The sequence below is a fragment of the Mytilus californianus genome, unplaced genomic scaffold (assembly GCF_021869535.1).
Source record: "Mytilus californianus isolate M0D057914Y unplaced genomic scaffold, xbMytCali1.0.p SCAF_79, whole genome shotgun sequence".
Classification (NCBI taxonomy): Eukaryota; Metazoa; Mollusca; class Bivalvia; order Mytilida; family Mytilidae; genus Mytilus; species Mytilus californianus.
The window spans coordinates 505,974-649,418 of NW_026262733.1; the positions used below are offsets into that span (position 1 = coordinate 505,974).

A 143,445-nucleotide genomic window follows, 5' to 3' on the forward strand; every position below is an offset into this window, starting at 1 on the left:
TGTTTTTGTCAGGATTTTATTTGGCCATGGTGTTGTATGTTTTGTCAGTCTTTTATTTGGCCATGGTGTTGTGTGTTTTTATCAGTCTTTTATTTGGCCGTGGTGTTGTATGTTTTTATCAGTCTTTTATTTGGCCATGGTGTTGTGTGTTTTTATCAGTCTTTTATTTGGCCATGGTGTTGTATGTTTTTATCAGTCTTTTATTTGTCCATGGTGTTGTATGTTTTGTCAGTCTTTTATTTGGCCATGGTGTTGTATGTTTTTGTCAGTCTTTTATTTGGCCATGGTGTTGTGTGTTTTTTGTCAGTCTTTTATTTGGCCATTGTGTTTTTGACCAATCTTAATTGTTTTTTAGATATCTTTTTGTGAATTGTTGTTTGGGACTTTTTGTTGGACTAGTCTTACTTCAATTACATAAGTTGGCATACAAAAGATTTGTTATTTGGAGCTTTTCTATTGTTCTTAAGTCATATCTTAACAGTTTTATTTCTACCTGTGTGATGGAAAAGAGTTTATCCATCCATGACACACAATCATTACATGTACATTATAAAAACACAAAAAGCAAAGGAACAGTGCTTTTATTGCAGTTTTTCATCTCAAAAGTCAATTACAGGATCTAGATGCTACAATTTGCCCCAAAAATATGAGAAATAGAAAAAGAATTGATTCCAAAATCAAAGTCAAGAAGTATATACAGGGTAAAAATAATTGTCTCATCGCCTTTATTCATGTCGTAGTTATAGAAGAAAACCAGTATACATGTATATAGCATAGATAAAGTGGTCTTTCAATAATATAAAGTGGGAAATTCAACTTTACTGGGAAATTTAATAAGTTATGAAAACTATAAAGGATAGCAGACCTACAACTATGAAAGTATATTCAGCATGTGGCCTCATTTAAAACATATAGATGAGTACTATTTGCACTTTAATTGAATGAAAATTTCATTCATTAGTTATAACAGTGAAATGGAATGCAAGGACTTATCCTAGAATTAATGCTGAGGACAAGTCACAATTACATGTCTAAACTTATAAAATATTCATGTACACACAAGGATGTAATGATTTTTGAACATAGGTATTTAAATAATCAATTTCACAATATGAAACTTGGCGTTTAAAATATTATAAATTAATAATAGAGACGGGATCATTGAATGCAATACTATGGATAGTACCTACCTTGAAAAAAAAAAATTAATCAAACTTCTCCCAATAATCAGATAACTTAACTGTACCAATCACTCTAACTGTTACACACAACTCAGACCGTTATGCATATTCCCTTTGTAAATAACAGTGTCAATACAGCTTTCTTCACATATTTACATTAGGTTGTAGCAGCTGTACAGACTGAACGAAAAATTTCTATTGTGAAAAAAAAATAACTTATCATTAAGCAGGAACTATTTTTATACTACTTAATCTATGAACATTACTTTTGGAGAGAGAGTGCAGTTTGTGTGTTTTGTTCAACTATCACTAGGGAATTAATCAATTTTTTGAGAAAGGAATATTAACAATATATTTATTTGAAAACTGTTATGAAATTTGGATTTAAATTCTTGTATTTTCCAAGGTGATTATTCTGTTTGTGATTAGCAGTTTGTCTCAGTTTTAACACAAAATAAGAGAGAGATGAATTGGAGAGGAAGTTTACAATAAATTAGTTTGGACTTGTTATAGTTATGTAAGGTAGGTACAGTAAATTATTGTTTTTTCCCCCAAGTAAATTCAAGGTCAAGATAATGCTATTTTAACAAAAGGGATTTTCCTTACTTGTAAACATGCCTACCCCCTAAGTTTAACAATATCTCTATCAAATCTAGTATCTTTTTATCCTTTGTTATGACATTTTATATTGGTTAAATTTTCAAATAAAAAAAATATCTACAGCATATGCAAATGAAAATGTTCATCAAAAGGCAGATTTGTGGACCATGGCATAAAGTTTTCTACCATTCTGCACATTACAAATATTGTTGACACTTTCCTTTCAACATATTAACTTTGCAAGAATTTATTTTGAAAAAATTGCTAACCCTAAAAATATTGGAAAAAATAAAAATTTGTTCCCTTATCTTCTTGACTTTATTATTATTGATTAACAAATGTTTGTTTTTCAAACTTTTTCAAATTTGAATATGTAATCAATATCATCCTTACATAACAACTACTCATGTCTTCGATTTCAATAATAATTAGTTACCAAGAGTATACCTAACAATACATGTACATACATGCATGTTGAAGAGGAGTAACAGTTTCAAATTTTTTTCTTGAAAAAGGTATTGGTTAAAATGGTAAATAAGCTAAACATGCCTACAGAGATAAAGAAACTCATATAGGATGTGGAAATCCTTATTATATATTAATATATCAAACTCCGCTCAATATCCACTAGAGGGTTATAAATTCACCAAAAAAAATCAATCCAAAGACCCTAATCTGATCTATATCAGACCATTGCAAAATAAAATGCATAATATCACCAGGATGAAAAACAAAACAAATTATTTCCCATTTTAATAAAAAGATATGCAGGTTGTTGTTTTAGTCTTATTTGGTCTAGAAAAAAACTGGATGAGGAACTCGGCATGGTTGTATATGTTTAATAAAAATAATACTAATTGTAAAGAAAAAAATAATTACAATGATCATATATATGACATTGTCAAGATTCCATACATAAATTAACCTATGTTCAAATTTTTAAGAGATTTTGCTCTATATTAATACCTACTTTTGATAGAGAAAGTTGAATAGACAAAATATGGGTATCATTAATGAAAAAGCAACCCAACCACACAAAAAACCCATAAGACATCATGTTTCGTAAAGTTAGGTGATTAGACAACTTGTAGGATGTGAAAAAGATGTTTTCTGAATGCAAGCAAAATTAAACAAATCACAAATCAGTAATTTATATACACTATAGTATAGATAAAATACACTTGAACACATACTTTGCCTTGTTTAAGGTTTTTGTTTTTACAGGCCAAGATCAGGTCTCTTAAAGGCCCCTATTCCTCTTTTCACATTCATGGATGAACTGAGATCAAAATAACATAAGGAAATAACTGTTTTCTGATACTACTGTAGGGTAGACAATTTTCGCAAGAGGTTTATTTTTTTTGATAAATTTGCGATTAAGAGAAAAATCGCCAAAAAATATTCCCTTGTGTAAATTTGATTTTAAAGGAAGATAAGAATAGGGAACACAAAATAAACTCACAAACAGTTTGACCCCTTAAACCAATTATCATGAAATTTATTCAGTATAACATGTGACCAATCATCAGCTGTGTATCTTTAATGAGAATTTACAATGGTGCAGAAAACTGTCCTTAGAATGAATTTTTCCAAGGGTTGTAAATGGATGGTCAGCAGAAATGAAAACTATTACGTTATCTGTAACTACTTATTATACAACTAGACGCAGATAAATCTTTACAGGGATAGTAATCAAACCTTTGTGATAATGGAGGCCATGTTTCATGGCAGCTGACGTCATCTGATGAACCACAATTTATCAAGGGGATTTTAACTGTATCATTTTCCAAAGTTTGGTAGCAATTGGCACTTTTACAGTCTATTTCATGATATTTAAATAGGTTTTTTATTATCATATCTATATGATCTATTTATAGTAATAACTATCAATGTTTATTGAGTTGTGGACACACCAGTGTAGAAAATTACATACTTAAGTTGATGAAGCCAAGTATGGCTCCAAGTATGGGTGATTTCAAAGGAATTGAATCACAAAAAAAAATTTAATGATGGATAATAGATGCCTAGTAATGGCAATAGCTCACTTGGCACTTTGAGAGAAGGAAATAATGATCCAAACCTGATAAAGTTTGGTTCTTACCTCTGCAACTTAAAATCTGTATTCTTTAGTTAAGAAAAAAAAAAACAAAAAAAAACAGTCAATGCAAAGTTTAGGCCAACAATTTCTTCAAATTTCTCTTTAGCTTTTGAGCATGATTGGTTTGCATAATTAAAAATTTTGATCACTTGGACAGATTGAGTCAGTAATCTTGTGCAATGTGAGGGTAGTTTAAGTTGATATAATGACTACCTATTAGAATGGAGACATAACTAGATGCATATGAAATTCTGTTCAATTTATATTTTTTGTAGATTTGCCTTAGTGAAAATTTTAATCTGCATAATTAAACATACAATATTTGCCTTTGGAATTGGCAAGTAAAATGTTGTGAGAGTGATAGGATATGTATACATAAGTCATCACTCTGGCAGGGGGTATATTTATACACAAAAAGATAAAGGCTGGACTATAAGACAGTTATATTTCATCATTATAAGTCACCTAGAAATCCACAATTGATACCTTCATCAATTAACAGGGGCCTCTGTGGCCGAGTGGTCTAAGTAGTTACTACTGTAATCACTAGCCAGTCAACACTGAGGTTGTGAGTTCGAACCCTGCTCGTGCGGGTGCACTCGACTTCAATCTTAATTGACTAGGATTGTCAGTTTTCCTATTGAAGGTCTGTGGTTTTCTCCAGGCACTCCGGCTTCCTCCGCCAATAAAAACTGGCCGCCACGAAAGAGCCCAAAAGCGGTGCTTAAAAGTGGCGTTAAAACACCAAAAATCAAAATCAATCATCAATTAACTAGTAAATACCTAAACATTATCAATTATGTCTAATAATCTCAATATACATAGTAAAGCATTCAGTAAAATACAGAGAACCCCAATTCCTTTTCTTTAATACTGCCTATTAACAATTAACATTTGTAAAGAAAAAAAAACTGCATCTATTTTATCAAGCTTGAAAACATATTCTCTAATAACAAGTCTTCTTCTTACCTATCTACATACACATGTACCATTTCAAGTCTTATCAGACCAAGTTGAGCAATTTTCAAGTCTTACAAAATCAATTTGGCACCAGATGATGTTTAGTTAAGATGAAAGGAACACATACACAATGACTAAGGAGAATCAACAAAAATATTCTTAAAGATTTCATGAATTTTGTTGCCATAGCATTTTATAATAATTTGATATCATTTGGTTTTTGTGTATGATTTATTTGTATGAGATAATCACCCTGGGTAAAGTTTTACATATCACCAACAGGTATACATCAAACTTCACAATGAATATCAAAGTATCCAATCAGAAGAATATTTAGATAATAATTTATATCTTCTTCTGCACAGTAGGTTGTTTTAACTTTTCCTTTGCTATTTTAGTAAGTTTAACTTTAAACAAGTTAAGTTTTCATATATTGTTCAATATTCCAGAATAAATGTTAAAAATGCTATTTTTCCACAAGTATTTTATAGGATAATTATTAAATTTTGCCGAGATCTAATGAAATAATAGTTCTGTGGCAACTTTAAGCATTCATAGTTAGGTAATGTCAAAAAAACACTTCCCAATTGTGTTAGAACTAGCAAGAATACACATTAAACTGTGTTGCTGAATATTTCAGGAAACAGAAAACGGCCTCAGCCAGTGTTAGTGGTGTGAAATATATTCTGGGAAATATGTCACTTTCTTATTTTATTTCAGTCTGATTTATAAGCTCAATTAAACATTATTCCATGAAACCTATTTCCCATTTAACCTTCTTTTTCATCTAAAATTTATGATCTTATAAGTGCTTTCACAGTCTCCTTCCTAAATCAATAGCTTTGTATATCCTGGTGCCAAAAAAGAAGGTTTTTAACACTCAAAAGACATATATTCCCATTGAGAGCCATCCAAACATCAACTGATGCTTCAAAAGCCCCCTATGGGTTACCATATCATCAATTAATGGGTTCATACACAGAAAAAGCTGTATAAAAAATGCATAAAATGATAAATAGATTTCATCTGATAAAATATTGTTTATGTTAAATACATAAGATTTGCATAATTTTCAGAGGAATATACAGTGTACAACAGCAATAAAATTCAAGGCAGGAATTCATATTGGCTGTTATCATATTAATTAATGAGAAAAATAGCTATAAACTTGCCAAGATTATGAATAATATTGTCATCTTTAATTATTGTAAATTCATCCTTTGAAACTGTCTGTTGTATACTCTGGGGCTTTGTCAGGAAGCACATGTTCAAATGTCTTCACTCTGGGGCTTTCTGAAGAAGCACATACAAGTTCTTCACTCTGGAGCCTTGTCAGTAAATACATACAAGTTCAAATGTAATCACTCTGGGGCCTTGTCAGGAAACAAATACAGTTCAAATGTTTTCACTCTGAGACTTTGTCAGGAAACACATACAAGTTCAAATGTCTTCACTCTGAGACTTTGTCAGGAAGCACATACAAGTTCAAATGTCTTCACTCTGAGACTTTGTCAGGAAACACATACAAGTTCAAATGTCTTTACTCTGAGACTTTGTCAGGAAATACATACAAGTTCAAATGTCTTCACTCAGGGGCTTTGTCAGGAAACACATACAAGTTCAAATGTCTTCACTCTGGGGCCTTGTCAGGAAGCACATATAAGTTCAAATGTAATCACTCTCGGGCCTTGTCAGGAAGCGCACATACAAGTTCAAATGTAATCACTCTGGGGCCTTGTCAGGAAGCACATATAAGTTCAAATGTCTTCACTCTGAGACTTTGTCAGGAAGCACATACAAGTTCAAATGTCTTCACTCAGGGGCTTTGTCAGGAAACACATACAAGTTCAAATGTCTTTACTCTGGGATCTTGTAAGGAAGCACATACAAGTTCAAAGTCTTTACTCTGGGACCTTGTCAGGAAGCACATACAAGTTCAAAAAGAGGGACGAAAGATACCAGAGGGACAGTCAAACTCATAGATCGAAAACAAACTGACAACGCCATGGCCAAACATAAAAAGACAAACAGACAAATAATAGTACAGATGACACAACATAGAAAACTAAAGACTAAGCAACACGAACCCCACCAAAAACTGGGGGTGATCTCAGGTGCCCCGGAAGGTTAAGCAGATCCTGCTCCACATGTGGCACCCGTCGTGTTGCTTATGTCAGGAAACACATACAAGTTCAAATGTCTTCACTCTGGGACCTTGTAAGGTAGCACAAACAAGTTCAAATGTCTTTACTCTAGGACCTTGTCAGGAAGCACATACAAGTTCAAATGTCTACACTTTTTAGCTTTGTGAGGAAGCACATACAATGCCAATTGTCTTCTCTCATCTACAAATAGACTTAAGGAAGTGCCTTGTCTGAACATGCATGAAATATTTACCACTGGAGGTTAAGCAACCAAAAATCAATCTAAATGAAGCGCAATTGAAAAGAGTTGAAGAGTTTTTTTATTATCAATAAGTTGAAGTAAACAAGTAAAAAATTGACAGAAAAGGGATTGAAAAAGGGATGGGTAATGGTACCATGCATAATTCAGGAGGCAGTCAAATTTTCTGAAGATTGTTGGACATTAATAATTTAGTAAAAATTGATATGATCATGGTTTCTCTTTCCAAATATATCCAAAGAATATTAGAAAGCATACACATTTACAAAAGTCCAGTAAAGTATTCTTTTGTTCAATGATGAATATTTTCACAACTCTGCCATTTTCAATTCTTGTTAAAATCATTCCTGAAATATTCAGCATCATAAAAGAGGGGGGGGGGGGATTTTTAAAACTGCATTAAAAAAACTGAATAGCTACAGGTAATTTAAAATTTTTTTGTCTTTCTACATTGCCCAAAATGTACTTGCGAAATAAAATTGTATTTCCAGTTACATTAACTAAAATGTCAATCACATTAGTACCTGAAAAAACTTATATGACAATATGTGGTTTAAATTATTATTATTTATTTTTATCATTGTTTACTTCAAATGACCAAAAATCCATTTTTGACAGACAATTATTTTATCACACCTGCTTGTCAGTGCCTCTACATCTTATCTATGCAATTAATACTTGTATTCATAGAAATTTTTAAATAAGTATTGATGACATTTTACCAAAACTGAAAAGCACAACAATCACAAATAATAATGATTTTTTTTATTAGAGTGTCAAATATTTGTCTACTTAAATATACAATTTATATAATATACATTGTATAGTAATAAAATAAGACAAATACCAAGTCAAAGTTCACTTATGAGCAGCCCCCACTATCCACTTGCAACTACCAATTTTTTTGGATTGAGGACATTTACTTTTAAAGGATTAAATATTGGTTCTTATCACACTCCTCTTTTCCGTCGAGAATCTGAACTGATTTCTAAAAGTTTTCCAACTTTGGAATATAACACATGTCTTAATAATTAATAATGGTATAATTGACTTTTTCCAAATCAAATTTGACCACTATTTTGATCTTAAGATACCTTGAAGGAACTTAATACACATACAAGTTTTTTGGTAATATATGTGTTTCAATTTATTTAGCATTACTTTCCAAATAATAAACAGAAAAAGATTAAATCATTATGAAACTAAGGGTGGAAATGAACATAAACTGCTTCTTAAATCTGTTTGTTCTGTGACAAAATACTACACAGAGCATCAGACCTGTCACATCATAACATTAAAAGAGAAAAAGGATGCTCTGATGTAAAGAATGCAAGCATTGGCAATGATGGTGTGACAAAATACTATATTTACACAGCATCAGACCTGTCACACCATAACATTAAAAGAGAAAAAGGATGCTCTGATGTAAAGAATGCAAGCATTGGCAATGATGGTGTGACAAAATACTATATTTACACAGCATCAGACCTGTCACACCATAACATTAAAAGAGAAAAAGGATGCTCTGATGTAAAGAATGCAAGCATTGGCAATGATGGTGTGACAAAATACTATATTTACACAGCATCAGACCTGTCACACCATAACATTAAAAGAGAAAAAAGATGTTCTGATGTAAAGAATGCAAGCATTGGCACTGATGTTGTCAGTATACTCATTAAATATCTCCATCTTATAAAGCATCAATATAACCACTTATGAAAAGGTCATTACTAAAAATAAGCAACAAATCTTTTAATTTATAATCTCAACACATTTGTTTGTAGAATCTTGACGGCAGAGAAAATAAACAATTGCAAACAGTTGTGGCACATAAAACTTACTACAGTAATAGTAACTTTTCTGATGGAGAAATAATCAAATTTGAAACAATTTTGTTTATCTAATAGGTGATTTGGCAAATCTTTATGATTGCTCCAATATCAGAGATTAAATCCCTTCCCATTAGGCATTGGCAGATATTTGATTTCTTTAAAAGTTAAGTACAAGATAGGAAGCATATATTCATGGACTTAACTTTTATAAAGTTTTGCTCATGTAATTCTAAATTCTGCCTAAATGTTTACAGTGGCATTCACTCAAAGTTAAGAAGAATTGAAGACCAGTTTTATCTAACTTTTACTCAAAGTTAAGGAGAATTGAAGACCAGTTTTATCTAACTTTTACTCAAAGTTAAGGAGAATTGAAGACCAGTTTTATCTAACTTTTACTCAAAGTAAAGGAGAATTGAAGACCAGTTTTATCTAACTTTTACTCAAAGTTAAGGAGAATTGAAGACCAGTTTTATCTAACTTTTACTCAAAGTTAAGAAGAATTGAAGACCAGTTTTATCTAACTTTTGCCATTGCTATTCTGTTAGTTTTTTGTAACTATTACTAAACACAGGACCAGTTAAGTTGCATCATTTACACGGTCAACCATGCATTATTGAGCTTTTATCAATGCTAAATTCAATTTCAGAATGCTTGGAGTCAATGTCTGTCAAGACCTTCTAAAGGACAAGGTGCATTTTGGGGCTTATTTGGCCCTTTTAAGTACAAATCAAGTCTGTTAAACAATGAAGCTTTCATAGAATCGAAATTTCATAGACAGTCAGTACTCTTTAATTATTATAAGTTATCATAATTTAATGTAGTTTTTCCAATTTCCCAATATATACATGTACAAATGTATATATACAAAAATAGGAGATGGGGTAGGATTGTGCCAATGGGACAACTATCCACCAGAGTCCACATTATGTGGATGTTAGCAACCAAAGGGTTCCTTACAGCTGTCAACAACAACACATAAGGTGTTGTGAGCTACAGTACATGTATAAAAATCAGAAATGACAAAATGTTCAACAGTTCAAATGGAAAAAAAAACATATATACAAGCATACATTTATTCCAATCTCAAAATCTCAAAGACAAATCAATATCACAAGTGTCATCTCCCTACCACGATCATAAACTGAGGAAGAAAAACACTCATTAGGCTCTCTGATGGTTGTTTTAATGAATTGTCTCTTCATCATACATTTATATCTATATTGCATAAAACAGACATAAAACGAACTAGAAAAATAATTTTCAATGACACAAGCATCAATACAGACTAAGTAATGGTCAATGAATATCTCTTGATAGCCTACAGATTATTACACTGCCCTCCAACACATTTCCGTAACATATCAAAGACAGTGTAGCATTATACTTTTTATTATACAGGCAAACAAAAATTGTTGTATCCAAATGTTCATGACTTACAAGCATTTTTAATATTATGATTTGGTTGTGAAATAAAAAGCTGTTTCAAGCTAAATCATTTTTTGCTTCATTCGAAAAATCTGCTAATAGTAAGCATGACTAAAAAGTAATCAAAAAAAATGTGATCAAACCTCTTTAATACAAAATTGTTCTTTATTTATTGATTTCCATTTTCTTAGTAAGGAGGAAATAAAATCAGCAGCTTCTAATAAGAAAGTTTGACTGAATATTTTTTACCTAAAGTAGATATTTTGAATTGAAAAATATTTGCTTGCAATGTTGATGTATCAACACAAGAAGTTTTGAAAGATGTGCGTAATGTAAGGCTAAAATTAGCCAATGAGAAAACCTGGTACTCGTTTCTGGAGATCGAATCTATCATCAATTTTTAGACAATTTTCTCACTGTAATTATAAGGTCTATTACAAGCAATAACTGAAATGGACCTCTTTCTGTGAGTAACAGGTTTCCATCCCTTTGAAGAAGATATATATCTTGCTGTCAGCTGTTGTTCCTGCTTGTTTCTACCCTGTTTATTTCCTCATCTGATTGAGCAATCGGTAGACAATGTATCTACATGTTTTCCATCTGTCTGAGGGCAAATCCATTTACCTTGAAAGAACAGTGTGTAGAAACCTACCAAGTTGTTAACCATTAGTATAGGTATTTCCCCAGCTGTACATATCATATTTATAAACATTGCTGAATGGTATATACATATTATACATAGAATATGATTTCAAAAATCTTCAATCAACTTCTGAAAATACTACATTATCAGTACATATGTTACCACTCATTCTTCATAGACCATCCTCAGCTGGGTATTCAACCCTTTGATAAGTGCAAATAATTAAATAAAAAATGTGTCCTTGAAAAAAAAACTATTGGAAACATCATACAACTACACATCATATCTTCAGGCATATGGACATTTGATTTATATTAAGAGTTTAACAGGAACATTACCACATGCATGTATGTCTATGGATCAAAATGAAATGAGGAATCTATGATCAATATTACCAAAAATTTATAATAAACTGGAAAAAAATCTAAAATTGAAAATTGACCAATTAAAATGAAGAACTGCCTTTAGCAGCCCTGTCTATTTGGTTTTATCTGAATGAAATATCTTGACATCACTCTGCCCAATAATTGCTAAAACTTAGAAAAGTTTCATAAAAAATAGAATAACTACTGTATGGGTATGGATAACATAAAACACATAGCTGACAAATGTGTATGGATAACATAAAACACAAAGCTGACAAATGTGTATGGATAACATAAAACACATAGCTGACAAATGTGTATGGATAACATAAAACACAAAGCTGACAAATGTGTATTATAACATAAAACACAAAGCTGACAAATGTGTATGATAACATAAAACACAAAGCTGACAAATGTGTATGATAACATAAAACACAAAGCTGACAAATGTGTATGATAACATAAAACACATAGCTGACAAATGTGTATGGATAACATAAAACACAAAGCTGACAAATGTGTATGGATAACATAAAACACAAAGCTGACAAATGTGTATGATAACATAAAACACAAAGCTGACAAATGTGTATGATAACATAAAACACAAAGCTGACAAATGTGTATGGATAACATAAAACACAAAGCTGACAAATGTGTATGATAACATAAAACACAAGACTGACAAATGTGTATGGATAACATAAACACAAGGCTGATAAATGTGTATGATAACATAAAACACAAGACTGACAAATGAACCTTAGCATTAACTTTGGTTAACCAAAATCAATGAAGCATATGATGCAGGTAATACTGAACCAAATGTTTCAGATGGTAATTCAATCAAAAGAAGATCAACCTGGTACACAACCTGGTACACATGGCTTGGTCATTATATACAACTACATACAATATCTGAGGAAAAATATCTGGAGAACTGATATGGGTGAAACTGTATGTCTTATTGGGCAATAAGTGGCAAGGGCATACACAAATCTGAATTTTAAGGTAAAGCTATGAGGAGTAATAAGTCCAGTCTATTTTATTTCTGTTCACAATAACGGTAAATGTATATGTGTTTGAGAGCAGAGGGAAGGGGGACTACACATATTCGCGTTTTGTTAGAAGATATATTTATCAAGTGAGTGTAATAATCATTACAATATGTAATCAGATGTGAAAAATCTTGGTGCAGATGAAATATATAATATTTATTTATTTAGTGATCTTTTCCCTCATCAAACCATCATTTATTTCTATATACTTGTGTCTATCATCATCCTCCTCTCAATACTTAATCAAACCCTCTATACTAATCATAGATACTTTATCTATTGGCACAGAACAGCAATGTAAAAACTCAAATCAAGTCTTTCAAAGTTGTTTGTCAGTTTCTTTTTTATAACAATAAGTTAAATATACCACAACTGAGTGGTTTATTAAGCTTTAAGTACAGAAAAGTCAAATTTATAGTTTTCTTGCTTTGTAATCCAGAAATTCCAATGAAAAAGCACATTATTTAATTTAAAATGAATTGTTGGTGTTAATTAGGCTCAGTAATATCATACATTCTCTGACACAGGACAACTGGTGTATGACTTGTGCATATAATCAGGTTTACAGACATGATGCATAAGTCATGCATATTCTGGCTACTTCTTTAGTTACAAAAAATTATTTAGTTACAAAAAAATGTAATGTACAGATATTCAGAAACATGGATAAAACAGCATTGATAATACTAGTCTGTCTGACAAATAATGAAAAAACAAATAAAACACTGTTCCTCTACAATAAAATAAGTTTTGTTTTCATAAAAAAAAACCCGAAAACCAAAAAACATCCAGTCAGTACCCAAATAAGAAAATAAAATATTACGCTTTTACAGACCACAGAATTTTAATTTCTTGATTGTTCATAGTTTTATTATTGCTGCAACATCTAGTTACAATGTAAATTCTCCTTCCTCCTCTGTTCCGCCATTAACATCTGTTTCCTTTTTCATAAATTATTCTATTGTAGGATTCTCAAGTTATAGTAATTGAAAATGGATTAAGAAGGAGGAATCTTTTTTAAAGAATGACTCTTGATAGAAAAACCTTATTTAGTTTATTAAGTTTTTTTTAGACAGCTTATGGCCTTATAAAAATCATCAGAAAATAATAAAACGGGAACAGAACATTCTGACATGGTAAATACTGTATGTAAAACTCACTTGGGGCTTGATTTTTACAGTCAATTGATTCTGAAATCAATATTGCTGTAATTTCATTGAGAAAATATGTTCATGGATTAAGTGGAAAGCCCCAGTTCTAATCTAGTACAAAACACATGTTACCTTCTCTCAGGTAATGTAGTGTAAATTTATTAAGATAACACAAGATGTTCTGATCATGGCTCTCATCTAACTGCCAAAGGTTTACTTAAAAAATGGCTATAGATTATAATCCTGAAAGTCATATGATAAGAATATTAAGTACATAATTTGTATATTTATGATTAAATTTCTTGTATTACTTCTAATAAATTGTTTTACTTAACAAACCTGCTTGCCATAAATCTTATAACAAGGAGATAGTGAGAGCCTTTATATAATTTGTGAGCGAATGAGCCAAGCAAGCAGGAAACACCAGAGATTAAAAAAAAAACAGAAAAATAGGACTCAATTTTCCAGATCAAAAACTTTTCATTATGAGTGAGTATAGGGAAGTTCTAGGATCAGGGATCACCACCAACTATTTGAGAGAATAGAAAGCAGAAATGTTTTTGATCTGGAAAATTAAGATTTTAATTTGCAATTTAATACAAACAAGATCAGAGTAGATTTCACATTTTAAGGAAAATGATTCAAAATTTAAATGAAATAAATTTCAATGCCGTAGACTTGGTGTTCTCCTTAGTCCTTAAATTCTCCACAGAGTAAAAGTTAAGCAAAATGACTGATTTTCCCACAATAAAACATCATCTAACAATTGCTCCTTTTAAATAGCCATTATACAGTAAAAAGACACATTCTATGGACAGATATTAAACTTTTATAATACAGTAAAAAGACACATTCTATGGACAGATATTAAACTTTTATGATACAGTAGAGAGACACATTCATTGGACAGATATCAAACTTTTATAATACAGTACAAAGACACAATCTATGGACAGATATCAAACTTTTATAATACAGTTCAGAGACACATTCATTGGACAGATATCAAACTTTTATAATACAGTACAAAGACACATTCTATGGACAGATATCAAACTTTTATAATACAGTACAAAGACACATTCTATGGACAGATATTAAACTTTTATAATACAGTTCAAAGACACATTCTATGGACAGATATCAAACTTTTATAATACAGTAAAAAGACACATTCTATGGACCGATATCAAACTTTTATAATACAGTTCAAAGACACATTCTATTGACAGATATCAAACTTCTTATAGAAAACAGAAATGTTTATGATCTGGAAAATTAAAATTTTAATTTGCAATTGAAACACTGTCAAGTGGTTTATTTTTCATGAAGTTTTTCCAATTTTCATAAGTAAATCTGTTTGAGAAGATTTATTTTCTAAATTTAGGCAAGCTGGATTTGACCTTAATCCTGAAAACAGCAAAAATATGAAAATTCCTATTTCACAGTTTCTAATGAGTATTTCATTGACAGTACTTGTAAGCTCTTTCTATTTCAAGCAATGACTAAAAAATACTGTTTTGTCAAAAACAATTAGTCTTATTCAATAACGGACAAGGTCTACTGATAATAGATTCCACACACTATTATAGTGCTATAGGAGAGCTAAGCATTATATCTGTTATTGGCCGTAATTATCTTTCCTGCAGAATTAACCCTCCCAAACCATTACTGTTTTTGGGAGGTATATGGATTGAATCCTACTATCCCAACATTTCTTACAGCATACACCTTCCATAGCCGCACTTCATATCCATTCATAGCTGCACTTCATATCCATCCATAGCTGCACTCCATATCCATCCATAGCGGCACTCCATATCCATCCATAGCGGCACTCCATATCCATCCATAGCTGCACTCCATATCCATCCATAGCTGCACTTCATATCCATCCATAGCGGCACTCCATATCCATCCATAGCGGCACTCCATATCAATCGATTGCTGCACTTCATATCCATCCTATCCATCCATAGCAGCACTCCATATCCATCCATAGCTGCACTTCATATCCATCCATAGCTGCACTTCATATCCATCCATAGCGGCACTCCATATCCATCCATAGCGGCACTCCATATCCATCCATAGCGGCACTCCAAATCTATCCATAGCGGCACTCCATATCCATCCATAGCTGCACTTCATATCCATCCATAGCGGCACTCCATATCCATCCATAGCGGCACTCCATATCCATCCATAGCGGCACTCCATATCAATCCATAGCTGCACTTCATATCCATCCTATCCATCCATAGTGGCACTCCATATCCATCCATAGCTGCACTTCATATCCATCCATAGCTGCACTTCATATCCATCCATAGCTGCACTTCATATCCATCCATAGCTGCACTTCATATTCATCCATAGCTGCACTTCATATCCATCCATAGCGGCACTCCATATCCATCATTTTTTTATACTCATCAAGGAAGTACAATTTTGAGAATAACTTAACCAAGTTAATCTTAAACCTATTGAACTTTTAATTCTAGTCAACAATAAACAGAGACCTATTTCCATCAGTCAAGAGACTTTTCCCACTAAAATTGTTGAAAATGCTCAATTTCCTTCACAGGACAAAGAGAAAGTAATTATTACAAGAAAAACTTCATAAATCTATCTTGGACTGTATTTCTGTATGTAACACTGCTTGTTGTCTTATATACTATGACAGGTTTTTAATCCAAGTTCAATAACTCATTCTTAATTGATTTTTTTGGGTAATATAAAACATCTTTAGATTAGTTTCATTTCCAATGAAGATAACTTGTCATTTCCCATGGAAGCTTCTTTTGTTTTCTAAACATTAAATCTTTACTGAACTGTTATCCACTGGGAATAACACAATATACTATGTCCCATTTTATACAATGATTGACACATCTGTTTATTACATGGCAAGGAAGATCCCTGATTAGCTACAATGATTAAAGTTAAACATTTCTCCTTTTTAAGAGTGATAAAACTTTCATGTCTACTTATAGAACATAGCTTTCATTATCTGAAGAGGCCTGAGAAATTGGTCTATTTCAGTAATGCTGTATTGATCACTATTTTGGAGGTTGATATTAAATCAATGGACAGACACTACTGTTGTGATCATGGACAATATTAATCTATAAATCAAACACGCACTTTCAAAGGTCCTAAACAAATGGAAAGGCCACATTTTATCATTCTAATGATTTATACATTTTTCTTTCTAGTTTCCACAGGTCAACTTACATACATACATATGTTCCTTTTTTATCCCAATAATTTTTAGCATAAATTCTGCAAATCTTGGTTAGGTCAGATCATCTACAGATTATGTACATCTTTTTAAGCAGCAATCTTCCAACAGTTGAAAGTGAAGTTAGTAGTACAAATGTAAATGTATTATTAAAGTTTTACAATTTCATTTCAAACAAGAATTCAAGAAGCTCTTGATGCATTTTGACTTCTTGGCTTTCCAATTTAATATCTACATGATTTCAACTGATATATAAATTACTAAAACTACTCAACCTGACAAATTTACCTAGGCCAGTACCACTCAAATAGGATCTACCGGACAAATTTACCTAGGGCCAGTACCACTCATATAGGATCTACCTGACAAATTTACCTAGGCCAGCACCACTCATATAGGATCTACCGGACAAATTTACCTAGGGCCAGTACCACTCATATAGGATCTACCTGACAAATTTACCTAGGCCAGTACCACCCATATAGGATCTACCGGACAAATTTACCTAGGGCCACTCATATAGGATCTACCTGACAAATTTACCTAGGCCAGTACCACTCATATAGTATCTATACATGATACTGATCTTCTAGTCAAGATTCTAAAAACAGAACATTAACAGTACTTTTGCAACTGAAGAAACCTAAAAATTTGCAGAATAAAATTTAAGCAGGCATTTCCCAATAATTGCCACAACCACCTTATATAAAGCAATGAAAAACAATTTTATCATTCATCATCTGCAACTATAAGCCCCTTCATTGAAATTGGAAACTCATGCAGATTTACACAGCTGGTTTAAAAGTTTTAAATTGAATACTTTTTGATGAAATTCATCTCATTAAATGTATAAAACCTTTTTGGAAACCCATTTATAAAAAAAAAAAATAAAAAATAAAAAGGGGCATTTTGTTTTAAGACACAATCACAAGATGAATTGAAGTATAAATATAGGTTTAGAACTACCCTAATCTTCCTCCAGAATATTTATATACACGTGTCACTATATATTCCCTTCAGTTTAAGATGATTAGATATGATATCAGTATGGATGGTAACTGTTGATACATGTTCAGGTGCAAGTCATGTGCTTTACTGCACAATATATCATGGAATAACACCCATATGATGTAATTATCATCTGATAGAGAAGATCTTAAATTTTATTATGGGATGAAATCAGAGATAAATTAATAGACCATTTCTGTTTGTTTTTGTATTGATTAATTATATGAAGCAAAACCTGCTTTGTTGACCTTGTTAAAGCAACATTTGGGATATCTCAACTTCAGAGTGATTAAAGGTTTTCTTTGAGATACTTGTAATTGGAAGCTAAATTTACCTTTGCAACAATCAAAGCTTCCAACTTGTTAGATTTCAGTTCCTGTAAATTTTGAATTTTAACAAATTGCAGGTCATGAAATCTGCAGATTCTTCCCCAATATTATAGAACCTATAATTTACTACTTAACGAAATAAATTCAATGTACTTATATTATTTACAAAGCTTGGACCTGCAAGATTTATATAAATTTCACTTAAAAGTTCGGCTTATTCAACTTGGAATCTAAGATTATAATAAAATTATGCTTCTGTTTCTTAACATTGATACCCTCATGGTTGTGAATTTATATTATAAGGGAATACACATACTTGATATCATAAATGCATTTGACAATAAACTGGTATCAGAACAAAACTAAAAATCTAATGCATTGTGGGTAAATTTCATTGTTCCTACATCAAACTGAAATATAATGTAACACAGAAAGATTGCTTAGGATTTGTTGACGATTCACAGTGCTTGATGTTTGCTTTGAAAATATAATCCAGTGTTTTTGTACATAAATTAGGCCGTTGGTTTTCTCGTTTGAATTGTTTTACTTTTGTCATTTCGGGGCCTTTTATAGCTGACTATGAGGTATGAGCTTTGCTCATTGTTGAAGGCTGTATGGTGACCTATAGTTGTTAATTTCTGTGTCATTTGGTCTCTTGTGAAGGGTTGTCTCATTTGCAATCATACCACATCTTTTTTATATTCATGAAATTCTAAAATTGGTAATTCTTTACTAGCTGCTGGAAAATAACTTGAATGAAAATTTTCTTTTCTTTTTTCAACTAAATGTATACTGATATTTCTGTTCTTTTCTGGATTTTATAAGCTATAGAGATTAACACACATGTCCTTAGTAAAAAAAACCAGGTACTTTTGTCTGTATTTAAGCCATTTCTGTTATCTAAAGTGATAGTTCTTAAGATCAACAGTCAAAATTGAATATAGCATATTTTTTTTAAATTTATAAGTTGGGAAAGATTTTCAAATAAGAATCTCAACCTATCTACCCCTCAAAAATAAAAAAAGTCCCACAAAAAACTAAAACAAACCAGTAATAACTCATTTTCAGAAACATTGCTTCTATCTGATACTTTTTCAGATCAAAATCCAATTTCTAACTTAATATGTGAAATTACATTGCAGAACAGGTCAGGAAACAAGGATTACTAGCGAGAATCTTAAAAAACAATCTAATTGCAAAACAAAAACTATGATTGGAAATGGTGTAATTAAAGTCTCATCTTTAATTCATCCCAGATTCTTACAAGTAATATACTACAAAAGGGTTAATTGAAAGGTTTTTAAACCAAAATACAACACCTAGAGGTAATTTACTTTATAGTCCTAGTTTGACAGAATGTTGGACAAGATGAGAAGATTTTTACCCAGTTTAATTAACATCTCATCACATTCCCTATTTACCTGTCTGTATATTCCTCTCTTTCTGAGAGTCTGCCAGCAAATGCAATACATAACCTGCTGTCTATAAGAACTTACAACTAGGGTAAACACATTAATTTCAATACACATATATATAAACATCAAATTTTTAATTATGTTGCATTGATTAAAATTCTGTCTAGTCATAAAAAAAGGTTTACATTCAGAGGTGGATTTAGGGGAGGGTGACTGGGTGCCCCTGTCCCTTATGGGGCTACATTTATGGTTAATCCACTTTTTTTAACATATTCAACACCAAACTTTGTCTAGTTTGGGCCCCCTTTTCAAACACTTTAATCCACATTTGTCATTAATATGTTTGATTTATTTTTTGTGGGACACACTCCTATTCCTGGATTTCTCAGATCCAGGCCTAATTCAGTGGAGTCAGGTACTGTTGGTTGATATGATCTGTTGTACTGGTCAGTATCTATGGGCATTCTTGTTATACTTTTTACATATCATTTTATTAATTTTTTTATACTAATAAATAAGTGAACTTACCTTTTGTATACTAATAAATAAGCGAACTTACCTTTTGTATACAAACAATGATCCCTCTATTTCTGTTCTTTCCTGAAAAAGTATAAAAAAGATAATTAAAAACAAATGGAGAAAATCTTTAAAACTAGCAATGTAATATATGATGATCCTATGAATTATAAGAGATATCAGGTTACACATTTTGTATATCTCCTTTTATTTATATCATGTAACTTAGAAACCCAACATGCAAAAACAAAACAAACTGTCATCAATGTCAAGGTATATATATACAATGACTATATGACATACATGTTGTATAAATGTGAGGATAATACGACCATAAGAAGGCTGAATATTCAAACTGGACGTTTTGTTTTCTACATAGACAAACTTAATTTTACTTGATTTAAATGATTGATTGCTGTTTAAATGGAAATGAACAGTACATATTTTTGTGAGTGACACTTCTATATCTCTCCTTAAAAATTGATCAGAAGTTGATGTTTTTTTGTGTTGTTAGGTTGCTGTCTCATTGACATACTCACTTCTCCTTTCATTCAAAAGAATAAATAAAATTAGTAAATTTTCAATTTCCAAAAAATTTTAACAGCAAAAGGACAATCTGACATTCTTTTTTGTAGTAAGCCTTGGGATGTTCTAATAAATGTAAGTGTACTACAAGTCCTATGTGACATTAGGTTTACATCTGAACTTTTAGAAATTATAAACATTTTATTTCAGACACAATTTCATATGCCATTTTTTACAACAGAGAACCATTTAGAACATAATAAATCATACATATCATGTCTTCCTCAGACATACAAAATACAATTCAATTGTTTTGGGACACTTTTACATTATAATTTAGAATATAACTCTTCAATTAATCGGTCAAATAACCTATTTTAATGTCAATTCTCACATAAGAGTTAAAACTTTCAAAAACTGTGTCCCTAGAGTATTTATAAAGCTATAAGGCACACTGTTCTATTAGTGACCTTGTTCGACCTCCTTATAAACAGAAGAATAGAGATCATGATGTGTTTATGTACTTTACATCACAGGTAATACAGATTCATTGTTCATCATCTGTTTCATGGCTTATAACTAGATCTATGATGTATTCTATTTAAAAAAAAAACTGGCAAAAAATCCAATACAATCAAAACTATAAAGCAGTGCTCAAGACAACAAATTTAATGGTTCCTTAATAATTAAGTTAGACAAATTCATTATTGTTTAATCAAAGACATTGGATCTTACATCAAACCATTCAATGCCCTATTGCTCAGAGTATGGATCTTACTTCATATCATTCAATGCCCTTGCTCAGAGTTGTGAGGCCTTCATTATGGAGCAAAAGCTCACACCTCGCTGTGTAATTTCAAGATGGGGGCCCTAGAAAAGGTTAAAGCGGAATTCTTTGTTCAATGTTGACTACACTGTACCTTTGCATTGAAAGATGCAGCATAAAATTAAAATAAAATACTTCGCTGAGCGCAGCCTGATACGACCGCAGAGGTCGAACCCTGAACAGTTGGGGCAAGACACAAAATAAATGTGGTCAAAGAGCTTAAAAATCTATTGCGCAATACTGTGCAATTGAAGATTTCTTCTTTAAAATTTTCAAAAATTTTGAAGAAAAAAAAGTATGAGCCCCCAAAAAAATTGGAACCCCCAAACTTTTTGAACCCCCCTAGGAGTAATTACCCCCAAACTCAATCCAAGCCTTCCCTTTGTAGTATGGAACCTTGTAGTACAATTTAAGGGAGAACAATACACTTAAACACAAAATATTGTCTGGAAACTAGAAAAATGCTTGTTTTTGGTCCCTTTTTTGCCCCTAATTCCTGCATGTTTGGGGCAATTACCCCAAAACTCAATCCCAGCCTTTCCCTTGTGATATGGAATCTTGTGGTACAATGTCAGAGAGATCCATACACTTACACACCAGTTATTGTCTGGAAACTACAAAAATGCTTGTTTTTGGCCCCTTTTTGGTCCCCAATTCCTAAACTGTTGGTACCAAAACCCCCAAAATCAATCCCAACTTTCCTTTTGTGGTATTGAACCTTCTGGTAAAATTTCATAGAGATTCACTTCAACAAAAGTTATTGTCCGGAAACCAAATGTGTCTTTGGACGACGACGACAACATCATAGCATTATACGAACCCCAAAAAAATTTTGCAGTCGTATAAAAAGGACTTTAACGAATAAAGATATCTAACAAATATATACATATCTTTGTCTCCAGATGGAGGTATAGTAATTTATAGCATGATCAAGGCCTGTCTCTCTCTCTATAAACTAATTAAAAACAATCTACACAAGTCTCTTCCTATTCTGAACATTCCTCTAAGGTTTCCATTGGGACTTACAACAAAACACTATGTCTACTACCAGTATTTGATAAATCATTTGTCATTTCTTGTCTGTTTTCCTCATTACAAATTCTGACCTTACATGACCTCTAATATTATATTTTGATCAGTGATATCCTTATTGACATTTCCTTTTCAATGCTAGTGTAATTAACCATATTTTTTTAAGGAAAAGATGCTGCATTTCCATTTTAACAACATTTTTTCCCAATAGCTAAGCCTTAAAACATGACATCACTTTTGAGAAAAAATTTTTTAAATGAATTAATGATGTTATATGCTGCATTGAAGAACCAAGAATTTATTATTTCCAATCTGAGGCTAATGGCATGATATGAAAATACACAAGCATGTGTGGTTGATAATATTATACATTATGCGGGATTTTCTATTGGTGGCCTTCGACTGTTTTCTGCTCTTCAGTCGGGTTGTTGTGTCTTTGACACTTTCCCCATTTCCATTCTTAATTTTATTATTTTCACTAATTATAAATTGATAAGTTAGCTGCATCTATTACATAAACAAAAGAATATAGATTTTAAAATTCAAATAAGATATAAAACTATGGATCTGGAAGTGGCCTGTTTAATATTTGTGGAAGCTTTTGTTTTATAGTAATGATACACACACCTGACCTTTACAAATTATTTCCATCGTTTGACTAAATAATTATCAAAACAGCAAGTAAAAAGTAGCTTTGTCAAATCACTATATAAAATAAGGAAATGTGGTATGATTGCGATTGAGACAATTATCCACCTAAGACTAAAGTTCAAATAAAGTTGATGTAAGCAATTATAGGCAACCGTACAGCCTTCAATAATGAGAAAACCCATACCGTATAGTCGGCTATAAAAGGCCCATGAGAAGAAAATATTAAACAATTCAATGAGAAAAATAACTGCCTAACCTATAACAAAACAATTTACGAAAAAACAAATATGACAGCCACTGAACTACAGGCTCCTGACTTAGGACAGGCACATAAAGAATGTGGCAGGGTTAAACATGTTTGTGAGCACTCAACCTTCCCCCTAACCTGGGACAGTGGTGTAACAGCACAACATATGTTTTCATTAGGCTGAAAGGTGCTTGAAATATAGAAAATTATATAAACTTTACCAAAAATCTGTTTTTCTGTCTTTTTGGGATATAAATGTCAATACTTAACAATATACAAAATGTACATGATATGTTTTAAGTTTTTAGTCATAAAATTTATCCAACTGTTTTTCCAATCAACTGATATTTTTGTTTGTAAATATAATTAATTACTCCACTTAGATTTGGAAGAACTTCTCTTATATAATCATCCTCTTTGATCGATTCTATAAAAATACATCTTAAATTCAAAGGTTAAAGTAATGGGGTCATTTAAAAAAAAAGAAAATTGGCATACACATTCAAATGCATCTGCACAAAGGGAAGAAACTCTACAAAAGTAGTAAGAGATGTAACAGAGTTATCTTTCTTGCAAAAGCTGTTATCATTCTAATTGACACTTCAACATGGATATCATAACTTTCAATTTTTTGGATTTCCATTTCAAAAACCTTTCAAAAAGACAAGTTTATCAGCTGATTTAACAGATTATGTTATCTTGTTTACATTTTCATTAGAAAAAAATGTGAAATAATGTACAAATTGATTATCTTATTCAATTGAATTTTTCCTTTTTTAATGATTGTGTCTTACCAATAATAATTATCATATACATGTACTTATAAACCATCATAAAAGTGCAATATTATGTTGTGAAAATAAAATAAATGGGGAATGTGTCCAAGGGACACAGATGATGCCCCCAGTTGCATATAATGTTATAAAGGGACATAATTCAAGAACTGTAAAAGTGACATTACCCAAATTTGTACTTGATCTAAGTTTTGTGGTAATAAGCATTGTGTATAAGTTTCATAACATTTAGTTGAGTCAAACTAAAGTTAGAAAACGGAAAAGAAAAATTCAGCAATTTTTCCATTTGTAAAGGGGCATAACTTGAGAAAAGTAAAAGTGACACCACCAAAATTCAAACTTGATCTGTGGTTTGTTATAATAATAAGTATTGTGTATATATAAGTTTCATGACAACTGGTTGAGGCAAACTAAAGTTAGAGAATGGAAATAAAAAATTCAGCAATTTTTCCTTTGTAAAGGGGCATAACTCTAGAACGGTAAAAGTGATGCCACCAAAATTCAAACTTGATCTGTGTTTTGTGGTAATAAGCATTGTGTATAAGTTTCAAAACTTTTGGTTGAGGCAAACTAAAGTTAGAGAATGGAAATGAAAAATTCAGCAATTTCACCATTTGTAAAGGGGCATAACTCTAGAACAGTACAAGTGACGCCACCAAAATTCAAACTTGATCTGTGTTTTGTGGTGTTAAGCATTGTGTATAAGTTTCATAACATTTGGTTGAGGCAAACTAAAGTTAGAGAATGGAAACCAATTTTGGGATGTACGTACGGACAAGGGTAAAACTTAATCTACTGCGGGGGCATAAAAACTCTGCTGAAGAAGAGTTAAAATGATGAAGATCTCTCTTCGTCCTCAATAAATAAACATATAATAAGGTTTAACAACATTATTAACATTTTATAGCTTTGGTTAGGAACAATTCTATGAACAGAAAAGAATGTTCCATTGAAAAATATTCTTTTTGAGTATTAAGATTGAGTATTATAAGACCAATTCAAGTGTAAATGTACCCGGTAAGTAAAAATTACATTAGAAGTGGAGAAACTTCACCAGTGATGCTGCGAGCCAGTTGATCTAGCATTATCACAAAAAGCAGTATATATCCAAACATACAAATTTAAACTATTATCAAAGGGATATATAAATGTTATTTAGTTGAAAAGTTTCTCTTCCACTAGGGTAAGGTAAAGTTGGGCAGGGTGCGTGATTGAAACAAGAGTGCACATGCTGAAACATCTTCGCTAGCCAAGGGCTACGATCCAGTCCCCTCCTCTCCACCCTTGGCAGATTAAGCCAACATTTGTGATAACAATGTTGCGCCATCGATCAGTAGATAAGTCACGCCCATTCCAACTACATCACTCTTGACCAATGGCAGCCCTTGAACTCTCTTCAATGTGGAGGTGTAAAAATGGTTGCTTCTGGTATTTACAAACTTCGTAAAGCTGGAACTAAAAATTTACATTGACATTCCAACATTTGCGCAAAAAACATACCCAAGAACTTCTATTATTTGATTAAGAACTTTAAAATTGTCACTAAATGTCGTAGTATGTTTTGGGGGGTAAAGACATGTTGCACAATCAGCACGTGGCAGTTGTTCATTTACAAATGATCATCTTAAAGGCGCTTTTTGACTGGATGCAGCCAATTACAATTGCGACCAATGGAAATTATTACCTCGTAGATCCCAAATTCTATCTTATCCACCAAGGGTGGAGAGGAAGGGACTGGATCATAACCCTTGGCTAGCGAAGATGATGCTGAAATGTCTCAACTGCTTTACAGACTATGATTGATTTTCTGTTAAAAGTCTTAAAGATATAAAAAGAGATAACTTCAGATGACATAAAAACTAAACACTTTTTTTAAGCATTCTCTGAACCATAACAATGAGGTCAAGGACAATGGATATATGACAGACAGAAACATTGTGACATAAGGCATCTGTATACAAGAAATGAAGCATCCAGGTCTTCTACCCTCTGAAAGATAAAGCTTTATACAAATAGTTTATGCAACCGCCAGATAGTAATCCCTATCTATAATTTTCTATAAAATTTTCTTTGCCTTGGGGACAAAAGATATGCATTAGTCCCACTTCAAGATTTTTAAATTCAGTGTTTGCTTTTATTTGAACTAAACAGCTGGTAAAAACTTAATGTTATTTTAGTTTAGAACTTCATGTACCTTTTACAGATGATGAAAGGAATATGATGTTAGAACTTATTTGTATAGATTTCAATTCATAATCCCACAACTTAAATCTTTAAGGTCAAAATTTCTATTATTTTCAAAAAGAATGTGCCTAAATGAACTCCTGGATACATAAATTGATTATCTTTATAATTTTCATTTATTTTACAAAATCTGTTATATTATACAAGAGTCTATTCTAGCAGAACTGTGTTATGAAGCATAAGGAACAGTTACAAAAGTATATTTGTTAAAGTTCTCTTTATAATTTATTTGTGATAACTGAGATTGAATGGTCTCCCTTTGTATACTTAAAACATGTAGGAAATCACAAACTTTATTATAAAGCAGAATGCAAACTTTATTATAAAGCAGAATGAACAGTTATAAATGTATATTTGTGTATGTCCCCTTTGCAAGGCATTTACACATCTAAAGTTTCATTATATGCCTTAAATTGCATTTAAGAATTCTGTCCTATTTTAAAATCTGAAGTGATGACAGAGCAAACAACTAAAAAATACACAAGCAGTTATCTCCCATCTAACAGCTGGAGAACAAATAAATTTGTGTATTATCAGTCAATGTCAGTTTATTCATGTAATTTGGATTAATACATTCATCTATTATCCAATGATGGGAAAATCTTATTGTAATATGTATTTTTTTCAAATTACGTAATTTTACCTGTACAACAGGATAATTGGAAAACTGAATTATGTAATAAATTGATAATCTCCTTAACAAGTTTCCATTAAATTGATTAACCTAATAAATCAATTAAATATGCAACATATGTTTAGTTATTAAGTATAATAACAATACAATACTTTATTTTGAAATACTCAGACACATACACATGTGTAACAAGAGGCAAAATACATAATCATATTTAAGGTTGCTATAGAACAATTTATTATATAACAACTATTTCAGATGATTTTAATTCTTAAATCTACCATTTACAATTTGGAATCTGACGTAAGAAGGTCATATGAAACTAGGTTTGTCTTTAGCATATATTTGTATCTTAAACAAGTTTTGAATTGAATATCATTACTCAATATCAATATACTTATACCATTTGGAGGTTTAAGGATAAGATGCATGTGACACAAGCTTTTCTGACCCTTAACAATGCAAACTTCTAACATTGATAGTAAACTGATGATATGTTGTGTTGTATTTTTGGTAATTCCAGTGAAAAAGTAAGAATGGTCGGGCAATAAAATGTGTCTGCCAGACTTTATTTCCTATATTAGGTCTGAGGACACAGTTATGGTCCTTTGATTTTTGTTGTCTACAAATCTAGTCCTAGTGTGGACAGTGTATAACTTGCAAATTTTTTCATACACTTTCAAAATTTATTTCTTTATATTTTATGCATGAAATATTAAGTAGAGGGATGAAATTACAAGTTAAAAAAATTAGGTGCTGAATTTTTATGAAAAGTAATGATTTGGTCATGTTAAAAAAGGTCAAAAATTAGTATGTCTGAAGCTATCAAACTGAATTATAGACCAGGGCTTCCAAAACGGTCAACTTGTCTAATAAATTATATATTTATGACTTGTTGTGCCAAACCTGAAACGGACAATTAAAATGGGTTTGCCACTTGAACATAATTCAGAAAAAAATTGAAGTTTTTGCGATCTTTTTGACCTGACCTTTTGCCTTTAACAGCCACATTTCCAGTCATAAAAGTGACATACATGTAGTAAATAAGTACTATCAAAACAAACCCTACTTTAATACCCTCTCATTACTATAAAGGTTAATTAGTTGTCGGACAGTTGGAAAATGCTAAAATTATCATTGATACCTTCATCTATGGTTCATTTCAAATATTTGCTTGAAGAAATAACGTGGAAAGAGCTACTTAAACTCATTTGTGCTTTATAAACGTACACGGATTTTACGTATCTGTCTCTGGTCTGTGTTTTACCATTGTCAAGTCAACATCCGGTAATAGACAATGTGCCTTCTAAAAAAAATGAAGGTAAAGATTCTGAAGACGTAATTTTGCACAAATAAATATTAGTACGCTTACGTTGCACACTTTGAATGATGCAATGTCAAGTTAACAGTTTACGTCAGTACATCGAATTTGTATCAAAAGTCAAGTTAAATATCGTTTTTATGTCAATCATTGTTTATATGATGCTCAACTGATTACCATGATTGCCTTTTGTTACTGAGTCTTCAGGGATTAAAATCAGGATAAGACAAAAAAAGTTTGGGTGGCACAATATTTTTTTGAAGCCCTGTTATAGACCCCGTAACATAGAATTGTCCATATTTTGCATATTAAAAGAGCTGGTAGACTCTTCTATAATTTTGATATCATTTGTTCCAAAAGTAGTACACTACACTGTAAAAATCTTTTTTGAGATATTGCTCAGGTGCAATTTTTTAAATTTTCTTTTATTGTCTAAAAGAAATGCACTACGAAATAACTGTGTTCTCAGGCCATTAGTCAGTCAGGGGTACTACTTGTACAAGTTAATTTTATTTATTTGAAGAAGTAAATAATAATACACTTATATAAGACAATTTGTTATATTCATATTTGCTAATAAGGTTTGAATAATCTCCCCTTAATTTTCTCAAAATAATTACTTATATAAGTAATTTTTTTTTACAATCCCTAAAATTCTCTAGTTTTGGGATGTAAAAATATGCCTTAAACAATTTTTCTCTGGGTAAGCTCATAATTTTTGAAGTTCAACGTTTCATCTCCTTAATTCAAGAAAGAAACTAATTGCGCAAAGATCTTAAGTAATAGGGCAAGGCCTTCAAAAATTGCCCCTTGGAGGCTTGTAAATGAGCAGTGTTTTGAAGATAACAGACATATGAGATTTTCATTGTCCATGAAATTACACTTACATGATGAGTAAAGACATCTGCAAAGTATAGACAATTAAAAATTTTATTAGAGCAAAGAAATCCTGAGAAATTCAAGAAAAGAAGATAGAATGACTGTTTTACTTGTATAAGTAAAAAAATCTGAATGTCTAAGGGACGTAACTAAGCCATTAAAATAATTTACCTATACAAGTAAATAAAATACACTTGTATAAGTATCTTACAAATTTACTTATATAAGTATATTGATATTTACTTCTTCAAGTTAATAAAAATAACTTGTAGACATACCTGCCAACCTTCCCGTTTTGAGCGGGAGAATCCCGCTCAAATGGCGAAATCTCCCGCTTGCCGGTACCCTCCCGCGCGGGAGTATAGAATCTCCCGCTTTTGGATATTTCAACCTTGAATGACAAGTCAACAATAATTACGTTTTTGTGTCACTGATTATGGTTGTTTTTACCTGTAAATCACAGACCATGTGAAATTGAATGGCTTCACTTGACAGCTTGGGTGTCAAATATAGTACTAATTAACGATCATTAACGACTTTTGCTTCAAGCTTTGTGTTATACTTCAAAGAAATTTCGGGTTACTTCCCCTGTTTAATCCTGTTTTAAGTTACCCTTCTTAAAATAATGTGAATTGATAAAACAATATAAACTAAATACAAATCAAACAAAGAATCATAAAAGGATGGCAAATGAAAGATTTTGTATGCCTTAACCCTTTCACCGATAGCTGCCCAGACAGAAGCTACTCTGAGACGATGGCTTCCCTGGCTACTATTACTCAAGTGGGAGATCTTCATAATAAATGTCAATAAAAACTTGTCTGTAGTTATTTGTGTCTTTATTAAATTCACTAACACCATGTTCACAGTTTTGTTCATGTTTTGATAATTTTTCTTCATAAAATATTCAAATTTTCGGAATTATCTAGGTGAAATTCTCAAAATTCTGCTCTTAGACTCAAAATCGTAATTTTTTAACCCAAAACGGCAAAATTTTGAAAAATTTAATGAGGCTGTACAAATTCCTTACACTGAACGATGTCCATTCCAAGTGTTTTGTACATAAAACGACATTTTATGTCAAAAAAGTATACTATAAAATTGAGAATGGAAATGGGGAATGTGTCAAAGAGACAACAACCCGACCACAGAACAGACAACAGCAGAAGGCCACCAACAGGTCTTCAATGCAGCGAGAAATTCCCGCAACCGGAGGCGTCCTTCAGCTGGCCCCTAAACAAATATATATACTAGTTCAGTGATAATGAACGCCATACTAAACTCCAAATTGTACACAAGAAACTAAAATTAAAAATAATACAAGACTAACAAAGGCTAGAGGCTCCTGACTTGGGACAGGCGCAAAAATGCGGCGGGGTTAAACATGTTTATGAGATCTCAACCCTCCCCCTATACCTCTAGCCAATGTAGAAAAGTAAACGCATAACAATACGCACATTAAAATTCAGTTCAAGAGAAGTCCGAGTCTGATGTCAGAAGATGTAACCAAAGAAAATAAACAAAATGACAATAATACATAAATAACAACAGACTACTAGCAGTTAACTGACATGCCAGCTCCAGACTTCAATTAAACTGATTGAAAGATTATGTCTTCATCATATGAATATCAGGCACAATCCTTCCCGTTAGGGGTTTAGTATCATACCATCATAACATATATGAGAAGAACATAACCTGTGTCATGCCAACAACTGGTTTTTAAATAAATGTGTTTAGTGCCGATGCAAAGACCCTATAAGTGAATCAATATTAACGCCAAAATATGCAATCTTTAATGACCTGACAACAGTATCGTAACTATATTTTGGCTAGTTTGGCTTCAATTCTTCCATATTCTTTCAAAAAAAATGTTCCCTCATTACAAATTCTCGTAAATTCCGTAAATTTCCTCTGATTTTAACACGGTTTTCAACAAACGGAAGCGCCATGTTTACACTTTCATCCGGGTATTCAACAAAGAAAGATAACTCGTGTTTGCACTGTTTTGAGCGGGAAATATAAAAGAGGTATTCCAATCCCGGTCAAATGGGACTCATCGTCAGCTGTCTGAAGCGTGAATCCCGGTAAACCGGGACTCATCGGCGAAAGGGTTAAGACAAAAAAAATATTTATATTTTAAAAATATCTTAAAAGATCTATACTTCAATTCAATGTTTATATTGAAATTTATAAGAAATGTATTGAATCAAAGTTGTGAAATATTCATGTGCACACACATAATACACCATCTGAGACAACATGGTTGCACTCTGTATCATACAGAGGTATCTGGATTGTAAAGTTGTCCTGATTGGATACAAATGTGAAAAATGAAGAAATAGGAAAGAAACAAACAACACACCAATCTGTAGGATATAACCATATTTAAAGAAACAAAGTATATCTATTAACTCTTAGATGTGTGTCGTAGATGAATAAATAAACATGTCATATATTTCACTTGAAAATGTCGTTCGCGCAAAATCTCCCCCTCAGCTGTCATAGCTGAGAGGGAGATCTCCCTCTTTGAAGGTTTCAGAGGTTGGCAGGTATGTTGTAGAAGTAGTACCTCTAACTGTTAGTCTGTGTTTATAATTTCACAAGAAAATAAATAACCAGGAAAAAAAGTCCATACAAAGTTTCAACATTAACTTTTTTACAACTTGAAATTCGAGTTAGTGTCCATGATATTTTACTTGTCCAAATTCTGTACTTGCTGCAAAAAATTTCTGAACTTTCAGTATGGACACAAAATCAATTTATCATGTTCAGATTTTCTTCTCAGAAATTTCACTAAAAATTTTCAAAAAACACATAAAATGAGTTATAAGGAAACTGAAAATAATTTTGAACTGTACAAATGTAAAGAATGCTTTAAATATATGCATTGTTTAATCTTTAATTTAAATTATTATTATACGTTACATTGTATGAAGTACAGAAACACAATGTATGTATTTTGGCAATATTGTGAATTGAGTTATTTCCCCTTGGTCATAAAACTGACTGTAAATGTGTGGTTAAACCAAAACATAGTACAGCACATCTGGTTTCATGTTAAAATAGGACAAAAATATAATGCCCTTGGATTTTACAGTTGTAGCAAATAAACCCTGCATTTCGTTGCATATTTTTTTTCAGTCATTAACATGTATATCTTGGGTGTTTTAAGGTACCATTCTTTTTGATTGAGTTTTTTAAGGCACCATCCTTTTGATCGGGTGTTTTAAGGCACCATCCTTTTGATTGGGTGTTTTAAGGCACAATTCTTTTTGATTGGGTGTTCCTATGAAATATTACAGAAACATGCATCGACCTAGTTACTAATGCTTGTAATTTTTACTGTAGACTAGTACTGGACAGGATAAAATTTTATTCATGCCAAGTGTTTGTTTACTTGAAACTAAGGCAGAGTTCACAAAATCTTTTTTCCCTGGTGGTCCTTGAGGAAAATCTGCTGGTCCTCACTATTATTTGTATTGCAAAACACCAAAATAGTGTCAGTCCTTTACACAATTTTGGTTGTCAAACCCTATATATATGGACACCACTTTTCGCGAACTCCGCAAAGGTATATCCTGCCTATTTTTTTCTTCAAACATACCAATTTAACAAGGGCAAATAGGGGAAAATCAATGATTGTACATTCCCTTAAGAAGGAACTTCTTACTTCAACTTAATTATTTTTGATAAAATGGTTGTCCTGAAAAGTATGGTATTACATACACACATATATATCTATTTAGTTATTTAGATAATTTTGTATCTGACTCTGAGTATAATATAATTAATAAATTGCTTTACAAGGACATGTATATGATCTGAAGAATGTACATCTTACTGCACTATATTGGGTGAACTCACAAAACACCGTTCAAGAAGAGGATGGTATTTCAAATATCTAAACAGCCAGTAGTAAAATAGCCTGGAATCCTGGCTCACCAGTCAAAACACAATGACATATACTTTTTTAATGAATGTTAGAATGAACTGATGCATAGTGGGATAGCATCATTTCTTGACAAATTGCAGGAAATGTTTTTATTGCCTCGAATTCATTTAAAATGCAAATTCCAGTAAATATAGAGCAAAAATAATCCAAACATTTTGATTGTACATAGCTTAATGCAATAAAATCATATTCACTTCTTTTCCCCCCATTTTTTTGGTTCTCATTTGAACGAAAACAGCTACTCTCCAAGTTATGCATATATGTGTAAACATTCACTTGCCAGACAATGAGAAACTAGTTCTTCCCACCACATCAGAAACAAATGAAGAAATTTTTAATCAAAGAAAAACAGTATATTTAACAATTAACTTAAGATTTATTCATTAAAGATACAATGTACACAGAATGCAATTATCAATAACACTTGTTAATCAAAATTTGGATGTAAATGAATAATGGGAATTCAGATACCATTTAACTGAATTTTCTAATAATATTAAAGAATTCAGAGTTTTAAAAATCTTTTTTTTCCCTGTGGTCCTTGAAGAAAATCTGTTGGTCCTCACTATTATTTCTATTGAAAAATACCAAGATTGTGTCGATCTTTGCAAAATTGTGGTGGTTAAAACCTTCAGACCACCACTTTTCAAGAACTCTGAAAGATCTGATTTTTACTCAATATAGCTATGATGGAATCCCAAAATATATACTGTCTTCGGCTGTTGTCTGCTCGTTGGTCGGATTGTTGTCTCTTTGACATATTCCCCATTTCCATTCTCAATTTTATACAAATATATTAATTTAAATGTTTGCAAAACAATTAACTGAATCAGAGATTTAAGACAGACTGGACAAAATTACTTCATTTTCCAATGAAAGATATGATCTACTTGGAACAAATTATGGAAGAAATATAAAAGAAGCAGTTTAAAGTATCTGTATGATTAAATATGAAAAGTATCAATGATGCATTTAGTTTTTCAAACCCAGTTATTTTGTAAGTCCATGCATTTTTTTGGTCATATTTTTAAATATACATGAACTAATGGTCACTAATGGAATGAATGAAATAATTCCAAAGAATTGTACATGTATATGTAGATATTACCACTAAATGAAGTGTGTTTTATTATACATCATACATGTACAATGACAGTTGACAATGTATCATCATCATGTAAAGATATTACCACTAAATGCAGTGTATTTATCATAATACAAATAAACTCATATCTGATGTGTAAATAATCTATAGAGACACCTTATTTCACAATGTCATGTAGCGAGTGTAAAGAAAAACTATTTTTTACAAGTTAAAAATAGCAGATTTATCATAATAATATGACAAGTAGCAAAGTGGAGGGTGTTTATACAGAAACATGCTTATTAATCAGTGGAATGATTGACACAAACCCATTCACTTGACTTCGAACTAAAGGAATATAAGGCAACTTGAGACGCTGTATCAACTATGTCCGTTATATACGGATCTCTTTGCTGCAAAGCAGCCAAATTCATTCGACCTTCCGCCATTTCCGCTGATCGATGAAGCCTCGCAATGAATATTTACTCCGTTACTTTTATTATAAATAGCATTATTTTAAAATACAAACAAATAGCATCAGGCAAATTATTATGGCACTTCACAAATGTTATATTTTAATCAATGATTTTCCATTATTCAATTAATTTTCGGTGACATACATTCTCAAATTGAAAACAGGTGCCCGAAATTTGATCAAGCGGCACACTTATACGTTTCACGGTACAGCGAACACAAGTGTACCTTTACTTCAGTGTCGTATGTCGATGGATTACCGTAACATTTATTTACCGTGAAAAGAAGTGAAATATAGTTTTTCCCGCAATTTACAAATGGAAAGATGAAAAATATACCAATATTATGGAAGAAAACCCCGGATGATGATACAAGAAAAAAGACAAAAATGGACGAATTTGACGATTTGTAGCAAAAATTATTTTAGGATTTTTCTCAGTTTTAAGATCCAAAAATGGACAATAAGGGTCCAGGTAAGAACTTTGTATTTCTTGTGGAAACCTTTATTATAAAATCTGTGTAAGCATTCATAAATTATTGATGTTTTATCAATGGATGATTGATAAACATGGCACCCTCCTGTTGGTTACTGATGCTGAATTAAAGGATGGAAATGAAAATGTTTGCATTGTATTTTCTATTTTCAGAGAGCTAAAGATAAACTATTTCAAATAGATCACCTCATTGAAGAAAATAATTTGCTATAAAATTTGATGCTTTTTATTATGTTTACATTGAATGTAAAAAAAAAAAAAAAAAAAATTAGGGACAAAATTAACTATAAATTGCAAGGATTGAAATTTTTTTTCTCAATTTTTTATAACAAATTTTCTCCAAATATTTATCAATTTACACAAATTTGCATTTAAAAAAAAATGATATTAGCCAACAAAGTCGATGAGTAGGCATCAATAAATTGATTATGTAAAAACCATAGATTAGAAAAGTTAAAGATGTTCATACATTGTACTCATGTAGGGAAATCCCCATTTATTTTTAATGGTCATGTTTCCTAAGTTAGAAATGTTCTAAAATATGAGATGGTAGGGGTAGAATAGTTCTGCTTCACAGGTTTGAGAAAAGTGATCAGCTCCTCAAGTCCTAGAAAGGTATAAGATGTGTCAATTGCTGAGTTTAAATTAAATGATTTTAATTTGATGGAGAAGTGTAAAAGAACTAAATATTTGAGTCAGATGTATGTGAAAATCATGTTTAAAAAGAAAAAAAATAGTTAAAAGTTCATACCATAATCCTACATGTACATTGTCCTACCAAAGGTTTACCTTAGGTACACATTCTATTGATAAAATCTGCCTAACCATTAGAATTACCAGTTACTGGAATAATAAGGAATTGTATAGTTTGACTTTATAAACTACATTGTACATGTAATAGATAAAAGGAGTCTCATGGGCTTAAACTTTGGTGAAATTGTGGAGGATGTGTTCCACCTTAAGCTTATTTTCACAAATGTTTACAATGATTTTCCCGATTTTGATTCTAGAGAAAGTCTAAATGTCTTCTGTCACAACAGGATTGTTGTTAGACACTTGACAGTGACTATACGACTAGATGGGGCTCCATTTGGAAAATAGTTAAATCATCCCCCATGCTTCTAAGGAAGTACAAATCACTATGTAATATTTATGCAAAATATTAAAAGGATATAACTCACATAGAAATATTGATATCAAACCACCAGAATATGATACTCTACGTGTTAGCTTAAACAGTGGTAGCTTAAACCATAGGAGAATATATACAATGTGTATACATGTAATTACAAGATGGTTTATGTATGATGGCATTGAGACATTTCAAAGGGATGTAAATCTTACAGAACTAGGGGTATTAGAATTGCAGCACAAATAATAACCATCTTCATGCAAGTACCGGTATATATATATCCTATCATTCAAATGACTTATGTACATGTACATACCATTTGGGGTGTGTGTGATATCGTCATTAGGATTTGTATGTCAATGTGTATTTTTTGTTATTTTTAAAATGTTTAAAGATTTATAGTCCCACAAAATAATAGTATTAAAATGGCAAAATAATTCAAATCATCTTCATATATCTTAACCAAACATCCTACCATATATGAGGTTTATCATTCATATGTTGTCTTACTATCATCCTTCATGAAATGTTATAGCAATTTATACAAAATTTGAAGCAGAATCTAAAAAGATAATTAAGCAGATGGCCATGGGATCGCAAACAGGCGGATACCAGGTTGAATGTTAAGATCCCCAATGTTACAGTCTCAGTTCTAGTTGGAATCAGTAACAGGGATTTAAGAAAAATTTCATAGCAAGTCTGATATCTTTTTGACAGTTCTTTGTATTTTGATGGAATAACGATTGAAAAGCAAGCTTGTTTTTCTCATTTATATGTTTTTTGAGAATTAAAGAAAAATTATCATGATCATACTAACATGATTAACATAAAATCAGTTTGAATATATTTACAGGAAATGATCTGTATTGATATCGATAAGCATGATTAGATAAATAAACAAAAAAAAAATATTGATTATTTGATGAAGAAGAGAGGAATGGAATGTATGATGTAAGATGTATGGAAGGATTGTCTGTACTCAGGAGATAAACAGTAATCTTAATTAGAGCCATACTACACCAATTTACTGTAACAAAACAGTGGGGATCTTCCGATGCTCTAGTATCAGACACATGTTTGTTAATGTTCAGGATGCATACTCTGTGGGCAACTCCGGGTAGATGTCCTCTCATTAAATTGGGTGGCTGGAAAAAAGAAAGTGTAATCAAATGTGTAAATTTGGGTTAATGGAACAAAATTAAGAATATTCTGTTCTCTTTTTTACTGATAGGACATGTACATACATGTAAGCTTCATAGAGAACCAATTTTGCTTTTCTGTTTAATTTTGACACAAGGGGTCAATTTAGGAAAGTTTGAGTTCTGAGCAATAAACCTATAATCCTAAACCAGAGTACTTAGAATGCAACTGAACTATATTTGTTTCTGACAAGTAAAAAATTGCATAAAAGGGGTATGGCAAATTTCCTCTTTACTTGTTTTACACCAATTAAAAAAAAAAATCACAATGTTTATGAAAATCACAGTTTCATCTGGTACTTTATAATTTGACCAACATTTATGGCATATTGCGATATTCTGAACATATGATACATTTGTACATACTGTATATATTTATTAACTATGACTAAAAACTGCTATCTTGATAGATTTTGACAAATTTTACATAGCTGTATTGTTTTTCAGACACAAATTATTTCATCTTGGGTAATCATGGTAATGTAAAAAATATAAAATAATAAAGCCAGCTCAACAAAAATTTAAAAAAAAACATGTAAAATTTGTAACATTGTATCAAAATTGTCCTAAAATTTTTGCACATTTTGATGTATTGAAAATACACAAATGTATGTGTTATTATTAAGATGAATAGTATTTAATCTCTTCTTATTGACTACTTTGGCTCAATTTTGGTTAGTTTTACATTTTGAATGTATATCAAAGGTAGATTTTTCATTTGATTTATTTATGTGCCATTTGGTTATATAACTTAAAATCTTGGAATCAGAAGTGACAACACAATGTTAATGAAGCATTTGTGACAGTATTTCTTTGTTCACTATAGAATTGGTTGTATTAATAATTGATAACTCCTGATTAACAGGTTTATAACTTACAACAATAAAGTGGTACTTTTGTTTGTGGTTACTGAATCAGTACCAGTGGAATCCCATTACTAAGAATAATGGAATTTTGGTCTTGGAATCACATTGAATAGACAAAAAACTGATTCAGCATTACATGATTAAAAAGAGGGAAATTTGTATGAGGTTTTAAACCAACTGAATGGTGATGATATGAATCAAACAGTTTTATAAAGATTCCAAAGAAAGAGGTTTGGAGGTGGTAAAAATCATAGTGTACAATATTTGTGATGAATTAAAAGGTAAATTTTGAGTAGTTAAGGCTCAGCCCACAAACAATCTATGATACTACCAACAAACAATCTATGATACTACCATATACATGAAAATATGTACTTCTGTTTGTTATATTTAAAATGTTGTTACTCATGGCTGAAGTTTTATGTGGTCCAAGTAAATACCAACTATAATTATTATTGTCTGAATCATAGACCTTAAACTGAAATGTTCCTGAACATACATGAAATATTTGCCACTGGATGTTAAGCAACCAACAATCAATCAATTAAACTGATTGCTATATTATATTTAAAATTTTTTTGTGGTTCAGTCCTCTCCTAATGTTTTTATATTTTTTGATTGTTTATTTGGTTTGGTTGCTGTCTCGTTGACATATTCCCCATTTCTCTTTTTATTTATTTGCTGTATATCATAGTACATATTTTAGTAAGCCTTGCAGAGATAGAAAGATTCCTAATCAATGGAAATGAAATCATGATCCTTGAGACTGACTTACCACAAAAAACATTAATACCAATTCATGATATGTCACATACATTTTTTTGTAACTCATAATTAGGCTGCACTTTTGTTGTGAATAAAAATGATGTAAAATGACAGGGATAGCAATGAATTGTCAAAATGTCTGGTCTTATTCTTCGATTCAATGCAATCATCACATTTAAATGTTAAAACATATTGAAAAGTCTGATTCTTGGAGAACATTAATACAGTATCAACACATTTTGTTAAGAATGATTGAATCATGATACGGTGACAAATAAGACGGTCACTTATGATTGATGTTAAGTGAGAGGTTGAAGTTAAAAAAATAGACCATAACATGATGTTCAGTGTAAAAGATTGCACTCTAGAAACATATATTATTAGGGGGAAAAACATATCAACAAATGTACTTCTTTATTATGCTCTCTGAAAAAATTTCAGGAGCATACTCTAATCACTCTGTCCATTCCTCCAGCCGTCATCCTTTCATTCATGTGTCAGAAACAAATTGTTTCTGGATAATAACTAGAGTATCTAGTTAGGGATTAAACTTGTACAAGGGATGATATAGAGAAGGGATTAAAGAAGCCAATTGATTTTGGGGTCAAGATAGAAGGACTTAACTTTTTTGCAATAACAATTAAGATACAGTCTTGGGTTAACATAAAAGTATTTTAGACATTGATCAATAACTTTGTCCAACCTTATTAGAATTTTATGAACTTTTGGTAAAAAGTTTTTTTTTTTATGATTAAGAGATAATGTTTGGAGTAAAATTTAGAATATGTATTTTTTTCTTCTTTCAATATTTTACTGATACAAATGTACCTGTAGATGAACTAAGTTTTTGCAGTTTACATTTACATACAGTATGGAATTAATTTATTCAGACATCAACAACTTTGTCAAACCTTCATAGAATGTTATGAACTCAGAAATTGCAGGTGAGACACTGGGTTCTGTAGAACCCTTTACAAATGTTTTACTTGTTTTTCATAACATTACCACCGTTTATGAGTTTTTATAATGATTGTTAAGCATTGAATCCTGAATAGTTTTGTTTAAAAAGATTCATTTGGTAATTTTGTTGGCTTTATATTGCAGACAAAAAAGGATCGATTCTGGCACATTTAAAATTTTTTTTTTATGATAATATGAAAAAAGTGTTAAATTCACACTTGATTTTAAAGGACAAACTGTCATTTAAATGTAAGAATTTTATAGAAACTGATTACAATTTATAAAGTCATACAATTATGTAAGAAAAGTTCAATCTAAAAAAATATAACTAGATCATTCTAAATTTACTCTCATTTCTGAATATATGAAAAATTTGCCACTGCACCTTAAGTAAACAATAATCAAGTCAAATCATTTGCTCTCTCTATATGAAGCACAATTCATTTTCATTTGGCATTAACATTATCTTGTCCTGAATATGCACTTAATTTGCCACTGTATGTGAAACAGCCAGCCATCATCCTCTCTCCATAGATAGATAGATAAATTAGATAATTTTTTTATTTCCAATAGAGGACCCATTATAGACATAGTCAGTACATTGATTTTTTATATCACACAATTGCAAAAGACAATACACAAGAAAATAAAAAAAAACATGAAATATAAATTGAGTTAATAATACATGTAGTCATGTAAACCAGTATGTTTAGTGTTTATTGACCATGCACCAGAAGCAACATCACATCCATTATAAAAAAAACTTTTGAGTCAAGTCCTTCCTCGTGGCTAATGCATATGAACATATAGTATTGTAGTTCATATGCAGGAGTCACCAAGGGCAGGTGCTTAAAGGACGCTCAAGCCAATAGACAGAAATATGAACACTTTAATATATATATGTAGCCTGATGTAAAATCTGCAGTATTTCAGTTGATTTATAGTTTTGTCCGTTGAAATTAAATATGAGAAATAAATTAAAAAAAAGTCAGTTTAAAAGTTCATGAAAATTATATAAGTAAATTGGTTGATTAGAAGGTTGTAATTCACTACATGTACATCTATTATTTAAATTCTTTTATTATGGCACGAGATAATATAGACCAGACAATCTCATTATATTTACCAGTATACATTCTTTACAGCATAGTCATTAGCCAGAAACCACATTCAAAGCTTTTTTACTTAGTCATAAATACAGACTTTAAGTGATATATGAGGTCTGAGCAAAAAACCTGTAACTTTTCTTTGTTGTGAATGACTTGAATTAGTTTTTATACGACCGCCAAAAAATTTTGCGGTCGTATATTGGTATGACGTGGTCGTCGGCGGCGTTGTCGTCCGAAGACACATTGGTTTTCGCACTCTAACTTTAGTTTAAGTGAATAGATCTCTATGAAATTTTACCATAAGGTTCAATGGGATTGATTTTGGGGGTTATGGTACCAACAGTTAAGGAAAAAGGGGCAAAAAAGGGGCCAAAAATAAGAATTTTTGTAACTTCCAGACATAACTTGTGTGTTAGTGTATGGATCTCTCTGCCATTGTACCACAAGATTCCATATCACAAAGGGAATGCTGGGATTGGATTCAGGGGTAATTGCCTCAAAATTTTAGGAATTAGGGGCCAAAAAAGGGGCAAAAAACAAGCATTTTTCTAGTTTCATGACAATAACTTGTGTGTAAGTGAATGAGTCTTTCTGAAATTGTACTACAAGGTTCCATATCACAAAGGAAAAGCTGGAATTGAGTTTGGGGGTAATTGCCCAAAACGTTTAGGAATAAAGGGCCAAAAAGGGGCCAAAAATAAGCATTTTTTCTAGTTTCCAGACAATTATTTGTGTTCAAGTGTATGGATCTCTCTGAAATTGTACTGCAAGGTACCATACCACAAAGGGAAGGCTGGGATTGATTTTGGGGTAATTGCCTCAAAAATTTAGGAATTAGGGGCCAAAAAGGGGCAAAAAACAAGCATTTCTTACTGTTCGGTGTGAGCCAAGGCTCCGTGTTGAAGACCGTACTTTGACCTATAATGGTTTACTTTTATAAATTTTGACTTGGATGGAGAGTTGTCTCATTGGCACTCATACCACATCTTCTTATATCTATTTTTCTAGTTTCAGGACAATAACTTGTGTGTGAGTGCATGGATCTTTATGAAATCACAAAGGGAAAGCTGGGTTTGAGTTTGGGGGTAATTGTCCTAAACGTTTAGGAATTTGGGGCCAAAAAGGGGCCAAAAAACAAGCATTTTTCTAGTTTCCAGACAATAACTTGTGTTCAAGTGTATGGATCTCTCTGAAATTGTACTGCAAGGTACCATACCACAAAGGGAAGGCTGGGATTGAGTTTGGGGGTGGTGAATCTTAAGGGGGTTCAAAAAATTGGGGGGGGGATATTTTTTCCCTTTTTTTTCTTTTTTTTTCTTTAAAATTTTCCATTTTAAATTGGTTATTTCTGATTTATATATTAAAGCAAATAATAATGATATGGTTTAAAAAATTTTAAGTTCTTAGACCACATTCATTCTGTGTCAGAAACCTACATGTATGCTGTGTCAAATATTTAATCACAATCCAAATTCAGTGCTGTATCAAGCTTGAATGTTGTGTCCATACTTGCCCCAACTGTTCAGGGTTCGACCTCTGCGGTCGTATCAAGCTGCGCCCAGCGGAACATTTTATTTTTTTCTAAAAGCAAAATAAAAAGAAAAACAGGCTTATGCCAGAAATTCATATAAAACGTATTTTAGCAAGTAGTAATGCAGAAAGTTTTTCCCTCTGCCTTTAGGAAATATCTCATTCTAATGTCTATCTAGTTCTCTGGATTTTTTCTCCTGCCCGAGTTATTGGTCATGGACTAGATTATGAATAATGTACATAGATATAAGAAGATGTGGTGTGAGTGCCAATGAGACAACTCTCCATCCAAGTCAAAATTTATAAAAGTAACCCATTATAGGTCACAGTACGGTCTTCAACACGGAGCCTTGGCTCACACCGAACAGTAAGCTATAAAGGGCCCCAAAAAATTACTAGTGTAAAACCATTCAAACGGGAAAACCAACGGTCTAATCTATATAAAAAACGAGAAACGAGAAACACTTATGAACCACATCAACAAACGACAACTACTGAACATCAGATTCCTGACTTAGGACAGGTGCCATATTTATTTTCTGTAAATTGCAGATACTTGCCTTATTTTCTTGTGGTTGATCAGTTTTGCATTAGTTTAAAAATAAGGAGATGTGTTTAGATGATGTAAACAACTCTATGTAGGGCACTGTATATAATGAACAACATTCATAGAAAGCTATAAAAGACTTCCACATGACAAAATTTCAAACGAGTAAACCAACAAATTAGGCAAAGAGTAAACCAGCTGCTAAATGTAACGGGCATTATGTATGAGACTTTGTGTTTCATTGTAAGATTTTACTGGGAATAAAAAATTCATGTAAGAGGCACATGGCTGGGCATGTTGATGTAAGAGGCTTTTTCCATCTTGATACTATGTCCAACACATGACTGGGCTATAGATGTAAGAGGCTGTTTCCATCTTAATAATATGTCCTACCCATGACTGGGCATGTCGATGTATGAGGCTGTTTCCATCTTAATACTATGTCCAACACTTGACTGGGTATGTTGATGTAAGATGCTGTTTCCATCTTAAAAATATGTCCAACACATGACTGGGCATTTCGATGTAAGAGGCTGTTTCCATCTTAATACTATGTCCAACACTTGACTGGGCATGTAGATATAAGAGGCTGTTTCCATCTTAATACTAGGTCCAACACATGACTGGGCTATAGATGTAAGAGGCTGTTTCCATCTTAATAATATGTCCTACCCATGACTGGGCATGTCGATGTATGAGGCTGTTTCCATCTTAATACTATGTCCAACACTTGACTGGGTATGTTGATGTAAGATGCTGTTTCCATGTTAATACTAATTCCAAGCCATGACTTGGCATGTTGATGGAAGAGGCTGTTTCCATCTTGATACTGTGTCCAACACATGACTGGGCATGTCTAGTAAGAGGCTGTTTCCATCTTAATACTATGTCCAACTCATGACTGGGCATGTCTAGTAAGAGGCTGTTTCCATCTTAATACTATGTCCAACTCATGACTGGGCATGTCGATGTAAGAGGCTGCAGTGGTGGATCCGGGGGGGGGTTTGGGGTTGGAACCCCCTTTTTTTTGACGATCAATGCATTTGAATGGGGACATATAGTTGGAACCCTCCCCCCCCTTTATCCTGGGTTGGGAACCCCCCTTTTTTAAAAAATGGCTGGATCCGTCCCTGGGCTGTTTCAATCTTAATACTATGTCCAACACCTGACTGGGCAAAGCACAATTTGCTGTCAAGCTGGGGTTGTATCATTTTTATGGCCTTATTGTTTAATTAAACTCATGAAGGATTTAGTAAATCGGATTATCCCTTATGATTCCTTAATTAAAGGCTTAGTTTATTGTAGCTAAATATTCTGTGTACTAAATTTGTTTGTTTTTTGACCTGGCCTTATCAATTTTCTTCATCTACACCAAATTTGTAAAAAGTAACGCGAAAATAATTGAAATGTTGATATGAGCAATAAGAAGAACATGTTATTGATCTTATTAGCAGCTCCTGGAAAAATTCATTAATCATTGGTTAACTCTGCCACTTGACATCATAAACGTTGCCTCTTTCGATGAATTTACATCCAGAAAACTGGGTGTAGATTATAAAAGACATGAGATGTGACATGTAAGGAAAAAAATGTTTGCGGTTCTTCAGAATTTGATTGAATTAGACAGGTGAAAACAAGAATTATCTTGGAATTCCTCATTTATTTAAGTGATGAACAAGGCTGGTATTAATAACATTTATTTCATTGACAGGAATGTCCAATTATTGCTCAGACAGTTTTCTACAGCAAGTAATACATGTAGGTTTTGACTTGGTCAATCTGTAGGCATTTTTTTCACTAACCCAAATAATTCTAATTAGAAATGGGCAGCAACAACTGAGGGATATGTTATTGTTGTGAAGTGAGCTAAATTGATCAATAGCCTGGTTTAAGAATTGTTAAAAAAGCAGGCTGGTTATACTTCAGCAAAAGTCAAATGTCTAAAAGTGTCAAATGTCAATGAGTTTTATATGTTGATATGACCTTCATTTCAAACATGATGGAGTATTGCAAAATGTATTTCAGCAAATTCAGGTCACTTGAACACATATTTTATGGAGTGATTGGTTGTGAAACTGACACCTCTTATTTTAGTATGAAATACTGTTAGCAGATTGCCCTGACCACCATCTTAGTATGAAATACTGTCAGCAGATTGCCCTGACCACCATCTTAATATGAAATACTGTTAGCAGATTGCCCTGACCACCATTTTAGTATGAAGTACTGTAAGCAGATTGCCCCAACCACCATTTTAGTATGAAATACTGTTAGCAGATTGCCCTGACGGCCTGACCACCATTTTAGTATGAAATACAGTTAGCAGATTGCCCATATATGTACCACCATTTTAGTATGAAATACTGTTAGCAGATTGCCCTGACCACCATTTTAGTATGAAATACTGTTAGCAGATTGCCCATATATGTACCACCATTTTAGTATGAAATACTGTTAGCAGATTGCCCTGACCACCATTTTAGTATGAAATACTGTTAGCAGACTGCCCATATATGTACCACCATTTTAGTATGAAATACTGTTAGCAGATTGCCCTGACCACCATTTTAGTATGAAATACTGTTAGCAGACTGCCCATATATGTACCACCATTTTAGTATGAAATACTGTTAGCAGATTGCCCTAACCACTATTTAAGAATGAAATACTGTTAGCAGACTGCCCTATCTATTGATTGTTATTAACACAAATCCTATCTATTGATTGTTATTAACACAAATCCTATCTATTGATTGTTATTGACACAAATCCCATCTATTGATTGTTACTGACACAAATCCTATCTATTTATTGTTATTGACACAAATCTATTGATTATTATTGACACAAATCCTATCTATTGATTGTTATTGACACAATTCCCATCTATTGATTGTTATTGACACAAATCCCATCTATTGATTGTTATTGACACAAATCCTTAATCTATTGATTGTTATTGACACAAATCCTATCTATTGATTGTTATTGACACAAATCCCATCTATTGATTGTTACTGACACAAATCCTATCTATTGATTGTTACTGACACAAATCCCATCTATTGATTGTTATTGACACAAATCCTTAATCTATTGATTGTTATTGACACAAATCCTATTTATTGATTGTTATTGACACAAATCCCATCTATTGGTTGTTATTGACACAAATCCCATCTATTGATTGTTATTGACACAAATCCCATATCTATTGATTGTTATTGACACAAATCCTTAATCTATTGATTGTTATTGACACAAATCCCATCTATTGATTGTTATTGACACAAATCCCATCTATTGATTGTTGTTGACACAAATCATATCTGTTGATTGTTTTTGACACAAATCCCATCTATTGATTGCTTGAATTCAGGTCACATGGACTGGTAGACTTTTGGTTAACTCATCTTAAGGATTAAATACTGGTTATTAGATTAAGAAACTGCAAGGTCACATACACATTGGTGACTAAACAGATTATCCAAAGAAAGGATATATATATGATGTATACGCTGACACAAAATCAATACAGTTTATAAAACAAGGACCTTAAAAGAATGTTAAAATAAATCTGTCCACATTGAGTTGCTATAACCAGATTTGTAGGAAACATCACAGATGCTGATATCTACATGTAGGACAGACAGAAAACTGGTCAATTCCATCTGACTTCCAACAATTCAAACATTGAAGGTTAATTATTCTATGCATAGTACTGGCTGCAAGGATATGTTCATACCTATCTGTCTGCATCTCTGTTGATAGGCTGTGAGGAATGGTAAAAAGTAGTAATGCCTAATAGCCACTTAAAAACAAGTATATTAATTACGATTTGACCACACCCGCTTGACCAGTTCCTGTAACTATTTCCAAACTATCAGTTCAAGTAGGAAAATGCTTCTTTTAGAATACAGTTGTCAGGTTACCCTCTCTGGCATGATGTGCACCCCACATCTTTTATTAATTCTTATTTTCAAAGCATATTTTAAACTGCTTCTCAACTAGAACATGTACTAGTAAAGCTTTTTTTTTTTATACAAGCAGTGTTTAAATGAGTTGGTTTATAAAGGCAATGAAATGCTTTTGTTATCATGATTATAGAACATTGTATTTAGAGTGATGGCAAGGGATTTATTGTGCAATAAAATTGTAAGAAATGACATTTTAAAACATGATGGGGATGATTTGGTGCACCAAACATTGATCTAACCAGAAGTTTAGCTATCATTCTTCTCTTGTCTGTGGGAAAAACAATGGACCTTGATTAATAGTTGACATCACTTGACCAGAAATTAAAGAATTAAAGCTTGAGTTTCACTAAGTTTGTATTCGTAGATAATTCAGGGTTCTCACTAAGGCGAGTCCATGAGTATTGGCCGGACTCATCAAAATCTGTCTGGACTCACCATTTTCAAAACTGATGAGTCAAAAGATGTATCAAAATTGAAATATTTTATATAAACTGAATACTCATATCATCATTTTATAGCAAAAGTTTAAAAGTAATCTGAATTCAATGTCATTTCATTGCTCTATTAGGTCATGGAGACTAAAATGATAAATCATATTGCAATAAAATATCTTCTTCTTACTGTTGGACTCACCATGGCCAAAAATGACGAGTCCCTGGACTCGCCTTCAAAAATCCGTAGTGAGAACCCTGAGATATGGTAGAGTCTAAGTAATACATATAATGCTGTGTAAAACAAAAGGATTGTTATCTGTGATTAAAATAGCAGCATATTTGTAAGAGTGGGTGTTAAGATTTTTTACAATTATAATATTAGTAAGAATTTTCTTTTCCTACACCTGATGCACCTAGTAAGACTCATTAGACAGTAATTAATATTTTGACTGTTTAGTGGTGTTAAATGAGTTTGTACTCCATGGCTTTTAAAGTTTAAAATTTTGTTATTGTTACAATAAGCAGCATTGATGTTCAACTTTAAGTAACTAAAAGGTTGAGCATAATTGTATCCAGCTTTGTGACTTGGTGTTGTAAGGTACCCAGTAACTGTCTCATTGATGTTCTCTATACACATCTCAATTAATTATACCCTTGCTTTAAAAATGCGGGGGTATACTGATTTACCTCTGTCTGTCCGTCCGTCGTCCGTCCATCCGTCCCATGAATATTTTTCGTCTCATCTTTCTCAGGAACTACATCATAAGGATTTCTGAAGTTTGGTTTCAGGGTTTATATAAGTCAGCTATACCGTGTGATGCGTTTTCAGATTCATCACTCAACAACTTCCTGTTTACCGAACACTTACATATTTTTACACTATTAAAATTATCCAGTTGCGGCGGGGGTATCATCAGTGAGCAGTAGCTCGTAGTTTCACTTGTTGAAATTGAATGGGGCAAATGTTGGCTGAGTGGTCTAAGTAATATTAGAATATAGCAAAGTACTCTCGACCAATGAAATTGTAGGATTGGATGCCTCTTAATTGTGAAGAATGAATGTAAATCATGTTCTTAGTAAGGGATTATCCTATTATTTGGGTCTATTTACAGTTCAAAACAAAGAGTTTCTATAAATGAGTTACAACTGCCCTGAAGCACATTTATCAGATTGAAAGAATTTATCACAGAGTGATTGAAACTGACTAAAAGTTGAATTGTGAAACAAACAAAAATCTCAAAATAAGTTGAAGTTCACTGGTGCAGTAAAATTGGTACCGTGAATGTTATTATGAAAATATTAATAACTTCAAATTACTATAAAATTAAACAATACCAAAGCAATGCAAAAAAAAAGGAAAAAAATCTTTCAGATAAAAAATAACCTAAATCTTTAGCTTTCCAAAACTTTGATTACTAACGCTCGTACTTATTCATGAAGAAAGGGATTATCATTCTCTTACATATACGAAGGTTGATTTTTTTTTTTCTGTGGTTCCTCCACAACCAATCAATCAGTGTGACATATCTAATTCCTTTTTGTTTCTAATTTTAACTTTCATTGGTCCCCATCATGTTGGATTTAAATTGGAGAATATAAAAGGCTGCATTTAAAAATTAGATTATAGAATAAGGTACATTTTGTGGTTATTAGGTGATGTAAATTCTACAAATATAAAACAGTGCTTTGATACATCATTGCTGATTACATTTTTAAGCATTTGAAAAAAAGTTTTCAGAAAATGTAAATATAAGACGAAGCCATGATGATCATGATGATACAATTTGACTCTGGTGCTATATATTATATTTCTAAGCATGTACAAGTCAATTAGTGTAGATTTTGCTGTATAAACCATGGAAAGTGTATATATTTTAAACCAAAAGTGCAATATTTTATTATTAAAGTATATAGGTTAAAATTTTGATTCTGAAAACCAGAGAATACATTTTGATTTTAGGCAATTTGGCCCTAAATCTTAGCTTCTCCTAACTCAGGATTATGGTCTTTATATCACATTGCTTTCATTTGGCATTGTTTGTGGTTAAACAGATTTTAGAATGACTTGCATCTAGCTTTTATTCAATGAATGCTGCTTTCTGAACACATTTTTTATGTGGCAATGATTTCTTCACAATGACATAGTGAAGTCTTTATAGATATGTTTGGTAAATGATACAAATGCTACATCTACAGAACAAGTTTTCATTCTCAATGATAGTTTTTATTCAGCCTTAAATCTTAAATACATTTGTACTGTTTAATCTTTGCTAATTACCAGAAATCAAATAATTATTATGAATTTTATATTCCCAGTAAAATCTTATTTATTGAGTAGTTCATTGTTTGGTAGATAGACAGATCTTTCAAATTCATCAATAAAAATCACAAGACTGAGTCCAACTCTCTCTAGTATCAACCATTCTGTAGGGGCATCTGTCAGCCACATCCCTGTCTTATCATTATAATGAAAACCAGATTGTCTGTTTAGCATGTGAGACTGTGAGAGAACAATGCCTACAGATCATTAGTGAATGTGTGTAATCAATACTTATATATTGATGTTTGTTTTGTCAAGTGCTATATCAAGATGTGTTCTATAGATCTTTTATAAAATGTATGTAATCAAGGACAATATGAGGGGGTGGATAAAATCAGCTTAAAATTGGCTATAATTAATTATATAAACTTAGAATCTGGAAATTGTTAATATATATTGTATATAAGACATTATTTGCTAGCTTCCAATAGAGCATGACATACACTAGCTAGCTAGCTGAGCTATATTGTACAATATTATATTGGTTAAGCTAGCTTCCAATAGAGCATTACATACACTAGCTACCTAGCTGAGCTATATTGTACAATATTATATTGGTTAAGCTAGCTTCCAATAGAGCATTACATACACTAGCTAGCTAGCTGAGCTATATTGTACAATATTATATTGGTTAAGCTAGCTTCCAATAGAGCATTACATACACTAGCTAGCCTAAGCTGAGCTATATTGTACAATATTATATTGGTTAAGCTAGCTTCCAATAGAGCATTACATACATGTACACTAGCTAGCTAGCTAAGCTATATTGTACAATATATGTAGCAAAGATCTAGTCATTTTCAACTTAAAGTGTTGGAGGGTTAAGTTTTTTTTATAGTGTGAAAGATGCAAAATGAATATATTTAATTATAACAAAAATGAATTGAGTTTAAGTAAACGTCAAAGAAACAACACAAGGTATACAAAATAAACATGTATAAAGCAAGTTCACCTGATCTTTACTTTGAATGAGGACTAAACTGTTTGTATTGAAGGGGGTCATTTATTCATCATTTACAATTCACACACACTTAATATTTGGTTCCAAGATTTTTGAGTTCTCTTTACCATACATATTATATGATTTTAAGACTTTTTTGTCTAATATTTGATCACACAAGTCATAATATTATTCACTACTCAATGGGATTGATTGATTGTTGGTTGCTTAACGTCCAGTGGCAAATATTTCATGCATGTTCAGGATGATCATAACTATACTCAATGAGAGGAATCACACGAATACAAACTTCAGTATGTTTTATTACAGAGAACTTATTTAAAAAATTTTATTGGTCCCTCCATCATCTTGATGATACATATATACATGTAATGTAGACTAATAAATAGGATATCATATAGTGTAATCAAAACTAACAATCTGCCATACTTCACTAATTAGTTGATACTATATAATTATTATCATACTTCACAAAAGTACATTAATCAATGTTTGACCTTCATTACTCTTTGAAAGACCTTGAAATGACAACATTGGGTAAGCTCTGCAACTTGTATTTTATTTAGATAATTTTCAGTGACAGATCAACAATATTGTCGTCCCTTATGTCGCTGTAACAAGCACACAAACACCTAGTTATACTGTATAAATACTATTGAAATGTTTTGTAAAGAAGACATTTGTATGATCAAAACTTGTTATAAGTTATAGGTAACTTTCAGCTGTAAGATTATGTTTTTTTTTCAGGAGAAAATTATGATAGGATCCAGGAGAGCCCTCCAGGAAAGGACTTGCCTTCTAACCAGACTGGTGAAAAGTCTGGTGGGCAGGAAGGAGGATCAACACCAAACTCTCCAGAAAACAAAGGCCCGGCAAAGCCACTTAGTACGGCGTGGGAAACAGCAATAGGTGCTGCAACAGCCTCCACAATGACACGAAAACGTGCAAATGCACGAAAACAACAAACTCAAAATGTGCGACCACAGAGAGCTTTATTTTGTTTGACGTTAAACAATCCTATGAGGAAACTATGTATTCGTGTTGTAGAATGGAGATATCCTTTAAAAAATAATGCATTCAAGGAGTAAACAAAATTCTGTTATCAGCATTTGATTAAATTGAAATGGATTTTTTGTACATAAAAATGTGGTTCAGCTGATTTTCTGTAGGTTGAATGTGGTAAGGGTGATTTTCTCTACGTAAGTATGTGATAAGAGAAATATGTTTTTTATGTATTTATTGATTGTTGTGTTTCCTGTGTTCAAAGAGATACAATCTTCAAACAGTGCAAATCATTCAATTATTTGTGCAATGAAAGATTTTGTAAATGTTCTCTAAGCCAGGCAGGAAAAGTCATGGAACAAGTTTGTCATGAAAATAATACAGTGATATTTGTTAGCAAGTTTCAAACTTCAGTTTAAAAAAATGTAAGAACAACAATTTTCCCTTTAAGTGGATACAAAAATAATCATAAGTTACGTAGCTAGATCACAGTTGTAGAAAAACACCAGCCTTCTTCCTACTTTTGTTCTGCAAATTTGAAGATATATTTTTTTCATTTTTTAGCATTTTTCTGAAAGAGGGACTTTTAAGTTTTATCTGTGTCGCCAATGTCAAAAGAAGGTTTAGTAACCGCTCATCTCCGTCTGTTATTATGTATGTCCGTCGAAAAGGGTAGAAAACTTTCTTTAAAAGTTTTCTTGACTTTTATGTTAGGGAAGCATTTTTATATTTGGTTTACAGCTTGACAATATATTGAGTTGTGATGTGAAAGCAATTTTAGATATATGCTGTACAAGTTTGCAGATAGTTTGAAATTTGATGACACACATTGTACACAAAAAAAGTTTTGTCAAATTTTTCTTGGCTTCTATAGCAGTGAATAATTTTATATTTAGTCTTAAGCTTGATAATGTTGAGTTGTAGTGTATAAGGAATTTTTACATCTGTCATGTAGCCACGTCTTGTTTTGTGATAGTTTGAAATTTTACAACATTCATTGTACAAGGAAAATGCTTCAATACACATGTTACCGCAGTTATCCCATGCAGCAATGCAGGTCCAGACCAGGTATTGGTCTTGTTTGCAGTTAATATATACATAGAGTCTGGCCCTGGCATGCCCAACCTTCACAATATTATGAAACTTGGACAGAACATTCTTCAAGATCAAGATTGAAGAAATGACTTTTTTGGGACTATTTTGCTACAATAACCCTAGTGAAAGCAATTCTTCTGAGACTCTTTGTCACTTTTATCTGAGTATTTGTTTGTGAAATATGGGACTTTGACCTTTTTTGGATTGTTGAACTTATTTTGATGCAGACATGCTATCTGTAAAGGCTCCCGTCTTATTCCTTAAGTTTTGGAAAGTAATGGATATTGAGTAGATAACATGGGAAAAAAATAATTTTATGCAATTCTATGATATTCCTCTAGTTTTGGAAAATATTAATTGGATATTGGGTAAACTTACATGGGACAAAAATATTTCCACACAATACTTAAAAAAAAAAATCAAATATATAATGAATCAAAGAAAAAGATTTAGAATTGCTAGTCTTCATCTCAATTGAGTGGCGATGACTTTTATTTTATAAGAATGAACTCGTATGGCAAAGTGTAAAATGTGCTGATTCTATTCTGAATGGTATTATGACAATAGAGTGTGTTGTTTTCCCAATCACTGGGTTTAATATTGTATATGTATAATGAAGTTGTGCAATAATACTTTTGTTTTCCTTAATGATATTTACGCCTTTTGAGTTTTTAATTCTGCTGACCATCTTTGCCAACTGTGTTGCACTGGCTATTTACACTCCATATCCACAGGGGGACTCAAATGCAGTCAACCAAGCTTTGGTAAGTATTCTTTATAGATAATATGTAAAGTTGGCAAATAATGGATTATTGAGGTTTTTCTCAACTTAAATAAATGTTGAAGGAGGTTTTTTTTCATGAAATATTTTAATAAGTTGTATTATGGGGACTTTTTTTTAAGGGGACTTCAGACAATATCCAATATAAGATCTTGCTGCTGGGATGGTAGCTTCATTTGAATATAAGGTATGGTTTCTAGTAGAAAATTTGGGAACATTTCAAGACTTGTAAAATATATCTCTTTTATTCTTATCACTTTAATAAATAAGGCTTCATATCTCATGGCAATACTTTCAAAAATGAAAATATGCCAGCAGGCCACTACTAGCTCTTCCCCTTTTATGTGGGGTACATGCCAGCAGGCCACTACTAGCTCTTCCCCTTTATGTGGGGTATATGCCAACAGGCCACTACTAGCTTTTCCCCGTTGTGTGGGGTATATGCCAGCAGGCCACTACTACCTCTTCCCCTTTATGTGGGGTATATGCCAGCAGGCCACTACTACCTCTTCCCCTTTTATGTGGGGTATATGCCAGTAGGCCACTACTAGCTTTTCCCCTTTATGTGAGGTATATGCCAGCAGGCTATTACTAGCTTTTCCACTTTATGTGGGGTATATGAGCTTGGTCGCTTTGGCAAATTGTGTCATGGTGTAAAGAGAAACATTTATTTACATGCAAACACCTTGGATAAAAGTATTGAAAATTGAATGTATTTAATATGAGCTAAAGCATATAGCGATGAACTGTTTATTTGTTAATTCTCAGTGCTTCAACTGGTAATATTTCCTATATTTGTATGGCATCAATGATAAACTCAAGCTGAATCAATCATGTTGAAATAAGCTTTACAAACATCCTCATCTAAACTCATTGATTCAGTCTAATCAAATTCTGAATAAAAAGAAATTCATCAATGCGATGGATCAAATTTAAACATATGTGTTTGTTCACTCCCTAAGTGTTGTAATCATCACCTGGTTGTTTGTTCAAACATCTTTCAGGTACAGTTTTGTCTTTGGTTTGTGTACATTAGGCAGATTTGTTTTTGGAATGTTTTGGAAACTTTACAAGACTGAGCCATTTGCATTGTGATAAACACCCTTGGCATATGTTTTTTAAAAGCTTTCATTCATGCAGAAGTTAGTCGATATTATCCACTGGGCAATAACTATGTTGGTAAATTCTTACATACAAGGCAAATGCAAGTCAAGGAGGACTTTGCCAAATGTAGTTTGTGTTAGCTTGAAAATTAGGTACTTACTGGATGAGTTATATATATTACTTTACTGTAACTAACAGCAAGCCTTGCAATGAACAATCGGTCAGACTCTTTACAATAATCTTTTTTGGTTACACTTGGGTTTTAAGACAGTTTTATCTTATTAAGGCCCCATCAATACAACAAGGTGTGCTGCAACCAAGAAAATAGGTAAAGAAGTTGTAGATCCTCTGTGATGGCTCTTATCACTATCTGACTATCCACAAGTACTCTCTGTGATGGCTCTTATCACTATCTGACTATCCACAAGTTCTCTCTGTGATGGCTCTTATCACTATCTGACTATCCACAAGTACTCTATGTGATGGCTCTTATCACTATCTGACTATCCACAAGTACTCTCTGTGATGGCTCTTATCACTATCTGACTATCCACAAGTACTCTCTGTGATGGCTCTTATCACTATCTGACTATCCACAAGTACTCTCTGTGATGGCTCTTATCACTATCTGACTATCCACAAGTACTCTCTGTGATGGCTCTTATCACTATCTGACTATCCACAAGTACTCTCTGTGATGGCTCTTATCACTATCTGACTATCCACAAGTACTCTCTGTGATGGCTCTTATTACTATCTGACTATCCACAAGTACTCTCTGTGATGGCTCTTATTACTATCTGACTATCCACAAGTTTCTTTTACAAAATGGCAAGATACTATTTTCATAATTTGCTTTTGTGCACACAATCTGTCCTTTTATAAATATTTGAATATATCAGGTTTACTACTTGAGTGTTTCAGTGGAATTAAGCATTGAAATGGGAACATTACCCATCAGACCATTGTTTCTAAGTCTGAACTAATATAACATTGATCATCCTTATATTTGTTTGTATTAAGAGTTTTCAGAAGTTGTTGATTAATTTTCACAGTTAAGTTTTTTAGTTTTGCATTTTCACAGTTTGTACAAACTTAATACACATGTGTGCTTGTAATAATTTACAGGTTTTAGTAGGACTGTACTCATTAAGCACTACATGTGTAAGATTTTACTAGGACTGTACTCATTAAGCACATTATGTATAAGGTTTTACTAGGACTGTACTCATTAAACACTACATGTGTAAGATTTTACTAGGACTGTACTCATTAAGCACATTATGTATAAGGTTTTACTAGGACTGTACTCATTAAGCACTACATGTGTAAGATTTTACTAGGACTGTACTCATTAAGCACTACATGTGTAAAGTTTTACTAGTGAGACTGTACTCATTAAGTACAGCATGTATAAGGTTTATTAGGATTGTACTCATTAAAAATTAAATTTGCCCATGTGTAAAGATTTACTAAGACTGTACTCATTAAAGATTAAATTTGTAAATGTTTAAAGATTTACAAGGACTGTACTCAATGAGTACCACATGTATAAGGTTTTACAAGGACCACATGTGTAAGGTTTTACAAGGACTGTACTCAATGAGAACCACATGTATAAGGTTTTACAAGGACCACATGTGTAAGGTTTTACAAGGACTACTCAATGAATACCACATGTATAAGGTTTTACAAGGACCTCCTGTGTAAGGTTTTACAAGGACTATTCATTGAGGACCACATGTATAAGGTTTTACTAGGACTGTACTCAATGAGTACCACATGTATAAGGTTTTACAATGACCACATGTGTAAGGTTTTACAAGGACTACTCATTGAGGACCACATGCATAAGATTTTACTAGGACTGTACTAAATGAGGACCACATGTATAAGGTTTTACTAGGACTACTCATTGATGACCACATGTATTAAGTTTTGCTACGAACAACAGCCGTAATTATTGAGCTTGACATGTGAGTTTTTTCAAGGACTGTACTCTTTGTGTACCACACTTGTGAGTTTCTTCTAGGACTGTACTCTTTGTGTACCACATTTGTGAGTTTCTTCTAGGACTGTACTCTTTGAGTATCGTATGTCTGAGGTATTGCAAGGAAAACTGTCAGAATCTTTGTGTTTTGTTCTTCAGGTTTAATATATTTCTGACATAAGTTAACTTATTCTTTAAATTTTCACAGTTTAGCCAGTATAGATATGAACTGTAGTTGTCCCTCAGTAATCTTTAAATGTCATCATACATATGTTTCTGAAATTTATAACATAAATGTCAAATTTAATTATCATTTGTCCAAACATAAGTAAGAATTTTTTACTAATGGGTAAACCACTATGAAAAATAAACATTGCAGTCTCGGTTATATTCCAAGGTTTTGTATCTGTATATATTTATTTAAAAAAAATATGTAATTTGTAGAATTATAAATTTTATTCAATGGGTCTTGGCATCACATGACTGTCTTCAGTGGACTGCTTCATAGTCTAAATCTTTAATTGATTAATATCAGTTCAAGATTCTGTGTTTTTATTCCTACTACTTTTGTAGGGTTTCATCTGGTTTCCTATCCTGCTTTTTTGTTGACCCCCCTCTTTCATTTTCCAGGTGGTTGTGAAGTGAAACAAACAGTGATAATATAGAGAGAATTCTGCATTAAAAGTCTTAAATGATTCCTATTCTCCAGTTTAGTTTTTGCCAAACCCAGTAGAGTAATGTCTTGCCTTTACCAATGGTTATTGTCAATGGTCATCTAATTAAGCCATTATTGTCAATAGTCCTATGATGACCATCCATACACAAGGGATAATTCAAGTGGTCAGTGTTTATTGATACATTAGGTTAATTATTGATTAGAAGTCATTGATCTCTTCCCATTTGATTGCCTGACGGACAGAATTAGCCATTTGATGTAATCAATCTGTATAAAAATTATAGGAGAAAATCATTGACGTAATTGTCAAAGTACATGAAGTATGGACAAGTTTCAGTTTGGAATTTTATCTGGCAGTTAGTTAAAATATCATGCTTACAAGTAGATTCCATTTGGTAAACATAGATATTAAACCATTACATTTACTGTGGTTTTATAATGTGAGATATTAAACCATTACATTTACTGTGGTTTTATATTGTGAGGGTACACAAATTCAACCTATCTTGACAGTTTTTTCACCTACATTTTATTTTAAATTTAGACAAGAGCTTCCATTCTGTGTAATTTGTATATTATATTCTTAATCACTATATAGTTCCACCAATTTAGATTTTAATCTATACTGAGTCATAGAAAAATTGGTTAGAACCGACCTTCAAATGACCCAAGATTATGAAATGACGAGTACCTAGATTAACATCCCTATAAATTGAAGATCTGATATTTGTTTAATTTCTCCACATTTTTAGAACAATTTGACATTATTCAATGTTTACTTTTCCTTTTTTGTCTCACCTGCAACGAAAGTAAAGTTGCGGAAAGCGAGACATAGGGATTGCTTTTCCGGCGACTCCAGCTCCGGCGTCAACAATTATTAAGTTTTCTTCTTAAGTTAGTTTGATAGGAACTACTTGTGATAGATCATTGATATTTACTATAAAGTTGCATTACTATCAGAACATATCAGTTTGACGACTATTTCAAGGCCCTGTCCCCTAAGTCATGGTCCAGTGACTTTGAATTAATAAGCAATTTTCTATGTTATGATTTATGCTTAAGCTAGTTTGATAGGATCTATTTGTGATAGATCAATGATATTTTGTATGAATTTGCATTACTATCAGTTCATATAAGTTTGATGACTATTTCGAGGCCCTGCCCCCTAGGACATGGTCCAGTGACTTTGAATTAATTAGCAATTTTCAATGTTAAGTTTTTCTGCTAGGAACTATTTACAATAAACAACAACAACAACAACAACAATACTTTAATTTAAGAGGTTACACAGTTAGCTATATAACTAATCTTCCCTGAGGCCCTCATCATAAAAAAAATCAAACAAAATGCAAACATATACATTACATACATTAGTACAAAAAGACAAGTATGATAATAATGTTCAATACAACTTGATAAAATGTTATGAAAAAATAAACGTGATGACATAATCAGTTTTGTTTGTATAAACAGTGATGTTATTCTATAAAGTTACATTACTGTCTGTACATCTCAGTTTGTCAACCATTTTCGAGCCCTGCCCACTAGATCATAGTCCAGTGACTGAATTAATAAGCAATGTTGCTGTCCATCAGATTGTCAATCATTTCGAGGCCCTGCCCCCTAGGACATGGTCCAGTGACTTTGAATTAATTAGCAATTTTCAATGTTAAGTTTTTCTGCTAGGAACTATTTACAATAAACAGTGATGTTATTCTATAAAGTTACATTACTGTCTGTACATCTCAGTTTGTCGACCATTTTCGAGCCCTGCCCACTAGATCATAGTCCAGTGACTGAATTAATAAGCAATGTTGCTGTCCATCAGATTGTCTTTTTCTGAATTTTATGCTTGTAGGCAAGACATATTACTGTGTCAACAGTTTATTAGTCCCCTACCGACAAAGTCGAAGGGGACTTTAGGTTTGCACTCCGTCCGTCTGTCTATCTGTCCATCCGTCAGTCCCAGCAAATCAGTTTTCCACACTTTTTTTCGTCATGCTTGAAGATATTGATTTGAAAATTGGTATATAGTTTTATCATGAAAAGTTACAGATCAAGTTAGAATTTTGTTCCGGTCTGATGATTTTGTGCAGATTTGGTCCTTGAACTTCGAAAATTCACTTAAATAATCAGTTTTCAACATTTTTTTTGTCATGCTTGAAGATATTGACTTGATATTTGTGATATGGTTTACACCATGACAAGTTATAGATCAAGTTAGGATTTTGTTCCAATACAATGAATTTTTAACCGGTAGGGAACTATGTATTGCTATGCAATACCCATAGAATGCTTGTTTATGAAAAATGCCTCAGATTTGTTTTAATAGCTCATTTTTAAAAGTTGACTTTTTGTGGTCCGTAAATTTACTTTTGTCTTGGGATACCACATCTGCTGGTATAAAATGTGACTGTTTTGTGCATATTTAACTATGTTTAGCTATGTTGAAAGACATGCATAATGGCAAATTATACGAATACAAATTATTTAATCTCTAAGAAAGCTTGTAAGGTTTCAGCTGATTTTTTTGCCAAATAGGTGTAATTTGTGTACTGCAACGTTAGATCTGAATTATGATATTATCTTATAAAGCTATAATTAGTTGATGTTTCTGAGCATTAAGTTACCAGCTGTATTTTCTAAGGTACCCATACCATGTAGAAAACTATAGAAAATGTGCATAGGGGCGTGACATAGTCAGTTATGGTTCAACTGAAAAAGACTTATTGAACATCACAATTCGTTAATGCATATAATATGTCACAATGGTCACAAAGTCTCTTAACGTTAAATCCATTCTGTTAAATCCATTGACAGACAGATCAATTTACCAGAAATAATGTCTTTAAAGAATGGCATAAATGGTCTAATGAGTAAGACATTCTAGTCTAATGTTTCACAGTTTTACAACAAGTATACATTTCCAGAATAATAATAACCAGGTTCTTAATAGGAAAAATCTGGTTATTGTCAAGCCATATGATCCGGTGGCGTATAACTTACCACTAAAAAGCTAAATATTTCAGAAGGTAGAAGATGGCTTGGTGATGTTAGGTCACTCATTGGAGAAGATATTATCAGCAACCTCACACCAGAGAACAGAACTCATCAGTACGACAACCAAGGGCAAAAAAGGGTCTAAGGGAGGGGGGAAAATAACCAGCATCAGTATGATAATAAAATCACTGCTGAAATTGGAAAAAAAAGATATATCCTACTTATTAAATCCCTTTTGTGATTGTTTTGTCATTCAAGGGCCTTTTGCAGCATACTATAGTTATAAGTTTGCTCATTGTTGATGTACTGTGACCTAGCCATAGTTGTTCTGATCTCTGGTTAGTTGTCTTATTGACACACATCTCCTTAATTAAGTTTTTATCTAGATATATAAATGAAGAGACTCCTTTTCCTCTCAATAATAATAACACAAAGCAAGAACCTTGAGGACTAACACTATCTCCTTTGTGATGAAAATAGAAATTCAGTTTGAAGCTAATAAACTACAAGTGATAGACATTTGAAAGCAGTATTGCTTTCTCCATCTATGTCATGCCATATTAGGAATCTTTTGTGTCTTACTTTATTTACTTATAGCTAATGACAGTTTAGTCAGATCAATATGTCTAAATCCCTGGCAACATTTTATAATGAATAAAGACGCAGGTGGTTTGTATTGAAGACATCTTGTTTAATGAAGGAGTAACATAGAGAAGAGTCAGCAAATTTATCAGTCACATTTAGTGTGAGGAGGATAATGGTTTTATTTTGTCTAATATTGTTGTACTTATGTGCGCAGAAACAATTTTTATTTAGCCTAAGCACAGATCATTCATCTTTTCTTGGGGCATATATATGGTTTTTTTCTCAGAACAATATCTTCTGTTAACTTTTATAAAAAACAAATCCTTTATTGTTTTACTAAATTTCAATAGAAACAAATTACTTTTTTCCTACTTCCCTCCTGAATTAAATTTGTTTTTGTCTGAGTCTGTCTTTGACAAAAGATGCAAAATGTAAGACATATATGGTTTACAATCTTGCAGATTTTCTGTCTGTCATATTTCCATTGTCTTTGACCTCATTTTAATGGTTAATCAACTACTTAAGTGTCATGTGAATACCTCACTTATTACGTAAAAGTAATAAGATAACTATATTTGGGATTATGGGATCATTGCATGGTCTACATTTCTCAGATACTATAAGCAATAGGTTAACTATTTTTGGTGTAGGGAAAGATTACAAGGTGTACAATTTTGTTTTACAGGTTCGACAAACCTTGATTATATTTTCATGCTTGAAAAGTCAGAGTTATGCTCTCATGATTAAGTCTTGCTTCTTTGATAATATAAGCAGTAGGTTAACTATTTTGGGTGTATGGAAGGATTGCAAGATGTACATGTCTGTCTGGCAGAACTTATCTGACCTTGACCTCATTTTCTGGGTTAATTGGTCAAAGTTTAGTTTTCATGATTAGGACTTTTTCATTACCTTTTTCCCAGATACTATACTCCTGGGAGGATGTTCATAATATTCATTAGGATTCCTTGTTTAGAGGTCATAGTTTCATTGAGTACATCTGGTTTGGAGATGATGATTATTGTAAGAAAAGGGGGGATTTAGACAAGCCATAATTTTGACAATTGTAGTAATGGAGAACATGAAGAATCTCCTAAACCCATAACTGGAAGCGATGTGTATGTGGAAAACAGGATTGAATAATTTAGGTATTAGACAATTATTGTATGTTCTGATCCTAACAGTAGAGTTTGTACATGACTTAATAATTATCCATTGTTTGACTATTTACCTTGGCACATAGAAGATGTATGGTACAACATTAGAAGCAGATGTGCATTCATTACATGTCCCTTACTAATTTGCTCAATCTTTCTGAGTAGCAGGGGGTCTGCATGGGGCAACCAACAATGTCTTAGTTCAAATAAAGAGACAATGAATGTGATTATAATGCATCAATTAATTAATTTGAAACTACCTAATAACAGTAACATATTAATGTCATAGAAATTTACCTTGTTCGGTACTATTCAGACAGGTTGATCAGATCCTTATCAGTTGCTAGCTCTTAATGTTATATTCTGGAGGGAGACATGTCACTTTACCCACACTCCAGCCAGCAAGTATTTGCTCAAACTCCTCAAATATGACCTGCACTTGCAACCACAAGACCTTTTAGGAAGTTTTTATACATATATGGAAGGATATCCATTCAAAACTATCCAGCTAATACGCAAAACATACCATGTCTCTGTAAGACTGGAGGAATATCTTTAGATCTAAGTAAACTTTAAAAGCTACACCCCATGGGAATCAAATGTGAAAATTTCTGAAAGGGTAGCTAACAGCCTTATTTAAGTCAATAACACAAGAAAGGAAAAAAAATAATATAACACCAACACTTGTATACTACCAGAATTCTAATCCTGGTTTGTTTATGTTGTCTCAGAGTTTAGCCCCTCAGGTTAGCTGCTAAATCATTTCAATAAGTCTGGTGAATATGAAGTTTACTTTAGGTAAATCTTTGGCTGGTGTGTTGATTTAATTACATGATCTTAAGGTACCACTGTTAATTTGATCCAGTGCAAATCTGTTATAGAAATAATTTCATCAGCATCCTGACTCCATTACAGATTTAGGATAAAAATGGCAATAAGAAAAGCCATCTAAAATTAAAAAAATGCAGAGTGCAACTGTTTACAAAACACTTGTGTAAGTAAAATACAAAATGTTCAAGGCAGATTTTTACAGGTGTATCTCCCTTACTTTTGTATTTTTCAATTAGTCCCCTACCGACAAAGTCGAAGGGGACTTTAGGTTTGCGCTCTGTCCATCCATCAGCCTGGCAAATCAGTTTTCCACACTTTTTTTCTTTGTGCTTGAAGATATTGATTTGAAATTTGGTATATAGTGTTATCATGACAAGTTACAGATTAAGTTCAAATTATGTTTTTCTGATGATTTTGTGCAGAGTTATGGTCCTTAGACTTAGAAAATTAACTCAAACAATCAGTTTTCCTCACTTTTTTTCTTTGCTTGACGATATTGATGTAATAATTGGTATATAGTTTTATAATGACAAGTACAGATCAAGTTCGAATTTTGTTCTGGTCTGAAGGTTTGTGCAGAGTTATGGTCCTTGTACTTAGAAAATTCACTTAAGAATAATCAGTTTTCCACACTTTTTTCTGTCATACTTGAAGATATTGACTTGATATTTGTTATATAGTTTACACCATGACAAGTTATAAATCAAGTTAGCATTTTGTTCCAGTAGAATGAATTTCTTAACCGGTAGGGGACTTATAATGTATTGCCATGCAATACTCTCAGAATACTTGTTATTAAGGAACTTGTATCATACTTGACCATTCAAAAGATTATAATACAAGTTCAATATTTATAACATGAATTCTGTAAATTTTGGAATTGGATCTATAGTAGAAGAGTATCTGCTAATTAATCTGACATAAAGTGGTGTCAACCGTTCTAGATATATTCTCTATTGACTATGGAGACCTTGATGCAGTAGTACTAGACCACTGCTTTTAAATGGACTATGATTTCAGCATGTCTGCACCTCTACAAATCTATCTTAGAACACAGACTGAATAAGTACAGTAAGCTTTTAATATTAGCATATTAGCCTAAACAATTAAAGTATGATAAAACTTGACATCTGTCAATCAATGTTGTTAGTATTATGCTGTTTATTGACATTTTTTGTTCATTTACCAGATGTATCCAAACTCCTAAGTGTCTGTAGGCCTGGTGTCTTCATATAATTCATGTCTGTTATCTGGTTAGGAAAGTCTGGTATCTATATAAGGGCATGCTGGTGGTCAGTTTGGCAGAAAGCTTGCAATACACAAAATAATTTACTTTTCACAAAAACAATTATTATTGTTTGAATCTTTCCTCACAAACTAAAATGTTTTTTTATACACACAACCAGTTTAAATGAAAGTTGAATTAAAATTTAAACGTGTTCAGCCTGTTTTAAAGAGTAGTTTTTCTAGTTTTACAAGGCCGTTAAACCTATACAGGTTACAATAATTCTTTTTTAAATTAGATTATAAAGTAAGAATTCAATAATATGTTTAAATTTCGCTGTTACAGTCAATTATAGCTCTTTTTTATTTTTGATGAGGCCTGTTGTGAATTGTGTGGTTTCTTCTATACTCATTAACTATATTATACAACACCATAACACAGTTATTGATGACATCTTCATTAGTTATTATTATATAAACCTTTCCAAGAAGCCTTAATTACATTTAAGATAAATGCCTAATATGACTATATTCACCACAATTAAATCAACAGGAAAAGAAAAGAAAAGACACCAATAGGTTACAAGTATTAATCCAATTGATGGCTTCTGTGAAATTTATGTTTTTCTTCTAAGCTCTAAAATCAATACTGGTAGAGATTATTTGCTGTAATGGCAGAGCAAAGTTATTTACTCTTCAGGAAAAAAAGAATTATTTTCTGTCTAGTTTGACTGTAATTGTTTCCTTTTGGTTAGTCTCCTTCTCACAATCAGATTGAAGTCTTTAATTTAATTGTTTTGATCGTAATTTTAATTCCATTAAATAGATTCCTGATTGTATTTCCACTTAATTAGCAGTGACTTTAAGAAGTTCTAGTTCTTTGACTAAATCAATGCTCCAAGTCACTAGAAGTCACAAATCTCACTCAAATATGTAAGACTTGAGGTTTTAGAAATACATTTTTTACAGACTTTGATAGATTTGTATGTTGTTTTGGATGGTCTTCAATGAGAGATTAATAATGCAAAATGTCACTGGAAGTTAAAAATCTTAACTATAAATTGGATTTCAATTTAACTCTACCGAGATTGAGGCTTATATGAGATTATATATCTCAGAGGTTGTGAGTTCAATCCCTGGTCCTGCAAGTAGGGTGCAACCTTGTTTATAATTTTCTAGGATTGCTGTTTTTTTCCTACCAAAACTTGCTGTTCTCTCCAGGCACTTTGGCTTTCTTGACCAATAAAAACTGGCTGCCATGTTATAGCCAAGCATGCTATAAAATGGTGTTAAACACAATCAATCAATCTTGTTTGACAGATTATAATGCACTGTCGTAACAATTCTCAATAGTAGTGGCAACTACTTTAAACTGAGTATGAAAAATTACTTTTGAAATTAATATTTCCTATGATAATTTTTGCAATTTTTTTAGAATGAATGTTAACATGCATATTTTGTTTTTGGAAAGATTTCTTTGGTTGTAGGAGGTACTATTTATAGAATTTCACTACAAACATTAACTCATGACATTATTATCAGTTATATATACATTAATTATGTAATATTATGATCAATAATCAACTTTTGTTTTTTTTTATTGCTGATGTTTTATGATGAATCAGGGTAGCTCAATTATTCCTCAGTTATTTGGAAAGAATTCCAGTATGATCTGTCACCAGCTTGCTATAAGGAGAGTTTGATTGATAATTCACATAATAACGCCATGTAAAGAATGTTGTTTAAATAGTTATAGTTGTTGAGTATGAAAAATTGGATGAAGAACTAACTACTGGCAAGGCAATCTATTTCTAACATTATCACATAATTATTTGAGATAAATGTCATTGACTGTAGAAGAATTACGACCACCTCAGTGGTGTTGTGGTAACATGCTCCCCTCAAGAGCTGGAGTCTGGGTTCATTCCCTGGCCTGGTCAAACCTAAGACTGAAAAGGGGTATTTGCTGATTCTCCATTGAGCACACAGTATTTAGGAGTCAGAGCCAGGAATGGAAGACTGTTTAAGATGTGGTTGACCTGAAATTGATAATGGAGTATTCAGTTAGGATCTTGATCAGAAGAACTTGTTTATTACTCAGCCTTCATCCTTCCCCTGTAGTTAAGATCACTTGTTTATTACTCAGCCTTCATCCTTCCCCTGTAGTTAGGATCTTGATCAGCAAGAACTTGTTTATTACTCAGCCTTCATCCCTCCCCTGTAGTTAGGATCTTGATCAGCAAGAACTTGTTTATTACTCAGCCTTCATCCCTCCCCTGTAGTTAGGATCTTGATTAGCAAGAACTTGTTTATTACTCAGCCTTCATCCCTCCCCTGTAGTTAGGATCTTGATCAGCAAGAACTTGTTTTATTACTCAGCCTTCATCCCTCCCCTGTAGTTAAGATCACTTTTTTATTACTCAGCCTTCATCCTTTTTATCTTGATGATTGTATGTATTTGTCCAAGGATGCTGTCTAATTGACCTTTATGTGACCTTTACCTAACAGCACCTTTTGTTTACAGTTGACAATTGGTTTCAGTATTGTGTTGGTTCACACTTATTATCTAGTCTATCAATAATTCCCTGGGGTCACATCTAAACTTTTTTAATTTTAGAAGCAGAATTGCTTTCCTACGACTATCTGAAATCTGACATTTCAAATTTGTTGTTAATTGTGTACTTTTCTGACTTTGCCTTTAAATGGTAAACAGTACGATTAGTTGTGTCAATTAGGTTTATGTAAGATTTACTACATCATAAAATTCACAGCATGTCTAAACCTAGCTTGTCAACTAAGGCTTATGCTATCAGTCATAAAAACATATTGCAATATTCCTGTGAATATTAAAGACAAAATCAGATTCGGATCCAACAGAAAATATGGTCAATAATCTGTGATTGGTAGTCTTGTCAGTAATCAAATGCAGATTATCTTTAGTTTATTGCTTTTTTAAATCTTATTTATTGATAAATTTAAAAGGTTAAGAAAAAATTTAAAATGACAGTTAGCTAGGGTTGCACTCCTTCTCCTTTTTCTTCAGGAAACCGACATGGCTGCCATTATTGAAACTCAACATAGAGATAAGGCAGTAATATTGATCAGTTTCTTTGCAATTACACAGCCTATTAAAACCCAAAGTTCCTGAAAGGATTATCTAGCTATCAACCTTTCTTAGGCTGTTAGTTTTCTTGTTTGAATTGTTTTACATTTGTCATTTCGAGGCCATTGATAGCTGACTATTGGGTATGGGCTTTGCTCATTGTTGAAGGCTGTACAGTGACCTATATTTGTTAATTTCTGTGTCATTTGGTCTCTTGCGGAGAGTTGTCTAATTGGCAATCATACCACATCTTCTTATTTTTATATGTTCTCCAACCTTAGTATATCCCCCTAGCTATCAACCTTTCTTAATTGTGTAAAAGGAACATGCTCTCCAACCTTAGTATGTCCCCCTAGCTATCAACCTTTCTTAATTGTGTTAAAGGAACATGTTCTCCAACCTTAGTATGTCCCCTTAGCTATCAACCTTTCTTAATTGTGTTAGAGGAACATGTTCTCCAACCTTAGTATGCCCCCTAGCTATCAACCTTTCTTAATTATGTTAGAGGAACATGTTCTCCAACCTTAGTATGTCCCCCTAGCTTTCAACCTTTCTTAATTGTGTAAAAGGACAATAACTGCTGAGCTAAATTTCCATTTGCTTGTTCCAAGTAAGGAACCCTGCCATGTCCTGTCTGTGTTTTTGTTAGATGTTTTTCTGTTTTGTATAGATCTGATGAGTTAAGCCTTTTTCTACTGATTTTGATAGTTTGTTCTTATGTTGTGATGTGACACCACTGTCCCATAGTAGGGGGGGAGGGTTGAGTGCTCACAATCATATTTAACCCTGCCACATTCCTTATATGCCTGTGGACCAAGTCAGGAGCATTTTATTCAGTGGTTGTCCTTGGTTCATGTCTGTCATACCTGTTTTTCGTAAATTGTTTTGTTATAAATTAGGCTGTTAGTTTTATTCAATTGAATTGTTTCATATTTTTATAGCCGACTATTGTGTTTTTCTCATTGTTGAAGGCAGTATGGTTGCCTATAATTGCTTACATCCACTTAATTTGAACTCGGTTGGATAGTTGTCTCATTGGCAATCATACCACATCTCTTTATTTTCATACTAATCATAAGTTGTCATATAATTTAATAGTTTTTGTTATTTGAAAAGAGTGGTGTTAAAGGCAGATCATTGAATGCTTCTGTTAAACAACTTTTATAGACTCTGAACATCTTATGTTTTTATATTGTCATTGGGTTGCTGTCTTATTGACATGTTTGCTTATTTTGCCTCATAGGAATAAGCAAAGTGTGACTATATATAAGTCCCCAAAATATATTAAAATGACAATTCAGGATGAAGAGAAGCACATGTTTACTAAAAAAGGTTACAATGCTTGTATGTTAACAACAGTTAAGTTGGAAAACACAATCTTTGGCAATAAGAACAATGATTAAACAGGATTTTATTATGTATGCTGGAAATGGGTGTTCTTTTCCTTAATTATGTGGTATGTGTTCAAATATGATGTATTTTAAGGATAATGAATACATCGTAATTGTGTACTTTTTATTTAATTCATAACTATATTTTGATATCCAATCTAAAATAAAACAATATATAATATTTGAACTTAACATAAAAATTGTAATTTTATCAAAAAAGCAACAGCTAGAAAATTTGAAAAGTAACGAAGAGGATTTTCAACATCAATGCACACAGTCTGCTCAAACAGACAGATCAGATGATCTTATGAATGGAAAAACTGAAATTATTTTGTTACTTGGTTTCCTTGGTAACTGATTATAAAAGTGTATCAATATATTACTGTGATTATTGTGTTATGGCTTACATCCAGATAAAGGTTTGGTTGTACTATGGTAGGGACATCCAGGATCTCATTATCACTTAGCTAATAAAAAAACATCCTATATGAAAAAGATGCCCACAAGAAAAGGGTTATATTTAAATTTTACATGTGACTTGTTTCATTTAGAGAAAAGCATTGATGTCAGAGTTAATGATAAAGAAATATTTAAAATTGTGGTTAACATTGTACAGACTTTCTTAATCAAAATCCTGTGTAGAGCCCCTTGATTGCTGTTCAGTATACCAATATAGGTACACTCTATCCAACATGTAAATTGAATCATATGTGACAATTATATTATCTCCTCATCAAACTTCAATGATGCTGCAGACAGACACTTCACCAGCTTATAGATTGATATTCAGTCTGTATAAGATACACCAAGATATTAGGGTTAATGCAAACGGAGAGATTTCAATAATTCAGGAGGGGGTCTTTCAGCATTTATTGACATCTTTGTGTAAATTACTATTTGAATGACACCCAAGTTAAAAATCAACTGTTTAATGTATATATATATGCCAAATTAGGGTTTTGATATAAAAATAATAAGATGTGATATGATTGCCAATCACACAACTCTTGACCAGAGACCAAATGACTTTGAATTTTAACAACTATAGGTCACTATATGTCCTTCAACAATGAGATAATTTCATACCTCATAGTAAGCTATAACAGGCCCCAAAATGACAAATGTAAAACATTTAAATGAGAAAAAACTAACAGCCTGATTTATGTACAAAACAAAAACAAAAAACAAATATGATTTGACCCTCATTTTTCACTGAACATGGAAATGCAATGGGTCAAAGTTTTCATTTAAGGTAGTTTGGGGTCACCTAAACATGATACTTAGTACTCATGTTTATTATTAAGTGAACTGGTTAATATATATGCAAAATTAAGGTTTTGTCAAAGATAATATGTTTTCCCAGAACATGGAAATGTGATACTGTACTAGTTGTGAGCTCAAGCATGTGTCAAAGATAATATGTTTTCCCAGAACATGAAAATGTGATACTGTACTAGCTGTGAACTCAGACACGTGTCCTTTAAGTGGACACGTATTCATGTTTTCCCAGAACATGGAAATGTGATACTGTACTAGCTGTGAACTCAGGCATGTGTCAAAGATAATATGTTTTCCCAGAACATGGAAATGTGATACTGTACTAGCTGTGAACTCAGACACGTGTCCTTTAAGTGGACACGTATTCATGTTTTCCCAGAACATGGAAATGTGATACTGTACTAGCTGTGAACTCATTCATGTTTTCCCAGAACATGGAAATGTGATACTGTACTACCTGTGAACTCAGGCATGTGTCCTTAGTGGACAGGTATTCATTTTTTCCCAGAACATGGAAATGTAATACTGTACTAGCTGTAACTCAGGCATGTGTCCTTAGTGGACACGTATTCATGTTTTCCCAGAACATGGAAATGTGATAATGCACGTACTAGCTGTAACTCAGGCATGTGTCCTTAGTGGACACTTATTCATGTTTTCCCAGAACATGAAAATGTGATACTGTACTAGCTGTGAACTCAGGCATGTATCCTGAGTGGACACGTATTCATGTTTTCCCAGAACATGGAAATGTGATACTGTACTAGCTGTAACTCAGGCATGTGTCCTTAGTGGACACGTATTCATGTTTTCCCAGAACATGAAAATGTGATACTGTACTACCTGTGAAATCAGGCATGTGTCCTTAGTGGACACATATTCATGTTTTCCCAGAACATGGAAATGTGATACTGTACTAGCTGTGAACTCAGGCATGTGTCCTTAGTGGACACTATATAAATAACACATAGCTGAGAGGGTGATAGAGCAGATTGTTACCCCGAGAAAACATTGTCAACTGAGGTGAAGCCAAGGTTGACAATGTCTTTTCAAGAGGTAACAATCTGGTCTATCACCCTCTCAGATATGTGTTATTCAATTTATTATACTGAATGTTCTGTTATTACTGTCTATTAAATTTCAAATTCAAAGTAATAAACTATGTCGTCTTGTACATAACAATCATCCATATTTATTAAAGCGCACACTTGAGCAAGCGTCTCCGTGAAGGGTAATAGAGTATTTGCCATGGGATAGAGTAAATTGTCTCCCTTGTAACCAATCAAAATCTGGCATTTTGACATGAAGTATAATAAATATTCTTTTTGATTTATTCTATGGAATATTGTTAATTGTATTTTCCTTTTTTAATTTCAGGAAAGAGTAGAATATATTTTCCTTGTAATATTCACTTTAGAAGCCATAATGAAGATAATAGCATATGGTTTTGCATTACATTCGGGTGCATACCTACGGAATGGCTGGAACATTCTAGATTTTATTATTGTAGTTATAGGGTAAGTAAGGGAGATAACCTGTCAGTATATGTTTATTTGTAATGCTTCTGCAACTTTTGCATACAATAATGTAATGCTTTCTTGTGGACAATTAATTGTATGTCTTGTCAACATTTCTAACAAATATTTTTTCTAACTTTTTTTCATCTAAAAATGCAATTCATTGTATTATTTTTTTTCTCTAAAATATTCTTGCCAAGTCCAATCATATAATTATTTTAACTCATCAGACAATGATTTGTTCCTATGGAATTTTATATGATTGTTTATATGCATTTTTACATCAAAATCAATTATTTCAAGCCAAGATATAAACAATAGTCAAATGATAGCCAAAAATTCATTGAATACATTGAACAAAGAAGGTAATGACAAATGTATTTAAAATTCTGGTGTTTAATATGGGCCATTTATAAAATAAGTTTTATTTTTTTTTATAATTATTATTTAAAAAAAAAAATTGGACCTTCTTTTATTTGTAAAAAATAGCAATGCTTTAGCACTTGTGTTGACTTTAATGCTTCAGGTTTACATGGTGAAGATGGCAACATTACGTTAAATCCTGGCATTGTCACATGTTATCACATGTTCTTATCATTACATACTGTTAAAAGAGAAAGTTCTGTTACATATATTCACATATCACATTTGAAAGTTTTACCTTTAATGATGAGCCCAAATTTAAATTCTCTATTCTGTTGTGAACTTTATGTATCGGATATTTAAATTTTTTACAGTGGTTTTGGTTGGATGTAGAATTTTTTTAGAGTTAACTTTTCAACATAAAAAAAAAAATTGTTCGGTGGCTTTGCCTTTGAATGCCTGTTTATAAGAAAAGATACATGTTTTTTTTATATGAAGTCAAAAGATTAATCTCTAAAAGTTCACAAAATTATAAGGATAAGGTCTGCTGTTTTAACAGTGTGTAATACAAGGATTTATTATTATGTTGATAAAATTAGTATTAAATCCAAACTATATTTTATTAGTCTTTTCACGGTAGTTATAATGTGAGTACAATATATGATTATTTGAGCATGCCATAAGTCATCGTAATTTTGTCGACTTCCCTGGCGCTTTCATCATTGTCGTGTAAAAGCTGTGAAACAGTTGCTAAGAAATAAGTTATATAGACTGTTACACATATAGCTTATATGACACACAAGTTTGTTGATACACTAGTAAAGCACTCACTTATAGTCACCTGAAAGTCATTTCTGACAAACCTTTGATGTGGCTTTGCCTCAAAAGATTTGAAATTTTTTTTTAGAAAATTTTACTTCAAACTATTAAAGCACTTCAGCTAAGTTCAAAGAATCGGGAAGATGAAAAGGTCATTTGCGTCCATGCATTAGAATTCAAAATCCAAGACATCAAGCTATATTTTAAATTCATAAAATAGATTATGTTGTACGCAGAGTGTTGTTTTTGTAGAGTAGATGTTTCTGCAGTGTTTTGTTTTGTACTGCTGTTAAGTGAACCTAAATAGGATAAAAAATATAATGCTATTCATATATAGTCTATTGAAATTTTACAAAATCGTTTTATAGTTGTAGTTCAGTTTCATGCAGAAAATATTTGTATTGTTTCAGTTTTGAGTCAATACACTTTTTAAATACATTATTATTGAAAAATGAGCATTGATCCACAAAACCAAAAAAAAAAAAAACATTAAGTAGAAGTTATGTAACATACGATATTGTGCTGTATTATCTCCAGCATAGGTGTAGAAATACGATATTATGCTGTATTATCTCCAGCGTAGGTATAGACATACGATATTGTGCTGTATTATCTCCAGCGTAGGTGTAGACATACGATAGTTTGCTGTATTATCTCCAGCGTAGGTGTAGACATACGATATTGTGCTGTATTATCTCCAGCGTAGGTGTAGACATACGATATTGTGCTGTATTATCTCCAGCATAGGTGTAGACATACGATATTGTGCTGTATTATCTCCAGCGTAGGTGTAGACATACGATATTGTGCTGTATTATCTCCAGCGTAGGTATAGACATACGATATTGTGCTGTATTATCTCCAGCGTAGGTGTAGACATTCGATATTGTGCTGTATTATCTCCAGCGTAGGTGTAGACATACGATATTGTGCTGTATTATCTCCAGCATAGGTGTAGACATACTATATTGTGCTGTATTATCTCCAGCGTAGGTGTGTAATACGATAATGTGCTGTATTATCTCCAGCGTAGGTGTAGACATTCGATATTGTGCTGTATTATCTCCAGCGTAGGTGTAGACATACGATATTGTGCTGTATTATCTCCAGCATAGGTGTAGACATACTATATTGTGCTGTATTATCTCCAGCGTAGGTGTGTAATACGATAATGTGCTGTATTATCTCCGGTGTAGGTGTAGACATACGATATTGTGCTGTATTATCTCCAGCGTAGGTGTAGACATACGATATTGTGCTGTATTATCTCCAGCATAGGTGTAGAAATTGGTCTTATACTTTGTAGAGACAGTACCGTAGAAAGGCTTGTATAGTCCGCGGTTTTATTCTCCAAAATTGGACCTTCCAGACGGGGTGCGGACTATAGAGTACAATAAGCAAGAAATAAGAGAAAAATTTCAATTTCGAAGGCGAGGTGGTTTGTTTACGTTCCGCCAACTTGTTAATCACCTTGTGGTTGGCCAGGGAAGTCTCTCATATTTATGGTTATTAGTACCCTAGCGACGAAGTCGAAGGGGACTTTAGGTTTGCACTCTGTCCATCTGTCTGTTTGTCCATCCGTCAGTCCGGCAAATCAGTTTTCCACACTTTTTTCTTCGTCCTTGAAGATATTGATTTGATATTTAGTGTATTGTTTTATCATGACAAGTTACAGATCAAGTTTGAATTTAGTTCCTGTCCGATGATTTTGTGCAGAGTTATGGTCCTTGGACTTAGAAAATTCACTCAAATAATCAGTTTCCACACTTTTTTTCGTCATGCTTGAAGATATTTATTTGATAATTGATATATAGTTTTATCATGACAAGTTAAAGATCAAGTTCGAATTTTGTTCAGGTCTGATGATTTTGTGCAGAGTTATGGTCCTTGGACATAGAAAATTCACTTAAATAGTCAGTTTTCCACATTTCTTTTCATCATGCTTGAAGATATTGACTTGATATTTGTTATATAGTTAACACCATGACAAGTTATAGATCAAGTTAGCATTTTATTCCATTTCTATGAATTTTTAACCGGTAGGGACTATGAATTGCCATGCAATACTCTCAGAATGCTTGTTTATTTGAGGTTTGAATTCTGAGCAGACCTCATAGTGATGTATGAAAATAAAACTCATTAAAAATATAAACCCAAAGATATTAAAAGAAGTGTTAGATTATCAGTTCAAATTTTTTTATATCTGACAACATCATATTTTAGCGGCAGTTAATTCACTTTGTACTTCTTTATCTTTATCCTAAAAAAATTAAAACAGTAATATGTTTCTGCCTTTGATGCTGTCTTGTCATATTTGTCGCTGACTAGGGTCAACATACCTGAACTTTGACCAACAGATTATACTTCTGCTTGGGTAAATATCCTTTAGTAATAAGTGAATCAATATTATTATTCAATTTGTAAAGTAAAATCATGCACAGATTTTTAACATATTTCAGCTATCTTTTGTAAAATGCTTTTGCTGAAAACCAAAATATTAAAACAATTACGTATAATTTGTTCAGAAAAATCTAAATTAGTTGGCTTAGATAGCACTAAAGTAATTTGTTTTAAACACTCTCATGACCTTACCCATACCCTTTGGAGATCATATGTTATAAAATAGACAATAAATTCCGGCACTATATTTAAAAATGTGGAATGATTGTCAATATGAACACCAAATGACGTAGAAGTCAGCAACTATAGGTCACCGTACGATCTTCAACAATGAGCAACACCCATAATGCACAGACTCTGAATTAATTGAACAATAAATTGAACAAATGAAATAGATGGCGCCTGAATGATGTTAAAATTCTACTATAAAGGTAGTCATAGTTGTTGGTCTGATACAGCTTCTCAAGAAAACACCACACATGACATGGATGATCTCGCACATCTTCTCAATAATTGTACAATTTTGAAAAAACAGTTTTTAGGTATTTTTTTAAAACTGATATTTGTGAGGGTTTATATTTATCAAAAACAAATGTGACGTCAGTAAGTTGTCATGGAGACATTTTGTGTCTTGATCATTCATTAGAAATAATGGTGAATATGTGTTTTTTTTTAACTTGACCTAGAGGTTGATAGTAAAAAATGTAAAAGACATTAAGACCCAGGTATTACATGTACCTGTATACTTTTGTTATTTCACAGAACTAGTTGATAATTGTAATGTGATGTGTACTTTTTATTTACCACAGTGTTAGATATAGATAAATCCCTGGATGTGTTTGTGTCTCTATATTGTATGGAATTATTTCATTGATATATATTTTTATTGTTTTTACATGTATAATTTGATTTTTTGTTGAGAATGATCACTAGGACAACCTATGTTTGATATCTTGTATTTAAAGCATTGTTTATTAGGGTCTTTTTAAAAAAAAAAATGTCTTTGATGTTCTGCATCACAAAGCAGGAGTAAAACATTCCTAAGCACCTTGGTTGGGAAAAGTTGGATCACGCTTTGCTTACAAGGATCTGATGAAGCTTAATTCCTCTTCCTGTTTGATAAGTCATGCCTCCAAATGAAATTTTTGCCTCCAAATTTTTGATGGTATGTCTGTCCCTTTACAACAAATGATCGAGGAAGTTCTGAGGAACCCCAAAATGTTCTTAGAACACAAATCAAAACATGTTAGATCCCTAAAACCAAAGCATTGACTCACAATGTGTATTTCAATCATGTTGAATTTTGAGTGATGCTATTCAGAAATGTTTGTGATGATTTTATTATTGCAAAATATTGTGATAGGGTAGGGTTTGCAAAAATAAAAACTCACATTTCAAGTTTTGACAGCATTATTGGCTGGCCCGACTGTCATACACTGTTAAATATTCGGATGCAGCGTTCCCCGGTATCGTAATGATTCTCACATTTGAAGTTTTGACAGGAATATTTGGATGCAGGATTCCCTGGTATCGTAATGATTAATCTCACACTTTAGTTTATTTTTCAACAATCGTAATAACAATGCAGGCAAAAATTTCTGAATTAACAGTACTGACTGTGGGCATTATCTGACTGATGAACAAATGTGTTACAACTCTTCACCTCATTTTATAACATAGGCCATTAATGTTGTACAAAATTATTTGATGCTTAGGGATGAACAGGCAATGCTCTTATCAAATGACCACTATGTCATCTTCAGGATAAATGGAGAGACATGCCTCTACCTGCAAAAAACTCATATACAGATACATTAAAAGCAGTAATCACAAAATGTTTTGCATCTAACTAAACAGTCAGAGAAATATGCTATTTATCATTAATCTTTTTTATTTCAGTTTATTTAGTATATTATTTAAAGAATTAAACCTTAAGGGTTTTGACGTCAAAGCCCTAAGAGCGTTTAGGGTGTTACGACCTTTACGTTTGGTATCAAGGGCACCTAGTAAGTAGGCATGCCAGGACAATTATTTACTTGCTTGTTTTGTGTCATTAATCTTGCATTGATTAAAACACTTTGATGATCAGAATCATTAGAACTTGTCATTTTTTGGTCATCATTATGTTTTTTGGGTGATTTTTATGGTATTTGATTAACTTCCATTTCAAACAAGGAAAAAATATTATTTGCATATAAGAGAGTATAATAAAGTTAACTAAGAGATGTGTGAGAACAAATTCTAAAAGAAAGCTATATTTTTTTGTAAATTCACTCAACAAACATCTTTTAGGAAATGTTTGAAAATACTTGATAAAGACAAAAAATAAAATAAAATCTATAACCTTAAAATTCAGGTATTTGAGGAACTGTTTTTCATGCTTTCTGCAGCAAATAATATTTTTTCATGAATTTGGATATTACCTCAAATTTGTGTATACCAGGTAGATAATTTGATTTATCAATAACACAGGTTTGCATGTTGTTTCTTTACAAATATTTTATTTTATGCAGTCTTACATAAATGACTAACATGTGCTTTTTAAAATATATTGTGGTGTGCATGTTATACTAATTGAATGGACTGGTTTTATTGCAGTATAATTAGCACTGTTTTCTCAACACTCAACTTCAATAACTTTGATGTAAAGGCCTTGCGGGCATTCAGGGTATTACGACCATTAAGACTTGTTTCTGGTGTTCCCAGTAAGTACCTTTGGTGTTGTCCATCATTGTTGTCACATTTTGTTTCAGTGTTAGAATTATTTTTAATTTGCATTTACGTAACTTTGTTTCTGTGAATTTGCTTTTTATATCACCTGGTCCAAGGTCAGTTATGAGCTATTCTCATCACCAGGCATTCAGTTGTCTTATTTTCCATTAATTTAATAAAAATCTTCTCCTAAAACTAAAGAGCCAATTGCATCCTAAGTTTGCCACAATCATTGTTTAAGAATTGTGTCTGATGAACCAGCTGACCACCCTTTTCAATAAATAGAACACTAGGATTAAATGCAAGTATTGTCTAATATCTTGAAAAACAATTACAGATGGATAAAACCTGGAAGGCCAAAAAATGTTCATAATGTGATGGTCTACCTGCTTTCCATTTTGACCAAAATTAACAACAACTTATTGGAGTTATTGCCCTTTGATGACAATTTAAATAATCAAATGTGTTTGGCTATGATATTGACAACTATAATTGATAGAGAGACACTTTGAATAGTAAAAGTGATCTAATTGAAATAAACTACAAATAATTCAACATAGCTAGGCAACTCTTTATAGTAGTTATTGCCCTTGAAGGACAATTTTTACAAATTTTTTTTTGGCAATTATCTCTAAATTATGATTGGAAGAGAGAAACTTTGGTCTAAAGGGCCAGTATAACATATTCTCATTAACTTGTTTTTGTCTTCTATATCATTTGTTAACTTTATAAAAATCTTCTCTCTTATATAGCCAATTGCAACCAAACTTTGCCACAATCATCTGTTTAACCATTAGTGTCTGGTGAACCCGCTGCCCAACCAACATGGCCACCATGGCCAAAAAATAGAACACAGGGGTTAAATGCAAATATTGTCTAATATCTTTATAAATTACAAATTGAGAAAATCTGGATGGCCAAAAATTTTCATAAAGTGATGGTCTACCTTAAGTGTCCATTTTGACAACTCCTTATTGGAGTTATTGCCCTTTAATGTCAATTTTTACGATCCTTTGATTGTTTGGGTATAAAATTGACAACTATAATTGAGATAAAGAAACTTTTAATAGCAAATATTGATCACGAAGACATAATCTACAAATAGGTCAACATGGCAAGACAACTATCTATAGTAGTTATTGCCCTTAAATGACTTTTTTTCACCAATTTTTTTTGTGTTTTTGGCAATTATTTTAAATCTATGATTGATAGAGGGAATTTGAAAAATAAAAATAATCAGCTAGACCAGATCTACATTTTTGTCAACAGGGACAAAATCATTAGACAACTTCTCAGGAATTATTGCGCTTAATTGACAATTATTTGTTATTTTTTTGGCTTTGTTGGCTATTGTAAGAAAAACTATAATCAATAGGCAGAATCTCAAAAATGCAAAAATTATCAGTAGGCCCACAAAACTTTCATTCAACACAAATATTCTAGTTTATGCAAATATGCCAAGTGGGCAATACAGGCTCCTTTGAACCTCTAGTTTTATATGGTTTTCACTCGTTTTAGATAAAGCTAATATGTCTCATATTAACACTTGGTGTTTTACACATAATAAATTTCAAATCTAGAAAACAATTTAGCTTTTTTCTTTCTGTGTATAATTTTAAGTATAGTTAATAATATGTCTCAAATTAAGGTGAACTCTGTTGGTGTTTTGAATGTCTTCTATCACAGAGTGGATAGTATTTTGGAATAATTCACTTTTATTTATTTCTATCAGTTTGTCCTTTCTTCAATTTGCCCTTTAAAATATATATGTGAAACTTTCAATTTTGTTCAAAGTTGATATAGTCATTTGTTTGATAATGTTTTAATGCTTATCTTAATCTTGCTCTGTGATGACAGTCGTTCTCCATTTTTTTAACATTCCACGAAAATAAGTACACTGGGAACAATAATGAATCCACAGTATTAAACTAATATTCTGACAAAGTGACTAAAGAATTTTTAGACTGGTCTTTTGAATATGCATATGGAAGAAACTAGCAAAAAGGTCTACATCCTCATCCAAAATAAGGCAGCTTTAACCTACTTTCCACGCTTCAATGACTATAAGATTATAAGGTGTATAGGCACCTCAATACTTACTTGTACATCTAATTTGATTTAAGTACCAAAGTAAAATTGTGTAATTCTTTTCCTATATGCACTAACATCTTTTTCCCACTTCAGAAGTTATCCACCCTTTATTGTATACATTGTCTGTCCTTGACTCAGAATATGGTCACTTAGTAGTGAAAACCAAGTCAGGCAAAACATTCTTACCAACCTCTCTATGGTTAGGAAATTATAGTGGTATACTAAGATTAATAGAAAAAATAGAAAAAAAAGTACAAACAAGACCTTAAAGAAAAAACCTAGACAAAACTAAACACAAAGAAGTTTCTTTCTGCTGAAGATTTTCAAGATAGTAAAAGGGATTTGATTTTCAAAAAATTATTTAATTTTAACTTTTTAGTTAGAAGGTTTGTCTAAAGAAATTGAGCTTTTTGTAAATTTTGCAATTAAAGGAAAGAACTAAAATAGATTTTGATTTATAATACAATAAGTAAGACGTTGATGACGTAAGATTGTCTGCTGTTTCATGTTTCTGTTATAATGTCCAGGGGAAATCAATAACTATAAATACAGTATTGTAAAAGTCCTTGATTTAGTATCACAAGAAATTATTTTCTCAGATCGTTATTTATATTTTTCTCAAATTTTGAATGGAAGAATAAGTTCAATGGATTATAAAGTACAAATAAAAGTTTTCTTTGACCAGGCAAACTTGGTCCAAATCACCTACTTGTCACTATCAAAGTTTTTCGTCAAAAGTCAGAACTTTGACCAGGTAAACTTGGTCCAAGTCACCTACTTGTCACTATCAAAGTTTTTTGTCAAAAGTCAGAACTTTGACCAGGCAAACTTGGTCCAAATCACCTACTTGTCACTAACAAAGTTTTTCGTCAAAAGTCAGAACTTTGACCTGGTAAACTTGGTCCAAGTCACCTACTTGTCACTATCAAAGTTTTTCGTCAAAAGTCAGAACTTTGACCAGGCAAACTTGGTCTAAGTCACCTACTTGTCACTATCAAAGTTTTTCATCAAAAGTGCGAAATTTGACTAGGTAAACTTGGTCCAAGTCACCTACTTGTCACTTTGACCAGCCAAACTTGGTCCAAGTCACCTACTTGTCACTTTCAAAGTTTTTCATCAAAAGTGAGAACTTTGACCAGGTAAACTTGGTCCAAGTCATCAGTTGTCACAGTTTATCATAAAAAACTTGGTTAAAGAAAAAAAATGCACTGTGAGTGGATAATTCCTGTCCAAGTCCATCCAAGTTTCAAGATAAATAGAATGAGATATTATTCTATCCAAGTTCGTCAAAGTTTTTGATCAAAGTTTTCTTTGACGTTTGTCAAGAAAACTTGTACAAGAAATCTTTGATAGTGACAACGGGCCTTTTCAACATTTGTATTAGGCATTAGTCAATATATAAACAATTTTGATTTTAAGTGTTTAATATGGAAAGGAAAACACTCAGACCTAAACATTGGAAACCATAAATTTGTACAGCATTAAAACAAATTGATTTCAAACCATAACTGGTAGTTCTGACTCTTGGAGTACTTCTGATTCCTGTGGTCTAAAATTCTAGTACACATTTTTAATATAGAACAAAAAATGTAGATAACTTGTGGTGACATATTGTTATTCCTCCGTTTCTTTTTTTTGTTATTATTATTTTTATACCTCCACTTTTTGACACAGGCATTCTGGGGACACTACTGGACAATGTTGATGAAACATCACCATAATCGGAAGCACCATATGTAGATGTGCAGTTACACTTTTGAACTTTTAAAATGGCCACCATTACCATGGAAACAGAACATTATTTTTTTTTGTTTTTGGTGAATGATTTGAGTATTCCTGAACTTAAAATCATCAAATTTATATACAACATAGGTATTCACTATATATGTAGGTTTTGGATGATTTTGAGAATCATATGAACTGTATTGCCATGGAAACCCTATGGGAAAAACCTTAAAGTAGCATTTCCTCTTTTAACATGGTAGGTCAAACCAAGTGAAACTTTAATGTTATGTTCCTTGTCTTGTTTCAATAAGGCAGATGTCTTTGGAATTTTGGAAATGGTTACCATGGAAACTGCTTCAAACTTATTGAAACTTCACACAATTGTTAATTGGCATTTGTAGATGTGGCATTTGACTGGAATTTCAAAATGGCCGACGTTGCCATGGAAACAACAAAAATGTGAATATTTTCAAAATGCTCCAAACTTAAAAAAACTTTAAAGAAATGTTTACTGGCATATAAATATCTGGCATTCGAAGTTTTTTTTTTTTCATAATGGCTGCCGTAACTGTGGCAATGGGGAATGCTGACATCCGCTATTGCTTGCAATAGCAATTCTAGTTATTAGTCCCCTACTGACGAAGGGGACTTTAGGTTTGCACCGTCCGTCTGTCTGTCCGTCCGTCTGTCTGTCCTTCTGTCAGTCCGGCAAATCAGTTTTCCACACTTTTTTTCTTCATGCTTGAAGATATTGATTTGATATTCGGTATATTGTTTTATCATGACAAGTTACAGATCAAGTTCGAATTTTGTTCCGGTCTGATAATTTTGTGCAGAGTTATGGTCCTTGGACTTGGAAAATTCACTCAAATATTCAGTTTTCCACACTTTTTTTCGTCATTCTTGAAGATATTGATTTAATAATTGGTACATTGTTTTATCATGACAAGTTACAGATCAAGTTCGAATTTTGTTCCGGTCTGATGATTTTGTGCAGAGTTATGGTCCTTGGACTTAGAAAATTTACTTAAATTATCAGTTTTCCGCACTTTTTTTCATCATGCTTGAAGATATTGACTTGATATTTGTTATATAGTTTACACCATGACAAGTTATAGATCAAGTTAGTATTTTGTTCCAGTACAATTAATTTTTAACCGGTAGGGGACTATGTATTGCCATGCAATACTCTCAGAATGCTTGTTTTTAATGTTTCAATGTCATATTTATTTTATTATCCTGATTTTTTAAAGAAGGTAATTTTGATTTTTATGGTAGTTTTTCATAAGAATTATCATAATCTTCATAGATGAATCTAAGAGCTCTTTCTGAATTATTTATGCTACAGTAGTGCCAAATTACTGGACAATAGTTAAAATGTGAGAGAATAAGTGAATAGAATACTGTTATCTGGCAAAGCCTAATTAAATATTTGCCCATTCATTTTAGAATATTTAATTGTCTTTTTACATATTTCAGATATTTGACTGTTAAAGATAAAGTGAGAATCTTCATTTACTTTCTGACTTTTAACATTGTCTTCACAAGAAATTTTGTGTCTGTATCAGTTGAATGTCAAGTTATGTTTATTTGGGTTTTAAAGAAATTTCCAGGATAGTTGATGAGATATCATCATGAAGTTTGAGACATTTGACATTTAATAAGAAAAGTAATATTTATTGACAGGTGCACATGTTTCAAAAATCAGTTATATCATGTATTTACATGTTCATTTAAGTAGATGTCAAAGGAAATAATTCTATCTGAAAGGATAAAAATAAGATACAAATTTAAATTGGATTTTGAGACCTTGGTGAATTGTAGTTTGCTTTTCAAGAAACAATTAAATATATATTATCTATTTTCCTAAAGATCATTAAAAGCTTCTTTAAGCTGGTATAAATTTTGATTTGAAAAAATTACCCTGAATTTAGTGAAAATTTCCAGACATTTTTTTTTTCACCATCCTATCATATGTTAGATTTTTATAAGGCTGTTTACGGGACGTATAATGGTATAACCGTTGATAGTCCGCCTGTCTGTCGTCATGTGGAACAATTACTCAAAAACACTTAACCAATTTGCATGAAACTTTGGTGAATTGTTTATATCTATTGATGTGAGCTCCCTTTTTTTTTTTTTTTTATAAATTTTAGATTTTACGTTTCTGAGTTATGGGGTTTTTTCATTAAAAAAGGGTGATTTTCCAGTTTTTCTGACAATAACTCAAAAACACTTTCACCAATTTGCAAGAAACTTTGGTGAATTGTTAATATCTATTGACATGAGCTGGCTTTCGATTTTTATAAATTTTCGATTTTACATTTGCGAGTTATGGGGTTATTCATTAAAAAAGGGGGATTTTCCAGTTTTCTGACAATAACTCAAAAACACTTTCAGCAGTTTTCATGAAACTTTGGTGAATTGTTTATATATATTGACGTAAGCTCCCTTTCGATTTTTATAAATTTTAGATTTTACGTTTCCGAGTTATGGGTTTTATTCATAAAAAAGGGGTGATTTTACAGTTTTCTGACAATATCTTTAAAGTGTTTTGATCAGTTTTCATGAAGCTTTGGTGACTGGTTTATATCTATTAAGATAACATCCCTTTAGTGTTTCATAAATTTTTGATATGACATTGAGAAGTTATTGAACTTTATTCTTTGACGTATCATGGCACAGCTGTTTATTTGGTTAAGGTAGTTTATCATCAAGTTGTGATCACATCTACTTGATACAGCTGTTTATTTGGTTAAGGTAGTTTACCATCAAGTTGTGATCACATCTACTTGATACAGCTGTTTATTTGGTTACGGTAGTTTATCATCAAGTTGTGATCACATCTACTTGATACAGCTGTTTATTTGGTTAAGGTAGTTTACCATCAAGTTGTGATCACATCTACTTGATACAGCTGTTTATTTGGTTACGGTAGTTTATCATCAAGTTGTGATCACATCTACTTGATACAGCTGTTTATTTGGTTACGGTAGTTTACCATCAAGTTGTGATCACATCTACTTGATACAGCTGTTTATTTGGTTAAGGTAGTTTATCATCAAGTTGTGATCACATCTACTTGATACAGCTGTTTATTTGGTTAAGGTAGTTTATCATCAAGTTGTGATCACATCTACTTGATACAGCTGTTTATTTGGTTAATGTAATTTACCATCAAGTTGTGATCACATCCACTTGATACAGCTGTTTATTTGGTTAAGGTAATTTACCATCAAGTTGTGATCACATCTACTTGATACAGCTGTTTATTTGGTTAAGGTAATTTACCATCAAGTTGTGATCACATCTACCTGATACAGCTGTTTATTTGGTTAAGGTAGTTTATCATCAAGTTGTGATCACATCTACTTGATACAGCTGTTTATTTGGTTAAGGTAATTTACCATCAAGTTGTGATCACATCCACTTGATACAGCTGTTTATTTGGTTAAGGTAATTTACCATCAAGTTGTGATCACATCTACTTGATACAGCTGTTTATTTGGTTAAGGTAATTTACCATCAAGTTGTGATCACATCCACTTGATACAGCTGTTTATTTGGTTAAGGTAATTTACCATCAAGTTGTGATCACATCTACTTGATACAGCTGTTTATTTGGTTAAGGTAATTTACCATCAAGTTGTGATCACATCTACTTGATACAGCTGTTTATTTGGTTAATGTAGTTTACCATCAAGTTGTGATCACATCTACCTGATACAGCTGTTTATTTGGTTAAGGTAGTTTATCATCAAGTTGTGATCACATCTACCTGATACAGCTGTTTATTTGGTTAATGTAGTTTACCATCAAGTTGTGATCACATCTACCTGATACAGCTGTTTATTTGGTTAATGTAGTTTACCATCAAGTTGTGATCACATCTACCTGATACAGCTGTTTATTTGGTTAATGTAGTTTACCATCAAGTTGTGATCACATCTACCTGATACAGCTGTTTATTTGGTTAAGGTAGTTTATCATCAAGTTGTGATCACATCTACTTGATACAGCTGTTTATTTGGTTAAGGTAATTTACCATCAAGTTGTGATCACATCTACCTGATACAGCTGTTTATTTGGTTAATGTAGTTTACCATCAAGTTGTGATCACATCTACCTGATACAGCTGTTTATTTGGTTAATGTAGTTTACCATCAAGTTGTGATCACATCTACCTGATACAGTTGTTTATTTGGTTAATGTAGTTTATCATCAAGTTGTGATCACATCTACCTGATACAGATGTTCAGTAGGATTTGAACTTTTTAAATATATGCAAAATTATGGTTTTTACCCCAATTTTACTGTTCAATAAACATGGAAATGTGATAAGGTGAAAATCAGTACTTTCTTGGATTACAGTTTTTGGTTAAGGAAGTTAACTATTTAGTTGTCACATCAACTTTAAACTAAGTATGATCTGAAAGTTTCAAATTATGTGCCAAATTATTCTCAACAAGGTAATGTGATAAGCCTAAGCAAGGCCATACATATTTTGATTTTTCTTATTGTTTAAAAATACAGCACAAAGTCTGAATTATATTTTCTCATTTATGTTATAAAAATATATAGTTTTTTTGGCAAAAAATATACCCTGTAAAGATAACAAGTGGAATATCTTATCAAGAATAAATAAGCATTTGATTTGGTGAAAAATATTGAATAGTATTATGTATTGGAAATTATAGTCTTCATATTGTTAATTAATATTTGACTACATGGACTGATGTAAATAAATCATTCAGAAAATAGTGGACATGACTGATTGTGTATTGTTTTCTTTATTTCTTGTCTAGAAACATTTACTATACTTTTAATTAGTGATCAGTCTGTCCGTCCGTCCGTCCGTCCTTAACAAATTGTGTCCGCTCTATATCTAGAGAACCTTTATGATTTCAAAGTTTATACTTCACATGTATATTAACCAACACCAGAGGGTGTGTCATAATGTATGTACAACTTCCTAGGTCAAAGGTCAAGGTCAAAAACTTTGGTTTTAGTTGACAATTCCATGTCCTATGGTAAAGATCGTGTCCGCTCTATATCTTGAGAACCATTATGATTTCAAAGTTTATACTTGACATGTATATTAACCAACACCAGAGGGTGTGTCATAATGTATGTACAACTTCCTAGGTCAAAGGTCAAGGTCAAAAACTTTGGTTTTAGTTGACAACCCCATGTCCTATGGTAAAGATCGTGTCCGCTCTATATATTGAGAACCGTTATGATTTCATAGTTTATACGTGATATGTATATAAACCAACACCAGAGGGTGTGTCATAATTTATGTACAACTTCCTAGGTCAAAGGTCAAGGTCAAAAACTTTGGTTTTAGTTGACAACCCCATGTCCTATGGTAAAGATCATGTCCGCTCTATATTTTGAGAACTGTTATGATTTCAAAGTTTATACTTGACATGTATATAAACCAACACCAGAGGGTGTGTCATAATTTATGTAGAACTTCCTAGGTCAAAGGTCAAGGTCAAAAACTTTGGTTTTAGTTGACAACCCCATGTCCTATGGTAAAGATCGTGTCCGCTCTATATCTTGAGAACCGTTATGATTTCAAAGTTTATACTTGACATGTATATAAACCAACACCAGTGGGTGTGTCATAATTTATGTACAACTTCCTAGGTCAAAGGTCAAGGTCATAAACTTCGGTTTTAGTTGACAACCCCATGTCCAATGATAAAGATACAAATTTTTTACCACACATTATTCACAGCGGGGCCCACAGAGATGACTCCCATCTCAATGATATCTAGTTAATGCATGATGTGAACAAATACTATTTGAACTATGAATATCACATTTGGCTCATTTTTCTAACTTTACACATTTCCTATAGTCCTTGCTGGTAAAAATTGTGCAAATAAAAATTTGAATGATTTCAATTATACTGTCATGCATATTCTAATTATGATTGATGTAACAAACAGAAAAGGGTGCATCCAGTGTTACAAATATGTCTTACTAACTTAGATAGGTGCATCCAGTGTTACAAATATGTCTTACTAACTAAAAGGGTGCATCCAGTGTTACAAATATGTCTTACTAACTTCTCTACACGTAATCATATTCATATGGTCCCATTGGGCTTTCAGAATACAGTTGTTCATAACTCGTATTGATCACTTGACATGTTTTGACGAAGACTGACAATTAAATTAATACTTTAATATGACCATGGGGGACATAGAACTTTGTCTTCTAAGATTGTGGCTATTGACAGAAGTATGTCAGGTTAGAATAAAGTGAATATGACACCCATATATAGATGATTAACAGATTCATATTGTCAGGTTTTCAAGTATAGGAAAGGAACTGCTCTAGCATTAGGAAAAACAAAGTTATGATGTCCAATCAACAATTGAAAATATGTTTAGATAGTTACATGGTTATAAAAGCAAACTGTAACTAAAACAAACTAACTTAAACAAATACCATCTTACAAAAGATTAGTTCAAATAAACAGGAGAAAATAGGAAAGTATAAGATGTTTTGTTTATAATTGGAAAGTTCTGAACTGAATATTTTTTCTGGTCTTGAGTGAAAGCTTTAAAAAACTTTAGTACTAAATTTCCAACAGATAGGTAGTTATTTCACTTTAACATGTACAATGTTACCTACCCTTTTAGACCAATTTGTACATCCATTTGTAATGTTTCACTGTTAAATCTTCTCATGTTACTTGGCCAATCAGAACTTATATTGTAAAATGATTTTGCCAATCAGAACTTATATTGTAAAATCACTTGGCCATCAGAACTTATATTGTAAAATGACTTGGCAAATCAGAACTTATATTGTAAAATGACTTGGCCAATCAGAACTTATATTTTAAAATGACTTGGCAAATCAGAACTTATATTGTAAAATGACTTGGCCTGAATCAGAACTTATATTGTAAAATGACTTGGCCAATCAGAACTTATATTGTAAAATGACTGGGCAAATCAGTACTGTTATTGTCCATATGCAGTCTTCTTTTAAAATGCCTCTCCCTTCATTCATCCAAGATGGCCACCATAACAGCTGATCGGAGAATGCAATTTTATTTCATTTTGGTTTCATATAATTTCCTGGTTTTTTATGACCTGACAAAAGTGTTTTTAATTTTAAAATGATTGCTGAGATACATGTTTTGACTAATGGAATTCACATAATAGTTCCTTGACAGTAAGTGACAAATTGTAACATTATAAGGATCCACACAACTTTTCTCACTACACATATTATTCACGAGAAATTTATGTTTAATTGCATGCTTTTGGAATATTCAGATTTTGTTTTAGCATGTGCTTTTTATACCATTAATCCAGCTTTTTTGGAATAAAGATTTATTGTGGTGTTGGTATATAAATAACATACCTGATTTCAATCATGCCTAATTACAGGTGTGATACAGGTGTGAATTGCATATTGATCATCATTTTATATTCATCTACAATAGTGGAATTTTCTCCAATTGCTTTTTAATGAAGATGAATTGATTGAATATTTTTTAACTATCATGTGTTATAACACTTTGACTGATGACCTTCAAGATTCTTATGAAATGTATGTTTACTTGGAGTATAACCTAACAGAGTTGTCCCTCAAAGTTCTGGATGAAAAAATCTATGTGTTATCCATTTTACTTTATTTTAAAACTGTTAGAAAATGTTATTTCATCAAGTCGTACAAACAATAGTTAGGCCTACATTGAAATACCTCAGGTTTAACATCTTGTTTCTGGTAAATTACTGAAGCCGTTTGGTTTCAACATCTAAAAAAATTGGAAATATTTGTTAAATATCAGTAAAATAGGATGACTTGAGCCGCCTTTGTGTGAATGTAACAACCCTCACTAAACACATTTTGATCCAAATTTGATGCAAATGGTCAGTTTAATGTGACTTTTATTAAACAGTTGTCAGGTGTAATAAACAATGTTTTTCATTTGAATATATCAGCTGTCTTTACCTTAGATCTCAATCTGAATTTAAGCAAGTGTTTTAACACTTTACTTTCTCAATATGAATTTAATCAGCTGTTTTAACACTTTACCTTAGATCTCAATTTGAATTTAATAAGTTATTTTAACAGACATAACATATTTACCTGTTATATGAACTACTTCCCCTATATATTTGGGATTGTACATGAAAAGCTGTGGATGATGGACCAGTTTAAGTAGGATTACCATATTAACTTTCATGTTATTCTTAAGTGTGTTAATTTCTAGGTCTAGTAATAAAAAAAAATGTAAAAAATTAAGACATAGATTATTTTTCTCTAGTAATAACAAAATTCACATGTGTGTTCACTGTGGTCCATATAAAAATAAAGAGATGTGGCCAATGAGACAACTATCCATCTAAGTTCTAATGAAATGGATGTAAGCAATTATAGGCAACCATAAGGCCTTCAACAATGAGAAAAACCCATGTCGTATAGTCAGCTATAAAAGGCCCCGACATGAAAAATATGAAACAATTCAATTGAGAAAAACTAACGGCCTAATTTATAACAAAACAATTTACGAAAAAAACAAATATGACAGTTCATTCATTTTGATTATTCAGTATTTTGATGATGTTTGAAATTTATGAATATGTGTATATGTGTCAATAAATATTCTACTATGACAGATTTTTATTTTGTTTTTCAGGTTTACAAGTAGTTTTAAATTCAATTGTGAGAGCTATGGTGCCTTTACTTCATATAGCCCTTTTGGTGATCTTTGTAATTATTATATATGCCATTATTGGGTTAGAACTCTTCTCAGGAACAATGCACAAGACCTGTTATAAAAGGGATTCAGGTAGGTCAAATAAACTGTAAAAAAAAGAAGAAAATTAAATGTTCCATAAATAGCATGAATAGGTTTAAACTGAAGATCAATCTGTACTCAATCAGTATGAGAAATTCTGTTGTTTTTCTAAAAGTAATTAATGGGATATACATGAATGAGAAAGCTACGGAACAACAGAAAGAACCAAAATGACATCTTTAATTCATCTTTTCTGTTTTTGTACTGTGAGATGTGCTAAGAACCCTGCTCTGCTTAAACAAATGGAATTATTACAAAATCTGAGTGACATCATGGATCAAAAACTATTCATTTTTGATTTTACATAACTTTAACTTTAAAACTAAAATAAGTGGAAATCTTGAATTAAAAGTTCAAATTTCAGTAAAAAAATAAGCCTAAAACTGTATTATATCAGGTCAAAGGTTAGATGGATACTGTTTTGAAAAAAACCACTTGATTTTAATTTCTAAAACACCTAAGTTTGAATGAATAGAATTTTTGGGGTAAATGTCAATGAGTCACCAATCTAAAAACACATTAAAATCAGAACACACATCCAGAAGGAAACATAGGAGTCACCAATCTAAAAACACATTAAAATCAGAACACACATCCAGAAGGAAACATAGGAGTCACCAATCTAAAAACACATTAAAATCAGAACACACATCCAGAAGGAAACATAGGAGTCACCAATCTAAAACACATTAAAATCAGAACACACATCCAGAAGGGAACATAGGAGTCACCAATCTAAAAACACATTAAAACCAGAACACACATCCAGAATGGAACATAGGAGTCACCAATCTAAAAACACATTAAAACCAGAACACACATCCAGAAGGAAACATAGGAGTCACCAATCTAAAAACACATTAAAACCAGAACACATATCCAGAAGGAAATATAACAGGTGTTGTTTTCTTTTTTAAGGGTTGTGATTTGAAGTGACTTCTTTTGAAAGTTAGAATCTAGTGTTTTTACAGATATATCACAAATTTTGTTTACCTGTTTGCATTTGTCATTTATATTGTTCATGTGGCTATTTTCTGGATATTTAATTTTAGGTGAAATGATGGAAGAACCCCATCCATGTAATTCAGAAGAGAAAGGATTTAGTTGTGATAATTCCACATTTGAATGTAAAGAAGGGTGGATAGGCCCTAACAATGGAATTACAAACTTTGATAATTTTGGATTTGCTATGTTGACAGTATTTCAGTGTATAACTATGGAAGGTTGGACGACTGTTTTATATAATGTAAGTTTGCAGCAGTATGTCCTTTGTTTTATATAATGTAAGTTTGCAACAGTATGTCCTTTGTTTTATATAATGTAAGTTTGCAGCAGTATGTCCTTTGTTTTATATAATGTAAGTTTGCAGCAGTATGTTCTTTGTTTTATATAATGTTAGTTTGCAGCAGTATGTCCTTTGTTTTATGAAATGTAAGTTTGCAGCAGTATGTCCTTTGTTTTATATCATGTAAATTTGCAGCAGTATGTCCTTTGTTTTATATAATGTAAGTTTGCAGCAGTATGTCCTTTGTTTTATATAATGTAAGTTTGCAGCAGTATGTCCTTTGTTTTATATAATGTAAGTTTGCAACAGTATGTTCTTTGTTTTATATACTATAAATTCAGAAATTATTGCTTGCATTTATTATTGCGAGAAGAATGGACATAAATGCGAGATTAATTATTGCGAGTTCAGGAAAAGTGGCATACAGATATATGCATCATATATCAGAATGCGAGTTCTTATTATTGCGATACTCACCCACTCGCATTATTCGCAATAATAAAACCCTCGCAATAATTTCTGAATTTACAGTAATGTAAGTTTGCAGCAGTATGTCCTTTGTTTTATATAATGTAAGTTTGCAGCAGTATGTCCTTTGTTTTATATAATGTAAGTTTGCAGCAGTATGTCCTTTGTTTTATGAAATGTAAGTTTTCTGCAGTATGTCCTTATATTACCAGTCCTACCAGATTATCATAACACACGAGATTGTGGTCAGATTAAGTAGTTTGGGTTAATATTGGTGGGCAGTCTCACCAGGAATAGAATAGAGAAAAAAAATAAGAAGTTGTACTTTAACTTTCCTCAGAAGGAAATTACCGCTTTCAAAGGATACTACTGTTGTCATTCTTTTATAACAGAGATTTTGATCTGACAACATATATTTTGAGAGAGTAAAATCCATGGTTAACATCCCAAAATGTTCTGTGCAATACAGGTTACTTTTCCTTTTATTAAAAAGCTCATTGTGTTTAGGCATGTTTTTTCAATAAATTAAACTGTAATGTTTTTAATATTTGCCACTCTCAATCTTAGATTTCACAGTCGCAAATATCCTTAATTTATGACAATAAATCGTCAACAGACATCAGCAAGTATTGAAATTCAATACAGATATTCCTTAAATATAACAAACAAAAAATAACACAAATGAATTGAAACATGTACAAACCCACCTATGCTTCTCCAATTAGGAGGTTAAAACCTATTTTAAAAGGTTCACTGCAGATAGCTTATGTTACGAAGTTTCAATCTGTCATGTCCATTGTCCTTGACCTCATTTTGATGGTTCAGCGACTGCTTGAAAAAAAATTACAGTTTTTGTCTCGCCTGCGACGAAAGTCGTAGTATGCGAGACATAGGTATTACTATCCGGCGGTGGCGTAAACTATTTGTATAAAGATTATATTTCAGAAGGTAGAAGACCTGGATGCTACATATCTTGTATGCAGATACCTTATATTACGAAGTTTCCGTCAATCATATGCCCATTGTCCTTGACCTCATTTTCATGGTTCAGTGACTGCTTGAAAAAAAAATTGAGTTTTTTGTCATGTGAATTTCTCACTAGGATAACTATATTTGGTATATGGGTTCCTTGCAACGTCTACATGTCCCTCAGACAGAGTTCACCTGACCTCAACCTCATTTAATGGATCGGTGATCAAGGTTAAAGTTACGTGATTAGGTCTGTTTCTCAAATACTATAAGCAGTAAGTCAACTATATTTGGTGTATGGAATGATTGTAATGGGTACATGTCAATCTGGCAGGTTTCATCTGACCTTGACCTCATTTTCATGGTTTATTGGTCAATGTTAAGTTTTTGTGTTTTTGTCTGTTTTTCAAGTACTATAAGCAAAAGGTCAACTATATTTGGTGTATGGAATGATTGTAAGGTGTACATGTCTGTCGGGGAGGTATCATCTGACCTTGACCTCATTTTCATGGTTCACATTTCAGTGTTAGGTTTTTGTGTATTTGTTGGTTTTCCAAACATTAATAGCAAAAGGTCAACTATGTTTGGTGTATGGGACAATTGTAAGGTGTACATGTCGGTCTGACAGGTATTATCTGACCTTGACCTCATTTTCTTGGTTCATTATTAATGATAAGTTTTCGTAATTTTGTCAGTTTATCAGATACTATAAGCAGCAGGTCAACTATATTTGGTGTATGGAATGAATGTAAGGTGTACATGTCTGTCTGGCCTGGTTCATCTGACCATGACCTCATTATCATAGAACATTGATAATGTTTAGTTTATGTGATACTTGTCGTAAAACCTTCATTGTTACAGACTTTCAACATAAATTCAATGATAAGTAAGACAGGCTAGACATTTCAGCGTGTGCACTCTTGATCACTTGACCCCCAAAAGTGAAACACTAAAGGAACTTCATAGAACCCCTAAGTTTAGAAAATTGCACAAAGTTACTAAGATTCTACATCAGGATCAATAAGGATTGATTGTTGGTGTTTAACACCACTTTGGGCACTCTTTGCTCTATCATGGCTGCCAGTTATTCTTGGTGAGGAAGCTGGAGTACCCTGCGAGAACCTCATGGTCAATTAAGTAGAAAGCACCTTGCCATGAGTAAGGTTCAACTTCTAAAAAATAGACAAAAATACAAATGTATACCGTACAAATTTAGACATTTAAAAACAATTCTAATTAGAAGTTGATGCTAATGATTAAAATTGCTCTTAACTCCTGACATGACTTTTTGGACTATATGCAATGCTCTGATACAAAAGGTTTGTAAACACACTTCTTTATTTCATTCTTAATAAAAACGAGAATGGAAACACGGAATGTGTCAAACACATTATATTGATGTTTTTACTTGAAAAACTGATTGTTTTTCTTAGAATTAGAATTTTAACATTTTTTTTTTTTTTTTTATTTCAGATAAATGATGCCGTTGGCAATGAATGGCCATGGACATATTTTATAAGTTTAATTATTATTGGATCATTTTTTGTACTCAACTTAGTTTTAGGTGTTCTTAGTGGGTATGTATGCCATCATCATAATTATCTATTTAAAGTTTCATAGTTCTTAGTATTTTCAAGTTATCAATGCAAGATTAAAGCCCAAAATTCAATGGGTTTTAGTTACTCAAATGAGAGAAAGAAATATAATTGTTCAATGTAAAAGACTAAAAGTCTTAAGAGTTTATAAATTTTGTAATTAACACATGAAGGATCCATATAACTTAAGTTTCCATTCTTTGTGGGAATTTTATAATTGATATAGAATATTTATCTACTCGTTTGCCAAGATGTAATGTAAAAATTATTTTATCAGAGAATTTTCCAAAGAAAGAGAAAAAGCAAAAGCCAGAGGTGATTTTCAAAAACTTCGTGAAAAACAACAATTAGAGGAAGATCTGCGAGGGTATTTAGATTGGATTACACAAGCAGAAGATATCGACCCTGAGAATGAAGATGACGGAGAAGAAGGTGCTACTCCCCGCCATAGTGAGTATCAGAGGTGTCATCACACAATGGCAAAATATATAACATGATGGCATCACAAAATAAATAAACAAGTTTTTAAACAGAGATTAATAGTAAGAGAAAACTTTACATTCATATATTGAAAAAGAGTTGAACTTAGAATCATTCAGAACTATTTTTGAAATGATATTACCACTATACCCTTTAATGCAATATATACTTTGTAGTTAGTATACAGTTATATGTGTCAGTGTGTTTGTTGAACATATCTGTACAGGTGTTTCTTATACATTGTATATGAGAGCGTATTCTTGGCAGAGTTTGTATATTAAAGGGGGATGGACTGAATAAATATCATTATTGTTGGATGCTTAATATCCAGAGAAAAACATAACACATAAATATATAAATATAAGGAGATGTGGTATGATTGCCAATAAGACAACTATCCACCATAGTTAAAATAAGTGGATATAAGCAATTATAGGTCAATGTAAGGCCTTCAACAATGAGAGGAACCCATACTGTATTGTTGGCTAGAAAAGGCTCTGGCATGAAAAATGTGAATAAACTAACAGCCTCATTTATAACAAAACAATTTACAAAAAAACAAATATGACAGACATGAACCAACAACAACCACTGAACTACAAGCTCCTTACTTGGGACAGGCACACAAAGAATGTAGCGAGGTTAAACATGTTTATGAGCGCTCTTTTCTCCTCCTAATCTGGGACAGTGGTATTATAGCACAACAAAGAACAAACTGTAAAAATCAGACATAAAGCAACCGATTAATTAGGACAAGGAAGAAGTTTAGTAAGAAAAACAATATGTTAGTAGGCTCTGAAATGTTGGTGGAAAATCTTTTCTGCCATTAAAATACAATTTTGGCAGGACCAGAAGTTATTCTATGCAACAAGCTTACCACAGGCATTGCTTATAGCGTTCCTTTAGTCTAACAGAGATGCATGGCATTGACACAGCGATAAGATTAAGTGGCACTGTCAACAACTCAGACAATGAGACAATATTTACAGAAATAGTTTAACAAACACGCTGACATTAAAATGTATCTCTAACCTTGATTATTTTCCATATTAATACATTCCATGAAATCGTATACAATGTATGATTAAAAGAAACTATTGATACCTGTTTAAAACTTTCAATCATCATGTATTATGAGGTCATTCTAAAAGAAATTACTATTTACTGTTCATTTGCTTATTTACAAATTCACTGTAAATAATTGGCTTTAGTTTTATTTTGTTCATTAAATTGGTTTCATTCTTGCTTGAATATTTGAAGTTGTTTTGGCTTTTAAATAAGCCAGCTTTTTAGATCTAATTATTTTACTCTTGCATCTAATCTGTATTGATGTTTTAGTTGTATTTGATAAGAAACCAAATGTGCATTTGAAATGATGAAAGCTTATGGAAGTTCTGCAAAAGAAAGTCTTTGGTATAAGCCATTGCTTATGGCACCTCTGATTTTGGTGTGTTTTTACCCCTTTTTACCTGCATGTTGTCCTTTTGCTTGTTAAAAACATGCCTCTGTTCCATAAGATTGATGGTTATTTTCACATGATGGAATTACTGTATATATTTACAGTTAATCAATCAAATCAGCCATGTACTGTACAGAAACCATCTGCATGTGTTTAATTTCATTATGTATGAGGCATTAAAATCTGTCTTTTAAATATGTACAATTAACAAATTTAAGAATATTGACTTGAAAAATAAGCCATGATCTGATAAAGTGTTGTCTCATTAGCAATCATACCACATCTTCTTCTTTTTTTAGATCCATATTCCTTCTGGAAATTTTAAAATTTAAATTGCTATTTTTATTTCAAGACATTAGCTGTCATTTAAATATCCAGTCATTAATATTTTCAATCAAACTTGTCAATTGCAGCAGTGATTTTGATATTTTGTTGGATAATAGTAGTCTCTATGATTGATATTATATTATATTGCTATAACCTTGTGAAGTAATTAGTGGCAGCTTTTAAAGGGGTGAATCTTCCTTCTGAGTAAAAGAGGGAGAACTGCTGTAGAACCAATTTTGTGTTATTTCTTAGTTTTGATTACTTTTTGCAGTTTAAATAGCCTTATGTTCTGAGAATTTTTGTTATTAAAATTTCAAATAAAACATATAATTGACAAATTATTTTGCTATATCAGCATCTTGAAGCATGCACACAGATTATTGTAATAACAATATTTAGAAAATATTATGTCAATTTTAACAGGCTAAACAACAATTTGAGTGAAATTATTCAAAGGAAAGCAATTTGTAGAATTTTCATCCAATGGGGGGTAATCTGTTTACAGGAAATTTATACAGGACTATCAGGGTTAATACTTGTCTTCATAATAAAAGATTTAGCCAAGATTTTAAGCTTTGACAGACTGAAATTCTTTTATGAATAACAATTAGATTAAAGTTTCATCTGTGTTCTTTAAAGGCAAGACAGCTGATGTTTCAAACAACAATCAATCTAAAGACATTAGCTGTAGTTCTGATCAAATCTATTTATTGTTGGGTTAAGTTTCATTATTGTTGTTTTCGTGTTTTTTCTGTAGAAAAATGCATTGCTTGGTTTCTACGAAGACTACCATTTATCAGAGTTTTTATGTCAAAGAAAACATATGAAGAATATAAAAGTATTTCCACTTTAAACACATCAAATGTATAGTCTGTGTTAGCATAGGACACTTTCAGGGGAGACAACTTGTAGAACTCAACATTTTCACTTAATATTCACCTTTATTTTGGTTCTATGTTAAATAAATGTTAACCAATTAAAGATGATTAAGGTGTATTGTGATGTAAATTTTCTGTCTAGAGACACAATTGTTTGTTCACAATGGCTTAGATCATCATAAAGTTTCAACACAACATTATGTGACTCAAAACTATGGCTCGTATTAATTTAGGGGATTGTGAAAAGTATAAATTAATACTTTTTTGGTTACAATTTTATGAAAATGGAACTAAAAACAAGTTTTAAAATTAATGAAAAAAAAGATATAAAATTTGTTTACATACTTGAAATAGGTGCTCCCACAAAAACACACCTAGGTGAAATAGGTGCTCCCACAAAAACACACCTAGGTGAAATTGCAGAATCAATTTTAGTTTCACTTCAATCACTTTATTGTTATTGTAAAGAATTTTGTTTTTTAGGACAGAGGACATTTTAGCACATTAATAGAAAATTTCAGTGAAAAAAATTTGAGACATTTTAATGCAAAAGTGCAAGCCATTTTAGCGCCAGATTTTAAACCCATTTTAGCGAAAAGTGAAATTATCAATGTCCTTTTTGGCAACAGAAATTAAGTTTCATTAGAATAATACGTTTTAATAGTAACAAGACAGCACAACAACAAAAATATCACGACCATTAAAATACTGCGCTAATAGTCTAAATGTTACAAGTCCGTTCTAGCCTGGAATTTGTATCTCTCTGAACGTACTTATTAGGCCCTAGATTATACCCCTGTACAACACTGTTCATAAAATTGTGATAGGAACTGTTTATTTTCTCTATCTTGTCTGAATTGAGGTGCAGATCCAACGATACTTCTAATTTTGATTTATGTTGTTGCTTGTAATTTGATGATAGTATCCAGATAAACAGAAATGGCTGGGTGACAACTATAAAATTGCACATTATAATGTGCATAGAACAACTGGACCATTATTTGGAACTTCTGCCCAAATCTTATGTGGAAATCAGCATAATTTTTTTACACCTTTTAAGTATTGAGAGTATTATTCAACCAGGGAATTTTGTGCTAAAATGGGCCATTTAAAACACAGGTAAAAGAATTAGTCCGGTGCTAAAATGGGCTATTGAAAACCCAGGTAAAAGAATTAGTCTGGTGCTAAAATGGGCCATCGAAAACACAGGTAAAAGAATTAGTCCGGTGCTAAAATGGGCCATCGAAAACACAGGTAAAAGAATTAGTCCGGTGCTAAAATGGGCTATAATATCTGCACTGAAATGTCCCCTAAAAGTCTGAAATTTTTCGCTAACATGCCCTGTGCCTGTTTTTTCATACCAAAACATTAATGTGAATTCATTAGTATTTTTGTTGCATTTGTTGGAAAATCATCAAATTAGACATCCTGTGAGAAGGATATCTTTTGTCATGTTCATGAAATAACATGCATACAAAATAACCAAGAATTGTTTTTGTAAATTATTTTTTTAAATAAGATGAATTCACAATAAACAGATGTTTTCATAGTTTCAAAATTTAGATATTTTAATTGCTTAACTGCCTTATTAATTTATGAAAATAATGTCACATGTATGTATTTTTAGATTTTGAGATACAGAACTCTGACTTATTTAACATCCTATTGAGAAATTTCATTTAATAGCAAAAAAAAGGTGTTTTTTAAAACTAGAATGTGTGTCTATTGCTAGAATAAAAGTATTTTACAATCACTTATAATACTTACATGACAGACTTCTTTTACATAAAATTGCATGAAAATATTTTGTCATTATGATTTAATTAAGTGTAAATTAATTTGAACAGAAAATGCAAGTGAAACAGCTTCAGACAAAACAGAAGATGTAGAAAATGGGGAAATACAACAAACATGGTGCATAAGGAAAAGGTAGGTTATAAATAGATATCCTAATGTTTATATTACCTCCCAGTGGAAGGTACTGGCATGGATAGTACATAAGGAAAAGGTAGGTTATAAAAAGATATCCTAATGTTAATATTACGTCCCAGTGGAAGGTACTGGGCAACAAACATGGTGCATAAGGAAAAGGTAGGTTATAAAAAGATATCCTAATGTTAATATTACGTCCCAGTGGAAGGTACTGGCATGGATAGTACAGGAGGATAGCATAACAGTCTAATAACTATGATTGACCCAGAAATGGATTTCCACCATGCTCAATCTGTCTCTGTCATAAGATCTAATGCAGTTGTTACTAGTCATAAGATCTAATGCAGTTGTTACTATTGTGGTAAGGTGGATTATTTCAGTGAAATATTGTTCAGATCCTAAAATTTTTCTTTCAGTAAACACAACAAATTTTGACTTAAAAATTGACTTCACTAAATTGATATCTTATACTGAGATTTTCTTGTATTAATCAGCTTTTTCAAAAAAGCATTTTGTGTTTAAAGTGTTGTAAAATCTTGGGTCAAATGTCCCTGAATACCAAATAGCAAAACGGGTCATATAACAATGAACAACAGGCTACTCATTGTATGAGAAAAGTCACATGACAATTGCTTTGTCATTGAAAATTACAAAGTGTGTGTAAGCCATCAAATCCTTGAGGTCATGGGTTCCCAGGTAGGTCAAATCAAAATCTGAAACTGTTGGCTGCTTTTCCATTATGCACACTGCATTTATGAGTAAGAGCATGTTTTCTTGTTTAAATGCAGTCCAACAGACCATCTGTTTGTTAAACCCATTTAAGAGAAGACAATACAAAACAAAAAGCACCAATGCTTGGTCTAAAATGATGTAAAGAATTTTGAAGAACAGAAAATTAATATTTAAGAGAAAAGAAATTCTTCATGATTTAATTTTTGTCAAATATTCATACATGTTTTATTTATTTTTCAGTCGGAGATTACGGAAGTTAAATAGACGTTGTAGAAGATTGTGTAGAAAATTAGTGAAATCTCAAGTTTTTTATTGGCTAGTCATTGTCATGGTGTTCCTGAATACTTGTGTTTTAACTTCAGAACATTATGGACAACCTGATTGGTTGGATGATTTCCAAGGTAACACATCTCTTATCTGGTAATAAACTTCCAAAAATATTTGCTAAATACAACAAAAAAACTCTTGTGTAACAATATTATAAACACACACATACACTGACTCCATTGTCATATAAATAAAATATATATATTTGAATGAAAAAAAGGTCCCTGCCTACAACAGATTTTGTGAATGGTACTTCATAGACATAGATCTAATCTTGGACCATTATTATATGGATTTTAATTATCTGAGAAAAGATTAGCTAACAGTTTAAGACATTTTACAAATAAAAGTTACTAAAAATGTGGTTCTATATAGTTAGTATAAACTCTTCATTCAGGTGTGATAGAATAGGCAGTGAAAAGAGGATTAAAATGGAAAAATAATTATTTCATACTTGACATCCAGGTTTGCCTTTAACATGTTTAAGCTATAGAATCAAGATGGCAAAGCAAATTTCTTGAAAATCAAATAACTCGTGAAAGATATTTTTGTTATATTCTGATTATTTTAGTTGAGAAAATTTGTTGATTCTGTATATAACTAATTCTTTTTTATTCTTTTCTTTTTCAGAAGTTGCCAATTTATTTTTTGTTGTGCTATTCACATTAGAAATGTTTCTCAAAATGTACAGTTTAGGCTTCCAAGGATATTTTGTGTCTTTATTTAACCGTTTTGACAGTTTAGTTGTGTTATTCAGTATAGTAGAAGCCATCTTAATATTTACTAATGTGATGCCACCTTTAGGAGTGAGCGTGTTACGTTGTGCAAGGTTACTTAGAGTATTCAAAGCTACCAGGTAAGAACTTACAGCATAGTTATTTTTCACTAATCTGCACATGTTATCATATCAAGTACTTTGTATACTTTGATATAGTTGTTAATATGAACACTTTATAGAGTAATGATTGAATATTGGAATAATAAAGCAATAAATTAGATTCTTCCACATTTTCATAGAATAGAGAATGGAAACGGAATGTGTCAAAGAGGCAACAATCTAAAAAAAGAGCAGAAAACAGCCCGAGACCACCAAGTGGTCTAACACAGCGAGAAAATAATGCACCCGCAGGATCCACACTAAACTCCGAAACACACAAAGAACCAAAATTTAAAAAATACAACTATAACAAAGGCTAGAGGTTCCTGACATGGTACAGGCACAAAAATGTGGCCGGGTTTAATATGTTCTGTTAGATCCCAACTCCCCCTATACCTCTAGCCAATGTGAATGCTTGCATGCATTCTCTAGTCATGACTTCAAAGTTAGTTTTTTACAATTTTAAATGCTGAAAATAAAATATACATATTTGTGCAGGTAAATGAATATTTGCGACATTAAAACATTTTACATCGGCCAAGCTTGAATACAAGACAGTTATCTCCACTTTAATGAAAAAAAAAAACAGATATTCAATTTGAGACATTATTTCAGGGTTAAAATCGCATAAATCATCTGGAATAAGAATGACATCAATAAACCAGACATTTGTTGTCTGTATGTACACTTCGAAATTAAATAAATTTGATAAAAAGGATAATTTCAGAGAGGGGCATCTGCTTTTTCTTTCTATTATTGAATATATCACATACTTATAAATTCATGAATTCAAAAAGGCGATTCTCCTTAGGTACAAACCGGTAGACCTAAATAAATATGATATTGACTAATCAAAATGGTGATTACAAATTATTTCATTTGAAAGTTTTATATCTAAACATTTTCTCTGCCACAGGTATTGGGCATCACTACGTAACTTGGTAGCGTCACTGTTGAACAGTATGAGATCTATAGCCAGTTTACTCCTGTTGTTATTCCTTTTTATTGTGATATTTGCCTTATTGGGGATGCAGTTATTTGGTGGGAATTTTAACTTTGACAATGAACCAAAACCTCGCAGTAACTTTGACAGCTTCTGGCAGTCAATGTTGACAGTGTTCCAGGTAAGATTATGACAGGTTCTTGCTTCCCATGTTGGTGCAGTAAGATTACACCTACAGCTGATAATTATTCTGTACCTTCTGATAATTATTCCGTAATGTTTCTTTAATGGCTGGTAATTTCATTCATTTTATCAGTTCATCGTTATATCAACTAAATGCACAGTCATGTAGGGTGACTTGACTGTAGAGTTGACTCAGAGGATTAACAGTAGACAGAATCTAGGTACAAGTATAATAATATCCTATAATCCGACTTATACAATGTTTACTTCAATTTCTATACTGACTGACTGGATTTCTCCAATTTTAGTTATTATTATACTGTCCTAAGCATACACTTTTTTGTTTCATTTTAAAATGATATATGAACCACACGTACAATGTGCATCTCTAAGCCTTAAAAGTTGTGTGCAGTATATATGTTAAGGTTACACTCAGTCATTCATTCGTTTTTCTGCTAATTTGTTCATTTATTCAGATCTTTTTTTCAGTGATGAAGAAAAATAAATTAGTTTTTTAGCCACAAAAGTATGAAAAACATGGCTTAAATGTTTCAAATTTTAAGTTATTCTTAAAAAGTAAAATGAATTCCTGTTTGTTACAGATTTTGACGGGAGAAGATTGGAATGAAGTGATGTATAAAGGCATTGATGCTTTTGGTGGAGTTAATGATATTGGTTTTCTTGTTTGTTTTTATTTTGTTATATTGTTTATTTGTGGTAATTGTATCCTTTTTTTTGCACTGTGAATTAAAGTGTATGTGGGGTATATGTCAAGGAGACAGAAATCCAACAACACACATACCAAAATACATCTACAGGGCTAAGTACAGTCTCCGTCTATAGACAATATGTCAATTTCTAAAAAAAAGTCTAAACAGTAACTATAAAAAATCTGCCATCAAAACCAAATAGTTTATACTATGACAGTTATGATAATGCCAGGGAAAAGAGCTGTTTTAAGATAAAATAAAAAAGACTTTTATGGTAAATACCGTATAGCAGGTTATTTTAGTGGGTGTTTATTTTCACTTATTTTGCCGAATAAATCAAAAGGGAGAATATAAGAGAATATTAGAATATTAGACAATAAATTAAGCCCACTATAGTGATAGAGTTATTTTTATATTTAGTATGATATGTATTTGCCTTGACCTATATGTTAGATATATTGTTGAATGTCTTCTTGGCCATTGCTGTTGATAACTTAGCTGATGCTCAGAGTCTGACAGAGATTGAGGAAGAACAAGAGGAGGAAAAAGAAAGAATGAGATCTATACGAAGGTCAAAAAGTAGAACACCAGATGGAGAGAAGGATGTGGTAAGAGTATTTCTATTTGACAGTATAACAAAAAATATATACAATAGGAATGTCATTGAGGCAGCAAATCAACAGTTAAAAACTTCCAAAACAAAAAGGAGACAGATGTCATTATACACTTGATGTTTAAAAGCTCAGAGTAATGAAATAATGTTTGGTCAAACCAATTGAATTAGGGGAGAAACTACTACGTGCTTTAGCAAAAAAACATAAGTTACAGAAAAACAAAAGTCCTCAAAAAACCTCACAGAAAATTGATTATTGAGTAACATAAACCTCACTAAGAACCAGGAATAAACTTGGTCGAGGGTATGAAGGTCAATGCAATATATACAAATTGATATTTTATTTTAGCATTATTATTTCCACAAATGCTACAAAACTTCAATTTATTGCAGAAGCTCAAACATTTATCAGGTATTATGAATTCACCATTTTCTTGTTTATGATTAATCAATGATGACTTTTTATTTTGATTAGCAGCCTGATGAAGATGAGGGTGTAGGAGGGATGAATGAAGAAGGTACTGTTGAAAATGAAGACTTGGGGAGGCTCTCTAGGAAACCAAGTGCAAGATCATCTCGATCTTACAGGTATACACAGTTTTATTTTCTTCCAAGTCTCTTGTTTTGCTGGTTAATAAATTTAAGATTATTTATACCATGAACATGATAAGCAAGATAAAAGTGAAGACATATTATAAATGTTAAGCTTATTAATTTGTACAAAATGAAAAGAGACATCATAAGATCAAACACAGTTCTCAATAATAGATTATACCATATGTCCAGCTCCAAAGCACTACAGGTATTGGACATGTGATTATACCTTATGTCCAGCTCTAAAGCAATCTGGGTATTGGACAAGTGATTATACCATATGTCCAGCTCTAAAGCACTCCAGGTTTTGGACATGTGATTATACCATATGTCCAGCAGGTATTGGACAAGTGATTATACCATATAAAATTGAGAATGGAAATGGGGAATGTGTCAAAGAGACAACAACCCGACCATAGAGCAGACAACAGCCGAAGGCCACCAATGGGTCTTCAATGCAGCGAGAAACTCCCGCACCCGGAGGCGTCCTTCAGCTGGCCCCTAAACAAATATGTATACTAGTTCAGTGATAATGGACGTCATACTAAACTCCAAATTATACACAAGAAACTAAAATTAAAAATGATACAAGACTAACAAAGGCCAGAGGCTCCTGACTTGAGACAGGCGCAAAAATGCGGCGGGGTTAAACATGTTTTTTGAGATCTCAACCCTCCCCCTATACCTCTAGCCAATGTAGAAAAAACAAACGTACAACAGTACGCACAGTAAAACTCAGTTTAAGAGAAGTCCGAGTCCGATGTCAGAATATAGGAAACACAAGAAAATAAACAAAATGACAATAATACATAAATAACAACAGATTACTAACAGTTACTGACATGCCAGCTCCAGACCTCAATTAAACTGATTGAAAGATTATGTCTTCATCATATGAATATCAGGCACAATCCCTCCTGTTAGGGGTTTAGTATTATACCATCATAAAATATATGAGAAGAACATAACAGGTGTCATGCCAACAACTGGTTTTAGAATAAATATGTTTGATTCCGATGCAAAGACCCTATAAGTGAATCAATATTAAAGCCAAAATATGCAATCTTTAATGACCTGACAACAGTATCAAAACTATATCCCTTCTTAATAAGTCTGTTTAAAGGTTTTGTTAGCTTTTGAGGTGAATACTGACATCAGGTGTTGGACAAATGATTGTACCATATGTCCAGCAGGTATTGGACAAGTGATTATACCATATGTCCAGTGAGTATTGGACAAATGATTATACCATATGTCCAGTAGGTATTGGACAAATGATTGTACCATATGTCCAGTGGGTATTGGACAAGTGATTGTACCATATGTCCAGTAGGTATTGGACAAGTGATTATACCATATGTCCAGTAGGTATTGGACAAATGATTATACCATATGTCCAGTAGGTATTGGACAAGTGATTATACCATATGTCCACCAGGTATTGGACAAATGATTATACCATATGTCCACCAGGTATTGGACAAGTGATTGTACCATATGTCCAGTAGGTATTGGACAAGTGATTGTACCATATGTCCAGTAGGTATTGGACAAGTGATTATACCATATGTCCAGTAGGTATTGGACAAGTGATTATACCATATGTCCAGTAGGTATTGGACAAGTGATTATACCATATGTCCAGTAGGTATTGGACAAGTGATTATACCATATGTCCAGTAGGTATTGGACAAGTGATTATACCATATGTCCAGTAGGTATTGGACAAGTGATTATACCATATGTCCAGTAGGTATTGGACAAGTGTTTATACCATATGTCCAGTAGGTATATGTCCAGCAAGTATTGGACAAGTGATTATACCATATGTCCAGCAGGTATTGGACAAGTGATTATACCATATGTCCAGTAGGTATTGGACAAGTGATTATACCATATGTCCAGTAAGTATTGGACAAATGATTATACCATATGTCCACCAGGTATTGGACTAGTGATTATACCATATGTCCAGTGGGTATTGGACAAGTGATTATACCATATGTCCAGTAGGTATTGGACAAATGATTATACCATATGTCCACCAGGTATTGGACAAGTGATTATACCATATGTCCAGTAGGTATTGGACAAGTGATTATACCATATGTCCACCAGGTATTGGACAAGTGATTATACCATATGTCCAGTAGGTATTGGACAAGTGATTATACCATATGTCCAGTAGGTATTGGACAAGTGATTATACCATATGTCCAGTAAGTATTGGACAAATGATTATACCATATGTCCAGTAAGTATTGGACAAATGATTATACCATATGTCCACCAGGTATTGGACTAGTGATTATACCATATGTCCAGCAGGTATTGGACAAGTGATTATACCATATGATGAGATACAAGTTGTGAGTGAAGTGAACAGCTATTGACAACTTTAATTTCCTAAATGGATAATCCTCTCTGTTATGTCAATTAATGGAATAACACAAAGACAAGAGAGAAAGAACAAAATAGTCCAGGAAAAGTATTTAGTAATCTTTGTATTAAAGATGACAAAAAAATCAGATAAAGGTTAAAAATGAAAACAACACTTTATAAATTTCATGAGTCCAAAGCACTTTTTAAAGCTTAGGATGTATAAGAACAGAAATAGGTTGAAGAGCATGTCTAGGACATATTGTATTAAAAATGCTGCAAGTTTTTTTCTTATCAGCACAGAAAGAAATCTTTACCTCTGACACTCTAATACTTTATGTTAAATCATTTATTCCCATCTGTAAACCAATACCTACTCTTTCATTTTATTTATGAGAAAAAAAATCATAAAAATTATGTTTAACAGGAAAGATGACAGCCCTGAGCCACACAGACTACGGTTAGATCAAAGTGATGGATCACCAGGGGAATTCCGTGACAGTCATCAGATACCCATAGAGGGTAATGGTAAACATCCTCGTTCTATGTCTCTTACACTTCCATACCAAACTATTAACCATCCTTAGTATATCAAGGTTACCATGTATATAGTAACCTACTGGTATTTGTAGATCTGGACATAAAAACAACCATTTATAATAGAATAATAAAAAGCATGGTGCTGGAGTAATATATACTTTTAGGTTTCTCTCTCTCTTTTCTTTTTTTCTTGAATGTTTGAACCATAATGGTATATTGAACTTGGCTTTCCTTATTGTATTAGGAAATATCAGAAAATTTAAGCCCAAATAACCTTCAGTCATTTTTTCCTATAACACTACCTGGTCCTGATTTATATTAAAGAAAATAGTTTGGTATGGAAACTGTATCTAATGCTTGCTGTTGACTAGAATAAACTCTATAGTTGAAACAATCTAGTATATGTATAATTATAACAGGAAATGTATGATAAGAGCCATTAATTGGTCCCTGAAATTGCCATACCATTAAATTTTTCAATCCTATCAAAATGATCGTAATTTTATTGTTAAATGATCAATTATAACTTAGTATGGCCAATTTTTATCTGGAATTTTCATTTTACATGAGCAATGGCCTCTGCCATTATATTTTTGTGGTTTCAGAACTGCTCATACCCAAATGTTATAAAAAAAAACAAAATGAGGTATTTGCAATTATTCTCCGAATTTAAAAAGTTAAAAGGCCAAGAAGAAGTATTCTAGCCAAAATTGAAAATTTGACAAATATCTGAATTTTTAGCATATCAACACACATATTTTTAAATAGTGAAAATGCATTTTAGTCATGATATTGCACTTTATATTTAAAGTTATCCAGTGAGAGCACTTTTAATATTCATTTACAATCCCCCTGGTACCTCAATCTTTACTTTAGCCACTGGACTTGAAAGCAAGCAACACTCATTCAATCAATCTTTACTCTTTATTAAAATATTAATGTTTGAGGAAGGGGGGTGGGGGGTATTATATTTATCTATTTCTTGTATACCCTTTTAAAATACAGTTGTACATTTATAGAATGCAAAATGATACATGTCCTCTTAAAAAAAGTATTAAAGAGCATTAGGAATGATATCAAAGAACTTTATTATGGTTATGTATCATTTTAACATTCTTTAAAAACTGCAGCTAATATAATGAGATCTATAAGATATGTGTATTTTCTTGTCAAACTGTCCCATCTGTTTTTGTGTAGAGAATTCTTATTAATGTACACACCTGTAATTTAGAAGCATTTTCACCTATTAAATTAGCTGTTAGTGAAAATGAAAAATCTGCAAATTTAAAGTTGCAATAATGGTCAATATACACCATAGATATAAATTGATAATAAAGAAAAAGATTTTAACAATGAAATTAAGAAATTAATTATGATATATTTTTATTTTCTTGAACACAATTAAGAAATTATTAATTATATTTACTTTCATTCATCACAATTGTGAAGTTGATGGTCAGAAACATAATGATGTTTAATTAAATTTACAATGAATTACAAAACATGCTGACATTTAAATACTCTTCAAGTTTATTCAGAATTATTTTTCTGTACTTATTTCAGAAGAAGATGAAAATCAGAATGATATGGAAGATGATGATGAATCGATTGAAGATGAAGATGAATCTCATCATTCTACAGCACGGCCTCGTCGTATCACAGAAATACCCAACGAAAAAGTCAAAATGATTCCTGAAGCTTCATCTTTATTTTTTTTCTCTAAAACAAACAAGTAAGGAAAACCACAGCAATTACTCAACTCCTAGTTTTTAACCAGATTTTTTAATGGAAATCCTGTTATTGATTTTGGATTGTAAACGAGTGGCTGAAGATGTTTTTCACTTTTTAATATGTTATCACTGATGGTAAAATTTAGGTCAATTTAGAAATTGACACTGTGATTTTTCCTTTCATGATTTATGGTCTTTGATTGATCGGATATTGGCACTTTACGTGGTTTCAGCACAATAACTTTTGAATTTTTAAACCAATGCTTTTCAAATGTTTTATATGTAATTACTGATGACATAATTGAGTTCAAGTTCTATATTGACAATTTTCACTTTTACTGTTCAGAAATTTAAGTGGTTTATGTGCAATAAGTTGAGAACTTTTCAAGTAATGCTTTCCAAATTTAAATATGCTATTACTGGTTAGGGTTAGGGTTAGGGTTAGGGTTAGGGTTAGGTTAGGGTTAGGGTTAGGGTTAGGGTTAGGGTTAGGGTTAGGGTTAGGGTTAGGGTTAGGGTTAGGGTTAGGGTTAGGGTTAGGGTTAGGGTTAGGGTTAGGGTTAGGTTAGGGTTAGGGTTAGGGTTTAGGGTTAGGGTTAGGGTTAGGGTTAGGGTTAGGGTTAGGGTTAGGGTTAGGGTTAGGGTTAGGGTTAGGGTTAGGGTTTAGGGTTAGGGTTAGGGTTAGGGTTAGGGTTAGGGTTAGGGTTAGGGTTAGGGTTTAGGGTTAGGGTTAGGGTTAGGGTTAGGGTTAGGGTTAGGGTTAGGGTTAGGGTTAGGTATCATATAGAGGGGGGCACCTGGGGTGTAGGCTGACTATTAAGGGTTGTGATATGGCTGGCGTATGAATATATGAGGGTTAGGGTTAACCCTAACCCAAATTAGGGTTAGGGTTAGGGTTAGGGTTAGCCGGATCTTTTTTTCTAACCCTAACCCTTTCAAGTGCGCATGCGCCGATATGTTTTGGATTCAAGGGTCCCCCTATAGTAATACATACTTAGTTGTAGATATAGTAGTCTTTTTGTAACAATTTCCTGAAGAAGGTATGCCAAAATTTGCATATTGAAATTCAGGGGAGATAATCTGATAAGGCTTATAGGCAAACTTTGAAAAAATCGTATCTCTGTTGTTGACCATCCGATTTTTAAACTGTTTAGCGTTTTGGAAAGGGAATTCAATTGCGCACATTTTGGTGTCTTGATATTGAAAATGTATCGGGGCATTCAAAAGTTATAGGTCGCCGAAGAAAACGTGTCAGAAACTGTGGTACAACGATCCCTAAATGTTAAGAAATGATAGCCTTTCATGAAGGAGTTTAAGTGTCAAGCTGCTATATTTGTTGTATTCATCAATATCTTGGGCCAATATTTACCCTTTTCCTTGAATATTCTCTACCGGCATAATAATTTTATTCTTTATGTACCTCGCGATGAAAATTTTATCAAAAATTAAGCGCTTCGTAAGTCTACGGTTATACTAAAACTTTTGTCGACAAGAATAAAAAGAGCCAATATTTCTTCTTTTGAATGATATTCTGGTACTGGCCTTATAATTGAGCACTTTAAAATACATCCTGATGGGTTGTTTGACATTAAATGGGAATGAAAACAAGTTTAAATAACAAAATTTGTTGTCGGTATAAACAAAAGGTGCCAATATCTTCCCTTCTTCCTGATTTTTCTGGTCCGGCATCATTATTTGAATCTCAGAATGAATGGTTTGACACAAATTGAGAGATTTATAAGTGTACGGTTACTAATATTTATGTCGCGAAACAATTAAAAGCGACACTATTTCATCTTTGTTCTATTATTCTTGTACTGGCCAGGTAATAGAGGCCATTTGATACATTCAAATGGATTGTCAGACATAAAAGTGAAAGAATAAATGTTTTGAAGTGCTATATTTGTTGCATTCAGCAATATAGGGTGCCAATATTGACCATTTTCTTGGTTATTACTTACCGGCATTAACATTTTATCCTTTCGGTACCTGAGGATTGATAGTTTTACACAGGTTTGGAGTCTACGGTTAATAAAACATTTGTCGACAACTATAAGAATGCACAATTTGACAACAATTGAGAGATTTATATGTGTACGGTTACTGATATTTATGTCAATACAAACTAAAAGTGACAATATTTCATATGTTGTATGATATTTATGAGTTTAGATGGATTTGTATTTGTTGTCTGCATCTATAAATGGTGCCAATATCTATCCTTTTTGATGATACTTGTGTGCCAGCATGAACATTTTATTCTTTTGATGGATAATTTGACACTGTATAAGTCTACGGTTACTTATATTTGTGTCGATAACAATAAAAGGCGACAATATTTCTTTCTTTTTGATGATACTTCTGTGCCGGTATAAACATTTCATCATTAGGATGGATAATTTGACACTGCATAAGTCTACGGTTACTTTTATTTGTGTCGATAACAATAAAAGGCGACAATATTTCTTTCTTTTTATTGATATTCTTGTACCGGCTTGGTAATTGAGTACTTTTTGTACCTCAAAATTGATTGTTAGACATTAGAGTGAAGGATTTTAAGTTTCAAATGCTATATATGTGTTGTACTCATCAATATAGGGTGTCAACATTGACCTTTTTCAAAGTCTGAGTGCGCATGCGCGACATGCCTTGGATACAAGGGTTCCCCCCATTAGCATATGTGTACTGAGTGCTTTATATAGTAGGCTTTGTGTAATAATTTCCTCAAACAAGGTGACACAAAATTTGAATTCAGGGAAGATAATCCAATTAGGAATATAGGCAAAGTTTGAAAAATCGTAGCTCCGTTGTTTGCGGTCCGATGTATAAACTGTTTAGTGTTTTGGAAAGGACATTTAACTGCAAAAATTGTGCTGACTTGATAGTGAAAATAAAATGTGTATAGCCGTTAAAGAAGACTTGGGTATTTGTTTACATATCAGACGTAGTAAGGAATACGGGAGGCTATATGGCAAACTTTGAAAAAGTCATAGCTCCGTTTTTAACCGTTTGATTTACAAAATGTTTAACGTTTTGGAAAGGACATTCGATTGGGCAAATTGTGCAGTCTAGGTTTGGAAGATCAGTTCAGGCATTCAAAAGTTATAGGTCGATAAAGAACACATGGGTATTTGTTTACATATTAGACGTAGTATGGAACACGGAAGTGTACATGGCAAACTTTGAAAAATCATAGCTCCGTTGTTTACCGTTCGATTTCCAAAATGTTTAACGTTTTATAATGGGCATTCAATTGCGCACATTTTGGTGTCTTGATATTGAAAATGTATCGGGGCATTCAAAAGTTATAGGTCGCCGAAGAAAACGTGTCAGAAACTGTGGTACAAAGATCCAATGTGCTCCATCTAAATGTTAAGAAATGATAGCCTTTCATGAAGGAGTTTAAGTGTCAAGCTGCTATATTTGTTGTATTCATCAATATCTTGGGCCAATATTTACCCTTTTTCTTGAATATTGTCTACCGGCATAATAATTTTATTCTTTATGTACCTCGGCATGAAAATTTTTTCAAAAATTAAGCGCTTCGTAAGTCTACGGTTATACTAAAACTTTTGTCGACAAGAATAAAAAGAGCCAATATTTCTTCTTTTGAAGGATATTCTGGTACTGGCCTTATAATTGAGCACTTTTAAATACATCCTGATGGGTTGTTTGACATTAAATGGGAATGAAAACAAGTTTAAATAACAAAATTTGTTGTCGGTATCAACAAAAGGTGCCAATATCTTCCCTTCTTCCTGATTTTTCTGGTCCGGCATCATTATTTGAATCTAAGAATGAATGGTTTGACACAAATTGAGAGATTTATAAGTGTACGGTTACTAATATTTATGTCGCGAAACAATTAAAAGCGACACTATTTCATCTTTGTTATAATATTCTTGTACCGGCCTGGTAATAGAGGACATTTGATACATTCAAATGGATTGTCAGACATAAAAGTGAAAGAATAAATGTTTTGAAGTGCTATATTTGTTGCATTCAGCAATATAGGGTGCCAATATTGACCATTTTCTTGGTTATTACTTACCGGCATTAACATTTTATCCTTTGGGTACCTGAGGATTGATAGTTTTACACAGGTTTGGAGTCTACGGTTACTAAAACATTTGTCGACATTTATAAGAAGGCATAATTTGACAACAATTGAGAGATTTATAAGTGTACGGTTACTGATATTTATGTCGATACCAACTAAAAGTGACAATACTTCATATGTTGTATAATATTTATGAGTTTAGATGTATTCTCAGACACAAAAGTGAAGAAATGAATGTTTCAGGTTGCTGTATTTGTTGTCTGCATCTATAAATGGTGCCAATATCTATCCTTTTGATGATACTTGTGTGCCAGCATGAACATTTTATTCTTTTGATGGATAATTTGACACTGTATAAGGCTACGGTTACTTTTATTTGTGTCGATAACAATAAAAGGCGACAATATTTCTTTCTTTTTGATGATACTTCTGTGCCGGTATAAACATTTCATTCTTAGGATGGATAATTTGACACTGTATAAGTCTACGGTTACTTTTATTTGTGTCGATAACAATAAAAGGCGACAATATTTCTTTCTTTTTATTGATATTCTTGTACCGGCTTTGTAATTGAGTACTTTTTGTACCTCAAAATTGATTGTTAGACATTAGACTGAAGGATTTTAAGTTTCAAATTGCTATATGTGTTGTACTCATCAATATAGGGTGTCAACATTGACCTTTTTCAAGGTTATTCCATACCGGCAACCTATTTTATTCTTTTTGGTTTATAGTTTTCAGTGTATGGAGACTAAAAACTTTGTCGACAGATATAAAAAGTGCCAATATTTCTTCTTTTATATGATATTTAAGTACTTTTATGCCTCATGCTGGACTGTTTGAGTTAAATTATATTTATTATTTTTTTTTTTTTTTTTTTTTTTTTTTAACTGGTCGGATAAATGCTGGAGTGTTAGAGTTAAATTATAGTTAAAATTTTTATTTATTTATTTATAAAGTCTGAGTGCGCATGCGCGACATGCCTTGGATACAAGGGTTCCCCCCATTAGCATAGGTGTACTGAGTGCTTTATATTGTAGGCTTTGTGTAATAATTTCCTCAAACAAGGTGTGACACAAAATTTGAATTCAGGGAAGATAATCCAATTAGGAATATAGGCAAAGTTTGAAAAATCGTAGCTCCGTTGTTTGCGGTCCGATGTATAAACTGTTTAGTGTTTTGGAAGAGACATTTAACTGCGGAAATTGTGCTGACTTGATAGTGAAAATAAAATGTGTTTAGCCGTTAAAGAAGACTTGGGTATTTGTTTACATATCAGACGTAGTAAGGAATACGGGAGGCTATATGGCAAACTTTGAAAAGTCATAGCTCCGTTTTTAACCGTTTGATTTACAAAATGTTTAACGTTTTGGAAAGGACATTCAATTGGGCAAATTGTGCAGTCTAGGTTTGGAAGATCAGGTCAGGCATTCAAAAGTTATAGGTCGATAAAGAACACATGGGTATTTGTTTACATATTAGACGTAGTATGGAACACGGAAGTGTACATGGCAAACTTTGAAAAATCATAGCTCCGTTGTTTACCGTTCGATTTCCAAAATGTTTAACGTTTTGGAATGGGCATTCAATTGGGCAAATTGTGCAGTCTGGTTTTGGAACATCAGCTCAGGCATTCAAAAGTTATAGGTCGATAAAAAAGCCAAATAATAACTGTAACATGCTTATTCCTGGTACAACATTAGCAGGTGCTCCACCTTACTATGCAACATAGAATGGCACTGCCTATTTTTAACCGACATTTATAAGAGGAGACAGCACAGGTGTATGTAAAGAACACTCTGAGAATACCAAAGCATATGCCTCATATGGAATTATACTCCTTGGTACAACATTTTGGAGTGCTCCATGTGTAAATAGCAATCTGTGTTGAGGAATGCGAATGTTTTTCTAGGGACTTGCAAAGGCTGTTAAAAAGGGTTAATTTGCACCTAAACATACTTTACTGAATCAGCAGTTAGTTGGTTTAGGCTTCTGTGGCAGGAATTAAATTGCTGGTACAACAATTCAATGTGCTCCGCATAAATATTTAGGACACGATAGGACTGACCTGTCGTGTGAAGGAGTTTAAGTGTCAAATTGGTATATTTGTTGTATTCATGAATAAAATTGACCTTTTTCTTGATTATTCCTTACCGGCATAAACATTTTATACTTGTGGTAGCTCAGGTTTGATAGATTTACACAGTTTGTCAGTCTACAGTTACTCAATTAAACATACAATTTGACAGGAATGAATGAAAATGGCAAACTGCTACTTTGCATTTTGTAAGAATAGTATATAATTGAGATAGCTGTCTAGTTAACCTTAAAATCCCAGTTGATTTGAGAAAGTTGTAGAAATTCTTAAAGGTGACTATCTGAATGTAGTCAGAAGTGAAAATCTTAGCCTTTTTCACCTATGAAATGAACCTACAATTTGACAGGAAGGTTAATAAAATGGCAAATGACTTTGCAATTGGTAAGAACAGTATATAATTGAGACAGCTGTCATGTTTTATAAAAATCCAAGTCGATTTGAAAAAGTGACAGAAATGTTTAAGGTTGACTATCTGAATTTATTGCGCACTGAAAATTTAAGCTGTTTTGACTTCTCAATTAAAACATACCATTTACCAGTAATCAACCCAAATGCCAAATGACTCTGTCCTATGTAAGAACAGGGTATATTGGAAATAGCTGTCAAGGTTTTTGAAAATCCAAGTCGATTTGAAAAAGTTACAGAAATGTTTAAGGTTGACTATCTGAATTTATTGCGCACTGAAAATTTAAGCTGTTTTGACTTGTCAATTAAAACCTACCGTTTGCAAAAATATTTGACAGCATCAACTTAAACTGACCATATTTGCACATTATTATGTAAATCTATATAGCCGCATAATAATTCAGTAATAATTTTATGTCAAGAATGAATGTTTTATACAAATGACAGTAGTATTGGAACATAATGTGAATACACAATTTTCTCCGTATAAATATAGATTGCCAGCATGTCCTCTTTTTAATCAAAATATTGTCTAGCAACAAAATTTCAGTAGTTTTGATACCTCAGGCTGACTCCTATAACAAAATTATTTGACTGCATCAACCAAAACTGACCATATTTGCACTTTATTTTGTAAATCTATATAGCCGCATGGTAAATCAGCAACTATTTTTATGTCAGGATTTAATGTATAATACAAATGACAGGAATATTGGAACACAACAACTACAAATTTTTGTCCGCATAAATTAAGAGTGCCAGCATGTCCTCCTTTTGTTCAATATATTGATACGTAACAAAATTTAAGTAGTTTTGATACCCCAGGCTGACTCATATAGCAAAATGTCAGGATGTATTAATTTAATCCTTAAATTTGACAGCAATACACCAAACTACATAATGACCTATGATTTAGTAAGATCAATATATTACTAAAATAGCTGTATAGGTTGATGAAAATCCTAGTTGATTTGAAAAAGTTATAAAAAAAATTAGGGTTAGGTAGCTGAATATAGTCCGAACTGCAAATTCAATCTTTTTTTACCTAGAAATTTGTAAGCAACACACCAAACTACATAATGACCTGTGATTGAGTAAGATCAATATATTACTAATATAGCTGCATAGTTTGATGAAAATCCAAGTTGATTTGAAAAAGTTATAAAAAAAATTAAGGTGAGTGTACTATCTGAAATGCTGAATTTTGTCCAAAATTGCAAATCCTAGCTTTTTTGACCTTCATTAAATTTGACAGCAATACACCAAACTACATAATGACCTTTGATTCAGTAAGATCAATATGTTACCAAGATAGCTGTATAGTTTGATGAAAATCCAAGTTGATTTGAAAAAGTTATAAAAAGATTTAAGGTGTACTATCTGAATATAGTCGGAACTGCAAATTCAAGCTTTTTGGACCTAGATTAATTTAATCCTTAAATTTGACAGCAATACACCAAACTACATAATGACCTATGATTTAGTAAGATCAATATATTACTAAGATAGCTGTATAGTTTGATGAAAATCCTAGTTGATTTGAAAAAGTTATAAAAAAAATTAGGGTTAGGTATCTGAATATAGTCCGAACTGCAAATTCAATCTTTTTTTACCTAGAAATTTGTAAGCAACACACCAAACTACATAATGACCTGTGATTGAGTAAGATCAATATATTACTAATATAGCTGCATAGTTTGATGAAAATCCAAGTTGATTTGAAAAAGTTATAAAAAAAATTAAGGTGAGTGTACTATCTGAAATGCTGAATTTTGTCCAAAATTGCAAATCCTAGCTTTTTTGACCTTCATTAAATTTGACAGCAATACACCAAACTACATAATGACCTTTGATTCAGTAAGATCAATATGTTACCAAGATAGCTGTATAGTTTGATGAAAATCCAAGTTGATTTGAAAAAGTTATAAAAAGATTTAAGGTGTACTATCTGAATATAGTCAGAACTGCAAATTCAAGCTTTTTGGACCTAGATTAATTTAATCCTTAAATTTGACAGCAATACACCAAACTACATAATGACCTATGATTTAGTAAGATCAATATATTACTAAGATAGCTGTATAGTTTGATGAAAATCCTAGTTGATTTGAAAAAGTTATAAAAAAAATTAGGGTTAGGTATCTGAATATAGTCGGAACTGCAAATTCAATCTTTTTTTACCTAGAAATTTGTAAGCAACACACCAAACTACATAATGACCTGTGATTGAGTAAGATCAATATATTACTAATATAGCTGCATAGTTTGATGAAAATCCAAGTTGATTTGAAAAAGTTATAAAAAAAATTAAGGTGAGTGTACTATCTGAAATGCTGAATTTTGTCCAAAATTGCAAATCCTAGCTTTTTTGACCTTCATTAAATTTGACAGCAATACACCAAACTACATAATGACCTTTGATTCAGTAAGATCAATATGTTACCAAGATAGCTGTATAGTTTGATGAAAATCCAAGTTGATTTGAAAAAGTTATAAAAAGATTTAAGGTGTACTATCTGAATATAGTCTGAACTGCAAATTCAAGCTTTTTGGACCTAGATTAATTTAATCCTTAAATTTGACAGCAATACACCAAACTACATAATGACCTATGATTTAGTAAGATCAATATATTACTAAGATAGCTGTATAGTTTGATGAAAATCCTAGTTGATTTGAAAAAGTTATAAAAAAAATTAGGGTTAGGTATCTGAATATAGTCGGAACTGCAAATTCAATCTTTTTTTACCTAGAAATTTGTAAGCAACACACCAAACTACATAATGACCTGTGATTGAGTAAGATCAATATATTACTAATATAGCTGCATAGTTTGATGAAAATCCAAGTTGATTTGAAAAAGTTATAAAAAAAATTAAGGTGAGTGTATTATCTGAAATGCTGAATTTTGTCCAAAATTGCAAATCCTAGCTTTTTTGACCTTCATTAAATTTGACAGCAATACACCAAACTACATAATGACCTTTGATTCAGTAAGATCAATATGTTACCAAGATAGCTGTATAGTTTGATGAAAATCCAAGTTGATTTGAAAAAGTTATAAAAAGATTTAAGGTGTACTATCTGAATATAGTCGGAACTGCAAATTCAAGCTTTTTGGACCTAGATTAATTTAATCCTTAAATTTGACAGCAATACACCAAACTACATAATGACCTATGATTTAGTAAGATCAATATATTACTAAGATAGCTGTATAGTTTGATGAAAATCCTAGTTGATTTGAAAAAGTTATAAAAAAAATTAGGGTTAGGTATCTGAATATAGTCCGAACTGCAAATTCAATCTTTTTTTACCTAGAAATTTGTAAGCAACACACCAAACTACATAATGACCTGTGATTGAGTAAGATCAATATATTACTAATATAGCTGCATAGTTTGATGAAAATCCAAGTTGATTTGAAAAAGTTATAAAAAAAATTAAGGTGACTGTACTATCTGAAATGCTGAATTTTGTCCAAAATTGCAAATCCTAGCTTTTTTGACCTTCATTAAATTTGACAGCAATACACCAAACTACATAATGACCTTTGATTCAGTAAGATCAATATGTTACCAAGATAGCTGTATAGTTTGATGAAAATCCAAGTTGATTTGAAAAAGTTATAAAAAGATTTAAGGTGTACTATCTGAATATAGTCGGAACTGCAAATTCAAGCTTTTTGGACCTAGATTAATTTAATCCTTAAATTTGACAGCAATACACCAAACTACATAATGACCTATGATTTAGTAAGATCAATATATTACTAAGATAGCTGTATAGTTTGATGAAAATCCTAGTTGATTTGAAAAAGTTATAAAAAAAATTAGGGTTAGGTATCTGAATATAGTCCGAACTGCAAATTCAATCTTTTTTCACCTAGAAATTTGTAAGCAACACACCAAACTACATAATGACCTGTGATTGAGTAAGATCAATATATTACTAATATAGCTGCATAGTTTGATGAAAATCCAAGTTGATTTGAAAAAGTTATAAAAAAAATTAAGGTGAGTGTACTATCTGAAATGCTGAATTTTGTCCAAAATTGCAAATCCTAGCTTTTTTGACCTTCATTAAATTTGACAGCAATACACCAAACTACATAATGACCTTTGATTCAGTAAGATCAATATGTTACCAAGATAGCTGTATAGTTTGATGAAAATCCAAGTTGATTTGAAAAAGTTATAAAAAGATTTAAGGTGTACTATCTGAATATAGTCGGAACTGCAAATTCAAGCTTTTTGGACCTAGATTAATTTAATCCTTAAATTTGACAGCAATACACCAAACTACATAATGACCTATGATTTAGTAAGATCAATATATTACTAAGATAGCTGTATAGTTTGATGAAAATCCTAGTTGATTTGAAAAAGTTATAAAAAAAATTAGGGTTAGGTATCTGAATATAGTCGGAACTGCAAATTCAATCTTTTTTTACCTAGAAATTTGTAAGCAACACACCAAACTACATAATGACCTGTGATTGAGTAAGATCAATATATTACTAATATAGCTGCATAGTTTGATGAAAATCCAAGTTGATTTGAAAAAGTTATAAAAAAAATTAAGGTGAGTGTACTATCTGAAATGCTGAATTTTGTCCAAAATTGCAAATCCTAGCTTTTTTGACCTTCATTAAATTTGACAGCAATACACCAAACTACATAATGACCTTTGATTCAGTAAGATCAATATGTTACCAAGATAGCTGTATAGTTTGATGAAAATCCAAGTTGATTTGAAAAAGTTATAAAAAGATTTAAGGTGTACTATCTGAATATAGTCGGAACTGCAAATTCAAGCTTTTTGGACCTAGATTAATTTAATCCTTAAATTTGACAGCAATACACCAAACTACATAATGACCTATGATTTAGTAAGATCAATATATTACTAAGATAGCTGTATAGTTTGATGAAAATCCTAGTTGATTTGAAAAAGTTATAAAAAAAATTAGGGTTAGGTATCTGAATATAGTCCGAACTGCAAATTCAATCTTTTTTCACCTAGAAATTTGTAAGCAACACACCAAACTACATAATGACCTGTGATTGAGTAAGATCAATATATTACTAATATAGCTGCATAGTTTGATGAAAATCCAAGTTGATTTGAAAAAGTTATAAAAAAAATTAAGGTGAGTGTACTATCTGAAATGCTGAATTTTGTCCAAAATTGCAAATCCTAGCTTTTTTGACCTTCATTAAATTTGACAGCAATACACCAAACTACATAATGACCTTTGATTCAGTAAGATCAATATGTTACCAAGATAGCTGTATAGTTTGATGAAAATCCAAGTTGATTTGAAAAAGTTATAAAAAGATTTAAGGTGTACTATCTGAATATAGTCGGAACTGCAAATTCAAGCTTTTTGGACCTAGATTAATTTAATCCTTAAATTTGACAGCAATACACCAAACTACATAATGACCTATGATTTAGTAAGATCAATATATTACTAAGATAGCTGTATAGTTTGATGAAAATCCTAGTTGATTTGAAAAAGTTATAAAAAAAATTAGGGTTAGGTATCTGAATATAGTCGGAACTGCAAATTCAATCTTTTTTTACCTAGAAATTTGTAAGCAACACACCAAACTACATAATGACCTGTGATTGAGTAAGATCAATATATTACTAATATAGCTGCATAGTTTGATGAAAATCCAAGTTGATTTGAAAAAGTTATAAAAAAAATTAAGGTGAGTGTACTATCTGAAATGCTGAATTTTGTCCAAAATTGCAAATCCTAGCTTTTTTGACCTTCATTAAATTTGACAGCAATACACCAAACTACATAATGACCTTTGATTCAGTAAGATCAATATGTTACCAAGATAGCTGTATAGTTTGATGAAAATCCAAGTTGATTTGAAAAAGTTATAAAAAGATTTAAGGTGTACTATCTGAATATAGTCGGAACTGCAAATTCAAGCTTTTTGGACCTAGATTAATTTAATCCTTAAATTTGACAGCAATACACCAAACTACATAATGACCTATGATTTAGTAAGATCAATATATTACTAAGATAGCTGTATAGTTTGATGAAAATCCTAGTTGATTTGAAAAAGTTATAAAAAAAATTAGGGTTAGGTATCTGAATATAGTCCGAACTGCAAATTCAATCTTTTTTCACCTAGAAATTTGTAAGCAACACACCAAACTACATAATGACCTGTGATTGAGTAAGATCAATATATTACTAATATAGCTGCATAGTTTGATGAAAATCCAAGTTGATTTGAAAAAGTTATAAAAAAAATTAAGGTGAGTGTACTATCTGAAATGCTGAATTTTGTCCAAAATTGCAAATCCTAGCTTTTTTGACCTTCATTAAATTTGACAGCAATACACCAAACTACATAATGACCTTTGATTCAGTAAGATCAATATGTTACCAAGATAGCTGTATAGTTTGATGAAAATCCAAGTTGATTTGAAAAAGTTATAAAAAGATTTAAGGTGTACTATCTGAATATAGTCGGAACTGCAAATTCAAGCTTTTTGGACCTAGATTAATTTAATCCTTAAATTTGACAGCAATACACCAAACTACATAATGACCTATGATTTAGTAAGATCAATATATTACTAAGATAGCTGTATAGTTTGATGAAAATCCTAGTTGATTTGAAAAAGTTATAAAAAAAATTAGGGTTAGGTATCTGAATATAGTCGGAACTGCAAATTCAATCTTTTTTTACCTAGAAATTTGTAAGCAACACACCAAACTACATAATGACCTGTGATTGAGTAAGATCAATATATTACTAATATAGCTGCATAGTTTGATGAAAATCCAAGTTGATTTGAAAAAGTTATAAAAAAAATTAAGGTGACTGTACTATCTGAAATGCTGAATTTTGTCCAAAATTGCAAATCCTAGCTTTTTTGACCTTCATTAAATTTGACAGCAATACACCAAACTACATAATGACCTTTGATTCAGTAAGATCAATATGTTACCAAGATAGCTGTATAGTTTGATGAAAATCCAAGTTGATTTGAAAAAGTTATAAAAAGATTTAAGGTGTACTATCTGAATATAGTCGGAACTGCAAATTCAAGCTTTTTGGACCTAGATTAATTTAATCCTTAAATTTGACAGCAATACACCAAACTACATAATGACCTATGATTTAGTAAGATCAATATATTACTAAGATAGCTGTATAGTTTGATGAAAATCCTAGTTGATTTGAAAAAGTTATAAAAAAAATTAGGGTTAGGTATCTGAATATAGTCCGAACTGCAAATTCAATCTTTTTTCACCTAGAAATTTGTAAGCAACACACCAAACTACATAATGACCTGTGATTGAGTAAGATCAATATATTACTAATATAGCTGCATAGTTTGATGAAAATCCAAGTTGATTTGAAAAAGTTATAAAAAAAATTAAGGTGAGTGTACTATCTGAAATGCTGAATTTTGTCCAAAATTGCAAATCCTAGCTTTTTTGACCTTCATTAAATTTGACAGCAATACACCAAACTACATAATGACCTTTGATTCAGTAAGATCAATATGTTACCAAGATAGCTGTATAGTTTGATGAAAATCCAAGTTGATTTGAAAAAGTTATAAAAAGATTTAAGGTGTACTATCTGAATATAGTCGGAACTGCAAATTCAAGCTTTTTGGACCTAGATTAATTTAATCCTTAAATTTGACAGCAATACACCAAACTACATAATGACCTATGATTTAGTAAGATCAATATATTACTAAGATAGCTGTATAGTTTGATGAAAATCCTAGTTGATTTGAAAAAGTTATAAAAAAAATTAGGGTTAGGTATCTGAATATAGTCCGAACTGCAAATTCAATCTTTTTTTACCTAGAAATTTGTAAGCAACACACCAAACTACATAATGACCTGTGATTGAGTAAGATCAATATATTACTAATATAGCTGCATAGTTTGATGAAAATCCAAGTTGATTTGAAAAAGTTATAAAAAAAATTAAGGTGAGTGTACTATCTGAAATGCTGAATTTTGTCCAAAATTGCAAATCCTAGCTTTTTTGACCTTCATTAAATTTGACAGCAATACACCAAACTACATAATGACCTTTGATTCAGTAAGATCAATATGTTACCAAGATAGCTGTATAGTTTGATGAAAATCCAAGTTGATTTGAAAAAGTTATAAAAAGATTTAAGGTGTACTATCTGAATATAGTCGGAACTGCAAATTCAAGCTTTTTGGACCTAGATTAATTTAATCCTTAAATTTGACAGCAATACACCAAACTACATAATGACCTATGATTTAGTAAGATCAATATATTACTAAGATAGCTGTATAGTTTGATGAAAATCCTAGTTGATTTGAAAAAGTTATAAAAAAAATTAGGGTTAGGTATCTGAATATAGTCCGAACTGCAAATTCAATCTTTTTTCACCTAGAAATTTGTAAGCAACACACCAAACTACATAATGACCTGTGATTGAGTAAGATCAATATATTACTAATATAGCTGCATAGTTTGATGAAAATCCAAGTTGATTTGAAAAAGTTATAAAAAAAATTAAGGTGAGTGTACTATCTGAAATGCTGAATTTTGTCCAAAATTGCAAATCCTAGCTTTTTTGACCTTCATTAAATTTGACAGCAATACACCAAACTACATAATGACCTTTGATTCAGTAAGATCAATATGTTACCAAGATAGCTGTATAGTTTGATGAAAATCCAAGTTGATTTGAAAAAGTTATAAAAAGATTTAAGGTGTACTATCTGAATATAGTCGGAACTGCAAATTCAAGCTTTTTGGACCTAGATTAATTTAATCCTTAAATTTGACAGCAATACACCAAACTACATAATGACCTATGATTTAGTAAGATCAATATATTACTAAGATAGCTGTATAGTTTGATGAAAATCCTAGTTGATTTGAAAAAGTTATAAAAAAAATTAGGGTTAGGTATCTGAATATAGTCCGAACTGCAAATTCAATCTTTTTTTACCTAGAAATTTGTAAGCAACACACCAAACTACATAATGACCTGTGATTGAGTAAGATCAATATATTACTAATATAGCTGCATAGTTTGATGAAAATCCAAGTTGATTTGAAAAAGTTATAAAAAAAATTAAGGTGAGTGTACTATCTGAAATGCTGAATTTTGTCCAAAATTGCAAATCCTAGCTTTTTTGACCTTCATTAAATTTGACAGCAATACACCAAACTACATAATGACCTTTGATTCAGTAAGATCAATATGTTACCAAGATAGCTGTATAGTTTGATGAAAATCCAAGTTGATTTGAAAAAGTTATAAAAAGATTTAAGGTGTACTATCTGAATATAGTCGGAACTGCAAATTCAAGCTTTTTGGACCTAGATTAATTTAATCCTTAAATTTGACAGCAATACACCAAACTACATAATGACCTATGATTTAGTAAGATCAATATATTACTAAGATAGCTGTATAGTTTGATGAAAATCCTAGTTGATTTGAAAAAGTTATAAAAAAAATTAGGGTTAGGTATCTGAATATAGTCCGAACTGCAAATTCAATCTTTTTTCACCTAGAAATTTGTAAGCAACACACCAAACTACATAATGACCTGTGATTGAGTAAGATCAATATATTACTAATATAGCTGCATAGTTTGATGAAAATCCAAGTTGATTTGAAAAAGTTATAAAAAAAATTAAGGTGAGTGTACTATCTGAAATGCTGAATTTTGTCCAAAATTGCAAATCCTAGCTTTTTTGACCTTCATTAAATTTGACAGCAATACACCAAACTACATAATGACCTTTGATTCAGTAAGATCAATATGTTACCAAGATAGCTGTATAGTTTGATGAAAATCCAAGTTGATTTGAAAAAGTTATAAAAAGATTTAAGGTGTACTATCTGAATATAGTCGGAACTGCAAATTCAAGCTTTTTGGACCTAGATTAATTTAATCCTTAAATTTGACAGCAATACACCAAACTACATAATGACCTATGATTTAGTAAGATCAATATATTACTAAGATAGCTGTATAGTTTGATGAAAATCCTAGTTGATTTGAAAAAGTTATAAAAAAAATTAGGGTTAGGTATCTGAATATAGTCCGAACTGCAAATTCAATCTTTTTTCACCTAGAAATTTGTAAGCAACACACCAAACTACATAATGACCTGTGATTGAGTAAGATCAATATATTACTAATATAGCTGCATAGTTTGATGAAAATCCAAGTTGATTTGAAAAAGTTATAAAAAAAATTAAGGTGAGTGTACTATCTGAAATGCTGAATTTTGTCCAAAATTGCAAATCCTAGCTTTTTTGACCTTCATTAAATTTGACAGCAATACACCAAACTACATAATGACCTTTGATTCAGTAAGATCAATATGTTACCAAGATAGCTGTATAGTTTGATGAAAATCCAAGTTGATTTGAAAAAGTTATAAAAAGATTTAAGGTGTACTATCTGAATATAGTCGGAACTGCAAATTCAAGCTTTTTGGACCTAGATTAATTTAATCCTTAAATTTGACAGCAATACACCAAACTACATAATGACCTATGATTTAGTAAGATCAATATATTACTAAGATAGCTGTATAGTTTGATGAAAATCCTAGTTGATTTGAAAAAGTTATAAAAAAAATTAGGGTTAGGTATCTGAATATAGTCGGAACTGCAAATTCAATCTTTTTTTACCTAGAAATTTGTAAGCAACACACCAAACTACATAATGACCTGTGATTGAGTAAGATCAATATATTACTAATATAGCTGCATAGTTTGATGAAAATCCAAGTTGATTTGAAAAAGTTATAAAAAAAATTAAGGTGACTGTACTATCTGAAATGCTGAATTTTGTCCAAAATTGCAAATCCTAGCTTTTTTGACCTTCATTAAATTTGACAGCAATACACCAAACTACATAATGACCTTTGATTCAGTAAGATCAATATGTTACCAAGATAGCTGTATAGTTTGATGAAAATCCAAGTTGATTTGAAAAAGTTATAAAAAGATTTAAGGTTAGGGTTAGGGTTAGGGTTAGGGTTAGGGTTAGGGTTAGGGTTAGGGTTAGGGTTAGGGTTAGGTTAGGGTTAGGGTTAGGGTTAGGGTTAGGGTTAGGGTTAGGGTTAGGGTTAGGGTTAGGGTTAGGGTTAGGGTTAGGGTTAGGGTTAGGGTTAGGGTTAGGGTTAGGTTAGGGTTAGGGTTAGGGTTAGGGTTAGGGTTAGGGTTAGGGTTAGGGTTTAGGGTTAGGGTTAGGGTTAGGGTTAGGGTTAGGGTTAGGGTTAGGGTTAGGGTTAGGGTTAGGGTTAGGGTTAGGGTTAGGGTTAGGGTTTAGGGTTAGGGTTAGGGTTAGGGTTAGGGTTAGGGTTAGGGTTAGGGTTAGGGTTAGGGTTAGGGTTAGGGTAGTGGACTTTGGCGAGGGTTAGTGAGGTGACCTTTTTTACTTCTGCGCATGTCTGACCTTTTTTGTGACTGCGCATGCGTGAAAAATTTCCAAAAATATTTCTAAGTACAGAGTATGAAAAGTGCCTTTGACTTCAATCTTCAAACAGGTGTAGAATGGATTTGAATAGAGATATTTTCTTAAAGTTAACTGTTCCGAAAAGATGAAAAGGCGATCTAGAGCATGAAAACTTATTGGTATCAATGAAGTGTACGGCCGCACTTTCCGACCTCACTGAAGAAACGTTTGTGTGAGAGTGAAGCCTAATCCCGACATTAACCCCAACTCCGAAACTACAAAAGATAAAGACTTGCGGTTTTCATCATAGGCTTAATTCTCGCAAAGTACTGCCCCTAACGGGGTCGATTTATTAATTTCAAGCCAATCGAAGCATAGGATCATGTTGAGACTTTGAAAAGATCGACTTTGAAAAGTACCAAAAACCACAACCTGACCCCCCACCCCTCCAAAACTGTGATTTTTGAGAAGTTCGTGAAAAAACTTAATACGAAAATCTAATCGGTTAACCCCCTAGACTTACCCGTTCCAAGATAAAGTAAGGCCTTCAAAACAACGATTTTAACACATTTGGGGTTTTGGTTTGGGTTAGTGTTTGGGTTAGGGTTAGGGTCAGGGTTTGGGTCAGGGTTAGGGTCAGGGTTAGGGTCAGGGTTTGGGTCAGGGTTAGGGTCAGGGTTTGGGTTTGGGTTAGGGTCAGGGTTTGGGTTAGGGTCAGGGTTAGGGTTAGGGTCAGGGTTAGTGTTAGGGTAAGGGTCAGGGTAGTGGACTTGAAGGATGGTTAGGGTTAGGGTTAGGGTTAGGGTTAGGGTTAGGGTTAGGGTTAGGGTTAGGGTTAGGTTAGGGTTAGGGTTAGGGTTAGGGTTAGGGTTAGGGTAGTGGACTTTGGCGAGGGTTAGTGAGGTGGCCTTTTTTACTTCTGCGCATGTCTGACCTTTTTTGTGACTGCGCATGCGTGAGAAATTTCCAAAAATATTTCTAAGTACAGAGTATGAAAAGTGCCTTTGACTTCAATCTTCAAACAGGTGTAGAATGGATTTGAATAGAGATATTTTCTTAAAGTTAACTGTTCCGAAAAGATGAAAAGGCGATCTAGAGCATGAAAACTTATTGGTATCAATGAAGTGTACGGCCGCACTTTCCGACCTCACTGAAGAAACGTTTGTGTGAGAGTGAAGCCTAATCCCGACATTAACCCCAACTCCGAAACTACAAAAGATAAAGACTTGCGGTTTTCATCATAGGCTTAATTCTCGCAAAGTACTGCCCCTAACGGGGTCGATTTATTAATTTCAAGCCAATCGAAGCATAGGATCATGTTGAGACTTTGAAAAGATCGACTTTGAAAAGTACCAAAAACCACAACCTGACCCCCCACCCCTCCAAAACTGTGATTTTTGAGAAGTTCGTGAAAAAACTTAATACGAAAATCTAATCGGTTAACCCCCTAGACTTACCCGTTCCAAGATAAAGTAAGGCCTTCAAAACAACGATTTTAACACATTTGGGGTTTTGGTTTGGGTTAGTGTTTGGGTTAGGGTTAGGGTCAGGGTTTGGGTCAGGGTTAGGGTCAGGGTTAGGGTCAGGGTTTGGGTCAGGGTTAGGGTCAGGGTTTGGGTTTGGGTTAGGGTCAGGGTTTGGGTTAGGGTCAGGGTTAGGGTTAGGGTCAGGGTTAGTGTTAGGGTAAGGGTCAGGGTAGTGGACTTGAAGGATGGTAGTGGACTTTGGCGAGGGTTAGTGAGGTGACCTTTTTTACTTCTGCGCATGTCTGACCTTTTTTGTGACTGCGCATGCGTGAGAAATTTCCAAAAATATTTCTAAGTACAGAGTATGAAAAGTGCCTTTGACTTCAATCTTCAAACAGGTGTAGAATGGATTTGAATAGAGATATTTTCTTAAAGTTAACTGTTCCGAAAAGATGAAAAGGCGATCTAGAGCATGAAAACTTATTGGTATCAATGAAGTGTACGGCCGCACTTTCCGACCTCACTGAAGAAACGTTTGTGTGAGAGTGAAGCCTAATCCCGACATTAACCCCAACTCCGAAACTACAAAAGATAAAGACTTGCGGTTTTCATCATAGGCTTAATTCTCGCAAAGTACTGCCCCTAACGGGGTCGATTTATTAATTTCAAGCCAATCGAAGCATAGGATCATGTTGAGACTTTGAAAAGATCGACTTTGAAAAGTACCAAAAACCACAACCTGACCCCCCACCCCTCCAAAACTGTGATTTTTGAGAAGTTCGTGAAAAAACTTAATACGAAAATCTAATCGGTTAACCCCCTAGACTTACCCGTTCCAAGATAAAGTAAGGCCTTCAAAACAACGATTTTAACACATTTGGGGTTTTGGTTTGGGTTAGTGTTTGGGTTAGGGTTAGGGTCAGGGTTTGGGTCAGGGTTAGGGTCAGGGTTAGGGTCAGGGTTTGGGTCAGGGTTAGGGTCAGGGTTTGGGTTTGGGTTAGGGTCAGGGTTTGGGTTAGGGTCAGGGTTAGGGTTAGGGTCAGGGTTAGTGTTAGGGTAAGGGTCAGGGTAGTGGACTTGAAGGATGGTAGTGGACTTTGGCGAGGGTTAGTGAGGTGACCTTTTTTACTTCTGCGCATGTCTGACCTTTTTTGTGACTGCGCATGCGTGAGAAATTTCCAAAAATATTTCTAAGTACAGAGTATGAAAAGTGCCTTTGACTTCAATCTTCAAACAGGTGTAGAATGGATTTGAATAGAGATATTTTCTTAAAGTTAACTGTTCCGAAAAGATGAAAAGGCGATCTAGAGCATGAAAACTTATTGGTATCAATGAAGTGTACGGCCGCACTTTCCGACCTCACTGAAGAAACGTTTGTGTGAGAGTGAAGCCTAATCCCGACATTAACCCCAACTCCGAAACTACAAAAGATAAAGACTTGCGGTTTTCATCATAGGCTTAATTCTCGCAAAGTACTGCCCCTAACGGGGTCGATTTATTAATTTCAAGCCAATCGAAGCATAGGATCATGTTGAGACTTTGAAAAGATCGACTTTGAAAAGTACCAAAAACCACAACCTGACCCCCCACCCCTCCAAAACTGTGATTTTTGAGAAGTTCGTGAAAAAACTTAATACGAAAATCTAATCGGTTAACCCCCTAGACTTACCCGTTCCAAGATAAAGTAAGGCCTTCAAAACAACGATTTTAACACATTTGGGGTTTTGGTTTGGGTTAGTGTTTGGGTTAGGGTTAGGGTCAGGGTTTGGGTCAGGGTTTGGGTCAGGGTTAGGGTCAGGGTTTGGGTCAGGGTTAGGGTCAGGGTTTGGGTTTGGGTTAGGGTCAGGGTTTGGGTTAGGGTCAGGGTTAGGGTTAGGGTCAGGGTTAGTGTTAGGGTAAGGGTCAGGGTAGTGGACTTGAAGGATGGTAGTGGACTTTGGCGAGGGTTAGTGAGGTGACCTTTTTTACTTCTGCGCATGTCTGACCTTTTTTGTGACTGCGCATGCGTGAGAAATTTCCAAAAATATTTCTAAGTACAGAGTATGAAAAGTGCCTTTGACTTCAATCTTCAAACAGGTGTAGAATGGATTTGAATAGAGATATTTTCTTAAAGTTAACTGTTCCGAAAAGATGAAAAGGCGATCTAGAGCATGAAAACTTATTGGTATCAATGAAGTGTACGGCCGCACTTTCCGACCTCACTGAAGAAACGTTTGTGTGAGAGTGAAGCCTAATCCCGACATTAACCCCAACTCCGAAACTACAAAAGATAAAGACTTGCGGTTTTCATCATAGGCTTAATTCTCGCAAAGTACTGCCCCTAACGGGGTCGATTTATTAATTTCAAGCCAATCGAAGCATAGGATCATGTTGAGACTTTGAAAAGATCGACTTTGAAAAGTACCAAAAACCACAACCTGACCCCCCACCCCTCCAAAACTGTGATTTTTGAGAAGTTCGTGAAAAAACTTAATACGAAAATCTAATCGGTTAACCCCCTAGACTTACCCGTTCCAAGATAAAGTAAGGCCTTCAAAACAACGATTTTAACACATTTGGGGTTTTGGTTTGGGTTAGTGTTTGGGTTAGGGTTAGGGTCAGGGTTTGGGTCAGGGTTAGGGTCAGGGTTAGGGTCAGGGTTTGGGTCAGGGTTAGGGTCAGGGTTTGGGTTTGGGTTAGGGTCAGGGTTTGGGTTAGGGTCAGGGTTAGGGTTAGGGTCAGGGTTAGTGTTAGGGTAAGGGTCAGGGTAGTGGACTTGAAGGATGGTAGTGGACTTTGGCGAGGGTTAGTGAGGTGACCTTTTTTACTTCTGCGCATGTCTGACCTTTTTTGTGACTGCGCATGCGTGAGAAATTTCCAAAAATATTTCTAAGTACAGAGTATGAAAAGTGCCTTTGACTTCAATCTTCAAACAGGTGTAGAATGGATTTGAATAGAGATATTTTCTTAAAGTTAACTGTTCCGAAAAGATGAAAAGGCGATCTAGAGGTTAGGGTTAGGGTTAGGGTTAGGGTTAGGGTTAGGGTTAGGGTTAGGGTTAGGGTTAGGGTTAGGGTTAGGGTTAGGGTTAGGGTTAGGGTTAGGGTTAGGGTTAGGGTAGTGGACTTTGACGAGGGTTAGTGAGGTGCCCTTTTTCACTTCTGCGCATGTCTGCCCTTTTTTGTGACTGCGCATGCGTCAGAAATTTCCAAAAATATTTCTAAGTACAGAGTATGAAAAGTGCCTTTGACTTCAATCTTCAAATAGGTGTAGAATGGATTTGAATAGAGATATTTTCTTAAAGTTAACTGTTCCGAAAAGATGAAAAGGCGATCTAGAGCATGAAAACTTATTGGTATCAATGAAGTGTACGGCCGCACTTTCCGACCTCACTGAAGAAACGTTTGTGTGAGAGTGAAGCCTAATCCCGACATTAACCCCAACTCCGAAACTACAAAAGATAAAGACTTGCGGTTTTCATCATAGGCTTAATTCTCGCAAAGTACTGCCCCTAACGGGGTCGATTTATTAATTTCAAGCCAATCGAAGCATAGGATCATGTTGAGACTTTGAAAATATCGACTTTGAAAAGTACCAAAAACCACAACCTGACCCCCCACCCCTCCAAAACTGTGATTTTTGAGAAGTTCGTGAAAAAACTTAATACGAAAATCTAATCGGTTAACCCCCTAGACTTACCCGTTCCAAGATAAAGTAAGGCCTTCAAAACAACGATTTTAACACATTTGGGGTTTTGGTTTGGGTTAGTGTTTGGGTTAGAGTTAGGGTCAGGGTTTGGGTCAGGGTTAGGGTCAGGGTTAGGGTCAGGGTTAGGGTCAGGGTTTGGGTCAGGGTTAGGGTCAGGGTTAGGGTCAGGGTTTGGGTCAGGGTTAGGGTCAGGGTTAGGGTCAGGGTCAGGGTTTAAGTTAGGGTTAGGGTCAGGGTTTGCGTATGGTAGTGGACTTTGACGAGGGTTAGTGAGGTGCCCTTTTTCACTTCTGCGCATGTCTGCCCTTTTTTGTGACTGCGCATGCGTCAGAAATTTCCAAAAATATTTCTAAGTACAGAGTATGAAAAGTGCCTTTGACTTCAATCTTCAAATAGGTGTAGAATGGATTTGAATAGAGATATTTTCTTAAAGTTAACTGTTCCGAAAAGATGAAAAGGCGATCTAGAGCATGAAAACTTATTGGTATCAATGAAGTGTACGGCCGCACTTTCCGACCTCACTGAAGAAACGTTTGTGTGAGAGTGAAGCCTAATCCCGACATTAACCCCAACTCCGAAACTACAAAAGATAAAGACTTGCGGTTTTCATCATAGGCTTAATTCTCGCAAAGTACTGCCCCTAACGGGGTCGATTTATTAATTTCAAGCCAATCGAAGCATAGGATCATGTTGAGACTTTGAAAATATCGACTTTGAAAAGTACCAAAAACCACAACCTGACCCCCCACCCCTCCAAAACTGTGATTTTTGAGAAGTTCGTGAAAAAACTTAATACGAAAATCTAATCGGTTAACCCCCTAGACTTACCCGTTCCAAGATAAAGTAAGGCCTTCAAAACAACGATTTTAACACATTTGGGGTTTTGGTTTGGGTTAGTGTTTGGGTTAGAGTTAGGGTCAGGGTTTGGGTCAGGGTTAGGGTCAGGGTTAGGGTCAGGGTTAGGGTCAGGGTTTGGGTCAGGGTTAGGGTCAGGGTTAGGGTCAGGGTTTGGGTCAGGGTTAGGGTCAGGGTTAGGGTCAGGGTCAGGGTTTAAGTTAGGGTTAGGGTCAGGGTTTGCGTATGGTAGTGGACTTTGACGAGGGTTAGTGAGGTGCCCTTTTTCACTTCTGCGCATGTCTGCCCTTTTTTGTGACTGCGCATGCGTCAGAAATTTCCAAAAATATTTCTAAGTACAGAGTATGAAAAGTGCCTTTGACTTCAATCTTCAAATAGGTGTAGAATGGATTTGAATAGAGATATTTTCTTAAAGTTAACTGTTCCGAAAAGATGAAAAGGCGATCTAGAGCATGAAAACTTATTGGTATCAATGAAGTGTACGGCCGCACTTTCCGACCTCACTGAAGAAACGTTTGTGTGAGAGTGAAGCCTAATCCCGACATTAACCCCAACTCCGAAACTACAAAAGATAAAGACTTGCGGTTTTCATCATAGGCTTAATTCTCGCAAAGTACTGCCCCTAACGGGGTCGATTTATTAATTTCAAGCCAATCGAAGCATAGGATCATGTTGAGACTTTGAAAATATCGACTTTGAAAAGTACCAAAAACCACAACCTGACCCCCCACCCCTCCAAAACTGTGATTTTTGAGAAGTTCGTGAAAAAACTTAATACGAAAATCTAATCGGTTAACCCCCTAGACTTACCCGTTCCAAGATAAAGTAAGGCCTTCAAAACAACGATTTTAACACATTTGGGGTTTTGGTTTGGGTTAGTGTTTGGGTTAGAGTTAGGGTCAGGGTTTGGGTCAGGGTTAGGGTCAGGGTTAGGGTCAGGGTTAGGGTCAGGGTTTGGGTCAGGGTTAGGGTCAGGGTTAGGGTCAGGGTTTGGGTCAGGGTTAGGGTCAGGGTTAGGGTCAGGGTCAGGGTTTAAGTTAGGGTTAGGGTCAGGGTTTGCGTATGGTAGTGGACTTTGACGAGGGTTAGTGAGGTGCCCTTTTTCACTTCTGCGCATGTCTGCCCTTTTTTGTGACTGCGCATGCGTCAGAAATTTCCAAAAATATTTCTAAGTACAGAGTATGAAAAGTGCCTTTGACTTCAATCTTCAAATAGGTGTAGAATGGATTTGAATAGAGATATTTTCTTAAAGTTAACTGTTCCGAAAAGATGAAAAGGCGATCTAGAGCATGAAAACTTATTGGTATCAATGAAGTGTACGGCCGCACTTTCCGACCTCACTGAAGAAACGTTTGTGTGAGAGTGAAGCCTAATCCCGACATTAACCCCAACTCCGAAACTACAAAAGATAAAGACTTGCGGTTTTCATCATAGGCTTAATTCTCGCAAAGTACTGCCCCTAACGGGGTCGATTTATTAATTTCAAGCCAATCGAAGCATAGGATCATGTTGAGACTTTGAAAATATCGACTTTGAAAAGTACCAAAAACCACAACCTGACCCCCCACCCCTCCAAAACTGTGATTTTTGAGAAGTTCGTGAAAAAACTTAATACGAAAATCTAATCGGTTAACCCCCTAGACTTACCCGTTCCAAGATAAAGTAAGGCCTTCAAAACAACGATTTTAACACATTTGGGGTTTTGGTTTGGGTTAGTGTTTGGGTTAGAGTTAGGGTCAGGGTTTGGGTCAGGGTTAGGGTCAGGGTTAGGGTCAGGGTTAGGGTCAGGGTTTGGGTCAGGGTTAGGGTCAGGGTTAGGGTCAGGGTTTGGGTCAGGGTTAGGGTCAGGGTTAGGGTCAGGGTCAGGGTTTAAGTTAGGGTTAGGGTCAGGGTTTGCGTATGGTAGTGGACTTTGACGAGGGTTAGTGAGGTGCCCTTTTTCACTTCTGCGCATGTCTGCCCTTTTTTGTGACTGCGCATGCGTCAGAAATTTCCAAAAATATTTCTAAGTACAGAGTATGAAAAGTGCCTTTGACTTCAATCTTCAAATAGGTGTAGAATGGATTTGAATAGAGATATTTTCTTAAAGTTAACTGTTCCGAAAAGATGAAAAGGCGATCTAGAGCATGAAAACTTATTGGTATCAATGAAGTGTACGGCCGCACTTTCCGACCTCACTGAAGAAACGTTTGTGTGAGAGTGAAGCCTAATCCCGACATTAACCCCAACTCCGAAACTACAAAAGATAAAGACTTGCGGTTTTCATCATAGGCTTAATTCTCGCAAAGTACTGCCCCTAACGGGGTCGATTTATTAATTTCAAGCCAATCGAAGCATAGGATCATGTTGAGACTTTGAAAATATCGACTTTGAAAAGTACCAAAAACCACAACCTGACCCCCCACCCCTCCAAAACTGTGATTTTTGAGAAGTTCGTGAAAAAACTTAATACGAAAATCTAATCGGTTAACCCCCTAGACTTACCCGTTCCAAGATAAAGTAAGGCCTTCAAAACAACGATTTTAACACATTTGGGGTTTTGGTTTGGGTTAGTGTTTGGGTTAGAGTTAGGGTCAGGGTTTGGGTCAGGGTTAGGGTCAGGGTTAGGGTCAGGGTTAGGGTCAGGGTTTGGGTCAGGGTTAGGGTCAGGGTTAGGGTCAGGGTTTGGGTCAGGGTTAGGGTCAGGGTTAGGGTCAGGGTCAGGGTTTAAGTTAGGGTTAGGGTCAGGGTTTGCGTATGGTAGTGGACTTTGACGAGGGTTAGTGAGGTGCCCTTTTTCACTTCTGCGCATGTCTGCCCTTTTTTGTGACTGCGCATGCGTCAGAAATTTCCAAAAATATTTCTAAGTACAGAGTATGAAAAGTGCCTTTGACTTCAATCTTCAAATAGGTGTAGAATGGATTTGAATAGAGATATTTTCTTAAAGTTAACTGTTCCGAAAAGATGAAAAGGCGATCTAGAGCATGAAAACTTATTGGTATCAATGAAGTGTACGGCCGCACTTTCCGACCTCACTGAAGAAACGTTTGTGTGAGAGTGAAGCCTAATCCCGACATTAACCCCAACTCCGAAACTACAAAAGATAAAGACTTGCGGTTTTCATCATAGGCTTAATTCTCGCAAAGTACTGCCCCTAACGGGGTCGATTTATTAATTTCAAGCCAATCGAAGCATAGGATCATGTTGAGACTTTGAAAATATCGACTTTGAAAAGTACCAAAAACCACAACCTGACCCCCCACCCCTCCAAAACTGTGATTTTTGAGAAGTTCGTGAAAAAACTTAATACGAAAATCTAATCGGTTAACCCCCTAGACTTACCCGTTCCAAGATAAAGTAAGGCCTTCAAAACAACGATTTTAACACATTTGGGGTTTTGGTTTGGGTTAGTGTTTGGGTTAGAGTTAGGGTCAGGGTTTGGGTCAGGGTTAGGGTCAGGGTTAGGGTCAGGGTTAGGGTCAGGGTTTGGGTCAGGGTTAGGGTCAGGGTTAGGGTCAGGGTTTGGGTCAGGGTTAGGGTCAGGGTTAGGGTCAGGGTCAGGGTTTAAGTTAGGGTTAGGGTCAGGGTTTGCGTATGGTAGTGGACTTTGACGAGGGTTAGTGAGGTGCCCTTTTTCACTTCTGCGCATGTCTGCCCTTTTTTGTGACTGCGCATGCGTCAGAAATTTCCAAAAATATTTCTAAGTACAGAGTATGAAAAGTGCCTTTGACTTCAATCTTCAAATAGGTGTAGAATGGATTTGAATAGAGATATTTTCTTAAAGTTAACTGTTCCGAAAAGATGAAAAGGCGATCTAGAGCATGAAAACTTATTGGTATCAATGAAGTGTACGGCCGCACTTTCCGACCTCACTGAAGAAACGTTTGTGTGAGAGTGAAGCCTAATCCCGACATTAACCCCAACTCCGAAACTACAAAAGATAAAGACTTGCGGTTTTCATCATAGGCTTAATTCTCGCAAAGTACTGCCCCTAACGGGGTCGATTTATTAATTTCAAGCCAATCGAAGCATAGGATCATGTTGAGACTTTGAAAATATCGACTTTGAAAAGTACCAAAAACCACAACCTGACCCCCCACCCCTCCAAAACTGTGATTTTTGAGAAGTTCGTGAAAAAACTTAATACGAAAATCTAATCGGTTAACCCCCTAGACTTACCCGTTCCAAGATAAAGTAAGGCCTTCAAAACAACGATTTTAACACATTTGGGGTTTTGGTTTGGGTTAGTGTTTGGGTTAGAGTTAGGGTCAGGGTTTGGGTCAGGGTTAGGGTCAGGGTTAGGGTCAGGGTTAGGGTCAGGGTTTGGGTCAGGGTTAGGGTCAGGGTTAGGGTCAGGGTTTGGGTCAGGGTTAGGGTCAGGGTTAGGGTCAGGGTCAGGGTTTAAGTTAGGGTTAGGGTCAGGGTTTGCGTATGGTAGTGGACTTTGACGAGGGTTAGTGAGGTGCCCTTTTTCACTTCTGCGCATGTCTGCCCTTTTTTGTGACTGCGCATGCGTCAGAAATTTCCAAAAATATTTCTAAGTACAGAGTATGAAAAGTGCCTTTGACTTCAATCTTCAAATAGGTGTAGAATGGATTTGAATAGAGATATTTTCTTAAAGTTAACTGTTCCGAAAAGATGAAAAGGCGATCTAGAGCATGAAAACTTATTGGTATCAATGAAGTGTACGGCCGCACTTTCCGACCTCACTGAAGAAACGTTTGTGTGAGAGTGAAGCCTAATCCCGACATTAACCCCAACTCCGAAACTACAAAAGATAAAGACTTGCGGTTTTCATCATAGGCTTAATTCTCGCAAAGTACTGCCCCTAACGGGGTCGATTTATTAATTTCAAGCCAATCGAAGCATAGGATCATGTTGAGACTTTGAAAATATCGACTTTGAAAAGTACCAAAAACCACAACCTGACCCCCCACCCCTCCAAAACTGTGATTTTTGAGAAGTTCGTGAAAAAACTTAATACGAAAATCTAATCGGTTAACCCCCTAGACTTACCCGTTCCAAGATAAAGTAAGGCCTTCAAAACAACGATTTTAACACATTTGGGGTTTTGGTTTGGGTTAGTGTTTGGGTTAGAGTTAGGGTCAGGGTTTGGGTCAGGGTTAGGGTCAGGGTTAGGGTCAGGGTTAGGGTCAGGGTTTGGGTCAGGGTTAGGGTCAGGGTTAGGGTCAGGGTTTGGGTCAGGGTTAGGGTCAGGGTTAGGGTCAGGGTCAGGGTTTAAGTTAGGGTTAGGGTCAGGGTTTGCGTATGGTAGTGGACTTTGACGAGGGTTAGTGAGGTGCCCTTTTTCACTTCTGCGCATGTCTGCCCTTTTTTGTGACTGCGCATGCGTCAGAAATTTCCAAAAATATTTCTAAGTACAGAGTATGAAAAGTGCCTTTGACTTCAATCTTCAAATAGGTGTAGAATGGATTTGAATAGAGATATTTTCTTAAAGTTAACTGTTCCGAAAAGATGAAAAGGCGATCTAGAGCATGAAAACTTATTGGTATCAATGAAGTGTACGGCCGCACTTTCCGACCTCACTGAAGAAACGTTTGTGTGAGAGTGAAGCCTAATCCCGACATTAACCCCAACTCCGAAACTACAAAAGATAAAGACTTGCGGTTTTCATCATAGGCTTAATTCTCGCAAAGTACTGCCCCTAACGGGGTCGATTTATTAATTTCAAGCCAATCGAAGCATAGGATCATGTTGAGACTTTGAAAATATCGACTTTGAAAAGTACCAAAAACCACAACCTGACCCCCCACCCCTCCAAAACTGTGATTTTTGAGAAGTTCGTGAAAAAACTTAATACGAAAATCTAATCGGTTAACCCCCTAGACTTACCCGTTCCAAGATAAAGTAAGGCCTTCAAAACAACGATTTTAACACATTTGGGGTTTTGGTTTGGGTTAGTGTTTGGGTTAGAGTTAGGGTCAGGGTTTGGGTCAGGGTTAGGGTCAGGGTTAGGGTCAGGGTTAGGGTCAGGGTTTGGGTCAGGGTTAGGGTCAGGGTTAGGGTCAGGGTTTGGGTCAGGGTTAGGGTCAGGGTTAGGGTCAGGGTCAGGGTTTAAGTTAGGGTTAGGGTCAGGGTTTGCGTATGGTAGTGGACTTTGACGAGGGTTAGTGAGGTGCCCTTTTTCACTTCTGCGCATGTCTGCCCTTTTTTGTGACTGCGCATGCGTCAGAAATTTCCAAAAATATTTCTAAGTACAGAGTATGAAAAGTGCCTTTGACTTCAATCTTCAAATAGGTGTAGAATGGATTTGAATAGAGATATTTTCTTAAAGTTAACTGTTCCGAAAAGATGAAAAGGCGATCTAGAGCATGAAAACTTATTGGTATCAATGAAGTGTACGGCCGCACTTTCCGACCTCACTGAAGAAACGTTTGTGTGAGAGTGAAGCCTAATCCCGACATTAACCCCAACTCCGAAACTACAAAAGATAAAGACTTGCGGTTTTCATCATAGGCTTAATTCTCGCAAAGTACTGCCCCTAACGGGGTCGATTTATTAATTTCAAGCCAATCGAAGCATAGGATCATGTTGAGACTTTGAAAATATCGACTTTGAAAAGTACCAAAAACCACAACCTGACCCCCCACCCCTCCAAAACTGTGATTTTTGAGAAGTTCGTGAAAAAACTTAATACGAAAATCTAATCGGTTAACCCCCTAGACTTACCCGTTCCAAGATAAAGTAAGGCCTTCAAAACAACGATTTTAACACATTTGGGGTTTTGGTTTGGGTTAGTGTTTGGGTTAGAGTTAGGGTCAGGGTTTGGGTCAGGGTTAGGGTCAGGGTTAGGGTCAGGGTTAGGGTCAGGGTTTGGGTCAGGGTTAGGGTCAGGGTTAGGGTCAGGGTTTGGGTCAGGGTTAGGGTCAGGGTTAGGGTCAGGGTCAGGGTTTAAGTTAGGGTTAGGGTCAGGGTTTGCGTATGGTAGTGGACTTTGACGAGGGTTAGTGAGGTGCCCTTTTTCACTTCTGCGCATGTCTGCCCTTTTTTGTGACTGCGCATGCGTCAGAAATTTCCAAAAATATTTCTAAGTACAGAGTATGAAAAGTGCCTTTGACTTCAATCTTCAAATAGGTGTAGAATGGATTTGAATAGAGATATTTTCTTAAAGTTAACTGTTCCGAAAAGATGAAAAGGCGATCTAGAGCATGAAAACTTATTGGTATCAATGAAGTGTACGGCCGCACTTTCCGACCTCACTGAAGAAACGTTTGTGTGAGAGTGAAGCCTAATCCCGACATTAACCCCAACTCCGAAACTACAAAAGATAAAGACTTGCGGTTTTCATCATAGGCTTAATTCTCGCAAAGTACTGCCCCTAACGGGGTCGATTTATTAATTTCAAGCCAATCGAAGCATAGGATCATGTTGAGACTTTGAAAATATCGACTTTGAAAAGTACCAAAAACCACAACCTGACCCCCCACCCCTCCAAAACTGTGATTTTTGAGAAGTTCGTGAAAAAACTTAATACGAAAATCTAATCGGTTAACCCCCTAGACTTACCCGTTCCAAGATAAAGTAAGGCCTTCAAAACAACGATTTTAACACATTTGGGGTTTTGGTTTGGGTTAGTGTTTGGGTTAGAGTTAGGGTCAGGGTTTGGGTCAGGGTTAGGGTCAGGGTTAGGGTCAGGGTTAGGGTCAGGGTTTGGGTCAGGGTTAGGGTCAGGGTTAGGGTCAGGGTTTGGGTCAGGGTTAGGGTCAGGGTTAGGGTCAGGGTCAGGGTTTAAGTTAGGGTTAGGGTCAGGGTTTGCGTATGGTAGTGGACTTTGACGAGGGTTAGTGAGGTGCCCTTTTTCACTTCTGCGCATGTCTGCCCTTTTTTGTGACTGCGCATGCGTCAGAAATTTCCAAAAATATTTCTAAGTACAGAGTATGAAAAGTGCCTTTGACTTCAATCTTCAAATAGGTGTAGAATGGATTTGAATAGAGATATTTTCTTAAAGTTAACTGTTCCGAAAAGATGAAAAGGCGATCTAGAGCATGAAAACTTATTGGTATCAATGAAGTGTACGGCCGCACTTTCCGACCTCACTGAAGAAACGTTTGTGTGAGAGTGAAGCCTAATCCCGACATTAACCCCAACTCCGAAACTACAAAAGATAAAGACTTGCGGTTTTCATCATAGGCTTAATTCTCGCAAAGTACTGCCCCTAACGGGGTCGATTTATTAATTTCAAGCCAATCGAAGCATAGGATCATGTTGAGACTTTGAAAATATCGACTTTGAAAAGTACCAAAAACCACAACCTGACCCCCCACCCCTCCAAAACTGTGATTTTTGAGAAGTTCGTGAAAAAACTTAATACGAAAATCTAATCGGTTAACCCCCTAGACTTACCCGTTCCAAGATAAAGTAAGGCCTTCAAAACAACGATTTTAACACATTTGGGGTTTTGGTTTGGGTTAGTGTTTGGGTTAGAGTTAGGGTCAGGGTTTGGGTCAGGGTTAGGGTCAGGGTTAGGGTCAGGGTTAGGGTCAGGGTTTGGGTCAGGGTTAGGGTCAGGGTTAGGGTCAGGGTTTGGGTCAGGGTTAGGGTCAGGGTTAGGGTCAGGGTCAGGGTTTAAGTTAGGGTTAGGGTCAGGGTTTGCGTATGGTAGTGGACTTTGACGAGGGTTAGTGAGGTGCCCTTTTTCACTTCTGCGCATGTCTGCCCTTTTTTGTGACTGCGCATGCGTCAGAAATTTCCAAAAATATTTCTAAGTACAGAGTATGAAAAGTGCCTTTGACTTCAATCTTCAAATAGGTGTAGAATGGATTTGAATAGAGATATTTTCTTAAAGTTAACTGTTCCGAAAAGATGAAAAGGCGATCTAGAGCATGAAAACTTATTGGTATCAATGAAGTGTACGGCCGCACTTTCCGACCTCACTGAAGAAACGTTTGTGTGAGAGTGAAGCCTAATCCCGACATTAACCCCAACTCCGAAACTACAAAAGATAAAGACTTGCGGTTTTCATCATAGGCTTAATTCTCGCAAAGTACTGCCCCTAACGGGGTCGATTTATTAATTTCAAGCCAATCGAAGCATAGGATCATGTTGAGACTTTGAAAATATCGACTTTGAAAAGTACCAAAAACCACAACCTGACCCCCCACCCCTCCAAAACTGTGATTTTTGAGAAGTTCGTGAAAAAACTTAATACGAAAATCTAATCGGTTAACCCCCTAGACTTACCCGTTCCAAGATAAAGTAAGGCCTTCAAAACAACGATTTTAACACATTTGGGGTTTTGGTTTGGGTTAGTGTTTGGGTTAGAGTTAGGGTCAGGGTTTGGGTCAGGGTTAGGGTCAGGGTTAGGGTCAGGGTTAGGGTCAGGGTTTGGGTCAGGGTTAGGGTCAGGGTTAGGGTCAGGGTTTGGGTCAGGGTTAGGGTCAGGGTTAGGGTCAGGGTCAGGGTTTAAGTTAGGGTTAGGGTCAGGGTTTGCGTATGGTAGTGGACTTTGACGAGGGTTAGTGAGGTGCCCTTTTTCACTTCTGCGCATGTCTGCCCTTTTTTGTGACTGCGCATGC

At 33.2% G+C, this 143,445-nt stretch overlaps 1 protein-coding gene across 1 annotated transcript; it reads left to right on the plus strand.

Moving 5' to 3' along the window:
* Positions 1-34,973: 34,973 nt before the first annotated feature.
* LOC127710431 (voltage-dependent L-type calcium channel subunit alpha-1D-like) lies at positions 34,974-109,891 on the plus strand (the record flags this gene model as incomplete). Its single annotated transcript, XM_052216258.1, has 18 exons — positions 34,974-35,373; positions 51,942-52,248; positions 53,950-54,055; positions 71,786-71,925; positions 77,407-77,513; positions 90,707-90,859; positions 91,921-92,114; positions 95,064-95,167; positions 95,463-95,635; positions 100,177-100,258; positions 101,234-101,394; positions 101,951-102,176; positions 103,114-103,321; positions 103,926-104,046; positions 104,487-104,641; positions 105,125-105,234; positions 108,047-108,147; positions 109,723-109,891. Coding segments are annotated over exons 1-18 (2,636 nt in total), but the record flags the coding sequence as incomplete, so codon positions are not given.
* Between the last annotated feature and the right edge of the window lie 33,554 nt (positions 109,892-143,445).